The sequence below is a fragment of the Schistocerca piceifrons genome, chromosome 6, assembly GCF_021461385.2.
Source record: "Schistocerca piceifrons isolate TAMUIC-IGC-003096 chromosome 6, iqSchPice1.1, whole genome shotgun sequence".
NCBI lineage: Eukaryota > Metazoa > Arthropoda > Insecta > Orthoptera > Acrididae > Schistocerca > Schistocerca piceifrons.
This window is the reverse complement of record NC_060143.1, coordinates 503,771,429-503,915,607: the sequence shown is the minus strand read 5'-3', so window position 1 is coordinate 503,915,607 and position 144,179 is coordinate 503,771,429.

Here is a 144,179-nt window from a genome sequence, read left to right as displayed (position 1 = left end):
ATCGCTGGTACAAGAACAATTTTCCTAACAAATTAATTGACTACTTAATTAAACGTTTCTGAAGAAGAGAAATTTGTTAACATCGAGTATAGATTTAAGTGTCGGGAAGTCGTTTCTGAAAGTATTTGTATGGAGTGTAGCCATGTATGGAAGTGAAATATGGACGATAAATAATTTGGCCAAGAAGAGACTAGAAGCTTTCGAAATGTGGTGCTACAGAAGAATGATGAAGGTTAGATGGGTAGATCACATAACTAATGAGGAGGTATAGAATAGATTTGGGGAGAAGAGGAGTTTGTGGCACAACTTGACAAGAAGAAGGGACCAGGTTGGTAGGACATGTTCTGAGGCATCAAGGGATCACAAATTTAGCATTGGAGAGCAGCGTGGAGGGTAAAAGTCGTAGAGGGAGACCAAGAGATGAATACACTAAGCAGATTCAGAAGGATGTAGGTTGCAGTAAGTACGGGGACATGAAGAAGCTTGCACAGGATAGAGTAGCATGGAGAGTTGCATGAAACCAGTCTCAGGACTGAAGACAACAACAACAACAACTTAATTAAATCTGTGAATTAATTAAATATTCCTCCTCTGTGAAATCCCATCCCACCCCTCCCAACCCTCCTTTTCCCCTAACCTCCCAATTTGGAAACTGGTGGGAAATCTTTGTCTCTGTTACATAGCAAAGGATACATTCTCAATTTACAAAGTTCAGGTTTTAGGGCGCCAGACGTTTTATTTGGTGGGGAAGCTCACATTCATCAACTAAATGTCCTAGCTGTGTAATTACACTGATGTAGGTTGCAGGTGTTGTCTTCTTGGAAACTTTTTGGTTGTGTGCTCGCTATGACACACACCGATCGACTGAGCTAGTGCGCAATGCCACCAACAGTGGACGCCACATCCCATGCCCCCTCCAAACTCAAACCTCACAGAAAAATTTGGTGTGGAAGGACTCACTGTGAGCTGGAGAGGAAGGATCCCATGACACAAAATTCAAATCATTGTCAGTAACAGTCTTTATTTAACCAGTTTGCAGGAGAGAGGACTCCCCCATTTGGACAGAGCTCATGTCTACACACCCACCCCTGCTTCCCATTATGTAGTAAATGTAAGCACTAAGGAATGGAATGAAGTGTAGTATAGCAGCTACTGTTTGATGTCTCCTGAATGTGTGTCTATCGTAAGGGCGCCACCAGCAAGGTCAAAAAGCACCCAGTGACCTAGTTACAGACGAAAATACTGATTTATCCCCACCATGGACCACGCAAATAGATGTTTCAGTCTCCCCTCACAACACTGGATTACTATTAACTCATGCTGGGGACAATTTCAATATCAAAAATAGAGGGAAATAGTCCTTTTGGTCTACCCTATCAAATGAATTTGAAATCTGGTACATCTACATCTACATCTACATCTACATCTACATTTATACTGCGTAAGCCACCCAACGGTGTGTGGCGGAGGGCACTTTACGTGCCACTGTCATTACCTCCCTTTCCTGTTCCAGTCGTGTATGGTTCGCGGGAAGAACGACTGTCTGAAAGCCTCCGTGCGCGCTCTAATCTCTATAATTTTACATTCGTGATCTCCTCGGTAGGTATAATTAGGGGGAAGCAATATATTCGATACCTCATCCAGAAACGCACCCTCTCGAAACCTGGCGAGCAAGCTACACCGCGATGCAGAGCGCCTCTCTTGCAGAGTCTGCCACATGAGTTTGTTAAACATCTCCGTAACGCTATCATGGTTACCAAATAACCCTGTGACGAAACGCGCCACTCTTCTTTGGATCTTCTCTGTCTCCTCCGTCAACCCGATCTGGTACGGATCCCACACTGATGAGCAATACTCAAGTATAGGTCGAACGAGTGTTTTGTAAGCCACCTCCTTTGTTGATGGACTACATTTTCTAAGGTCTCTCCCAGTGAAACTCAACCTGGTACCCGCCTTACCAACAATTAATTTTATATGATAATTCCACTTCAAATCGTTCCGCACGCATACTCCCAGATATTTTACAGAAGTAACTGCTACCAGTGTTTGTTCCGCTATCATATAATCATACAATAAAGGATCCTTCTTTCTATGTATTCGCAATACATTGCATTTGTCTATGTTAAGGGTCAATTGCCACTCCCTGCACCAAGTGCCTATCCAAGTGCCTATTCGCTACAATTTTCTAATGCTGCAACTTCTCTGTATACTACAGCATCATCCGCATAAGTCCTCTGAGACCAAACTGCTGAGGTGATCAGTCCGTAGGCTTACACACGTCTTACTCTATCTGATGCTAAGGACAACACACACACCCATGCCTGAGAGAGGACTCGAACCTCTGATGAGGAGAGCTGTGCGAAACATGGAAAGGCGCCTTAGACTGCATGGCTACCGCATGCAGCTGCAAATTAATTGTTTAACAATTTACAGGAGTCAAATAGATCACTTAGAACACTCATGACCATGGTACAATAATCCTTCTTCATAATAAAAACATATTTTCAACATTTGAATATCACAATATACATTATGCAAATCAAGTAATTCAATTTTGGCCAGAAATAGAACATAGTGCTACATATATCTGAGGTTTTGTATCACTGACGTTTCAGAAAACAAGCACCCTCCTCAACATCAAGGTTTCCACTAAACATATCAGTGAAATTAAATGAGTGTACACCATCGCTTGGCTGGGAGGTGCCATCTGGGGAAGTTCAGCTGCCAAGCGCAAGTATTACTTCATTCGACACCACATTGAGAGACTTGCGCATTGGTGATGAGGATGAAATGATGATGAGGACAACACAACACCCAGTCTAAGAGCAGAAGAAATCTCCAATTTGGTCAGGAATCGAACCCAGGCACTACTTGAATGGGAGGCAAGCATGTTACCACCCAGTTAAGCAGGCAGACTAAACATATCAGTGAAAACATTAAACCTCTTTCAGCACCCTCCTCTAAACAAGTGAAGATGTGTGCAGAGTACTCCACGTCTCTGCTTCATCTTGGGCATAAATTGAGTCTTCAGTTTCATAAGTGCAGTGATTCTAAGTTAATTATATGTTTCTGGGGTGCACACATTCGCAATCATGAAGAGCTCACCATGAGCAGACTGCCAGATACCATAGTCACATCGTCAACCGCCATTGAGGAGAGACCAATACACGTGTCAGCTAAGTAGGCATCCACACATCTGTAGTCAGAGTTCAGGTAGACTATCACCAAATAGTCAACTGATCAATTTACATGGGGGATTATAATCGTCCACTAGAAAAACTCATCATATTGAATATTCTCATGGAACACAGGCGTCTGCTTCTATCGCCATTCACCCATCACACTGATCGCTTTGGTAGCCCACACTGCCACAGGCTGATCAGACAGGTTGGTTGATTCTTTGTACTTAACTGTCCATCTCAGGTCTCTAAAATGATCATCAACAATGGAAAATACCTCTTACAAGAAAACAGACAAATGCACAGCAGTGGTGTTTGACATATGAAATTACACGCCATTTTGCACTACGTAAACAGGACCACCATTAAGCTAATGTATGCATAAGGTTTCTAGTACCCCACAAACTCTTATCACTAACATGCAATCACTGCAGTAATGAAATTGAAGACTCAATTTATGTCAAAGATGTGGCAGAGAAATTGAGTATTTTGCACACATCTTCACTCATCTAGAGGAGGGTGCTGAAATATGTTTTCCCTCAGTGGACATGATTCATCACACACATTGGAAGTCCTATGGTGACTGTGGTATGGAGACACATGCTGTTAACGACTGCAGGTAGATAGCACACTAAGTCACACACAGAACATTCAATTGCATACAAGTTGAGTACAATTTAAATCATACAACTGACGCACCACAAAAAAACAAGAGAAGAAAATGGTTAGATGTATGGTAAATGACCTGCAGCTGCATCTCCCTCTCTTGAGAACACATCATAAGTCTACCATTAAATCATACCTCGCTACACTCTCTCTCAATCAATCACTCCATCTACTTTATATCATCCCTTAACGCCAATACAGCAATTTTCCAGGAAAGAATGAAAGACAGTAGTCAAGTTGCATTTATCGCTCTTACCTCAATAGAGTAGAATGTCATTAAAAACGATGCAGCTACTGTTCTACCTATGGTCGCATGCTCGAATCCTGCCTCGGGCTTGGATGTGTGTGATGTCTTTAGGTTAGTTAAGTTTAAGTAGTTCTAAGTTCTAGGGGACTGATGACCACGGATGTTAAGTCCCATAGTGCTCAGAGCCACTTCAACCATTTTTTAACTGTTCTACAAGGTATTCGTTACCTGACATTGCATGGTTGTGATTGGTGGAGAATAGAGAGAAGCGCACTGTAAATATGGTTTGTTGGGATTTGAAACATGTAAACAGTCTTGCATTAGGTCAAACATGCGATCCATTCTGTAGTTGTATATTGCAGCCACCCAGCTGGTAATACAACGCTGTTTCGTTAGAGATACGTTATAAAAATCTACGAACTGATTGCCACTAATTTTGGGCTTGTGCTGAAACATACAAAAAGTAACTACTCTACCTTTGGTAATCATCCACGCTAAACGTTCTATTCCAGCCATCTTACCGCTGTTGATGAAAATTGACATTTTCCCTGGTTCCAGGTGCTTCCATGTCAACTTTTTCTCGTATTCTTCTTGTTCTCACATACTCATTCCCATATACAAGAATTCTCCTGCACCAGCACAATTTGTATGTTTTTTCTGATAATTTTTGTTATTTTATCGATTTTATGTCACTTCTGTCATGTGATCATGACATCACTTTTCTACAATTGCTTGCAACTATGGTACATTTGTCAACACCTAATACAAATGAATTATGTTTCTTGTCGGACTGTATAGTATACCACTGTACTCAAATACATCCAGTCAATTGCAACCACATATTCTACAATTGCAGTGCATTTACTCCATCTCTAGCGTGTCTGTATCTGTGCATGCAGCACAGATGGATCCCTTGACCCAGAGTAGACCAGCATTAGAGTCCGAGTGTGGATCTGCCATGTGTTATATCCGAAGCATTGTTCGGATGCAAATGCACAATAAGCAATGCCTGGGATAGGGTTTGAAGGTGGATCGACCATATGTTAAATTAGGAGATGCATTCTGTCTCCGAAGGTGAATGTTCCAGAGGGAGAACTGGGTAATGGGAGCCACCTGTGACACTTCCACAGACAAGAACATACAGAGAACAGAGGAAGTGCACTGTAACTGAGTTCTAGTCTCTCTGCAAATGGGCTATTTCCTTCAATTTTTCATATTGGAACTGCATCAACTATCTCTTTGTCCCCAGCATTAGTCAACAGAACCACGGTATTCTGAGGAGAAATGGAAACACCCATGGCTGTGTTAGGAGACATTGGTTCATACAGACAAACAGGAAGTGGGCTCGTGAGACAGAAGCGAGTATGGAATTTACCAGTCAATACAATGGCACCACTTCATGCTTAGTTTTGGGCAACGGTATCGAAGAAGGCAAACATCTGGTCATGGTCGGCGATATATAGTATCGTTTCTGCAATTAGAACAATGGCCGGTTTTTAACCTTCATGGTGGCGTCCTGACGATAGTCATGCACTCAGAAGACCCCAAACAATTGCTAGTATACCGAATTTCATTCTTTTCCTCTTACAGTGACTGTATCATGGGAAATGGGGGTGGGGCGGTGTAGATATGAGCTCTACACAAGTGGGCAGTCCTGTATTCCTCAAAGTGATTCAATAAAGAATATGCATTACTGTACTATTGACAATGATTTGAATTTCGTGTGATTAGATCCTTCCTCTCTAGCACATAGTGAGTCTTTTTTACTGCTAATATTGTCTTGGTGGTGTGGGGATGGCGCGGGCATGGGATAGGACACCCTCTGTTGGTGGCATTATGCACTAGCTCTGTCGGCCGCTGTATATCAGCAGAAGCACATAGTCGAAAATATTCCAACAAGACAACACGTCCAATCTACAGCAGTGTAATTACACAATTACGGCATGTAGTTGCTTTATGTGAGCTTTTACCAACAAAAAGACACTCAGTCACTGAAAATTTAACTTCATAAATAAAAAGTATATCGTTTGCTATGTAGCTGACGTTGATCCTACCTCTCCAGTGCAAACTGAGCCCTTTTTCCACCAATTTCCAGACGGCAGAGGGGTGGGGGAGCGGGGGTAAGAGATAAGGTTGAGGGATTTCCCCCTCTTTCTTGAGCACAGACTATGAAATTTTCCAGCCGGTTTCGAGATTGGGAGGTTAGGGGAAATGGGGGGTTGTGAAGGGAGAGCTGAATGATTCCCAGAGGTGGAGGGGTTAATTATTTTACTTATTGAATTAATTAGTCAATTAATCTGGCACTGAAAGGGTGCTTGTGCTGACAAGGTGGAGGGAGAAGAGTTGGGTTGTTTGCCAGATAGGTAGAGGAGGAGGGGTCAGGGAGCGGTTACCCAGAAGAATGGTTTATCGATTATCAAAAGGGGGTTATAAATTAACCCTCAGAGGATCATAAACCACGTAGAATAACAATAGTTTAAGGTAATAATCAATCAAGTTTGCCTGTGAATGTGTGCTTTCCCCTAAATGTATGCAACCCACACTAATAATATGTTGTAGAACGTAGTTTTTTCCTACTCCACAACATGTATGTGGCTCCCCTACCGCCCCCGCCCCCCCCCCTCCCCCCGCCCACCTTTGCCACACAGTCAGGTGATAGGACTCGGGATAACTTAGAAATCTTAAATAAGAACAACCCATTGATATTGTAGATTCGGATTCTACAGGAAAAATGCGTAACTTGCTAAACACTCTTTTCGTTGCATGATAGATAGCGCTGTAATCGATAAAGAACAAAACCGTTCGAAAACGGTATTAACTCAGGAAAAGTCTATTGGATAGAAATTGATAATGACATGTTAAGTAATATATTTGAAATCTTGTTTTAGCTAAGTCCTTCGCACTCTTCACCTCTCCTCGTTAACGGGAAACTTTTCTAGGAGAATTCTCTCACCTCTCATCAACCCCCCCCCCCCCCCCCCCCCCGCCCCAAAAGCACAATCATGAGGTGCTGAGGTCGGACGGAGACAACTTTGTAATCATAAAATGGAACATCCCATTTTGATAGTAGATTCGCATTCTACGGGAAAAAAAGTTACCTAACTTTCGTGTGAAAAACTTTCTTCGTTGGGTGCTGCACAGCGTTATAATCGACACAACAAATTGAATTCAAAAGTATCATCCAGACAAAAACTCATTGGATCAAACAGTAAGAGGTAAAGCCGTGGGGAAGTAGCTAAAGAATATATTTTAAATAATTATTGAACAAATATGTATTATTTATTTATTTATTTTATCCAAAGCATTTTCTTGATATAATACCGTTTTTGAATTCAATTTTTTCGTCCTTTATGACGAAATATACCACATAACGAAAAGGTGTTAGATAAAAAATTATGTAAATTTTTCCGTAGACTCGGAATCTACAACAAAAATGCGATGTTCCTCTTTAAGATTAGAAAGTTTCTCCCGCAAGGGTCTCGACATTGGTATCGCGGAATAGTTTTTAAAATATTGAACACGTATTTTGAAATATTTTTAAGTTACTTCGCGGTCTCAAGATAAAAGCCTCACTTTGCACGTTTTTTGGAAGTCGATTACACCATGCATCTGGTGACTGAAGATGACATCGAGGTCCAAAGCGATAAGGATTTTAGAAAAGAAAAAGTAGAGTGTAAAAATACAAGGAAACAGTTTACATCGTATATCGTGACAACTTTCTTCACACGAGGAAAATTCAGTGAACATATAATAACTTTAAACGGAGCAAAAGTTGGTAGTTATTTAGTTTGCCTTAAAACTGAAACGCACTTTCTGACAAAAAAAAGTGAGGTATCTAGAAGGGGAGGAGGAAACCAATTGAAACTTCACGGGTTCAGGATATCTGTGGTGATACTTCAGCGATTACTAAAACGAGTGAAATGCACAAATGATCACCGTATGAGAGCACTTATCACTAAGTCGGTGCACACACTCTGGCTTCTGCTGTGGCAAGTTGTCCACTACTGCGGTAACTGCTCCTTGATATGGTAGCTACGGGCATTAGGAAAGACTCAAAAGGAAGATTAGGGGTTAAAGTCCCGTCAACATCAAGCTCATTAGAGACGGAGCAAAAGCCCTGTCTGGTTCAAGGATGCGGAAGGAAGCCAGCCGTGCCCTTTCAGAGGAATTGAAATCTCGGAAAATTTAAGTCAGGATGGTCGAACGCGTATTTTTACTGTCTTCCTTCTGAACACAAGTCTAGTGTGCTAATCAGTGTGCCATATCGATCGGTTTGAACGAAAATACGATCGAGGTGGTACAATACACCTAATGGGGACAGATCTGGATATCTGGCCGTGCGAGTAACTCAACATCACGCATACAGTCCATAAGATCACGTCTCAGGTGTGCACAAACACTGTCCTGTTGAAAAATGGCACCACGAGAATGTCCAGAACATACAGCCTTTGTTGTCGGAACTCCGTCAACAAGTACCACCCGTGACGTAAAGTTGTGCCCCATGGTTCTCGAAACCATAGCACCATGAGTAACGCAGCAGTTCCTCTCCAAAACACTGGAAGAAGCCTATCTCTCTAAAGGTCACCGCCATACTGGCTGATGATGACCATCCTGGGTAGTGCAGAACCTGATTCGCGGCTGAACACAATACGGTACTGTTTATCAGCAGTCCATACTTGCCGGCCTTGACATCACTTCAAACGCAGCCGTATGTGTTATGGCGTCACCAGCGAACGCTGTAGTCCTGCCATTGCTACTCCCCGAAGAATAGTTCAAGGTGACACAGAAAGCTGGTGGGACTCGGTTAATTAATCTCAGAAGGCAAGAGCGGGTTGTGAAGGGATTACGATGTTCTTAATGCATAGTGTGGCGGGCCTTCTTCGTTATGATCAGACGTGTGATTGACTGGAATCTTGACACCGAGTATGCCTGGTCTCACGTTTCCATTCAATCCTCTACAGAGACAGTACATCGAATGCCCCACAAATCTATATACTGCACGATTCAACCAGCTACGGAGACACCCATTTCAAACCGTCAGGTGTTGATAACGTTGTCTCGCCAGAGTACAACGTAAGTCATATCCTTCAGAGAGAGCGCATATCAACCCTCGCTGTTCACGCCGTCCCAGGCCTGGTAGTAACACTAAACACGAATAACACTGATGCAATCTGCTGGCGATTCTAACTGTCACAGTGAATTGCTACTTATTCCCGCCGATGTATCCGTATAGGGAGTCACGCGGAGTTCCGACAGTGTCATCTAGGTGCTTCATATCTTTCTGTTTTCAGAGCATAGCTTAGTGTTCATGCAGTGTCAGTTAACAGGTATCTATGGTACACTACGAAATAGAAATGATCAAAACGGATTACAACGAAGCGAAGCCCATTGTTTTGGTTCAAATGGCTCTGAGCACTATGGGACTTAACTTCTGAGGTCATCAGTCCCTTAGAACTTAAAACTACTTAAACCTAACTAACCTAAGGACATCACACTCACCCATGCCCTAGGCAGGATCCGAACCTGCGACTGTAGCGGTCACGCGGTTCCAGACTGTAGCGCCTAGAACCGCTCGGCCACCGCGGCCGGCCCCCACGGCTATGCAAGAAAAGTAACGCTACATATAACTGTCTTTACATGTCTTTTTACTGCACTCCTCAGTGTATAGTTCTCGTCTCCTCGAGATGAAGCTTCAAGCAGTAGAGAAATGTTGAATGGAAAAGCTGTAGAAAGTATACTCTTCATTAAATGTTCCATTTTTAAAACAAATCGTTTAACCGCTTCTAGCCCCAAGTACATCGACGGGAAAAAATCACTACACCAACTATGACCAGTGTGAAACAGATGGAAGTTGGTAGACATGTTTCTACAACTAAAAGATGAACGAATTTCATACTTTTCCCGTAGGAGAGGCGCTAGCAGGGCCACTACGAGGGTGGAAATCAGGTTTGCTGTAAGTACTCGCTGTAACAGTTGTGAGCGTTTGTTTCCTATGAGAGTGGACGTCGTGAGTTGAGAGCAGTGAAGAATTTCTTAAGGCAACAATGATGCTATTATCAACAGCGAACTGAATTTGAACGAGGTCGTGGAATAGAACTACAAGAAGCTGGATGGTCCTTCTGTGATATTGCAGAAAGACTTGGCAGGAATGTGACCACTGTGCATAGTTCCTGGCAACATTGGTAAAGACAATGTAGAGTCACAAGCAGATTGGGCTCTGGTCAGTCATGGGACACTACCGAGAGGGAAGACCATGCTGTTCGGCGTTTAGCTTTGGCGCATCGTACTGCATCTGCAGCAGCTATCTGAGAGGAAGGTGAACTACAGTGGCAAAAAGAACTGTTGCAAATCGGTTACTTGAACAACATCTCCGATCCAGACGCCCTGTAGCGTGCATTCCACTGACGCCCAACCCTCGCCATTTGCGACTTCAGCTGTGTCAAGCGAGAGCTAATCGGAGGGTATCTGGCTCGGTGACAGTGATAGCCATTTGTTGGATAGAAGGGGGACATATGAGGGCCTCCAACCAAGCTCTCTGCGTGCTACACACACTGGACCAAAACTTGGAGCTGTGGTCTGGACTGCGACTTTGTATGACAGCTGAAGCACTCTCGTGGTTATCCCACTCATCCTGTCTGCAAAACTGAACGTCAGTCTGGTGATTCGACGTCCATCCATTCATGAACAGCATTCCAGGGGGTGCTTTCCAACAGGATAAAGCACGCCAGTGTTAGCTGTCGCAACCAAGCATGCTCTACAGTACCGACGTGTTGCCATGACCTGCTCAATCACCAGATCTGTCTTCAGTCGAGCGCATGTGGGTCATCATCGGGCGACAACTCCAGCGTCATCCAGAAACAGCTCCACCCGTCTCTGTCTAGAACGATCAAGTGCAGCAGGCACGGAGCTCCATCCCAGAAACTATCATCCAGCACCTGTACAACACAATTCATAGGCGTATGGAAGCTTGCATTCAACATTCAGGTGGTTTCACCGGTTACAAATGTACCAGCGTTGTGCCTTGCGCACTAATCTGACATTAAGCGCCCACGTCTCGTTCCTAATCCATTACATATGGAAGCACATCTACGTTTCTTTATGAATTCGGAGAGCAAGATTTGCCGTTGGTGGTGAGAGTGAGAACTATTTTTTGCAGCCTAAATAGGTTACGCATTAACGCAATAGTATATCTACGTAGTTCTGTGCGACACGATATTTACAGTCCACACTGGCGCTCGGTGAGTAGTTACACCTTAATTATAACCACCCGCTACGTTTCGTAAAGCCCTATGCTTGCGTACAGTGTATCCGGATGGGACCATCGACCCGATGTATCGAGAAACGCGACTCGACAAAAGTGATTCGCTTGCATTGATCCATGGCTCAGTCTATGTGACCCCGTACACTCTGCGATCAGAACAGGTGATGCCTTTGGGTCAACATCACATACGTACGGATCGTCTGCTGCGGAGCAGTATGTGCGCTCAGAGACGCGGTCCTGAACACTTGCACCTGTATCACCTTTGTGCACCGTCGTCGGATCTGCCACATATTGCCACTGGTCGTACGTTACGGATTGGGCAAGACTCCTACGTCCACGTTCTGTGACGAGGTGTGGATTCATTGTTCCCCATCCGTGGTTCATCTGATCAACATCTACATCTACATGGTTACTGTACAATCCATACATAAGTGACTGGCAGAGGGTTCATCGAACCATTTTCAAACTACTTCTCTTCCATTCCACTCTCGAATGGCACGTGGGAAAAAGGAACATATCTATATTTCCGTTCGAGCTCTGATTTCTCATATTTTATAATTATAATCACTTCTCTCTACGTAGGAGAGAAAGTTGGTGATTGAAATTTCGTAAATAGATCTCGCCGCAAAGAAAACTGCCTTTGTTTCAGTGACTGCCACCCCAACTCGCGTATCATGACAGTGACACTCTCACTCCTATTGCGCGATAACACGAAACGAGCTGCCCTTCTTTGCACTTTCTCGATGTCCTCTGTCAACCCCACCTGGTAAGGGTCCCACACCACGCAGCAGTATTCGAGCAGAGGACGGACAAGTGTAATGTAGGATGTCTCTTTAGTGGATTCGTCGCATCTTCTAAGTGTTCGGCAAAAAAAAAAAAAAAAAAAAAAAAAAAAAAAAAAAAAAAAAAAAAAAAAAAGCGACCAGTCTCTGTTTCGCCTTCCTCACAATATTATCTATGTGGACTTTCCAATTTAAGTTGCTTGTAGTTGTAATTCCTAGGTATTTAGTCGAATTGACAGCCCTAAGATTTGTGCGATTTATCGTATACCCAAAATTTATCAGGATTTCTCTTAGTACCCATGTGGATGACCTTGCACTTTTTTTGTTTAGTGCCAGATGCCACTTTTCGCACCATACAGAATTTCTCTCTAGATCTTTTTGTAATTGGAGATTATCGTCTGATGATTTTACTAGACGGTAAATTACAGCATCAGCTGGAAACAATCGAAAGGGGCTGCTCAGATTATAACCCAGATGATTTATGTAAACCAGGAACAGCAGAGGGCCCTTGACACTGCCTTGCGGAACGCCAGATATCACTTCTGTTCTACTCGATGATTTACCATTTATCACTACGAACTGTGACCTCTCTGAGAGGAAATTGTGAATCCAATTACACAACTTAGACGTTACTCAATATGCAGGCAATTTTATTAATAGCCGGTTTTGAGGAACAGTGTGAAAAGCCTTCTGGAAATCTAGGAATATGGAATCGATCTGAGATCCCTTGTCGATAGCACTCATTACTTCATGGGAATAAAGAGCTAGCTATGTTGCACAAGAACGATATTTTCTGAATCCGTGTTGATTATGTATCAATAAGTCATTTTCTTCAAGGTGATTCATAATATTCGAGTACAGTATATGCTCCAAAATCCTACTGTAGATTGAGGTCAGTGATATGGATCTGTAAATCAATGAGTTACGTCTATTTCCTTTCTTGAATGTTGGTGTGACCTTTGCTAGATTCGAGTCTTTAGAAACAGACCTTTCGTTAAGTGAGCGGTTATATATGATTGCTAATAAGGGCGCTATTGTGTCTGCATACTCTGAAACGAACCTGACTGGTATACCATCTGGACCGGAAGACTTGACTTTCTTAAGTGATCTGAGTTGTTTCGCTACACCTAAGATATCTACGTTTATGTCACTCATGATTACAGCAATTCTGGTTTCGAATTCTACAATATTTTCTTCATCTTCTTTCGTGAAGGAATCACGGAGAACTGTACTTCGTAACTCAGCTTTAGTGGTACTACCGTCGGTAACATTTGCATCGCTATTGCGCAGTGATAGTATTGACTGTTCCTTGCCACTGGTGTACTTTACATATGACCAGAATCTCTTTGGCTGTTCTACCATATTTTGAGACAATGTTTGATTGTGGAAACTATTAAAAGCATCTCCGCACTAAATTTCGAGCTTCCGTGAAACTTTGCCACTCTTGGGGATTTTGCGTTCTTCTGAATTTGGCATGCTTTTTTCGTTGCTTCTGCAAAAGTGTTCTGGCGTGTTTTGTGTACCACGGTGGATCAGTCCCGTCTCTTATTAACTTATGCCGTATGAATCTATCTATTGCTGTCGATACTGTATCTTTGAATTAGAGCCATATCTGGTCTACACTTACAAAATGGTTCAAATGGCTCTGAGCACTATGCGACTTAACTTCTGAGGTCATCAGTTGCCTAGAACTTAGAACTACGTAAACCTAACTAACCTAAGGACATCACAAACATCCATGCCCGAGGCAGGATTCGAACCTGCGACCGTAGCGGTCCCTCGGCTCCAGACTGTGGCGCCTAGAACCCGCACGCTCACTCCGGCCAGCTCTACACTTACGTAATTAGCTTGGAAGGAATGGAGGCTCTCTCTTAGGAAGGCATCAAGCGAATGTTTATCTGCTGTTGTAAATATAGATTTTTTGCGTTCATATTTAGTGGTTTTGGTGGATATGGTTTTGAACCTCTCTACAATGACCTTTTGTTCACTAATCCCCGTATCCGTCATGACGCAATTATATCACGATTATTTTTGGCTAAGATGTCAAGTGTGTTTTCGCAACCATTTACAATTCGTGTGAACTCATGAACTAATTGTTCAAAGTGATTCTCAGAGGAAGCATTTAGTACAATTTCTGAAGAAGTTTTCTGTCCACCACCGGCTTTGAACGTGTATTTTCGCCAACAAATCGAGGGTAGACTGAAGTCTCTAACTGTATGAGTGAGATACTTATTTGTAATGAGATTCAAGTTTTGTTTGAACTGTTCAACTATCATCTGAATCGGGGGGGGGGGGGGTCGGTAGACGGAGCCTATTATTATTTTGGTACTGCCATCCTGCAACCAACTTTGCTATTTCCATTAGGCTCTTTCCTAGGTACCATAACAAACGACCCCTTGTCAAAGTCTGTTAAGTCAGTGAATTCCATTATGTCAGTGGAGTCCCCATTTGCAGCCCTTATGGTCGCTGTTCAGTTTATTTGCTTAACTTATCGTAACACGTTCCCGCAGTGCCACCAGATGGCATTACTATCGCAGTGGAAAGTGATGAAAGTATTTTTGGTCATCAGTGCACTGCACTAACTTCGTTGCTAATGAATCAGCGTAGGTGATGCTATGGCGATCGTTACCTAGTCTGCTTATATTGTGAGACCCATGTCGCGTCCTATGTGAACAGCTGATAGGTAAAGATTAAATGAAGTCGAATATGTACATGGAATCGCTTTGCACTCTGTTTTCCACTAATAATTGTCAATAAGAAATAGTATCATTTTGTTGGCAGTGGTGGAATCATGCATGGACCTGGAATACATCTTGCACAAATGTACACGCTGATTCGAAAACTCTGGCTTGCAATAAAATTTCATCCTGAAACTCCGTTACAAAACTTTTCAGGGGGCTGGTTGTAAGTAGCACGTAAGTCTCGAGTTCGAAATTCGCACTGAATAAATGGTCATGATCTCTCGGGAGTTTATCTCTTTTTCTCAGTTCCTATGTACTCTTGTGCTCTATACTTCAGCGAAACCCCTCTATCACCTGTCTTGCACACATTGAAGCAGCAGTAGTATAGAGGTGATGAATGCGAGCACTTGTAATGGGCGCAATATAATGAGATGCTGACTTCTAGTATAACTCATGATATCAACATGGACGTACATTGTATAGCACCATTTCCTGTACTGACGGCGAAGATTTTAAATCGATGTTTTATAACGATGTAAACATAGATCCGAAGAAACCGTCGAAACCTGTCATCTACATGAATAAATAATTTTAGCAATCTTGGCAGATGAAAATATATCTGATGTTCATTTGTGTTAATCCGGCTACGTATCCAGCAGAAGGTGGTTGGCAGATTAAGCTGTAACTGGGATCGTGATTCGTAACAGTATAGCTAATCCAACGGTGTAATTTCCTGCGGAAAACAAAGGCTCTGGATTGTAGTCCCCATCCAACACGCAGTCTCAGTCTACCAGGAGGTGCGAACTACTGGCAGTAAAGTCTCATAAAGCATGGGAGGCTCTGAGGACTGTTTAACGACTCTAACACGGTACCTGACTCTGAGAAGTACACAAGAATATTTAAAACACGCACAAGAAAGCGGAACCTCTCGTAAAACTGCTCCGTCAGTAGAAATTGTCAGTTAAAAGTCCTTCTGCAAAACTACTATGAAATTTCTGGTATGAAAAGACTAAAGCAGGTATTCAATTTGATCGTCCCACGTATTATATATTAATAAACTTCAAAGAAGCGGAAGAGCTGCAGAAGCTAATAAAATTTGATACGGCCACTGCTTGTGAAGAATTTCCTGCTAACGTTAAGATATAATATGTTCCGGTACTATTTAAGTTCACATTTCGGTTACAGCTTTGCAATATGCAAGGACGGGACAATAAAACACAACCAGTTGACTCTCAGAGATTAAGTTCAAGTTAGTGTGGAAGTAATAGCACCGTCAAGTAAGAACACTAATCATTAACATTTAAAGACTGGTTGCTACTCAACACTCTAGAATGACTGTAATATGTGTTATCGTGCTTGTCTACTAATAAGTGGAGACAATTAGTCTTGAAACCTCTTTCATTAGAGTCACTTTGCATGAAATTTAATCGATAGTGGAACAAAAGGAATATAATTTGTAACTATATGACACGAAACAAATATTTGTTTTCGTCTCGACGAGTATCATCTGACGTTTTACTGCTACAACTCGAAACATTTTTAATGTCTACTCGTGAGGGTTGGGCGGGATGTTGTAGGACTGTCATTTTTAGCCCAGCACAGTGGGAGTGGGGCAGAGGGGAACCCAACTGGGCACAGGTATCCTTGACGAGAAATTTCCATTCCCAGCCCGATGACGTAAGGAAACCTTTAGAAAATCATGATCAGACAGGAGGACTGGGTCTATTGCAAATTAACTTCTGGGATATGCTGGTTTACCGATATCTCTTCTTTTAGTCTTCTTCATGTTTGTCCCGGCTTCTTGGGATCTCTTAATGAAGAGACACGATATAACAAGTTCCATAGTGACACAATGAAGTTACGCTACAGATGGTGAGTTAACTTTAGAAACTGCAGGTTTATTAGCATTTACGGAAAGAAAACCACTCTCAAACTCTCATGCGATAAACTCTAACATCATGGGTGCGTAATGGGGCTTACAGCGTCGAAAATCGTTCTGATAAATTAATTAAGCTGCATTAAAGTGTTGCTAGGCAACGTAATAGACATGGTGATACGCGTCTCAATTAACACTGACCCTCGATACTTGAAATAAACTTTCGGTTCATTTTTGTCATAATCAGTACGTGTCTCAAAATTAACTTCCAACTTAGTGCATTTCGTCCAAGCGCATTTGCACTTATTGTATGCGATTTACAGGACAGGTCGATCACGTACTGGTGTGTAAAGTATGTCAAATCGAGCGCACGAGTTTCAGTTTTCCCTAATGGGCTAAACGACTCTTTTGTAATAACGTGACCTCACGTAAAGTCTAACTGGATCTGGATTCGTCTCCATCCGAGTCAAAATCATAAAAATAAAATTCACCGCTCAGGTCAGCGAACTGTACACGCGCACTTTTGCACTCTAAGTGATAACTCGTCTCAGAGTAAAAGCCACACATAAATTCACACTTTTTTCATGCACACAAAAATCTAAACACCCTTATATTAAACAGATGAATTATGGCATCCAATTACTAACTAAACATTTCCGATTCTGCATAAAGTTCAAGAACTTGTGTTTCATAATCAATATAATTTATCGCCTGAGAGAAACTATTAGTTTGCTAAAACGGATTCAGAATACAGTCAGCTCGTGTCTGGACGATGACGTCACAAATCGACACTTGCTTGGAATGAACGAAATACCTGTACAGAAAAATACAGTCCGTTGAGTGATTTGCTGACTTTTGCGACAAATTTGGTACCCCTTGCATTGCTACACTGTGTTGTTGTAATTCAACTATGTTCCGAGTGTTGGAGTGCGGACTGTGCCGCTATACATGGCAGGACGCTGAAACGTAATAGGTTTGCTCATTAAGTAGTGCTCTCACGTGGTTTGGCAACAAAATTATAATTCCACTTTGTGTCAGCATGTTAAAATATGGAGCCATAAGCTGTCAAAATATGGTGTGGGTGCACGGAAGGAAAAGGAACAATCAAACTCATGATAACGGTGGTTACGGCACCTTTATTATGATATGATCACAATTTACATATGTGTTCAATACGGTCTCCCAACGCAGCAACATGCTGCATCTGTAATACAGAATGTTCGGCAGTTTCTCGCAGCATATGCGGTGGAATGAGAGTGATATGTCGTCATATGCTATCCTATCCCTGATATACTCGAAGTTTCTGATATCCCCAAAGTCAGAAGTGACATCGGTTTATGTCAGGGGATCTGGAAGGCCAGACATCTTGAACTTGCCTAGGGGCGATGCGCTCATTACCGAAAGTTTCTAAAACAAATCTTTCACCTGGCAAGCGACATGTGTGAGAAATACTTCCTGTGACTCACCCCGAGCAATGGCTGCAGAACTCGAGGCATGTGCTGCTCAGTCGACTGTAGCTACAACAACAGCAACAAGTGCCATGGGAACGAGCCGTCTTCCTCTCCATACTGCACCACCTAATTCACCTGTTTCCTCAAATTTCTTGGAGCCCATTTATTGACATAGTACCTCTTCATAGCTGCTTCTGGTGGCGATATTCGCAAAATGCTGCACTCCTTTTGCAGCCTTTCTGATAAAACAACTTTACCACAAGAGCACCATGTTTTTTCTCAACAGCAGTTGCTTTTCGTATGGAAAACTTCGACCTTCTTATCCTTTACACCAGCAGTCGCTTCACGAGCGAAAAACAGCATACCATCGATAAAATAGGAAACATTACACTTTTTGACCGCTTACAGTGTCATGAGAATAACTATAATGTTTCAGCAGCCTGTAGTGTATACAGCCATCGCTGCGCTAGAAAAACACCATCATTTTCTCTGGTGTTTCTGCAGATATTTGCAATTTTGGTTGCGAAATATGTAACTGGAGTCAGCCAAAACCGCTCATCATGTATTTCATGTGATTCCCAATGTCAAAGGCAAACCTCGGTTTCCTCATTATTACAAACAAAATGATTTTTATATGCCAGCTGCAGCGGGACATTAAGTGGAATCAGCGGCGGCGAAGGAAAGTGTGCACCGTTCCAGGATTCGAACCGGGGATCTCCTGTTTACTATGCAGGTGCGTTAACCACTGCACCATTCAATTCACGGACTATAACGGCATTCCTCAGTGCCGATTCACACTCTCATCGAATGCCACCTACCCGCAGTCCCTGTCCATTACACTCTCGCTTGTTACTCAGAGTTTCCTACAGGAGGTCGGACGTATTTGGGCATTCATACTTAAGAAGATGGATCCATTGCCCAGCTAGGCTTACAGATTGTATGAATGCATGGTGTCGGTTCTTTCGGACACGTCCGAAAGAACCGACACCACTCATTCATATACAAAGTGATTTTTAAAGCACGTTCAATTGAGCTGTCTCATATTAGCCTAACGCGATATTCGGGTTAGCGATAACTATTAAACGAGACTTTAAAACACAAAGGATAACCAGTATTCCAGCAGCGACTGAGCACCGCTGCTGCCCTACGGTAGCATTCAGAGTGGACCAAAGCAGTAGTGTCGCTGTTAGAGAACCGGTTGCTCTTCCTGTTTAATTGTCCCATTTCGCGTATCTCATTACACTAGTTTGTGAGCGCTCTGTCGAATGCGTGGTTACAATTATGCTTTGAAAGTCATGCAGCTTGTAACTGGAAAAAATACGGTTCCCGCCAACAAAGGGAGTCGCATGGAAGGTTTGATGAGCAGTATTTATTTGGGCTGACACTAGCACACAGTGTAAAAACGAAACTGTAAATATCTGGTGAAACGCCAGAGAAAAGGTGCTTGGTGATTTTTATGAGAGACACCCCATATTTACGTGGTGCGACTATAAAGTAATGAGACTGATTTTCTTTGCAAGATGTAGCAGCCCTGCAGGCTTGCACAGGCACAATATCTTTGACCTCGGTCTATAAGCTGCTTCTAGTCCAAGCGGCACATCGATGCAACTGCTCAGTCGTGAGTTGTGCTGTAATAAGTTAACACATGTTTGTGTCGCTCGTCATGAAAATGGAACCCCATAACATTGCGCAACGGTAAGCCAATTCTTTTTGCGTTAAATTTGGTAAAAAAACGATGAAAACTTATGGTAAGCGTCAGAAGGCTTTTGGAGTGGAGGTTATGTCAAGAAGTCAAGTTTTTCGTTGTTTAGTGAAGGCCAAACGAATGCTGAAGTTACAGACCGCAGTTGACGACGATCAACCTCACGGACGGATCTCAACTTGGCCAGGGTGCCTGAACTCGTACGATCTGATAGAAGATTATCCGTGAAAATGATTGCAGATGAACTAAACGTCAGTGGAGAAACGGTTCGTCTAATAGTAACTGAATATCTTGGTATGAGAAAGATTTGTCTAAAAATGGTCCACAAACATCTCACACCAGAACAGCGAGAAACATGGAAAAATGTAGCAGCCGATCTGTTAGAGCAAACGGAATCAATCCAGAATTGTTGAGCTGTGTTATCACTGGTGATGAAAGTTGTTATTTTTTTCAGTACGATCTATAGACAAAACGCCAAAGTTCACAATGGTGCTCAAAGGGATCTCGCATTCCAAAGTCAAAAGTGGAATGCATGCTTGTGTGCTTCTTTGATTCCAAGGGAATTGTTCATAAAGAGTAGGTGCCTCCTGGACAAAACGTTAACCAATATTGCTAAAAAGAAATTTTACAAAGACTTCGTAAAAGAGTTCTTCGTGCCCGTGCCAGCATTCCTGATAATTGGATTCTGCATCACGATAATGCGCCATCCCATACTGCTCTGTCATTACAGTGTGGAAACAACCTCATGAATCCATGGACCCTGCACGTCAGCGCAGGACTGTTGAAGTTGTTGGAGTCTCTGTAATGGTGTGGGGCGTGTGCAGTTGGAGTGATACGGGATCCGTGGTACATCTAGATACGACTCTGAGAGGTGACAGATACTTACTTAAGCATCCTGCCTGTTCACCCGCTTCCACCCACGTCCATTGCGCATTCCTACAGATTGGGCGAGTCTAGCAGGACAATGGGACACCCCACACATCCAGAATCGCTATAGGGTGGCTCCAGGAACACACTTCTGATTTTAAACACTTCCGCTGGCCACCTAGATGTGGACATTATTGAGCATATCTTTGATGCATTGCAAGATGCTGTTCAGAAGTTATCTCCATCCCCTCGTACTCTTAAGGATTTATTGACAGCCATGCAGTACTCGTACTGTCAATTTCTTCCAGCACTACTTCAGACTTTAGTAGCGTCTATGCCACTTCGTGTTGCGGCACTTCTGCGTGCTCGTTGGGGCCATACACGATATTCGGCAGGCGTACCAGTTTCTTAGGTTTTCTGCGTAGTTTAGATACGATATTTGAAGGCGCGCATTAATAACGGTTTTTGTAGATGTCCATTCTCTTGCATGGACGAGGGACTTCATCTAATGACATATATGAGGAAAAGTACCACCACAGCTGTAAATTGAGAATGACTTTATTTTATCGCATGACTAGCTTCGGAGGCACATTAACTCCTCCCATCCTCAGGCCCAACCACAGCCAAAAGATTACTAGATTCCCTTGGCCCATTTGTTGTGGAATCCTTGCTACTGTCACATGTGTGATGCCACTGGAGATAACACGGTGTCGAGTAGAGACTCCTTATGAATGTTAGCCCATGGCAGCTGAAGAGCGGAATCGATCACTTTAAGGAATCTCAGATGCCCCTCGTCTACAATATAATGTTCTGCATTTTCCAGATCATCTTCTCCAGCAACATCTTATTCTCTTTAGGATTAGTTTCCCCCTTTACACTCCTCATGGGTATTAGTTCTTATTTGGGATTCATGTTGACTAGTCGCACACCTTAAATGAATCCTACAAGCATGTTAAGTGGTAAACTTACACTACAGCGGTAATTTTTATTTATCAATCTATCTATGAATCATGCTGTATTTTGTAGACAGTTCATGTATAAAGTCAATGTGAAATCATACGTTGTTCCTACGTTACATGCACAGTTGATCTCATTACCATTCAGTTAATATCTTATTTCTTGAAACAGAGAAAAAAAAAACATGTTACATGAGAGTCATAATGTCACTGTACGGCCTCCATCCTTTACTGAAAACTGTCCCCCTACGCAAAGGAAATTGTTGCTCAAAATAGTTTATGTGTCCTTGTGATAGAAAAAAGGATTTCACGATAGGATAACATTGCTGCTGGTAAACCTTTATGAGTATAAGGCCATGGTTCAAGAAACTTTTCTGTTCCTATAGTTTCGTACAGAACAGCGCTGAACGTCGGCAAGACTCAGTGGAGGAGCAATGTCTCTGAAGATGTCCAGTGCAGTTCTGGGCAAAATTTAGGAACAACCTGAAGAGTCTCATGGACTATGACCTGATACACCAAATGCTTTACACAGCAGCAATGTATCCTTGCACTGAATAAGAAATCTTATCTCGCCCTTATTATTAATCGTCACCAAAGCAAGATTGAGATAAGAGTATACTCCTGCTCTTCATATTGAGCTGGGGCTGTTATATTGAGTGACGTCATTGCATCGCTTCAAGACTGTTGGTTTAAGAAACTCACAATTCTCCAATGTTAACTCTGTGGATCCATTAGAAATTGGCGTACTAATGGCTGTGTGTCAGTGTAGTACTTCAGCGCCATAGAGTTGATGCGTAGTCATTTTTAACCACAAAAATCGACTAAACTGCCGCTCTGGTGTACAATGTTCGGCTGAAGACGAAATAGTGACTAGATAGTCACTAGACGGTATATGGTATTATGTCGGGCTTCTTCAGTCTTATATCCTAGCAATACTGTGTAGAAGATTCGGTTTTTAAGATACGAATTCTTCACAATGTTACACTCGACACAGATTGTGTTAACTGATTGTACTAACTCGTACAATTTATTAGATTTCTTCTCTAAAACTGTAGTCGAGGAGGAACCAAAGTAGTAGTCCTTTTGAAACATTTTGGGTTAAGTCTGTTGCCTGCTTCCATTCTTTTTATCTCGATTTTGGGCGTATTAACATTCATGTGCGACTCAAACTCTTGTGCAGATTGTTTTGTGTAAGCATTTAAATTGTCAAATGATTCAAATGGCTCTGAGCACTATGGGACTTAACATCTGAGACCTTCAGTCCCCTAGAACTTAGAACTACTTAAACCTAACTAACCTAAGGACACCACACATATCCATGACCGAGGCAGGATTCGAACCTACGACGGTACCGATCGCTCGGTTCCAGACTGAAGCGCCTAGAACCGCTCGGCCACAACGGCCGGCTATGTTCCTCATATACACTCCATCAGGTATTGAAGCTATGATACTTTTTTTCGTGAACAGCCCAAACCCTTACCGGTATGGTTTGAAACATAGTACGTCCTCGATAGTGACAGATTCCAAGATCCTATTACACCTTTTCGGTCCGCCCCCGGTAGCTGAGTGGTCAGCGCGACAGACTGTCAATCCAAAGGGCCCGGGTTCGATTCCCGGCTGGGTCGGAGATTTTCTCCGCTCAGGGACTGGGTATTGTGTTGTCCTACTCATCATCATTTCATCCCCATCGACGCGCAAGTCGCCGAAGTGGCGTCAAATCGAAAGACTTGCACCGTGCGAACGGTCTACCCGACGGGAGGCCCTCGTCACACGACATTTCATTTCATTTCATTTTCACCACCTGAAGTTGCTGTTCTGCAGTTAGTACAGTCTTCATTGTCTGAACGCTCTGCAAGTAAATTACAGCCAGAAGTTGATAATGTGGCCATTCCTGGGACTGGAGATGGGATAATTCCTTGGTTTTGGTAAAACCCTAAGCGTTTTGATCCATCCTGCTATTTTCCACTCCTGGACACTTATGCCCAACCACAAGGACGAATGGATGAAATGTGTTAATCATCCTATAGGTTTATCTTCTGGTCCTTAAGTTGGTGGTGAGTGTCATTCATAACTTTATCCCAGATCCAATTTAGGTCTAGTGGAGAATAATTTATAGAATGCGATTGGTGCACATGTTGGCCTACGACAATATCCCTTCGTCCACGGAACTGCTTGGCTTTATCAGCTAAAATTCGATCGCAGCATGGTGTATTACTAAACGTTCATTTGCAGCATATGCTAAATCGTGATCGTTCTCGCCCAGCAGATTAATCCCCTATCTGACATTCCCCAGTCAGTTTCGCAACTTTGCTCCAGCTCTGTAATAATTAAATCAAATTCAGCCAGGGGTGAGTATTTCACTGATAAACCGCCAAGAATATTACCTCTGGTGCATGATGCGCATCCCACAAGATACTTTATGCTACTGTATGCTTGTAGGGTTTGTATTCATTATTATACACCATATTTTTAGCATCCATCCAGCTATTGTATGAGAATAGAAATCTGAGCCATTTAACTAAAGCCTTGCACACTCACCAACTCGTGACGAGCTTCAAATGCAACTGTATTTCTTATTTAGAATTTCACTGTCAAAAACATCAATAGGCTTATGATGTTAGGTAACGTAGTTACACTGCACAGCTATTTACGAGAGAATATCGACCTACTATCCTCTAAGATTTAACTTTCTCCTGGAATGGCTTTTTATAGATCTACTGTAATGTTTTACAATACATTCAAGTGGGAGAATGTCCAATTGTAGTGTACTCTGTACGAATTCATACCTATTCGCCTGCATGATTGGCTTGAAGTTTGTCTGGGAATGCGATTCATCGATGTGGGCAGCATTTGTTCTAATACAAGTGCAACTTCCTTACCAGTATTCACTTTTATAGGTAGGTCCCAGGCGAATTTTGGGTGTATACTGTACTTAAAACCACTGAAACAAATTTCAACCCATAACTCACCCATGAATGACGCTCCATACTTACGGGATTTGCCTGTTATAAACCATCCAAACCACATATATTAATACACATGTGGTGTCACCGCCAGACACCACACTTGCTAGGTGGTAGCCTTTAAATCGGCCGCGGTCCGGTAGTATACGTCGGACCCGCGTGTCGCCACTATCAGTGATTACAGACCGAGCGCCGCCAGACGGTAGGTCTAGAGAGATATCCTAGCACTCGCCCCAGTTGTACAGCCGACTTTGCTAGCGATGGTTGACTGACAAATTACGCTCTCATTAGCCGAGACGATAGTTAGCATAGCCTTCAGCTACGTCATTTGCTACGACCTAGCAAGGCGCCATTATCTTTTGCTATTTATCTTGTGATGCATGTACCGTCAGACCGATGTTCACCAATTATGGATTAATGTTAAGTATTCCAGAAGCTACGTACTTTTTTTACTAGACTCAACTCCTTTAAATGTTCCAGACCTCACGCCAGCCTGCGTGAGCTTAAACGCGTGCCTTTCGGCTATCTCATAGTGGCTTGGCTGTCTTGCCAAGTCACAACACACACGTGCAGGAACTTTTTTCGCAGTGGTTTGTGGAGCTCTTGGACCGTCGTCTCCTACATTATTCAATAATGGGTCTTTCTTGAAGCGCTAAAATGATTGACATGGTTCCGTTAATATCAGCAGTATTCCCTCGAACTAAGAATGCTATGAGCGGCCTTAACCGGTATATGTAGTAGTATACAGGGTCGTCCATTGGTAGTGACCAGGCCAAATATCTCACTAAATAAGCATCAAACGAAAAAACTACAAAGAACGAAACTCGTCTAGATTAAGGGGGGGGGGGGGGGGGGAACCAGACAGCGGTATGGTTGGCCCGCTAGATGGCGGTGCCATAGGTCAAACGGATATCAACTGCGCTATTTTAAATAGGAACCCCCATTTTTATTACATATTCGCGTAGTACGTAAAGAAATATGAATGTTTTAGTTGGTGCCGTAATACTCACAAACGTAAAAGTACGTGGTATTACGTAACATTCCGCCAGTGCGGACGGTAGTTGGTTCGTGATACATTACCCGTGTTGAAATGGACCGTTTACGAATTGCGGAAAAGGTCGATATCGTGCTGATGTATGGCTATTGTAATCAAAATGCCCAACGGGCGTGTGCTAAGTATGCTGCTCGGTATCCTGGACGACATCAGCCACGTGTCCGGACCGTTCGCCGGATAGTTACGTTATTTAAAGAAACAGGAAGTGTTCAGCCACATGTGAAACGTCAGTCACGACCTGCAACATACGATGGTGCCCAAGTAGGTGTTTTAGCTGCTGGCTCGGCTAATCCGCACATCAGTAGCAGACAAATTGCGCGAGAATCGGAAATCTCAAAATCGTCGGTGTTGAGATAGCTACATCAACATCGATTGCACCCATGCCATTTTTCTATGCACCAGGAATTGCATGGCGACGAATTTGAACTTCGTGTAAAGTTCTGCCACTGGGCACAAAAGAAATTACGGGACTATGACAGAATTTTTACACGCGTTCTATTTAGCGACGAAGCGTCATTCACCAACAGCGCTAACGTATACCGGCATAATATGCACTATTGGGCAACGGATAATCCATGATGACTGTGACAAGTGGAACATCAGTGACCTCGGTGGGTTGATGTATAGTGCGCCATTATAGGAGGAAGGATAATTGGCCCCCATTTTATCGATGGTAATCTAAGTGGTGCAATGTATGCTCTTTTCCTACGTAATGATCTATCGATGTTACTACAAGATGTTTCACTGCACGACAGAATGGCGATGTACTTCCAACATAAAGGATATCCGGCACACAGCTCATGTGCAATTGAAGCGGTATTGAATAGTATATTTCATGACAGGTGGATTGGTCGTCGAAGCACCATACCATGGCTCGCACGTTCACCGGATCTGACGTTCCCGGATTTCTTTCTGTGGGGAAAGTTGAAGGATATTTGTCATCGTGATCCACCTACAACGCCTAAAAACATGCGTCAGCCCATTGTCAATGCATTTGCGAACATTACGGAGGGCGAACTATTTGCTGTTGAGAGGAATGTCGTTACACGTATTGCCAAATGCATTGAGGTTGACGGACATAATTTTGACGATTTATTGCATTAATGTGGTATTTACAGATATTCACGCTGTAACAGCCTGCGTTCTCAGACATGATAAGTTCACAAAGGTACATATATCACATTGGAACAACCGAAATAAAATGTTGAAACGTACCTACGTTCTGTATTTTAATTTAAAAAACCTACCTGTTGCCAACTGCTCCTCTAAAATTGTGAGCCATATGTTTGTGTCTATTACAGCGCCATCTATCACAAAGCGAAAAACGTGGTCCAAATAAAACATTCGTAACAGACAAAATCAGGAGATGTTAGGTCTGGTGAACGTGGATGCCACTTAATTGGTCCGCCACGTCCTATTCATTGGCCAGAGTATCGTAAATTTAAAACGTTCCGCACATTTTTAGCATAATGGGGAGGTGCTCCGTTCTGTTGGAAATAATTCGTCACCTAGTTTCTAAATCAACATCTTCCGTTGACTCCAATCGCGGAGAAGTTGTAAATAAGATTCCCCAGCAACATTTCGGTCCAAAAAATACGGTTCTGTCAAGTAACAGTTTAACATTCCACACCAGACAATTAACAACCATTTGTGTTGATTGTCAACGAGTCTGTGCCAGTGTGGTTGACAGGGGACCAATAATGACAATCATGATGATTAATTTGCCATTGCTTTTGAATGTGGCTTCATCGGTGAACATAACATAAATCATTGTCACCTCTTATCATTTGCAAGGCCCATTGGCACAAATGCACGCTTATTTGCATATCTTTCTGTGTTAATGCCTGTGTCAGTGTGATATGATATGCATGATATTTATGTGCCTTCAAAATCCTCAAAGCAGTTGATTCCGGTATTCCAGTTTGCCTCTGAATCGCACGAATACTAATTTCGGGAACCAGTTGTACACAAACGGGAACGGTAAGGGTACGAGCGTCATTTTCATTGTATTCGCGATGACGAGGTGGACGGTGCATGTATCCATTTCGAGCTCGTTGAGTGCAATTTCGAATAATGTTTTTGCTTGGATGTCGTCTGTTTGGGAATCGATCTGCATACGATTGCGCAGCTGCAGCGTAATTGTTATGGCATTCACCTGAAATTAAAATCATATCAACAATCTCCGTAGGAGGATAGTGAGCCATGTTTCGCTAAAGAATAATTTACTTTCGCCAGTTGATGTTTACGGTTCACAATCTGAATGTAAAGTGACGCCTGATCGCATTGTACCGACCTTTATAATGAGCCATAGTTCGCAGTTTGGCCGCAGTAGCGCCACAGTCGGGAGAGTAATGCAATTGTGAAGAGTTTCCTCACGAGATTTTAATACCATTCCACTTCCCTCCATCAAAAATTGTGGCAGGTAGGATACATTTTGTAAAAAAATAGCTTAATTTGGCGTAATGAAAGGGTTTGTGCCTAGTTTGTATCGATTTCATGGGTCCTTCTCAGATCATTCTAAAGAAATCGGAGTTCTTCCCCAATTTTAATTTTTCTCTAATTCAGCGCCATCTGTCAATGGTTTAAAAAATGTTTGAGACAAAACTTGATTACTTTTTTTATGGAGAATCCGAACCTGCAATAAAGAATGGGGGTTTACGCTTAAGAATTAAAAGATTTTCCCCGCCCCACCCAAGGGGGCGGGGGCTGGGGTTCACGTTTAGTATCATTTGATGTCCCCCTTTGAGCTTATGAACTTGTCTTACCCACTATTTTTACCCGATGTATAATTTTCGAGATAATACCGTCTGAAACCTCAGATGGACCACCCTGTATATCCCAGAGGTTGATTTTTTTATGTAGGAAGTCAGTTCCTTCACCCACATAATGTACAGCGATTAATGCAGGCTTAATAATATTCTCATATTTCTTGCTGTTTGGGCTTCTCAACTGTCCATCTGGGGTGTTGTTTTGTCTATGTGCATTAGTCATACGTAATATTTTAACACACATTTGTACCTCTTTTTGCAAATACGAGCAGTAGTTCGATGTTTTTTAGGATTATCAGATACTCTGAACCAGATGTGTTCAGATTGCTTTGCTACAAGCTGTGTTACACGCTTGGTTACGTGTACAGGATTTTTCACAACATATGTGGTTTATCCCTCGTTACTGTGTATGTCCTGTCTCTTTTGCTAGCACTGTGATGATTAATGTTAAAAGTAATAGTAAATCCATCTTCTTCTCCCTTATCTTCTGCTCCTCGCCTTTAGCCTCCATCATTCTTGTGTGGGAACCATTTAACACTTTCAGTCACTCGTCTAGAAGTCTTCTAGAGACAGTGATCTTCCTCCAACTGTCCTACTTTTATTAATCGTAACTTTCGACGGATAGCGTTTTGAGCCTCGACGGTTTTGCGTTTTGTCGACGTGGCTATTGCGTACTAAACTGACTTTGAGTTGGTATGCAACTTATAGATACGCTCAAAATAATTCTCTGAATACGAATTCCTTCACAACAGCTGCGTCGGGTATAAATCCAGTTTCCAAGACGTTTTGACATCTTCACCCCCCCCCCCAGAGTTCTTACGTAAGTGAGACAGGGTTTTTTTTCAGCCACAGCGTATTCCGATTAAAATACGTAAATAAATATGTATCGCGTTTCCTTTCAGGTGTATCAGGCAGAAGCACCCACAGAACTACACAGTCAGTTCATCACTGTCACTCGCGTAGATACTGTCAGGAACATTGAAAAAGAACGTGATACTGGACGCTAAATGCGACAAGATGCGGGTGATAGCACTGGTTGTTAATTTAAACGCAGACGGCAAGTGTATGCTGCAAATTCTGGGACCCGAAGCATCATTCAACATTTTTTAATCAGCCAGTAAGTAGCTGTTAAAAGGGCGACTGCAGACCATCGATATTCTCAGGGAATCTGCAATGCCCACCATTCTAAATATTCCGGGACAAATTATACGAAAATACGTGATGATGGGGCAGCTAGGTGACTAACGGTTCAACGAGACAGAAAGTAGTATATAATACATATTCAAGTGGCTTGTATCTAAAAATGTGTGTAGTGATTCTACAAATCTGTAAAGAAAAACTTGTGGACGAGTACTATAATTGTAATGCAGTTGATTACTGTCGATTTCCGAAAGAAATTATGCCTGTTTTTCTTTGTAATACTACACACTGATTTCATAAGCTACCAGAAGTGTTTCAGAGTGATCAGTTTCTTTCCAATTATTACTACTGTGATTAGCATGATCAGTCGCATGGAGAACATCAGCTCGATGAAACTCCTCCTATTAACTGTGAAGTTGGTAAAGGGAAGAAAATTAAATAATAGTCTTCTTCTTTTTTTTGATGTAAATGCACGGTAGATATCGCTCAATCATCTGCTAGTGGAGCTACTCTATTTCTTTTGGCGTAAGTGCCTTACTGACAATGATACACAGACAGTGTGTCTTTAAGTGCTATGAAACGGTACACATCAAGAATAGAGAGTGCCAACCGCTATGAAACGCGAGAAGATATTCCCTTAACTCTTCTCATCCGGCTGCCTCCGTTCTGCTCCGCATATTAGTAGTGATTAGTGGCAGGCACGCAAAGAGCGGACTCCCCATGTTGACCCTGACACTGTGCAAAGATGGCGTTTCTAGAATATATAATGTAAATATCTCAACTATCCAGGCGTTATTTACTATAATATTATAGCACCTAAGTAGGAAGAGAGTATTTTTGACGTAGTGTGCCGTTAGCTGTCAAAGCTTCTTTAGGTGTGCTTGCAGGATATGCACTGTGGTGTTAAGTCCTTTATTTACTTTAGTATTCTCGAAAATCGGTAAGTATCATTGGGGCAGTACTTCACTGTAAATGTCGATTTCACATGAATTTGTTGCTATTACTAATGCTCAAGTGAGGAGCACGTTACGAATACTAAATCCCGTGGCAGGATGCGGGGCATGTCAAAATGGGCGGTGCTGGAAGGGATGGATCAGTAACAGCAAACGGCAAGAGTGAGAGCACACACACCTGTAGGTAGGGAGACCACAGTTTCTGTGTGACAAATTATGCTCAGTAAAGTAATGATAGGTCCACTGGGTGAACATGCAATATTCAAGGCCGTCTTGGCATAAATTACAGTAACTATAATGACAGTTATAGCCCATTAGATATGTCCTAAGTAAATATAACAAAATCCCAAGTGAGTAGCATGTTTACGTGTCATTAAATTAGGCTAGGCCAAATGGCCATCTCGTTTACGTAGGGAGACTAATGGTCTCCATTTGGCCAGGAGTCACCCATCCACCCATCTGTAGGAAATAATGTAACTTCACGTCATATTTACGTATCATTTTAATTCAATGCCAGACGTGCGTAAATGTTTTTGACTTTCACGGATACACGCATATGTTCGACTTTCAAGTGGAGACTACATAGTTTTTACTGCATTTCTGGCGCCATTTTTATGCCTCATTTAAATATTATGCTCTGATTCGTTGAAATGAGGAGGAGGCTGGGTATAAAGCACAAGTTAACTAGTTGGAGCCAGCCGCTGTGGACGAGCGGTTCTAGGTGCTTCAGTCTGGAACCGCATTGCTGCTATGGTCGCAGGTTCGAACTCTGCCACGGGCATGGATGTGTGTGATGTCCTTAGGTTAGTTAAGTTTAAGCAGTTCTAAGTCTAGGGGATTCATGACCTGAGATGTTAAGCCCATAGTGCTTAGAGCCGTTTGAACCATCTTTGAACTAGTTGGATTTCTTAAATTTATTTCATTTTATTGATCGATTACATCACTGATATGGTCGATGATGTTACTAATAAGGAGGATGATGTCACTGATAACGGTGATGACATCACCGAGAAAGATGATGACTACACTGATAACATCAGGTACAAAAAAGGGCAGGACACACTAGACATACCGACTATTTTTCAATCAGAATGTTCACTGCATTCCTGCATTTATATTTGCGATATTTCAGTCATTTACGTCAGCAGAAGAACAACATTAATTTGTTATCGAAATCCAAATCAGACATACAGTTACATCAGGACAAGAACTGGATTAATTGATAATCCATATATTCACAGTGAATTAGAGTTTCTTCGAAACGAGGCAGAGACTGAAGCAAAACTGAAGCGAAGAATCGGACAGCAACTTCAGGTTGCTAGAGTGACCTACAAGTGTGTCGACTGAATTGTACAGCTCTCAAGATACCGTGGTGGAGGTACACAATGCCTTGTCGATGTTTACCTTTTTTTACTGTCTCTTATATTTCCTTCACATGTAATTCACTTTACATTTACTGTCAGTGCTACATTTCTGACGTTTTCTGCCCTTTGGACTCAGCATTTCAGTGAATACGAGGGCACATGCAGTGCCAAAGTCAGCTATCTATTACCTGTGCTGCAGTGTCATATTTTCATTGTAATTTTGCGAAATTCACACCGCTTTACCCTCGATGGAAATAATGTTAGCTTGAAACGAACTGCAGTTTTTAATTTTACGCTGCCATAAAAGCGGCTTGCTACTGAATTTTCATTAAATTCTACATTTACGTGTTCACTGGGCGCAAGTAAATGAACTAAATAACAGCAGTCCTAAAACAAAGGCAAAAAGAAATAGATGAAGGGACAATGTCCGATTCATTGCACATGAAAATATGCGATGTCGTCCTTCATGCTTCTTTCCCTCAGTTTCGTTAATCATGAGAGAATTAATCTCTAAGAGACGGGAAGGTAGTGTTTTCTATATTGTTTTGTTTATCATTGAGGAAGAAATATTTAGAATGCTACAATTACAAAATATTCCAGTTAATTATTCCAGACAATTTTTACAATTAAGTAACAGAAGAATACTGACCAGTAGGAGGCATGTAACGGGTAGAGTGCCAGGAATGATTTTTAAAACGGTATTAGCAGAAAGATTATTACGTATACATTTCTTCCACAACAACAAATATCCAGTTGCTTGAGAAACATCTCAACATTTGGTCATCAAAGAACATTCACTCAGCTCAGCACTTAAGCAATTTCTCCGAAACTAACAATAATTATTCTTTGATACGCTGAGTTAATTATACAGCTTTAACTTCTGATGTAAAACAGATTACTGGTTCAATTGTATGAACACATGCACACTGGAGGCTTGAGATCAGATTAGAGATTAGATTCAAGATTAGATTCAATTTTTGGTTCCATAGACCCAAAAATGAGATGATTCTCATGGGTATTGATCATCTCAGAAAGTATAATATAAAATCATATGAACATTTAAATAATATACTCACTTCCCTGATCAGGAGACTGTCAAAATATGTGAATTTACAGTAAACTGGAACTGCTAATATTTACAGAATTAATACACTATCTCAATGAAATATAGTTGTGCATTTTTAGTTGATGTGTCACAAACAAAATAAGTTATCTCGACTGTTGTAGCCAAATTATGTCTAAACAGAAATCTTACAGACATTTTCACTTAAGGTGGTAGAACAGTTCTTGTTAAAGATTTTTATATGTAGAATAGGAGTTGCCGATCAAAAGGTCTTTCTAACTCTGTTTAAGCTATGGTTTATCTGGAACCAAGTCTTTGTTGGCTGCTGGCAATTTATTGAAAATGTGTGTTCCTGAATATTGGACCCCTTTTTGAACCAAGGTAATTTATTTTAGGTCTTTATGGAGGTTTCTCTAATTCCTAGTTAGAATAGTATTAAGAGTGGGTGAGTATAAATTGCAAATTACTGTAATGGAGAGAAGGAAACGTAATTAAAAACGAGAATTGCAGTTGTTAAAACATCAGTTTAATCAAACCATAGAAACATTTAAACGTTACACACACTATTAATAAGAGATAATTGTGAATAAGAGGCAAGAAACTAGGCTCTGCTTTGGCATTACATGTGACTTAAGAAATATAAGGAATGGTTATAAAAGGTTCTCAGCTGAGGTAATAGACACATTTAACATGTTTGATGCATTATGATTTTTACAGAGGAGATAAGGGAAATATGTAAATGATTTTGATGAACAGACCAACGAAAATTTAACCATGGCACGCAACAGTTAGAGAATATTCACTGCCAATTTGTCGGTAAGGTCCCAAGAGACCACATAAGCACAAATTTCTCACCAAATTAATATCGCTGTGATCGTCCTGGAGTATCATCTTCATAGCACTCAATGTCATGCGCCAGACATCATCCACTTAAGCTGACTTCCTTCTTAAAGCGCTTCTCAATAACCAGTGCTGTGCTGCATGACGCGCACCGAAAGAAAAGGAACCAAGTAGAATTTTCTCTCTCGGCCACAACATGGAATCTACAGTCCTTCGCCAGTGAAAATGTCTGAACTAACTACTGCACACCACTGACTCCCAGAGTGCGATGGATCTGGTTATGTCAGCGTATCGCCGGCTGCTTATTGTATGTTCGGAAGATAAGCAAGTTCTCGGAAGTTAGGCAAAGATACAATAAGACATTCTAGCGAACCTGCGTCTTTGCACGAGTCAGTCCTCTTTCCCCAAAAGTAAAACGCAGAGCGAGCTCTTACTGTGGGATGGACTAATTATGCCCTACAGAAACTCCAGTTTCATCAGGCTTACATGGACTCGTCTTCTAAGTGTTTTCAACAATTGTGCAATCAGTGTTACACGGTCGGGCATCTTAGTGACCTCACGGGAACCTACGAAACTTGGCAGTAACTGGGCACAGATTATTTGTGCACCTCACTGTGCGCTCAAATGTTCATAATGTTATTAACCACCCTCTTCCAGTTCTGCTTAAGAGTTTCAGGATATACGTACTGAGCCAGTAGACTGATTATAGATTAGAGTTTAGATATTGATAAGTTTACTGGTTAAGGAAACATGAGCTTGCCAGTGCAGTCTTCTGCAGCAGAACGGAATGCAAAGCTGGTCCAATAAATGGAGCTATCCCAGTTACTTTGAGTTCGACTGTGATATATAATGAGTGCAGATATCAGTTTTTTGGTAACTTGCTCAGCAAAAGAGGGCTGACGAGGATGTTGGATGTTTGTAATGTGGGTTATGACGTTCCCCGAAGAGAATTTTTCTAAATTTTCGTGATACAAATGAATAACCAGGGTTTTAAGTGTACCAAAGTAAGGAAAAATGCTACTCATCTGGGGAATGGTGAAACTAGTTGTCATTCCCTCGCTTTGCATCAACCAAACAAAGCGACTACAGGCGAAACTATTACCAAAATATACCTCTTTCCTCATTTGCTCCGCAGAAGCGGCTATAAGTACTCTATAAAAATCTTACAGAATGGCCTCTCTTCTCAAATGCGCACTAAATGCTCTGACGGCTATTGGTATTGACTTTAGCTACCTTACACTGCAGACTCTGTCCAACCATTCTAACAGAATTTAAACTGGACCAAGTTACATGATACTTACGGTTCATAATTGTTTCAAATACCCCTAGATGGCCGCTCCAAAGAGAAAAACCAAACTAACGAAAAACTGCGGGGACAATTTCTTGAGGGAGATAGATTTTTAGCTTGAAATCATATTTACGGCAATAACATAATACACTCTAACATTAAAAAGCGTCGCACCACGAAGGAGTTTCCGAATGCCAACGGAATCGGCAGATGTCAGATGCATGAACAGACAGTCAAATTATTAAGATTTCAGAAACACTGGGTGATTTATAAACTGGGTGATTTATAAACTGGGTGATTTATTCAAGACAAAGAGCTTCACAACTTGAGCAACTAAATAACGTGTTTTTTAACCTCTAGCCCTCATGCAACTAGTTATTCGGCCTGGCACTGATTGTGTTGAAAGTCCTCCAGAGGGATATCGTGGCAAATTCAGCCCAACTGGTGCATTAGGTAATCAAAATTTCCGAGCTCGTTGGAGGACCCTGCCCATAAAGCTCCAAAAGTTCTCAATAGGGGAAAGATCCGGCGACCTTGCTGCCCAAGGTACGGTTTGTCAAGCGCGGGGACAGGCAGTAAAATCTTGCGCTCTGTGCAATCATTTCTTGCCCCGAATGATTTATTATGAGGAGCAACGAAACGGGGTATGGAATATCATCGACGTACCGCTGTGCTGTAAGGATGTTGCGGATTATAACCAAACTAGTCCTGTTAAAAAATTAATGGCACATCACACCATCACACCTGGCTGGCAGGCCGTATGGCAGGCGTGAGTCAGTTTATTATCCCACCTCAATGCAGGGCGTCTTTGTCTTTAATCTCATTGAATGGACTACAGTTGTTTTCAGTCAGGAGTCCCGCTTCTAACAGAGCCACGACGACGAGCGAAGACTTGTCTGGAAACGCTCCAGTCAGCAGTCGGGTAGCATCCCGACTGTCGCTTGCCATACGGCCTGGCGAACCAGGAATGATGGTCTGATATGCCATTTATTTTATTGTAGGTCACCTTAGGATATCATCTGTTTCACCCTTACAGCACAGAGGAATGTCGACCATTTCTACGCCCCGTTTTTCTGCCCTTCATGGCAAGCCATCCTGGCCTTACAGTTTATCAAGGTAATAACCGCCCGCACCTGGTGAGTGTATCAATGCCGAGCGTCGTGCTTGCCAATCACTACTGTGGCAAGGAGGGTCGTCGGATCACTTTTCTATTGAAGACGTTTCGAGGATTACAGGCAGCGCCTTCCATCATCTCGGGATTGTGACGACCTAACGCTCCGACTGGACAGAATTTGGCACGACATGCCTCAAAAGCACACTCAACAACTGTATCAATCAGTTTTAAATCAAATGACTGCTTGCATAATGGACAGAAGTGGATCAACGTGATAATGACCTCAATTTGTAGCACCACTAATCCTTTGATTCAGTTCTCACTTTTGGGCAAGATTGGAAATACAAAGGGAATCTCTGCAAAAATTGCTTCAATGATCTCAAAGTTTCCTCCTCATGCAACGATTCGCTTATCTCCGGCCCTGACTAAAAACCTGATTCAATGAGTCTGAATTTAGTTTCTCACACCGTTTTATGTCACTAACCAAAAAATGGAAGGTAAAATTCAGGGCTGCCCAATGAGCTATCCATCTCATTCAACGAAGATTACCCAAAACCCAAATGAGGGTCTCGTTGCAGGTTCTCAGATGAAACAATCCATGTTCTAAGTGTAATTTAAAGTTTTTAGGGTCGGAGAGAACCAGCAGTGGCTCCAGCTCATACACTAAATATTGAAGTTCACCTGTAGAAAGAGCTCTCGACATGTACGCAATTGACTGACAATCCTCCCGGTTATATATCAACTCAATGGCTGCACTAAGTGAATTGCAAGTGGCTGTCCGCAGAATGAATTCGTCCTGGAAATCAGTTATGACGAGGACAGAAGCATTACTAAGGACCAATTTAAGACATCAAAAGCGGCTTGATCACTTTTGGCCCAAATAAAACGTTGGTCTTTGCGCCAGAGTACATAAAGTGGCACGGACAACAGCGCAAACACCGAAAAAGGTTTCCTAAAAAACATCAACCATCCCAAAAAAATGTAGAATTCATTTCTAAATTATCAGACAATGAAAATCGTAAATAGCTGTAGTGCGGTCGTTATAGATCCTTATTCATTGTGCGGACACCAGATGGCAGAAATATTCTTCTGCACGGGTGAGGTTAGCCTTACTAGGTTTTACAGTCTGTGCTGCCTCCCTAAAGCAGGTTAAAATCTTATAAAATGTTGCAGATGTTCAGGAAAAGACTATGATTTGAAATATCATCCAAGCAGTTTCAGATAGTTTTGAATTTATGTTCCTCAGAAAGCTGTCCAACAAATGAGATAATACAGTAGCACCAGTGGGCAAACTGGAAGGCACGTTGTTATATTTGAATCAATTACAATCCGTGCAAAAGGCAGTCAGATGTTGAAACTATTTAACAAACCGAATTCGATGCTAAATCTGATTAAGATCAAGAGTTGCGATATAACGTGCCACACAAAACCACGTAAAATAGGTGTAGATGTTGACCAAGAGTTTACACTACAGAGCAGTTTTTTGGTTGAGGGATTGATAGGCAACTAGGGGCCTATAACCTTCTCCCTTCCGATTCGGCACCTGAAGCATGGGAGAAGCAAAAGGGGATATAGACTTCCTAATAAGCAGCTCTTCAGGTAACTTATCAATTATTTTTCTCAGAATGAACAAGTTGGATTTCATATCAATTATTTTAGTAAGCCCAAAACGAACAGTCAAAAGTCAGGGATCTGATTAAGCAAAGGCAAAAGCCAGCATCTGATCAGCCGGTTCACAAGGTAAAAGACAGACATGGCTATGAGCTCTACCCTTAGTGATACTCTTCACTTGAGGAATGGAAGAATGCTAACATCAGGGATAACTTTCCCCAGAGCATATCGTGAAACACAAACTATTGGTAAAATAATCAAAACTACATTGACTTTTGATATAAAGAAATCACTTCCCAAAGTAAAGCTAACGTAAAGATGTTGATCAACATATGACCGCAAGAAGGTTCGTGATCAACAAGAAATCAAACCCGAATCAAGGAAGGTCTAGTAACGCCACCTACACTACTACATCCCTTCTGGTGGCAAATTTATTTGACTGCACCGTTTACAAAATCAAAAGCTGTTTTCATATTTCTGCTGTCTTGTCTCACAGTCCTGTGCAAAATGGCTGTGTTGATTACACGTAAAGCAGTGCCCTATTTTTCCAATTCACTTATCGACTCCCTTGATTTTTAGAAATCGTGCTTTCCAGGTGTTTTATTCTGGGTTCTGGTGGACTTCTGTGTTAATTTTAAAAACTATTATTCTCAGCATGCTGAGTGATTTCACTGAGCTCGCGAAAGCTGTTAGCTTATGTGGTGAACATTGCTAGTGAATATTATCCTAGAGCAATCCTCAGGCAGCATACCATCAATTATGTTTTCAACGACTCTCCTTTTAGTAGTCTCAACACAAAAGACGAGTTGGCTGCAGTACACAAGTTGATGTAACAATTGCTGCTACACCAACAACTACACTCATACTCTACAAATCACACTTAATCGCCTGACTGAGAGTTCATGGAACAACCTTCACAACAATTCTCTATAATTTCACTCTCAAAGAGCGCTCGGAAAAATTAACACTTGTATTTTTCCGTGAGAGCCTTGATTTCTCTTATTTTATTATTATATCGTTTCCCCCTACGTAGGTAAGACTCATCAAAGAATTTTCGCATTCGGAGGAGGAAGCTGGTGATTAAAGTTTATTGAGAAGATCCCGTCACAACGAGAAAAGCCTTTGTTTTAATCATGTCGACATCAAATCCTGTATCATGTCCGTGGCACTCTCTTGCCTATTTCTCAATAATACAAAATGTGCTCCCCTTCGTTGAATTTTCTCGATGATCTCCGTTAATCCTATCTGTTTAGGATCCCACTCCGCGCAGCGGTACTCCAAAATAGGACGGACAAGATTAGTGTAAGCAGTCTCTTTAGTAGATGTGTTGCGTCTTCTAGGCGTTCTGCCAGTAAAACGTAGCGTTTCGTTCGCTTTTCCAACAATATTTCATATGTGTTCTTTCCAATTTAATTTGTTCCTAATTGTAATTCCTAGGTATTTAGTTGAATTTACGGCCTTTAGATTTGACTGATTTATCATGTAACCGAAGTTCAATGTATTTCTTTTGGCACCCATGTGGTTGACTTCACACTTTTCATTATTTGGGGTCATTTGCGAATTTTTACACCGTACAGATATCTTTCCTAAGTCGTTTTGCATTTTGATATAGTATGATGTGCTCACCAAGCGTTTTTCGGAAAACTGGGTTCAATTTTTTACGAGTCTGCTGAATACCACACGAGCGTGGCATCTATCAACACGGTCAGAATCTCCATGACTCGATTGCAGAACAATTCTGAAATGTTACAGGGATGGAGACAAATGTCATCTAGTGAAGACTGCATTTCTCACCGCTCTCCGTTAGGCCCCACTGTGTCATTTGACACCTGCTGTGTTCGTACCTATGTTGAAATGCTCACGTTTGCGTCAAACATTATTTCTGAAGTGCTATTCTTCATAAACGATACTGAGGTGTGTTCCGCGCTTCCGCCACTTAATAAAAAATTGAATATACCATTCCGAAAGTGGCTTGGTAACATCCGCTTCGGGTATGATTGTATTATGTGTTTGGTGTTTTTATGATATACGCTTCCCCAAATAATGCTACTGAACTGATATTGATGAACTAAAACGTAAAGAGTTGAATTTCACTATTTTATGATAAGCGTATGAACCTCTCAATGAGAAAATGCTCATTTCGTGACAACCGCATATTATTTCTGAATTATACCTCGCCAGCGACCTCCTGCTATCATTATCGTTATTATTACCACACCTATCCTGAGAAACATTGCTCTTTTTGGCGATTTAAGTGTTTGGTGGAAGATTCAGAAAATAGATAAATAAATAAATAAATGCATGTGCGCGATCGGGTCAGAGCCGTATATTTTTCATGACAATATCGGGATAACATTACAACAAGCGTTTCGTATTAATATGTAAATTAATCTCTTTAATAACATGGTTACGCGGGCTAGTATAATGCATATGGAACAGACAGATACTAATTGGACCATGGCTGGCTGCTGTGAGCTTTGTAATGGCGTTTTCGTCGTTTTGTCATTACCCGTTTGTCGCTATCCTCGCTCTCTCATTCTCTGGGCACTGGACGTGTTAAGCTCTTCCATTTTCCTTTAGACACTAGATTTACTCTGATTTGTATTTCTTAAAGCTCCAAGCTTATCTACATGTCATATGAAAAGACAACTTTCATTTTCTAAATTTTAATTTTTACTGGTTTTCACTTATGGTACGGAAAAACACTTTTACTGTCCCACTTTGGTTCCTACTAGAGCTCCGTAAATTTGGAGCCAGAGATTGAGTACTGAATCCCAAAAAGCTGGACCGTTGCCCACTTACGTAGAGTGAAGCAAGGAAGGAAGATTAGAGTTCAACATCGCGTCGACAACGCGATCACTAGAGACAGTGCAGAAGCTCAGAAAAGGAAAATATCGGGGAAGAAACTCTACTGTGCCCTTTTCGAAGGAATCACCCCGGCATATTACTGTAGGTATAAAGGGAAAGCAATGGAAACCTGAATCTGGATGAACTTCCAGCTTTCGGGAGTAGCTATGGGTCAGCAACTTCCATTAGCCAGTATAGCGAAAAACCAGCCCAAAGTTGCCAATTTTACTTTTTTTATTTACTCCATAACTAGTCTAGTGCTGAGACCCATTTTCAAATCATCGTAACTCTATGCGCTGTAACTCTTCGTTGCACCTTTTTGATTTGGTTTTCAATGTGAATAAACTTTGGCTGGCTCTGAGCACTATGCGACTCAACTTCTGAGGTCATCAGTCGGCTAGAATTTAGAACTAATTAAACCTAACTAACCTAAGGACATCACACACATCCATGCCCGAGGCAGGATTCGAACCTGCGACCGTAGCGGTCACGCGGTTCCAGACTGAAGCGCCTTTAACCGCACGGCCACATCGGCCGGCGAATAAACTTTACCAGCAGCCGTAAACTTTAAGATATTTTATTTTATTCTCAAAGCAACCAGTTTCGGCAATTCATTTCGCCATCATCAAGCCTCATACGCTTTTTTCAAATCAACAAACTTATCGTATAGCGCCATACACTGGATATTGTAAATTCCAATCGTTGTGCAGCTGCCTCATACGAGAGCGTGACAGTATATCTTAAAGTGTACGGCAGTTGGTAAAGTTTATTGACACTGAAAAGTATGTAACAGCCTCCCCTATCCATAATGGGCCAATAGAAATTTTTGATATGGCTTTCACATGTTCGGAAACGCCATTTTCGACTATGTTACTATGATTTGAAAATGAGTCTCAGCCCGAGACTAGTCATCGAGTGAATGAAAAAGTAAAACTGGCAACTCTGAACTGGGTTTTCGGTCTACTAAATCTGAATGATCGAACACGGATTTGAACCTTCGCCCTCCCGAGTACGAAATGAAGGTTAGGAGGAGGAGGAGATTAGTGTTTAACGTCCCGTCGACAACGAGGTCATTAGTGACGGAGCGCAAGCTCGGGTGAGGGTAGGATGAGGAAGGAAATCGGCCGTGCCCTTTCAAAGGAACCATCCCGGCATTTGCCTGAAGCGATTTAGGGAAATCACGGAAAACCTAAATCAGGATGGCCGGAGACGGGATTGAACCGTCGTCCTCCCGAATGCGAGTCCAGTGTGCTAACCACTGCGCCACCTCGCTCGGTGAAGGTTAGGGCTCAACGTCACGTCGACATCTAGGTCGCTAGATACGCAGCACAAGCTCCGATTGTTTCAAGGATGGGGAAGGAAATTGTCCGTTCCCCTTCAAAGAAACCATCGCAGACTTTTCCTGGCGTGATTTGGGGAAATGACGGTAAACCCAAATCTGGATGGCCAAATGCGGGTTTGAACTGCCGTCCGTTCGAATACGAGTCCAGTGAGTAGCCCGTTGTACGATTTCAATGTGCTGGCCACTGCACCAGCTCACTCGCTTTATTTGGAGGGCCATGGACCTAAAGCTGCTTACTGTGTGACAGGGATCTACACACATTTTCTGGCTCCATGGAGCATGTGATGGAATTAGTTGTACTCTACCGCATCAAGGGAGGATACACGGATTCTAATTGTCCACCCACCTGGTCTCTTCAATAGATTTCTGTGTGCAGATTGGTATGTAAGTTTGGGGTATAAAGGGACCAAACTACAGGGTCGTCAGTTCCCTGTGTGTAGGAATTTCTTGCAGAGGTCGTGATTCAGTATTTATTATGACTGTGTAATAAACTGTCTAGTGGGTAGACTACGTCCCTCATTACTACTTAACGAGAAGTCAAATTTAATTACGGATTAAATAATGAATCGCGTATCAGACAACGCCACAAAATGTTAACTATTTATGTAACAAATATTCGACAACAACTTCACACGTTTCACAGTTCAAATAACGTAACAATGTCGATACGTGTTCATAAAACTTTACATGAACTACAATCACATAACAAAATCTTCCTCTTTATCGACTCTACCCTGCAGAGCTCGCAGAGATGCGATACCTTGAAATAAATGCTTGTAAAGTGTGCTACTTTGATGTTAAATGTGCAGACACCGGCCTAAACTTACCGTCTTACTGGTCTACTAAAATGCGCTTGCCGGACACTGATTATCCTTAACAACTCCAGTAGTTAGCCAGAAACACTTATCTCGATTCACACTATTCATGTGCTGAAGGTGGACGAAGTGACACGACTACCGAACCATAAAACCAAAGTTACTAAAATAACACTGGTAATGAAAAGAAGGTGAAAATAGTGTAGAATGCCATTCTACTAGGGATGGCTGCACTAATCGTAAAAAATGTTAATTATACATACTGAAGAAAATTGAGGGTTCCGTACGAACTTAATTAAATGTATAACAGTTCATCCACTCCGGCAAGATCTCGGTCCCAGGAATTCCGAGATTCCCAAGAATGTTTCGATTTCAGTGATATAAATGTGACATAGGCAGATACCAGTATCATAACAGTCAATAGTTCTCCATTGTGACTGAGTGCGTCTCAGAGATATATGTCAGACATCAGGGAAGGAATGACTTTACTGCTCATCTGAGAGTTTGGAAATAAGTCCAGCCTCATATATTTTTTTTTTTTTTGTCATCAGTCTACTGACTGGTTTGATGCTGCCCGTCACGAATTCCTTTCCTGTGCTAACCTCTTCATCTCAGAGTAGCACTTGCAACCTACGTCCTCAATTATTTGCTTGACGTATTCCAATCTCCGTCTTCCTCTACAGTTTTTGCCCTCTACAGCTCCCTCTGGTACCATGGAAGTCATTCCCTCATGTCTTAGCAGATGTCCTATCAACCTGTCCCTTATCCGTATCAGTGTTTTCCACATATTCCTTTCCTCTCCGATTCTGCGTAGAACCTCCTCATTCCGTACCTTATCAGTCCAGCTAATTTTCAACATTCGTCTATAGCACCACATCTCAAATGCTTCGATTCTCTTCTGTTCCGGTTTTACCACAGTACATGCTTCACTACCATACAATTCTGTACTCCAGACGTACATCCTCAGAAATTTCTTCCTCAAATTAAGGCCGGTATTTGATATTAGTAGACTTCTCTTGGCCAGAAATGTTTTTTTTTTTTTTTTTTTTTTTTTTTGCGATGGCGAGTCTGCTTTTGATGTCCTCCTTGCTCCGTCCGTCATTGGTTATTTTACTGCCTAGGTAGCAGAATTCCTTAACTTCATTGACTTCGTGACCATCAATCCTCATGTTCAGTTTCTCGCTGTTCTCATTTCTACTACTTCTCATTACCTTCGTCTTTCTCCGATTTACTCTCAAATCATACTGTGTACTCATTAGACTGTTCATTCCGTTCAGCAGATCATTTAATTCTTCTTCACTTTCACTCAGGATAGCAATGTCATCAGCGAATCGTATCATTGATATCCTTTCACCTTGTATTTTAATTCCACTCCTAAACCTTTCTTTTATTTCCATCATTGCTTCCTCGATGTACAGATTGAAGAGTAGGGGCGAAAGGCTACAGCCTTGTCTTACACCCTTCTTAATACGAGCACTTCGTTCTTGATCGTCCACTCTTATTATTCCCTCTTGGTTGTTGTACATATTGTATATGACCCGTCTCTCCCTATAGCTTACCCCTACTCTTTTCAGAATCTCGAACAGCTTGCACCATTTTATATTGTCGAACGCTTTTTCCAGGTCGACAAATCCTATGAAAGTGTCTTGATTTTTCTTTAGCCTTGCTTCCATTATTAGCCGTAACGTCAGAATTGCCTCTCTCGTCCCTTTACTTTTCCTAAAGCCAAACTGATCGTCACCTAGTGCATTCTCAATTTTCTTTTCCATTCTTCTGTATATTATTCTTGTAAGCAGCTTCGATGCATGAGCTGTTAAGCTGATTGTGCGATAAGTCTCGCACTTGTCAGCTCTTGCCGTCTACGGAATTGTGTGGATGATGCTTTTCCGAAAGTCAGATGTATATCGCCAGACTCATATATTCTACACACCAACCTGAATAGTTGTTTTGTGGCCACTTCCCCTATTGATTTTAGAAATTCTGATGGAATGTTATCTATCCCTTCTGCCATATTTGACCGTAAGTCCTCCAAAGCTCTTTTAAATTCCGATTCTAATACTGGATCCCCTATCTCTTCTAAATCGACTCCTGTCTCTTCTTCTATCACATCAGACAAATCTTTACCCTCATAGAGGCTTTCAATGCATTCTTTCCACCTATCTGCTCTCTCCTCTGCATTTAACAGTGGAATTCCCGTTGCACTCTTAATGTTACCACCGTTCCTTATTTTGAATGTCACCACAGGTAGTTTTGACTTTCCTGTATGGTGAGTCTGTCCTTCCGACAATCATATCTTTTCAATGTCTTCACATTTTTCCTGCAACCATTTCGTCTTAGCTTCCCTGCACTTCCTATTTATTTCATTCCTCAGCAACTTGTATTTCTGTATTCCTGATTTTCCCGAAACATGTTTGTACTTCCTCCTTTCATCAATCAACTGAACTATTTCTTCTCTGACCCATGGTGTCTTCGCAGCTACCTTCTTTGTACCTATGTTTTCCTTCCCAACTTCTGTGATGGCCCTTTTTAGAGATGTCCATTCCTCTTCAACAGTACTGCATACTGCGCTATTCCTTATTGCTGTATCTATAGCGTTAGAGAACTTCAAACGTATCTCGTCATTCCTTAGTACTTCCGTGTCCCACTTCTTTGCGTATTGATTCTTTAACTTCAACCTACTCTTCATCACTACTATATTGTGGTCTGAGTCTATATCTGCTCCTGGGTACGCCTTACAATCCAGTATCTGATTTCGGAATCTCTGTCTGAAAATGATGTAATCTAATTGAAATCTTCCCGTATCTCCCGGCCTTTTCCAAGTATACCTCCGCCTCTTGTGATTCATGAACAGGGTATTCGCTATTACTAGCTGAAACTTGTTACAGAACTCAATTAGACTTTCTCCTCTTTCATTCCTTGTCCCAAGCCCATATTCTCCTGTAACCTTTTCTTCTACTCCTTCCCATACAACTGCATTCCAGTCGCCCATGACTATTAGATTTTCGTCCCCCTTTACATACTGCATTACCCTTTCAATATCCTCATACACTTTCTCTATCTGTTCATCTTCAGCTTCCGACGTCGGCATGTATACCTGAACTATCGTTGTCGGTGTTCGTCTGCTGTCGATTCTGATTAGAACAACCCGGTCACTGAACTGTTCACAGTAACACACCCTCTGCCCTACCTTCCTATTCACAACGAATCTTGCACCTGTTATACCATTTTCTGCTGCTGTTGATATTACCCGATACTCATCTGACCAGATATCCTTGTCTTCCTTCCACTTCACTTCACTGACCCCTACTATATCTAGATTTAGCCTTTGCATTTCCCTTTCCCGATTTTCTAGTTTCCCTACCACGTTCAAGCATCTGACATTCCACGCCCCGACTCGTAGAACGTTATCCATTCGTTGATTATTCAATCTTTTTCTCATGATAACCTCCCCATTGGCAGTCCCCTCCCAGAGACCCGAATGGGGGACTATTCCGGAATCTTTTGCCAATGGAGAGATCATCATGACATTTCTTCAATTACAGGCCACATGTCCTGTGGATACACGTTACGTGTCTTCAGTGCAGTGGTTTCCATTGCCTTCTGCATCCTCATGTCGTTGATCATTGCTGATTCTTCCGCCTTTAGGGGCAATTTCCTACCCCTAAGACAAGAGAGTGCCCTGAACCTCTATCCGCTCCTCCGCCCTCTTTGACAAGGCAGTTGGCAGAATGAGGCTGACTTCTTATGCCGGAAGTCTTCGGCCGCCAATGCTGATTATTTATCAAATTTTAGGCAGCGGCGAGGATCGAACCCGGGACCGAAAACGTTTTTATTATGAATCAAAGGCGCTACCCCTAGACCACGGGTACCCCTCACATAACTAGGAGCGATTACTTCACGCAGATATGATGTCAGAAGTTAAATGTGAAACTAACATTCGCAGATATCCTGAAACGCCGTTTCTGCGTTGAGTAATGTTTCCTGAATATCTGATGATGGACCAGTATCGAAACGCGTCATATGAATATTAAAAGCAGTTCTTTTTCTAAAAACAACAATATCAGAAATTGAGTCCGCCTTGATGCAAAACACCTTGTTAATCGTTTATTTCTTTATTCTCACAAACTAGTTTCGGCGTCAAATATCACTATCATCAGGGTTATTTTTTTAACCTAAAACATGCAGAAAATAGCATGGTTTTGCAAATACAGCGGCACATAATTACATTCTTACTATCTGTTTTTTGAAATATAGTTTTCTATGGATACTTTCATACCACCTTATTTATTGTATGTTACAGCATGCTTTTGAGAATTATTGTCGCTGTTTGCGACATACTTTCTGTTCGCTTTTTTCTGTTGCCATTTTTACTCAGCGAACATCATGTCATCTGCAACAATGTGACCGGCTGTTAGTAAACAAAATACTAAAAGATGAACTTCGTATGTCAGCAATATACACGTAGGGTTGCGGTAGTGTTGTGGAATCCAGTTATTTGGTGTGTACTGAGCTGATACGTAGCTATTCGTGTACTCACGTTGGTACTGATTCTATACACAGAAAAGCAATACGTTCGCACTTTGTTTCTGATCAAGAATATTAGCCATCTTGCGGTTCTCGTGTGTCGCGAGAGGTGTATCGCATGTGGCGAGAGAGGCTAAGAAAACTGTAGAGCGAATTACGACGACTTCTGTTCCTTATTTATGTATCTGTGTGTTTGCTTTCTGTTCTTTGTCCTTGGTCAGTTAACTCAGAGCGGTAAAGAGTGTGTTGTTGCAAAGTGTTGTATTTTCGTTTATAACATTTTCCCTTCGACTGTAGCCTTTTGTATATAGTAATTTTCTTCTATTGTTAGCTGTCGGCATAGACTGTTGCTGTTTTTCAGAATGTGTAGATCGTTTTCGATATTAGTGGGGTTATGGTATCTGTTTATTAGGTGTGCTGAAAAAGTTGAATGTGTGCTGCCACTCCTTCGAGCACTTATGTGCTCTATGCACCTCGTTCGCAAGTTTCTACTTGTTTTTCCTGTGTATTGGGCCTGACAGGAGTTGCAACTAAGTTTATATTCCAGTGTTGCTGAATTTGTCTGAGGTTTTTCTGACAGGTCTTAGTATTCTCTGAACTGTATTGCTTGTTCTAAATGTTATTGGAATCCCTTGCTTTTTCAAGGTGTTTCCCATTGTATGTGATATTTTGTTATTGTATGTTTGTGTACCATCTCGTTTTCCTGAAGTGGTGTGGTCTGCTGTGTTGTCTCTGTGTACTGCATGTTTCAGTTTAACCTTGTTGTTGAGTTTGTTTATGATGTCTGTTTTGTAGTCGTTTTCAACGGCGATTTGTTCGATTATACTCGTATTTAGTTTCTGTGTGTAGTTTTCAGGTTTAAGAGTTGCTATTTTTATCCTTTGTAGCATGTGTGTAAAACTGGCATATTTATGCACTGTTGGATGGTTGGATGAGCTGTGGATAACAGTGCGTGCGGATGTGGGTTTTCTATAGACAGAGAATTCATGTTGGTGGTTGTTTCTTATGACTGTAAGATCCAAGAAATTTAGTTTCTTGCTTTTCTTTATGTTTCCATTCTGAAGTGGATTTGTGGGTATACTGTGTTGATATTACTGTGTAGCTCTTCTATGCTGTTATGTGTTTCATCTAGAAGGCAGATTATGTCATCCACATATCGGTACCAGTAGATTATTTTGTACCCTCCTTGTTTTACAATGTTATTGAATATTGTGTTTTCTGTATGGTCAAAGAAATTGTTGACTAAGGTCCAATGATGGGGGAACCCATGGATAGCCCCTCTTGCTGCAAATAAAATTTTTTGTTGACAGTGAAGTACTTTTGTTCTGTGATTAGCCTAAGAATGGATAATATTTCATTTATTTGTATTTCTGGGAATTTCTTGCTTTTTAGCTATTGTTCTATAATGTTTATAGTTTCTTCTGTGGGTATGTTTGTGTACACGGATGTAATGTCAAAAGCTAAGAGTTTTTCTGTTGGGGGGATGTTGAAATTCTTAATTTTCTCTATTACGTCTCCCGTGTTTTTGAGGCTTCTGTTGTTTGTTTATGTTTTCTGTAGGAACGTGTGCACGTGTTTCCCTAGTAAGTAATGTGGGGCTTTTCTCAAATGGCTCGGAGCACTATGGGACTTAACATCTATGGTCATGAGTCCCCTAGAACTTAGAACTACTGAAACCTAACTAACCTAAGGACAGCACACAACACCCAGCCATCACGAGGCAGAGAAAATCCCTGACCCCGCCGGGAATCGAACCCGGGAACCCGGGCGTGGGAAGCGAGAACGCTACCGCACGACCACGAGATGCGGGCGGGGCTTTTCTGAAGTCACCCATTGGCCTGAGTGGGATGAGAAGTTTGTGGACCTTTGGCAGGCTCGTTAAGAGTGGAGATTTAGGGTTCTTTTGTGTCATTCTTTTTGTCTGGTTCTGTGTCAAGGTATGTGTGTGATGTTTTTTAATACAGTCTTTACGTTTCTTTCGTATCTTTGCGTTGGGTCACTGGTTAGATTCTTTATTTCATTCTCTTCCTGAATTTTTTTGTTTTCTCGATATATTGTGCCTCTTTTATTAACACTAGAGCATTCCCTTATTCTGCCTTGGTGATGAGTGTATTGTGTTGTTTTAGTTTTCTGTGTATACTGTTCTTGGTTTCCTCATCAGATGCTTTTTATTTGTGTTTATGGATGGCTTGTTCTTTCTGATGATTTGTTTCATTTGATCTGTCACTAGTTCTCTTGTGAGACCTGTGTTGAAGCCTCGAGGGTTAATTTTTTCATGTTGTCTTATAATGTATTCAGTCTCAGTAATAAGATTTTCTACGGTCTTATGTGTTATGTTGGTGTTCAAATTGTATTTAGGTCCTTTCTCAAGTAGCTGTTGTTCTTATTTTGTGAGTATTATGTCAGTAAAATCAATCAAGTGGTCATGGAATGTGTGTTGTGTGTGTGTCTCGGCTATAGATCAGTTTTTGTTCATAAGTTTATTTAATTTCTGTTCATGTTTCTGATGGTTGACTTCTACCATTGCGACTTAGTCAGCTTGAATGCAGAACTACTGATCGACTTATTTTGAAGTTGGACGTCGGATAACAAATCACGAAACAAATATTTTTTCTTGTGATATCATTACAAATTAGCAATTTTCGGATATTTTTTCCTTTACTTGAACTGTGAAACCGTACTTGTTGCTAAATTTCATCACTACAGATCCTAGGGATGACTGCAATACTCCATTCTAAATTCTGAAGATGGCAGGCGTAAAATACAGGGAGCGAAAGGCTATTAAAAATTTGTACAGAAACCAGATGGCCGTTATAAGAGTCGTGGGGCATGAAAGGGAAGCAATGATTGGGAAGGGAGTGAGACGAGGTTGTATCTCATCCCCGATGTTATTCAGTCTGTATATTGAACAAGGACTAACGGAGAAAAAGAAAAAAACTGGAGTAGGAATTAAAATCCACGGAGAAGAAATGAGAACTTTGACGTTTGCCGATGACATTGTAATTGTCAGAGACAGCAAAGGACTTGGAAAAGCAGCTGATCGGAATGGAATGTGTCTTGAAAGGAGGATATAAGATGAAAATCAGCAAGAGTAAAAGGAGGATAATGGAATGTAGTTGAATTAAATCAGGTGATGCTAAGGGAATTACATTTCAAAATGAGACACTTAAAGTAGTAGATGAGTTGTGCTATTTGGGGAGCAAAATAACTGATGATGGTCGAAGTAGAGAGGATACAAAATGTAGACTGGCTATGGCAAGGAAAGCGTTTCTGAAGAGGAGAAATTTGTTAACATTGAGTATGGATTTAAATCTCAGGTAGCCACTTCTAAAAGTATTTGTATGGATTGTAGCTATGTATGGAAGTGAAACATAGGCGATAAATAGTTTAAACAAGAAGACAATAGAAGCTTTCGAAATGTGGTGCTACAGAAGAATGTTGAAGATTAAATGGGTAGATCACGTAACTAATGAGGGTGACTGAACAGAGTTGGGTAGAAGAGGATTTTGTGGCACAACTTGACTAGGGGAAGGAGTCGGTAGATAGGACACGTTCTGAGGCATCAAGGGATGACCAATTTAGAACTGGAGGGAAGCCTGGAGGGTAAAAATCGTATAGGGAGACCAAGAGATGTATACTGTATACAGATTCAGAAGGATGTAGGTTATGTGACGTAAATGACCGTACCTGTTGGCTGCATTCTGTTAGAAGCTAACGTTTATTATTCCGCGTAGGGCCCACAGACTTACGTATGTGATACAAATTTCGACACGATACGTGTTCCTGTTACTGAGACAAAGGGCTCTTAACAGACGGAAGAACAGAGAGACCGAATGATAACAAATGTCAACAAAATTTTCTTTTATTCTGATGTAATTATGAATTTACACCTTTCTAGTTGCAAATGTCATGATTCTAGGTCAATGGGATGTACCATATAGGTTGTGGTGAGGGAGTTCACAAGTATCAAAATATGTTACACAAATCACCGTATCTTTCGGCTGCTTACTAGGTAACATAAATTTCAGCTTCATATGTATACCCGTTCTTGAAGCGAATGGGGTTACCAGACGGACGATTAGACAAAGTGTCAGATAAGAAAAGACAAAAATAATTCTTTTCGTGTGATATAATTACTAATATAAAGATTTCACAGTTTTTCCTTTGTTTGTATTGCAAAATCTTCGTTCTCTTCAAATTTCATGATTCTAGGCCAACGGGAGGCATCCTATTGGTTTTGATCATTGAGTTTGCAAGAATCAAAATACGTGACATAAATGGCCGTATCTTTTGATTACATTGGTGCAGTAACATAACCTTTTTACATTGCCAAGAGCCCATAGACTTTAATATGTTACATATTTTTCAACTTGATATGTCAACCCTTTCCTGAGAAAAAGGGTTTTAACAGTTGGACGGACAAACTGACAGATGGCAAAGCCATCTTACAAGGATTCCGTTTGTGCCGAGTGAAGCACTTAACCTTAAAAACTTAGTAACTGAAAGTATGTCTGCACTTCACTCTGCTTCTGACGTCATAGCTGAACACACAATATCTTAATTAGGAAGTGAGGTCTGCCAGTGACTATTATGGCTGCCAGAGCCAGAAATCCTAGAAGTGTCAGCAGCAGTTCCTATTGCGTGCTAAGCCTATTGCTACTGACAAGACTTGACATTCATCTCCAGTCCCTGTAGTTAAAATCTTTTTGCGACCACTATCCTTACACCGTGTCACATGGCTGCGAGTGTTGGACTTTTCCTTGTAGAAACGCTGGACGGTCCGCACAGCTACAGCAACAAATCGGGCAGCTTCAAAGACGGCGTAGTCATGGACACGTCCAAACACAACGGTTCTTTTCCTCCATTCTGTCATGTTTCCTCGTCGTCTCACGTTACTGAGCCAAGACTTTTGTCGGCGGTGAGTGCGACGTGACCACCTGACACCAAGAGTATAGCACCTGCAGCGCTCCAAAGGTACCAGGGTGCTGCTTTTGAGCTGTGATTAATATTTTGGCGATTGATCTACTGATCTACAGTACGCTCATATAGTAGTGCCATTTATGATGATTTCCTGCACCACACTACTGTCAATTGTTGCAGGGCCGTAGTGTGAATCGGTGCTCTATACCTCTGGAAGCACACCAAACAAGAATCGAAGTTCTTCCAAATACGTATCTATGTTTCCGTCGTCATGTATTTCTTGTTTATCAGATTTTACAATGAAATCCTGTTTTCAAAATTTATTTTATGGTCTTTAAGCTTCAGATTCATACAGATACAGTTTTTAGCATCGCAGGCACACAACGGCTAGCTGGTGGTCTTCTCCTAGGTAACAATGCCTAAATTCACCGAACTAAAGTCAGGAAATTAGGATTTAACGTATGATCGACGACAAGGGTGATGGAGCACAAATACCGTCTTGGTATTCGCCCTAGGCGATTGAGGAATTCGCGGATATTCTTAATTTGAGCGGTCGTAAGGGGATCTGAATTACGGACGGCGGTCATCGGTAAAATGACCGGTTTCCTGTTACATCGTTTTTTTTTTCAGCGCCAGTTAACTGGACTGTTAAGACTGCTTAGAGTAACCCGTTTTCAGTTTTTTTAATTCGTATTATTTCCTGTAATAAACGTAGAAACCGACCAAGATTGAAAAATTTTGTCTCCTTCAGTTTCAACATGTATAGAATCAAAATATTGAAGTAAATAGGCAAATTAAGAAAAAAAGAACCTTAGGTCCTTCCATCATTCGCTCCTTTTCTCGTAAAGTGATAAATTGTTAACTACTACAAAAATAAATCACCATTGATTCCCGTTTTTCTGAAACTCTGCTCAAAAGGCACTGTAATTGTAAAATTATAATCGGAGATCATGCGACTAGTTGGACATTAACAATAGTCAATCCTAAAGTGAGAAAACTGTGTTTCCAACGGTTAAAAGGAAATAAAGGCATTTTGTGTAGACACAGCAGATCATCTACTGTCTGGTTTTCATTGCGAACTTTTTATGAAAATGAATGTCTTAAGTTTTCTCCTTACACCACCTCACAAGTCAGTCGTAGCTCCTCTCGTTTTCAATCTCTCGAAGGAAATGGAGCATGGTACTTCCCTGAGATCACACTTAGTAAAATATTTCTAGGCTACAGTCGAGACTGTGTAAGATCGTATCTGACAATTCGTAGAGCTGCGTCCAGCTTTCAATTTGCCAGCTTTAACGGCTGCAGGCGCAATCGGCTTCAATAACCGTCCACAAGCTTTGCCGTAGAGGAACATACATTCCCGTTATGTTATTGCATGAGATAAACCAAGCCAGCGAGGTTGCTGCACCCAGAGCACTGCAGTTGTCAGGTACCAACTCACGCCGCCTCAACAATAGGAATGGTGCATACTGTAATACAACTGATGTAAAAAGACGACAGAGACAAACTACGATACAGACCAGAGGGGACAAGTCCTTCACGCTGCATTTACACCCGTACCATATGATAGACCACTCCGCACTGTGATAGCTACAATATCATCTTAGCAATGTTGCACCAGTCCTTATTCCGTTGGTTTGTTGACCGTTTCTCTCGGCATTGTTATGAAAATTGTACTGATCGCATTCCCCATTTTCAATAATCAGCCAACATCTGAAGGAAATGTATGTTTTATGAATGCAAACAAAAATTACTCGTTCTTTAAAAAATTTTATTTAAAAATAAAAAAAATTAGCACTACTGCTACGGGTAGCTAATATTTGTTATTTTTTTTAGCCCGGTAATTAAACTCCTGGGAATGGAAAAAAGAACACATTGACACCGGTGTGTCAGACCCACCATACTTGCTCCGGACACTGCGAGAGGGCTGTACAAGTAATGATCACACGCACGGCACAGCGGACACACCAGGAACCGCGGTGTTGGCCGTCGAATGTCGCTAGCTGCGCAGCATTTGTGCACCGCCGCCGTCAGTGTCAGCCTGTTTGCCGTGGCATACGGCGCTCCATCGCAGTCTTTAACACTGGTAGCATGCCGCGACAGCGTGGACGTGAACCGTATGTGCAGTTAACGTACTTTGAGCGAGGGCGTATAGTGGGCATGCGGGAGGCCGGGTGGACGTACCGCCGAATTGCTCAACACGTGGGGCGTGAGGTCTCCACAGTACATCGATGTTGTCGCCAGTGGTCGGCGGAAGGTGCACGTGCCCGTCGACCTGGGACCAGACTGCAGCGATGCACGGATGCACGCCAAGACCGTAGGATGCTACGCAGTGCCGTAGGGGACCGCACCGCCACTTCCCAGCAAATTAGGGACACTGTTGCTCCTGGGGTATCGGCGAGGACCATTCGCAACCGTCTCCATGAAGCTGGGCTACGGTCCCGCACACCGTTAGGCCGTCTTCCGCTCACGCCCCAACATCGTGCAGCCCTCCTCCTCCAGTGGTGTCACGCCAGGCGTGAATGGAGGGACGAATGGAGACGTGTCGTCTTCAGCGATGAGAGTCGCTTCTGCCTTGGTGCCAATGACGGTCGTATGCGTGTTTGGCGCCGTGCAGGTGAGCGCCACAATCAGGACTGCATACGACCGAGGCACACAGGGCCAACACCCGGCATCATGGTGTGGGGAGCGATCTCCTACACTGGCCGTACACCACTGGTGATCGTCGAGGGGACACTGCATAGTGCACGGTACATTGAAACCGTCATCGAACCCATCGTTCTACCATTCCTAGACCGGCAAGGGAACTTGCTGTTCCAACAGGACAATGCACGTCCGCATGTATCCCGTGCCACCCAACGTGCTCTAGAAGGTGTAAGTCAACTACCCTGGCCAGCAAGATCTCCGGATCTGTCCCCCATTGAGCATGTTTGGGACTGGATGAAGCGTCGTCTCACGCGGTCTGCACATCCAGCACGAACACTGGTCCAACTGAGGCGCCAGGTGGAAATGGCATGGCAAGCCGTTCCACAGGACTACATCCAGCATCTCTACGATCGTCTCGATGGGAGAATAGCAGCCTGCATTGCTGCGAAAGGTGGATATACACTGTACTAGTGCCGACATTGTGCATGCTCTGTTGCCTGTGTCTAGGTGCCTGTGGTTCTGTCAGTGTGATCATGTGATGTATCTGACCCCAGGAATGTGTCAATAAAGTTTTCCCTTCCTGGGACAGTGAATTCACGGTGTTCTTATTTCAATTTCCAGGAGTGTATTAAAAATACAAACACTTCTTACAACCGGGACCAAACAAATACCGAAAAATACCGGTTATTTAGGACTAAAATACCGCTATAAATTTTAGCCGATCGGTTTTTCCCATCCATAATTTGAATCACCATACTTTCACCATATATAGTGTTTGCACAGTGTGTTTTCTTATAGTATTTAGGCAATTTACTCAGTCCCAGCTGGACTATTACCTCTATCATTCTCGTTTTAGGGACGACGCCATACATATTCTGTAAGTCTTTAAAAAGTAAGACTCTTTTCGATATTTTTCGAGCGACGCTTCCTTAAAGAGAATTTGATGACAGCTGTCAGCTTCTAAACCGCTTCGTTCTCTTACGTATTTTACATCAGTATTAAGTATCAACCAAATAAACCACATGTGATTCACATCAGTCCTTAGCACTATCACGATTCCACGTGTGTAAAAGTGTGCATGTTTCTCGCTTTAAATGACTGAAAAAAATGGTTAAAATGGCTCTGAGGTCTATGGGACATATGATCTGAAGTCATCAGTCCCCTAGAACTTACACCTAACTAACGTAAGGACATCACACACATCCATGCCCGAGGCAGGATTAGAAACTGTGACCGTAGCAGTCGCGCGGCTCCAGACTGATGCGCCTAGAACGACTTGGCCACCGAGGCCGGCATTGAATGACATATCGTCTGTGGATACCCGTAAGGTACATATGTGTGCATCATGGCTAGAGTCAATAAGCGCGTAGGATGTCCACAACTCTTTCACGAGATTCATATTACTTCTTTGACCGTAAAACACAGATTAAGGGCCGAGTGAAAAGTGCGTGTTGTAAGACAGACACGAGGTCCTGGTTGAAAGTTTTATTGCTAAACATCACTTACGCATACTGTAAGCCAGCCAGCTATAAGCTGAATGAACTACTGCCGTTGGATACACTTTATTTACGCAATAACTCATACGCCTGTACGTTCTAGAGACGAATGAAACTCTGTTATTCAGGGAGTATCATTTATTCATGTCATGTGGTGTAGAGTGGAAAATTATCCGTAGGATCTGACAATTAGCCACGGCTTTTTTTTTTGTCAAAAACAAAAGTTTTCTCATGGTAACGATATTATGCTAATGACACCCAATAAAGTTTGCCACCGAAGGGATGGTTTTTTTCAGCGAAAAAATTATGGATATTTAAATAAAAATCATATGGCTTGTGAAACTGACGCCACACTCGTTGTCAAGAGCTGTTTAAGATGCACATCTAACCAACTAAAAGCTCCTTTGTTTCTTCATTACCCTGTCACCCATCAATAATCTCTTTTGGTAATTGAATTCGACATGTCATAGGTTTTAAGAACGTTCATAGATATCATCCACAGCAACACAGATTATAACAATTTACTGATCGTTTATTTACATGATTCTGTCTCGTCTTTATGCCGCAATTATTAGCCATTTTACCTGACCAAGGGGTACGGCCAATTCCATAAAGTGATGTGCCTTTCGATGTAGTCGATATAGTTCTGTCCAATCCTCTGTGCCCGTTTGTCTCTGAAATACATGTCAATTTGTGTGTGTGTTGTAAAATTGTTACGGCACTGTGTGAAATGTAATTCATTCGAGGAGATAACTGATGAAAGTTTGAGAAAAATATGTTGGAAGCTGCACATGTATTTCAGTTTTGGGCCAAGGAAACGTTCATAAGATCGAAATTTCTGACAAAGGAATATTTTGGTAACGACAATCATTTTCAACGGTTGATATACTACTTTATCACAGAATTACAGAAAAATGCATCGTCAGTGTAGTACCTAGGTAGGGTAAGTATAATGAAGATCCCAGAAAATAAAATCGTCTCCGTTTATAATAATGTACACTGATAGAAAAAATCGAGTCACCAAGAAGGAGCTATTTCTGCATCTGAGAAATGCTGTCTATTTAAATTTCACTCCTGTGGCATAACAGCGACCCTAGTAGCATCACTATGAGAATGCCAATCAGGTTTGCTTTAAATAAAGGCTGTAACGGTCATGAACGTTAATTACCTTCGACGTTGGACGTGCTGAGTTAATGTCAGTCAAGAAAGCCTTTCAGACGGCAAAGATGTCTTTCTTCAGTTGAAACTTCCGCGCTAAGAGGCCGTGTCGATGTATAAAATTTCCACTTGACGTTTAGTCTCCATCTGCGGGAGTCATCTTCTGAGGTCGTCCGGCTGCTGCCTGCCACTGAGGCTCCAGGTACTCTCGCATTTGTAGAGCGCGTAGAGGGCACCACCATTCGCCACGTGTGCCGACGGTATGCCTATCTTTGGAAGGCGTCATCATTCTCGGTTAAGAGTAATCGATTGTCATCGAAATTTTGTCTAACTTCAAAACTTCCTCTTTTTTGTTAACATTGTTATGGTGTTTGTGAATCTCTATGGCTTCTCTATACATGCCCGCATAATAACGGGAAGTTCGTGCTAGAACGCTTGTCTCATTAAATTTAATTTCGTGATACCCATCTGGAAAAACATGCTCAGCTACGGCCGATTTTTCGATGTGTCCTAAGCGACAGTTTCTTTTGTGTTCGGCTAAGCGGGTGTTTACACTTCTTTTCGTTGTTCCAATGTATACTTGTCCACAACTGCATGGAATTTTATATACTCCAGGTGTTGCTAGAGGGTGTCGTGCGTCTTTTGCAGTTCTTAAATACTCCTTAATCTTCTAGGTGGGTCTGAATAGTTTCCGAGTAGCCGGACGACCTCAGAAGAAGTCTCCCGCAGATGGAGACGAAACGTCAGGTGGAAATTTTGTACATCGACCACGGCCTCTCAGCCCGTTTGAGTTTCGACTCAAGACAACACCGGCCGTGAAAGCCAACATTATATGAAAGATGTCATTATCAACACCTTACTGAGTTTGACGTGGTAGTGTAACAGGGCTACGAGGAGCTGGATGCTTTTCTGCGATACTGCAGAAAGACTTGGCAGAAACACAGCCACTGTACATGACTGCTGGCAGGATGGTGAGAGAATGTACAGCGGCCAGAAGGTCAGTCTTCGGAAGGCCGCTTGGCACTACCGATAGGGCAGACCATTATGTTCGGCTTCTGGTCCTGGCGCATCTCTGCAACAGAAATTGGAGCAGCGGTTGGCACCACAGTGACGCAACAAACTGTTACAAATCGCTTACTTCAACAGCCCCGTGTCAGGCGCCATGTACCGTGCATTCTCCTAGACCCAAACCACCGCCATTTGCGACCCCAGTGTGTCAACGAAACCTCATTGTAGGGCAGGTTCGAGATCTATTGCGTTTTATGACGAAAGCTGGTTCTGCCTCACTTCCAATGACTGCCGTGTGTTGGTTAGAAGGGGCTCACTAAAGGGTATGAAACCAACCTGTCTACGTGCTAGGCACAGGACCTGCACCTGGACTTACGGTCTGGGATGCGATTTCGTATGACAGCTACAGCTGCAGCGCTCTCGTGATTATCCCAGGCACCCTAACTGCAAACTTTTACATCAATTTGATGATTCGACCTGTTGTGCTGCAATTTTTGAAGAACGTTCCAATATATGTTTTCCAACAGGATAATTCTCGCCAATATAGCGATCTTATAACCTAGCATGCTCTGCAGGCATCGACGCGATGCCTTGGCCTGCTCAGTCACCATATCTGTCTTCTACCGAGCAGATAAGAGATATCATCTGTCGACATTTCTGGAGTCATCCACAAAGAGCATTAATCGCCCCTATACTGACTGAACAAATGCAACAGGTATGAAACTCCAGCCCACAAACTGACATTCGGCATCTGTACAATGAGCACGTTTTCGCGCTTATGTTCAACATTGTGGAGGCTACACCATTTATTAATGTACTATTATTCCTTATTGGCAGTGGATTATGTCGCATATACGGGGTGATCAAAAAGTCAGTACAAATTTGAAAACTTAATGAACCACGGAAAAATGTAGATAGAGAGGTAAAAATTGACACACATGCTAGGAATGACATGGGGTTTTATTAGAACCACCCCATATTGCTAGACGCGTGAAAGATCTCTTGCGCGCGTCGTTTGGTGATGATCGTGTGCTCAGCCGCCACTTTCGTCATGCTTGGCCTCCCAAGTCCCAGACCTCAGTCCGTGAAATTACTGGCTTTAGGGTTACCTGAAGTCGCTAGTATATCGTGATCGACCGTCATCTCTAGGGATGCTCAAGGACAACATCCGGCGCCAATGCCTCACAATTACTCCGAACATGCTTTGCAGTGCTGTTCGTTACATTGTTTCTCGACTCAGCTGTTTTTGAGGAATGATGGTGGACATATTGAGCATTTCCTATGAAGAACATCATCTTTGCTTTGTCTTACTTTGTTATGCTAATTATTGCTATTCTGATCAGATGAAGCGCCATCTGTCGGAAATTTTTTGAACTTATGTATTTTTTTGGTTCTAATAAAACCCCATGTCATTCCAAGTATGTGTGTCAATTTATATCTCTCTATCTACATTATTCCCTGATTTATTCAGTTTTCAAATTTATACTGACTTTTTGATCACCCCGTACGTTAACCTGTGATCCTTCAATGTTACTCACCTGAATATGTTCCTAGACAAACGTATTCTCAAAATTACTTTTCCCCATCAGTGTGTATGTGAGGTGTCTAGTCGGTCGGACATGTCCGAAGAAACAGACACCAAGCGTGAAAGAGCGGCTGTATATACACTCCTGGAAATGGAAAAAAGAACACATTGACACCGGTCTGTCAGACCCACCATACTTGCTCCGGACACTGCGAGAGGGCTGTACAAGCAATGATCACACGCACGGCACAGCGGACACACCAGGAACCGCGGTGTTGGCCGTCGAATGGCGCTAGCTGCGCAGCATTTGTGCACCGCCGCCGTCAGTGTCAGCCGGTTTGCCGTGGCATACGGAGCTCCATCGCAGTCTTTAACACTGGTAGCATGCCGCGACAGCGTGGACGTGAACCGTATGTGCAGTTGACGGACTTTGAGCGAGGGCGTATAGTGGGCATGCGGGAGGCCGGGTGGACGTACCGCCGAATTGCTCAACACGTGGGGCGTGAGGTCTCCACAGTACATCGATGTTGTCGCCAGTGGTCGGCGGAAGGTGCACGTGTCCGTCGACCTGGGACCGGACCGCAGCGACGCACGGATGCACGCCAAGACCGTAGGATCCTACGCAGTGCCGTAGGGGACCGCACCGCCACTTCCCAGCAAATTAGGGACACTGTTGCTCCTGGGGTATCGGCGAGGACCATTCTCAACCGTCTCCATGAAGCTGGGCTACGGTCCCGCACACCGTTAGGCCGTCTTCCGCTCACGCCCCAACATCGTGCAGCCCGCCTCCAGTGGTGTCGCGACAGGCGTGAATGGAGTGACGAATGGAGACGTGTCGTCTTCAGCGATGAGAGTCGCTTCTGCCTTGGTGCCAATGACGGTCGTATGCGTGTTTGGCGCCGTGCAGGTGAGCGCCACAATCAGGACTGCATACGACCGAGGCACACAGGGCCAACACCCGGCATCATGGTGTGGGGAGCGATCTCCTACACTGGCCGTACACCACTGGTGATCGTCGAGGGGACACTGAATAGTGCACGGTACATCGAAACCGTCATCGAACCCATCGTTCTACCATTCGTAGACCGGCAAGGGAACTTGCTGTTCCAACAGGACAATGCACGTCCGCATGTATCCCGTGCCACCCAACGTGCTCTAGAAGGTGTAAGTCAACTACCCTGGCCAGCAAGATCTCCGGATCTGTCCCCCATTGAGCATGTTTGGGAGTGGATGAACCGTTGTCTCACGCGGTCTGCACGTCCAGCACGAACGCTGGTCCAACTGAGGCGCCAGGTGGAAATGGCATGGCAAGCCATTCCACAGGACTACATCCAGCATCTCTACGATCGTCTCCATGAGAGAATAGCAGCCTGCATTACTGCGAAAGGTGGATATACACTGTACTAGTACCGACATTGTGCATGCTCTGTTGCCTGTGTCTATGTGCCTGTGGTTCTGTCAGTGTGATCATGTGATGTATCTGACCCCAGGAATGTGTCAATAAAGTTTCCCCTTCCTGGGACAATGAATTCACGGTGTACTTATTTCAATTTCCAGGAGTGTATATTGTACAAGGTATGGGTGAGCAAGACATTAGCTGAAACCGAGCATTCTAGTAACTTCAATGGAAAAAGTTGGAAACTGGTATCGGACAGGGACTGGAACCTGGATATTCCACTTAGAGCGAATGGTTACGTCAACCACCTTTCTTGCCGTTACCGCTTTTTTCACTTTAATTTATATTTTGGTAACAGCGAGAGCTGAACGACCAATAGTGTTATTTGTATCCTAGTGCGCTTCTCACTTTTCTCTCTCTCTCTCTCTCTCTCTGTCTCTCTCTCTCTCTGTCTCTCTCTCTCTCTCTCTCTCTCTCTCTCTCTCTCTCTCTCTCAGCACGTAACCTGTTGAATGCAACATCGCACGCTACAGAGGAGGTTTTACACAGTCTAGACACCAGCGAACCATGGAAGGAAACGTCATATGCCTCTTCCCACAGTTCCTTCACACTTAGGTTCCTTGAGGAACGAAACAGCCTTCCTTGAGCTCCTCCTCAGCCACACCTTTGTCTTGGGAGAAAGATGCTGCAGAGGTAGGCAACATGATCAGAAACTCGTCGGCCATATCTCTGCATCTAGCGTCTCCGGCTCAAGTCCCTGAGAGACGTAGACACTTGCCGAATGTCCAGTAACTTATGTGTATGCCTATCTATCCCGCAAGAATCGATGAGGCGGAAGTCTCGTACCACCTGCAGCACTTTCTGGCAAATTATAAAGTTTGGCATTTGAACCTTTCGTGACAAGAAACGGTTGCAGTCGCCCCCTACAATGACATGGTCGCAGGATCTTTCGAATAATGGCGCGATCTCCCGAACATAAAACATCTTGTGTTTATCAGAGGAGGCATGCAATTCACGGCCCTGATGCGCTGACGCGTGATAGCAAGTCATCTTGCTTACAGTAAGTAGATCACACCATGGGCCACGATGCCTTCCTTCACAAAATGGTCTTACCGCTGCTGCTGCCAGTGCACCGCGCCAGGTAAAAGTTGGTGGAGGTGCACTTTCTGTAGGAGTGCGATGTCGAGATCCACTGTACACAACTTGTCACGAAACATCTACAGTTTGACTCTGTAACTGATGGTATTGAGGTTGACGGTGTCAATAAAGAAGTACTGGCACGAGGAGAGTGTATTCTTTGTGTCTGTTGAGAGGACTAGTGAGAAAAGGATCCCACTGTTAACAATGTCTCCTCTCCTATATCCATTGGCATTTAACTATCATTACGTGAAGCAACTACAACCGCCTTAGCTTCTGCAGCAGCCCTCACGTCCTCGACATGGCAGAGACTGAATTCGTTTACTGTCCATCATCCAAAAGCATGGCGCTGTGAGAGGTCTCCTGCGAATCTGATGCTGATCGAATCGCATCAGGGGATCCTATCTTCCTGCTGGGGATGGTCCCCACCATGGAGATTTTCTTCCTCTGTAGACATCATCCTGCAATTATCAGATGGATCCAGTCGGTGTTTCTTCAGCTGCTTCAAACCCCATTGTATTTGGCCATGAGTGTCAGTATCCGATAGCGCGTTTGGATCGTTGTCATTAGGGACAAATGTATCGCTTTTCACTACCAACTCTGCAGTGGCCAACCACTCCAGTGGGTTTGTGGGCGTGCTTTGGATGTGTGAACTCTCTATCCATAGTGCGCTCCTGCTACATAAGGGGCTGCGTAATGTCGACTGGAGATGAAACTTCAGTCAGTCGATCACAAGACAGTACAGATTGAAGGGCCCCCATATACATCTACGGGATCACCATTGGATTGGGTAACATCTCCTCCCCTGATGGAAGTTGTATACAGATTGATCTGAGATGTGCCTCTTGCCAACAAAATGGACAGCTCTTTGGCAGACTACTGTAAATTACGTTGGAATGGAATCCACCTATGTTCAAAGTGACCATAACCTTTTCAGTAAACTATCTAGCACACTACATCGGACTGGGTACGTGTTCAAATTCGCCCAGTTTTCCGATGTGTGGCTCATCACAGAGCCTCAGACGCTCAGTGCTCCAATCACCATCTCTGCAGGCACGTCGAATGGGGGCTCGAATTCATGGACCATCATTTGGCTGAGACCTGCAAGTTACACTTTCATGGGGCCAATACGAAAATTAGAATGTCTGAATTAAGGGTCACTCATCTTATTGAGAATCCTTTCACATGCTGTATCGCCCTCGCTACTCACGATGGAGAGATGAATCTGTACATCATAATCAATGCAAGTGAAAAGTCAACTACGATTGGCACAATAAATATTGTGCAAATGGAAAGTGCTACTTGTCTGCAGTTTTCACAGAATAGATTGGTGGTCAGCAGATCGTATTCTTAAACAGTCAATAGTCTGTAATAACACTTAAAAAGTGTACTTTTTATGAAAACACACACTTTTTAAAAGGAATATTGCCTTCTGACATTAACAGATTAAAAGGGTGGTAAATTAAAATGTCAATGGTGTTTGTTGCAGGTTTCTGGTGCCAGTCGTTTACGAGACACCGTATTCCGGAAAGTTCGCAGAATACCTGTGGTGTCACGCGCTAAAGAACAACACGATTGTCTACACTACTTATACTGATGCTGACAATTAATGAGACAATTGCTCATCACGGGTTGTGTTCAGAATGACCACTTGCAGCGAACGTACACACTTGCAGTCCGGAATGGAATAATTGGTGAAAACATGTCAGTATTTCCAGCGCCATTACTGAGTGTGTTGGTACCTGAAGTGCTGCCCACTCAGTATTTCTCTTTGTAACTGCCATGTGTGACTGCTATAAGCTGCGGCTTCTGGTCACCAAGCCCTCGTGACCAGTCCTTCCACTGACCATGACTTGGACAAACTGTAGTTCCACTCCTGACATAGTCTCCACTTTACCCATTCCGAAACAGTGATGTTTTGTCAATAAACCTCAAATTTTTCAAACTAAATGTGGATTCCTCCTTTTTATAAGAGTTATTTTCTAAGACAGAAGAAATCGGACCATACACTCGTTTTCACATCCCTATAGCATCGTACCTTGTAAACATTCCGTACAGCACTACTGTACAGGGTGGTCCATTGATCGTGACCGGGCCAAATATCTCACGAAATAAGCGTCAAACGAAAAAACTACATAGAACGAAACTTGTCTAGCTTGAAGGGGGAAACCAGATGGCGGTATGGTTGGCCCGCTAGATGGCGCTGTCATAGGTCAAACGGATATCAACTGCGTTTTTGTAAATAGGAATCCCCATTCTTTATCACATATTCGTTTAGTACCTAAGAAATATGAATGTTTTAGTTGGATCACTTTTTTCGCTTTGTGATAGATGGCGCTGTAATAGTCATAGACATATAACGCACAATTTTAGAGGAACATTTGGTTACAGGAAGGTTTTTAAATTAAAATACGGAACGTAGGTACGTTTGAACATTTTATTTCGGTTGTTCCAAAGTGATACATTTACCTTTGTGAACTTATCATTTCTCAGAACGCATGCTGTTACAGCGTGATTACCTGTAAATAGCACATTAATGCAATAAATGCTCAAAACGATGTCTGTCAACCTCATTGCATTTGGCGATATGTGTAACGACATTCCTCTCAACTGCGAGTAGTTCGCCTTCCGTAATGTTCGCACACGCATTGACAATGCGCTGACGCATGTTGTCAGGCGTTATCGCTGGATCACGATAGCAAATATCCTTCAACTTTCCCCACAAAAAGAAATCCTGGGACGTCAGACCCGGTGAACGTGCGGACCATGGTATGGTTCTTCGACGAACAATCCACCTGTCATGAAATATGCTATTCAATGCCGCTTCAACCGCACGCGAGCAATGTGCCGGACATCCATCGTGTTGGAAGTACATCGCCATCGTGTCACGCTGTGAACATCTTGTAGTAACATCAGTAGAACATTGCGTACAAAATCACCATACGTTGCACCATTTAGATTGCCATCGATAAAATGGCGGCCAATTATCCTTCCTCCCATAATGCCACACCATACATTAACCAGCCAAGATCACTGATGTTCCACTTGTCGCAGCCACGTGGATTTTCCGTTGCCCAATACTGCGTATTATGCCAGTTTACAATACCAAAAAATGTTCAAATGTGTGTGAAATCTTATGGGACTTAACTGCCAAGGTCATTAGTCCCTAAGCTTACACACTACTTAACCTATTATAAGGACAAACACACACACCCATGCCCGAGGTAGGACTCGAACCTCCGCCAGGACAGGCCGCACAGTCCATGACTGCAGCGCTTTAGACCGCTCGGCTAATCCCGCGCGGCTGGTGTACGTTACCGGTGTTGGTGAATGACGCTTCCTCACTAAATAGAACGAGTGCAAAAAATCTGTCATCGTCCCGAAATTTCTCTTGTGCCCAGTGGCTGAATTGTACAAGACGTTCAAAGTCGTCGCCATGCAATTCCTGGTGGCTGAACACTTCCTGTTTCCTTAAATAATCAGCATACACAGCACACGCCCGTTTGGCGTTTTGATCACAGTAGCCATACATCAATACGATATCGACCTTTTCCGCAATTGGTAAACGGTCCATTTTAACACGGGTAATGTATCACGAAGCAAATACCGTTCGCACTGGCAGAATGTTACGTGATACCACGCTCTTATACGTTTGTGACTATTACAGCACCATTTATCACAAAGCGAAAAAGGTGGTCCAATGGACCACCCTGTATTGTGTATACGTCCTCTAAGAATCCTCTCATCAGGTTGAAAAATCTTTTCTTCCATGTGCTGCATCACACGGCAAGAGTATTAAAGTCACGTTTGGCTCATCACAGAGGTCCGAGAACATACTCTGTCTAGGATCGCTATTCATTTTTAAACTCAACTGAAGTAATCAAACGCTTCTTCACCTTCTCTCAAGGTATCAGCACAGAGGAGTTGTAAAAATCAGTAGATATCACTTTACAAATTTGGTAATATAGCTCATTCTATTACGGTGATTATCTTTCCTTGTGCAGGTGGGAGACTGAAGTTCCGTTAAAAGATCTGGCTGCAACGAAGAAACGCCTGGTTACAATTCCTACTCTCGAATCATGTCTGCTGCACTCTCGCCTTCACTTTCAAGTCCGTGGTGGCACATCATTGATATCAGACTGACTGAATAATTACTTAAACTGATCACGAGAGTCCCTTTGCATAGCAAGTCATTATTTCCTGCAGTCCGTTTATGCTCACAAGGTAAGAATTACAGACCCTTCCATGGCATCTCTGGAGGCTTCCTGTAGGCTATTTAGTCATTTTTCCAACCAAAATGAGTGGTAGCTGTCGTCAGATGGCTGAATACGTCCATTATAACTGTGTTCTGTCTCTCGGTTGCCTTGTCACATTGGTGGAAGTAAGTCACTTAGAATTCTGGTATACTGGTCCCAAACCTAACTTACTGAGACCTGTCAGTCTGTGGGGTCAGTAGGATGTTTCACTCTCTTCTCCGCCCCCTTAATGCCTCTGTACCCATCCCGTTCCCGCTATCGTGTCGCATGCGTACAGCTACCACCGCCACCACTGGCTTGCAAACATCTGCCCTAGTGCCAGGGCTGTACCACTCCTGGTTCACAAATCACGTCTCGCCATGACGGACAGCTGTTAATGATTCCAGACTCGCAAAACTTGTCCTGTTCTTCTCAGAAGGACTGGGCGATGAAATGTCGCTGGGGTAGATACCAGGACATTGAAAAACACACTTCCTTTCATCCATCGCGCAAACCGTAACGTTCTGAGATAGGTTTTCGAAATGTCTATGAAAGGCTGACCCATTGAACAATAGCAAAATACGTGTCTACTGACTGTCTCATTTCAAGGCAGCATACCTAGGTTTCCCTTATTATATAGCCCTATGGAAGTGGTCCTATTGCCTCCCACCAAATTTCTGGGAAGATGCTTCAAGAACTCAGATGGGAATCCCAGGAAGGAGTGCAATGTTCTTTTCAAGGAATGCTATTAAGATCTGATATTTGTATTTTACTGACGAAGGATTCTACTGCTACCAACATGCGTTTTGCGTCCATGCCATGAAAGGAGGAATTAATTGATCAGTTAATTAATTTCCATAATTAATTTTATATCAATCTGATATAAAATGCACCAAAACTCGCTTGATTTCACTGCTCTTTTAAACTTTTTTTCTGTCGGGAAAGATGGAAGATAATATCTACAAGGACATTTCAGCAACATCCAGTGGCATGCAACAACATATTACTGCAGCCTTTTTTGTCTTGAAATGCCAGTTTCAAGAAAGGTATGGAGCACAACATTTGTAAAAAATATCACACGATATTATTTCCTATATTTCTAATGGCTGGGATGTGAATGGCGACTCATAAATAGGTTTAAGCGAGTTTTACGATATATTTCCCATGTTTCTCTTGGCTGGGATGTGACTTGCGTCTCATAAATAGGTATAAGAGGAGTTTATCACCCATTGATGCTGCTGCAAGAGTCCTGCATATAGGAGCAGGGGTCTATAGGCACACTGGGATAGTGGGCTACTGTTCTAACATTATTACCAATCTTTCCATTCCTCTCAGCAGCTATTCACATTTAGATGGTCAGGAAGTTCTTCTCTGAATTTCATTGAAAACTTGATGTCCTATTATTATTACCCATCCTTCCCATATTGGGTACACTAAAAACGAAAATATTCCCTTTACATCTCTCAGACAGCACTGGATAGTCACTGTCTAGGGCTCGATCAATGATAACTACCCATGCCCAACTCGGTGTGGATCACAGAGGAAAAAATTAGGATTTTCCTGCAAAGGTTTGAATTTCGTGCAACTAGGAAGAGGGGATCTGGACTGCACCAGTATTCTGGATCGGTCACCTTGGATTGTGTTGGCATAATTAGACTGCATCAGTATTCAAAAGATGATATGCAAATATAGTTCTATAAATAAGGAATATATTATTATTATTAATATGCTGTCATCTACAATACAATGTATTTGATATTTGAATTTGCTGCCAAAAATCATATTTACCATGAAATTGGGAATTCCTGCCATTTTTTAATTTCCTGCCATTTTTGAATTTCAGCCATTTCTTAGTTTCCCATCAAAATTTGAGTTACCCTCCTTTTTTCTGGGTCATGAATGGGTGACGACGGTATGGACAGGGATTTCCCAGGGGGATGGTGGAGGCGAGGGACACTTGCCATCTGCAGAAAACCCATGAGGTCTTCATGGGATGGGGAATTGACTGATGAAATGATTAATCTGCATAATTAATTTGATTTCAGTTTGATATATAATACACTTGCAGGTGTCAAATTCAATGAGCAGGTCCGCCAAGGTGCAGCTCCACTGCATCCAATCCAAGGATTTGGAAACAATTTGTAAAGAGATGGTGTAGTACTTTGTGCACTATGGGTCAGACAGCCACAGTTTTAATACTCCTAGTCTTGAAAGGAACGTCTTCTAGCATGTATGGAAGGTGGTCTGTTAAGAGTCTGTGATACCTGAGTGTGTCCAGTGTTCCATCCATGAAATACAGTAAAGTTAACACGATTCTCAAAATAGTTTCTAGGCAGCTCTTGGTAGAGATAGAAGTGATAGGCATGGAACCTCTGTTGATGGGAAACGCATAGGACACTTGACTGATTCATGCTACTTCTGGTGCGATTGTGCGGGAGCTTACGTGTGTATCCACTGAAACAGAAGCAAGAACATTTATTCTCCCCCTCTTGTCTCGTCACTTGTTTTCTTCCGTTACGTTGTCTAGATTCGACTCTAGGACTTCGGTGTAACTGATTGAAGGGGTTGATAAAAACTGCTGAGATGGTTGACGTCTGTTGGGGTATCTTGCCATGTACACCGTACAATAATGAACTGATAACGTCGGTTTTTTGTGCATTGGTAAATCCCATCGTCCACTCACGACCTACTGCTTCGACTGTCACACACTAACTGACTGCTCCGGCCGAAGTTGCCGAGCTGTTCTAGGCGCTACAGTCTGTAACCGCGCGACTGCTACGGTCGCAGGTTCGAATCCTGCCTCGGTTATGGATGTGTGTGCTGTCCATAGGTTAGTTAGATTTAAGTAGTTCTAAGTTCTAGGGGACTGATGACCTCAGACGTTGACTCCCATAGTGCTCAGAGTTATTTGAACCATTTGAAGTAACTGACTGCCAAGTCGCGGTGCACTCAGGGAACACACAAGCGTAGTGTCAGCAAACAAAACAACATCGTACCTAGAAATTACACCGGTTGAGTGGCACAAACAAGTGTTGGTGTGGAAATTTTTTAGAACACGATATCTCGTAGACGACTAGCACCAGACTCGTGCAATAAACACCACTGCCATTCTACGTAATTGAACATACTTCCAGTTTGTTTACGTCAATAGGCAATGTTCCATATAAGAAATCTTACGTTTGCGCAAGAAATATTCTGTCTACGAGGGTCACTCCTAAAGAAATGCACATAATTTCTGTAAAAATTCAGTTTTCATTCTGCATGTGTGAAAGTTTTACAGTGTGTATATACATCCTTCCCGCTTGTTTTCAAACTTAGTTCAACCTGTTCCCGTGAGTGGTGCCGTCACAGTATGTCTTCATGATGGCTGCTACACTTGACGTTCGTCAGAAGCAACGTGCTATCATAGAATTCCTGTGCTTTGAAAACGAGACAGTGGGAAACACCCACAAGAGGTTGAAAAAGGTGTATGGAGATGCTGCTGTCGATCGCAGTACAGTTAGTCGGTGGGCGAGCAGGTTACGTGACGAAAGTGGGCACGGCAATATTGAGGATTGTCCTCGCAGCGGCAGGCCTCGTACTGCACACACTCCAGACAATGTGCAGAGAGTTAACGAACTGGTGACTGCTGACAGACGCATTACAGTGGACGAATCGTCACGCTACGTTGGGACAGGGGAAGGAAGTGTTTGCAGAATACTGAAACTGTTGGCGTTAAAAAAGGTTTGTGCCAGTTGGGTTCCCAGGATGTTGACAGTGGCTCACAAAGAAACAAGAGGAACGATATGCAGCGAACTTTTGGAACTGTACGACAATGGTGGAGATGAATTTCTTGGAAGAACTGTGACAGATGATGAAACACGGCTCCATCATTTTTGATCAGAGATGAAGAAGCAATCAAAGCATCATGTAAATTCACCCAAGGAAAAACAAATTCAAAACCACAACTTCTGCTGGAAAAGTTATGGCTAAGGCGTTTTTCGATTCCGAAGGACTCTTGCTTGTGGACATCATGCCCAGTGGAACCACCATAAATTCTGATGCATATGTGACGACACTGAAGGAACTTCAAGGTCAACTGAGTCGTGCTCGTCCACATTGGCAAAAGCAGGATGTTTTGCTGTTGCACCACAATGCACGGCCACATGTCAGTCAGAAAACCATGGAAGCGATCACCAAACTCGGATAGACAACACTGAAAAACCCGCTTTACAGTCCCGACTTGGTTCCATGTGACTATCATCTCTTTGGGAAAATGGAAGACTCTCTTTGTGGAACAAGGTTTGAAGAAGATGACTCCCTTGTGCACGCTGACAAACAGTGGCTCCAACAGGTTGGTCCAGAATTTTACCATGCGAGTATACAGGCGCTGGTTCCAAGATTTTGTAAGGCAGTTGAGAGGGATGGAAATTATATGGCGAAATGAAAATATTGTTCCTAAAGGATGTATCTACACTCTGTAAAACTTTCAAACATCTAGAATAAAAGTCTGATTTAAAAAAAAAAATTGTGTGCATTTCTTTTGGAGAGACCGTCGTAAGTATTCTTACAACTAATTTATTGGCAGTGAAAACCGCGCACCAATAGCAGAATATTTGCGGTGCAAGCTTTAGGTGAATGACCCCGTGTATACAACATACGGAAAATCGAGACATCAGCTGCAGTCGGGCACTGAATTTATTTTAACGTACTATTATGGCTGATGTCTTCATTTCCTTTACCTTTACAATAATATTTATGGGTCATCTGCAAGCTTGAGGCAATAGTGGGGCGGACCTTAGGCAATCACCGGCAAGAATATGGATGATAAGAGTTTGATACCCCATCGATAACAAGGTATGTACGTATGTACAAACATCAAAAAAAGTTTTGCGTCACTTCGATTCCGAGAGTTCCAGAACCTGTACAGAAAATTGGAATAGAGGTCAACATAAACAACATTTCCCCACTTTTTATTGCTCATTTAAACCACACATTCCATGTTGTATCACCATACAGCGAGACCTTCAGAGGTGGTGGTCCGAGTCGCTGTGCACACCGGTAACATGTCCTCTTGCATTGCTGCATGCCTCTATTCGTCATGGCATACTATCCACAAGATCATCAAGGCAATCTATGTCCAGATTGTTCCACTCCTCAACGGTGATTCAGCGTAGATCATTCAAAGTGGTTGGTGAGTAAAATCGTCTTTAAACAGCCCTTTTCAATCTATCCCAGGCATTGACGATAGGGATCATGTCTGGAGAACATGCTGTACACTCTAATCGAGCGATGCCGTTACCCTGAAGGAAGTCATTCACAAGATATGCACGACGAGGACGCGAACTGTCGTCCATGAAGAGGAATGTCTCGCCAATATTCTGCCGATATGGTTGCACTGTCGGTCGGAGGATGGCATTCACGTATCGCACAGCCGTTACGGCGCCTTCCATGACCACCAGCGGCGTACGTCGGCCCCACATAATGCCACCCTAAAACAACAGGGAATAGTGTGTCTAAGGCGTTCAGCCTGACCGGGTTGCCTCCAAATACGTCTCCGAAGATTTTTTGGTTTAAGGCATTTGCGACACTGATGGGTTAAGAGAATGTGATGCCAGTCCTGAGAGGTCCATTCGGCATGTTGCTGGAACCATCTGTACCGCGCTGCATGGTGCCGGGGTTGCAAAGATAGACCTCGCCATGGACATCGGGAGTGATGTTGCGCATCGTGCAGCCTATTGTGCACAATTTGAGCCGTAACACGACGTCCTGTGGCTGCACGAAAAGCATTATTCAACATGTTGGAATTGCTGTCGGTGTTCCTCCGAGACATAACCCGTAGGTATCGGTCTTCCACTGCAGTAGTAGCCATCGGGCGGCCTGAGCGAGGCATGTCATCGACAGTTCCAGTCTCTCTGTATCTCCTCCATGTCCAAACAACATCGTTCTTGTTCACTCCGAGACGTCTGGACGCTTCCCTTGTTGGGAGTCGTTCCTGGCACAAAGTAACAATGCGGGCGCGATCGAACCGCGGTATTGACCGTCTAGGCATGGTTTAACTACTGACAACACGAGCTGTGTACCTCTTTCCTGGTGGAATGACTGGAACTGATGGGTTGTCGGACCCGCTCCATCTAATAGGCGCTGCTCATGCATGAATGTTTACATATTTGGGCGGATTTACTGACATCTCTGAACAGTCAAAGAGACTTTGCTGTGATATAATAACCACAGTCAACGTCTATCCTCGGGAAATCTGGGAACTGGAATGATGCCAAAATTTTTGATGTGTGCATATTCACCTATGTGATTTGTGATTAAAAATATGGATTCATTAAAAAGGAACAGTCCATAAATCAGTGAACATTGGACGGAGAAATGATTTGTTCTTTGTAAAATTTTTTAACTGCTCGGCAGGTGGATGTGAAGTATATTTAAGCTTCTATTTTCAGTAGACTTCAAGAGGAGATGAAAGATTTTAGTGATAAATTCATGATTTTAAAAACTAGGTCTAAAGTCATATACTTTTCTTTTTGCACAGGAGTTTCTCATAGGTATTGAGAGCCGTTCGCTGTAACGAATAGCTAATTGTATAAGCTACTCAGAGCACTTTTCATATAATATTTTTTTAATTTTTAGGGTCACAACACTTAATTTTTAATCTGTTTTCTGTGAATTATGTACTCACTCGTTTCATAACAAAGTAACTTTGGTGCACATGGCCCCACGGTATCGAATGGACTAAATTCTGATGTTATAGAATAAATGGGCTGGAAGGAACAAATTTAATCCTTTTTAATTGCGACCTCTCAGCAAATTCTCTAATCAGTTTGGCGAAGCCACGTGAAATTAAAATCTTTTGGCCAGTTTTTAACAAACATCTCCTAAATCTACATCCGAAGTTTCAACCTCGGATAGCAAATATCTATTTTTTTCATCTTTTTCCTTGTCCCTTCGAATCGAAATATGATATTGCAGTAGTGTATTTTTGGTTGGCGTTCCCTTATATGTAAATATTCTGTAACTGCCATAGATGCAATTATTATTTAATAATTAATAACACGTTTGTCTTGAGCAAAAATTTTTATGTTCATGACATTGTGTATTCGTATGAAAACTTTGAAGGATTGTAATTTATGTAACATTTTGCGAGTGACTCGAGCTTATAAATTTGTGGATGTATCTCTAGGTGAAGCGGTAACAGTGCGGTTTGGATAGAAGTGTGGAGACTCGTTGTTGCGTGAGTGAGCGTAACATAACCACGTAAGAGAATTTGATATTATTTAGATACTAAGTCCCCAATTACAAGAGGATACTTACTGTGTGAAGTACTATGAACCTACTATGCGATCAAAACGACGTCCCCGCTCTGCGAGAAATTATGGTTTGGACGTTTCCACTATTTTATTAAACTCCGTTGGATTGACGTCTGGAGTACCACTCACAGGGCGAACAACGTTTTAAATAAATTGTTATATACGGTGTTATGAACTGTGATTTATAAATTCACATACGTTTCATGCACTGGTTGCTCTTACTAATTTTTTGTGCTCTGGTTGATAGTAGTTGAATTAACCTGCAGGATGCTACATACTGACTATGAGTTGAAATTTGCGTTGCAACGAAGTGTGAATTTACGGGTGTTTTTCATGTTGCTTGCTGTTACAATTACCAGTTGAATTAGTAAGCGATATTACCCATACAGACCGTGAGCTAGTTTTTGTAGCGTAACAAACATTGGATGAGAAACACGTGTTTTATGCGGTGTATACTATTTGTACCCCGCAGCTGTACAGGTTTCTATTATATCACATGTAGATTGCGAAGTAAACGATGTTTCATCTGAACTGCTTTAATGTTTCATAATACCAAGACCGCAAACTATATCGGTAATGGAACAAAGCGTTTAATGATTATAATTAACCTTTTGTTATATTGATAAACAGTTTATTAATGGGCACTGAACACATTATTTCCGAGCTGTAAGAGCGCAGTAGGGAAACAGTGGGCTTTCAGGCTCAAAACTGAGCTATGAATTTTGAGTTGTCCACGATCTTTTCATCGATTTTTTACCTTGACATCATGATGTATTCGTCATGAACAGATGGTATCCTCATAAACAGGGCAGACTGGATTGTAGGTGAAAGAGCACTGCGGACAGTAAGGCCAAGAAAAACAAGGCTCAGTGAAAAATTATCTGGTGGAATATACGCTAAACTTAAAATGGACAAGGGTGTGATGAAATTCAGAGAGAAGGAGGAACAGAAAAAGAAGGAGAATGGAAAGAATATAAATACAGAGTAAGCAAAGCAGTTTGATGTAGTCTAAAATGTATGAAGCTGTGAAAGTAGTCCATAAAAGTGACCGACTAGTTGGTTCAGAAGCAGAATCACTTTGTAGAGAGCGTCTAATACCGATTCTAAATAAATGTGGGTTATTATCTCCGTCCCAATATTTATTGCTTTACCAGTACCTAGAGGATTAGATGGTGGTGCGGCATGGACTGTTACGGCATTTAAAGACGCAAATACCCCCGACAAATAGTTAGTTGGGATGAGAGACATAATTATACAGTGGGAGCAATATTACATCATGCAGGGAAGGGGTTGTACTTAGGACCATATAGTGTAAGTAGGCTGTTTTAGGTCTTTATGTTGGTAACGCCATGTAGCGCTCTATATGAAAATCACTGACTGTGCTGTGTGCATTCTGTGGCTGGTTTGCATTGTTGGAATTTGCTATTGTAGTGTTGGGCTGTTGGCTGTTAACAGCGCGTAGCGTTGCGCAGTTGGAGGTGAGCCGCCGGTAGTGGTGGATGTGGGGAGAGAGATGGCAGAATTTTAAGAGCGGACGATCTGGACGTGTGTCCGCCAGAAAGAGTAAATTTGAAATACTGGATATCATGAACTGATATATATATATATATATTTCTATTAAGCCAAATACATTGTTTGTTCTCTATCCAAATCTTTCATTTGCTAACTGTGCCTATCAGTAGTTAGTGCCTTCAGTAGTTAGAATCTTTTAATTTAGCTGGCAGTAGTGGCGCTCGCTGTATTGCAGTAGTTCGATTAACGAAGATTTTTGTGAGGCAAGTGATTTGTGAAAGGTATAGGCCATTGTTAGCCAGGGCCATTCTTTTGTAGGGATTTTTGAAAGTCAGATTGCGTTGCGCTAAAAATATTGTGTGTCAGTTTAAGCACAGTTAATTATAATTTTACTAAGGGGACGTTTGAATAGGAACAGGAAAAGAGAATGGATGAAAAAAGGTATTTACTTAAAATGTCTTCCAACAGGAGCGCTTACTAATACTGCCTTGGAATATTATGCAAAAAATCTCGATGTACCACATTTTAGAGGTCTCTATAATAAAATATAGCTGCCCCAAAATGCCTGAAAGATGCGAGAATCGATTCTTAACCTCCAAATGGAAAGTGAAATTGGTTCACATGGGTATCTTACGTGGTTAATATTGTACATTACATCGATAGCTTCGGCAGTTGACCACGTCTTCTGGAAATAACGTGGCATTTCCGAAAATGGGCCATAAGCCAAAACTATGATATGTCTCAATCGCCTAAAACTCAGAGGTGTTTTAAGTTGCTAAGCTCTAGGTAAATTAGGAAGTCTCTTTGCACGTACTGACCGTACCACAATAGATGTCATCGAGTATTTTCTAATATTTAGCCTGTCTGGTAAAAACTCCGTAATAGCTGCTGTCTTCAGCCAGATGCTAAATTGTCTTACTCAACTCACGTACGTACAATTTCCAACCGAACATTACATCGAGAAAAAATAAGTTCTACTTTCATAATCCGATGACTAATCAGGAAATTTTGGAAAGAGTTATTTTAAAACATACAATAATGAACAATACAACATTACTTCCGTCTTGTTCAAGGAGGTACGAGTCATACAACATCAAGAACGACCGAGAAAATGGTATGAAGACATAAAATGTCAAACTGAACATCGTTTACAATGAAAAACTGAAAACCATATAGATTTTAAGCTGGACGACAATATAGGCCTAGTTTTATGTTTCGAGCGAAATGTAACTAAAGAAATACCTTCGTTTAAGTAAGTGACAGATGTACTTCCTGAAATCCACGCGTTACAAAACTGGGAGCTACATTCTTATGTTCACGAACGTAAAACAACTGCGAATTTACTTGGCTAGGGTGTTCGGATTTACTTATTTCGCTTCGCGTATTAAGAACTTGATTACTTTTTTCTGCTTCTTTCGATAGGTTGTGGGTGTGCCAGCTGTTTTTCGCACTTAGTAAAGGAAACAAATTCTTCGTTCATGCCATCAATCCTTTTCACGTCGAAAATAAATTACGCGCTTACAAAGCCTCAGGCATAGCTGTAAATAGATACACGTTTAATACTGTGTTTCTCAGCTAGTTCTCTATACGTTCTGTATATAAGATTGTGAAATCACTATGCCTGATAGCTTGATACATGCCTCTTTCCAAATAACACCCTTTGTTTCCTGCCAGAGATACAAGATTTGAACCATTTTGCAGCATTTCCTGTTACACTATAATATTCTAGTTTACTTAAAAGGATATTGTGATTTACACAGTCAAATACCTTTGACAGATCACAAAATATACCAGTTGCCTGCAATTTTTTGTCTAATGAATTAAGCACATTTTCACTGTAAGTGTAGATAGCCTTCTCAATATCAGAACCTTTTAGAAATTCAAACTGTGACTTCGACAGTATGTTATTTGAGATAAGATGGTTATAAAGACGACTGTACATTACTTTGTCGAAAATTTTTGAGAATGCTGGCAACAGTGAAATTGGACGGAAATTTGATGCTATTTCTTTATCTCCCTTCTTAAACAGTGGCTTAACTTCTGCATATTTCAGCCATTCAAGAAATATTCCACTGATAAACGACTGGTTACACAGATAGCTTAATATGTTACTTTGCTCAGAATCGCATTCTTTAATTAACTTTGTTGATATTTCATCATACCCCCTAGATGTTTTTGATTTTAAAGATTTTATGATGGACATTATTTCTGTTGGGGTAGTGAGGGTGAAATTCATATTATGGAAGTTACTTGAAATATCTGGTCTAAGGTAATCCATAGCAGCATCTACCGAACCTGACAACCCCATCTTTTCAGTAACAGTTATAAAATGTTTGTTGAAAAGTTCTGCAACACTATACACATCTGTCACCAATGTATCATTTACTCTTAATGCTATCTGCTCCTCTTCATGTCTGGTTCTACCGGTCTCCTCCTTCACTATATCCCATATTGTCTTTATTTTGTTATCTGATATGACTATCTTTTCCTTGTAATATATATGCTTTGACATCCGTATTACAGTATTTAATATTTTGCATTATTTCTTATAATGTGCTACAGCATCAACATTGGAAATGTTTCGGATTGACAGATACAGTTTTCTTTTTGTTTTACAAGATACCCCTATTCCTCGAGTAAGGTAACCACTTTATTAGCAAAAATGTTATATTTTTCATTCATGCCATGAGCAGTGTAAACATCAGTCCAGTGAATGTCTCTGAGGAGTGTCCTAAAATAATCAATTCTTGGCTTACTGATTACCCTTTTGAGCTCAGATTTAACAGATTTTATATTCTGTTCGGTATTAACATTTGACAGAAGAAACTGCATGTCATGGTCTGAGAGGCCATTGACTATTGGTTTTGTAATATAATTTTGTTCATTGGACTTTTCTATAAAGATATTATCAATGGCTGTTTGTGAGGAAGTGGCTATCCTAGTGGGGAACTTTACAGTGAGAATTAAGTTGAATGATAATGTTACTAACTCAAATAAGTTCTTACTGGGAGAGTCTTTAAGGAAATCTACATTTAAATCACCAGCCACCACTATTTCTTTGTTTTTGGTTGTTAAATGGGCCAGTACAGCTTCAAGAGGGTTTACAAACAGATTAAAGTAACCTGCAGGTGCTCAATATACACTTAATATTATGAAGGATTTTTGTGAAATTCTAATTCTGTTGCACGTGCTTCCATATGCTGTTCTAGGCAAAATTTATGAATGTCTATGTTCTTAAATTTATGCCAGTTCCTGATGAATGTGGCAACTCCTCCTTTCTCCATTTCATATCTAAAAAAGTGAGATGCTAACCTAAAACCTGTAACACTTAAAAGTTCTATACCAGTGGTCACATGATGTTCAGAGAGGCAGATTATGTCAGCTGGGTTTTAAGACTCTAATTCATCTATGCAGATAGTTAATTCATTAATTTTATTTCTGAGTCTTCGAATATTTTGATGCAATAAAAATAGCTGACACTTCACATTGACTGAGTTAAAATTTGGTGGAGTTAAAATATCTGCTGACAGTTGAAAATTCTTAACCAATGGCTGCTTATGGTGATGTAATAAGCTGGAATTATGTTATTTGATTTCTTTTTCAAACTGAAGGTTTGTCTCAGTTCTAACCTCTCTTAAAATTTGCTTTCTTTCTGTCCTCCCTATCCTAAAAAAGGGTATTTTCTGAATCCTATAACCTCTGGTATTTTACCACTCATGACAGTGCCTCCCCCCTTTAACTTTCCTCCTATTTCTCCAGCCAATTTACTCTTCCCCTTCCAGTTGAGGTGGAGGTTATGCCTAGTATAATCCCACCTACTGAGAGAATCAACATGAACCACACCAAAGTGTGACCCTGCACCCGACATGAGCAGCCGTCCCAGCTCCAAATTAACTGTCTTGACAGAAGAGTTCAAATGAGGTCGGTCATGGCGCCCCAGAACACATACAAACTCTACACTAATATGCTTCGATGCTGATGCAATCTTCGCCACGTCACGCTCTATACTGTACCCAGGATCTCTGTCAGTACTGTTACCTGCCCCACCCACTATAACCACGGTGTCTTCCTTAGTGAAATCATTGCAAAGTGATCCTATATCCTCTATCACCTGCTCCACACCAGCACTAGGTTTAAAAAAAATTGGTGACCTGGTATTCTGATCCTAGTTCATCCTGAAAAAGTTGGCCAACACCTCTTCCATGGGAACTACCTAACAACAACACTTTCTTTCTCTTTACTGATTTCCTTACATTCTTACTTTTCAATTTGATGGTGAAAGTTTGTTGTGCCCTGTCTACACCTGCAACTGCTTGAGTCTCACCGGCTTCCAACTGAAGCAACACGTCAAATCTATTTTCCACATTCACCATAAAGCTGTCAGACAAAGTTCTAGGCCTGATCCTCCTGTTGCCTGTTGCGACTTCCCACTTCTCTTTACCCTTCTCTCTCCTTAACCTGTCAAGATCTCCCCTGGCCTTGTCTAACTCAGCCTGAAGGGCGGCAATTTTCCCCTCCTGTTCTAGTATCTTCCTATCTCTACTACAAATCCTACAAAACCACTGATGAGTCTCATTTACTTCCCACGCCACTACAGCCACCCACATGGAAAAAACTACAGCACCCATCACACCAAAGCCCCGACCTAACAATTCTACGGCAAGTCAAGCACTTTTCACTCATGATAAACGTAATAGTTTATTAAGAATAAGTCAGTTAAATTACAGATAAACACGAAAATATGGTTACACAAATTTGGCCTATACGCAACTGTGTGTAAACTAAAACAAAAGTGCAAAGTTTCTGAATTAACAACTTAAACTTTACGCTACTTTCCGGAAATGCTAGTTAAATAATGAAGAGGTACGCCAAGTTAAATTGCTGGAGAGAGCAAGGAACAACTAAACGAAATTCTATAGATTTCCTGCAGCAGAACATAAACAGAAAATACGACTGTACGGTCTTTTCGCGTCTTCAGCTATATTATGTAAAGAAAAATGAAACCTTTAATGGTACACTTAAACGGCACACTAATACAGTCATTTACCTCGTAATCTGTACTAATCTATATGTTTTATAAGCTAAAATGACTTATCTTTACGTGAGCACCAAAACTCGTGCTTGAAATCAAGCTGGGTTCATTTTTTATATTCGAGAAGCTACATAAATTTAGCTATTCAACAACCCAAAAATTGAGCGCGGAGTGGACTGCAAGTGTAACAGGAAATGCTGCAAAATGGTTCCAATCTTATATCTCTGGCAGGAAACAAAGGGTGTTATTAGGAAAGAGTCATGTATCAAGCTATCAGGCATCATCCAACTGGGAATTAATTATATGTGGGGTCCCACAACGTTCCATTTTGGGGCCCTTACTTTTTCTTGTGTATATCAATGACCTTTCATCAGTAACATTACCAGATGCCAAGTTTGTTTTGTTTGTCGATGATACAAACGTTGCAATAAATAGCAAATCAAGTGTAATCTTAGAAAGATCAGCCAATAAAATATTTGTGGACATTAATCACTGGTTCCTAGCAAATTCTTTGTCACTAAACTTTGAAAAAACACACTACATGCAGTTCAGAACTTGTAAGGGGTGTCCCAAGAGTATATGTCTAACATACGATGACAAGAAGATAGAACAAGTGGACAGTGTTAAATTCTTGGGATTACAGCTTGATAATAAATTCAACTGGGAGGAGCACACCACAGAACTGCTGAAGCGTCTTAACAAATCTCTGTTTGCAATGCGAATTTTGTCAGACATAGGGGATATAAAAATGAAAAAGCTGGCATACTATGCTTACTTTCATTCCATAATGTCATACGGGATTATTTTTTGGGGTAATTCATCAAGCCAAGCTAAAGTTTTCCGGGCACAAAAACGTGCAGTAAGAGTTATATGTGGTGTGAACTCAAGAACATCCTGCAGAAGCCTGTTTAGGGAACTAGCGATACTAACTACTACTTCCCAATATATTTATTCCTTAATGAAATTTGTCATTAAAAATATATCACTTTTTCAAACCAACAGCTCAATTCATGGAATCAATACTAGAAATAAGAATAATCCTCACAAGGATTTAAAGTCACTTAGTCTTGTACAAAAAGGTGTGCATTATTCAGGAACACACATATTCAATAACTTGCTAGCAGCCATAAAAAGCTTAACAATCAATGAAATTCAGTTTAAGAGAAGCCTAAAGTATTTATTGGTGGCCAACTCCTTCTACTCTATTGATGAATTTCTTAGTAAAACCAACTGATTTGTATATAAGTACAACCTAACTTCTGCACAATTTCAGTGCAGTAATGTGTTCATTGAAAATTTGTGTGTGTGGGTGTGTGTGTGTGTGTGTGTGTGTGTGTGTGTGAAAGTACAATCTAAGTTCTGCACCATTTCAGTGCAGTAATGTGTTCATTGTAAATAAGTATTACAGTAGTTGTATTACATGTTTATTACCTTATAAATAAAGAAAAAACATTTTTATTTTAAATTCAGTGCATTAGTATTTGTAAAATGACTCTCAGTGTTCATTAAAAATGACGATAATGTAAGTAGGCTGTTTAGGTTCTTATATGGGTAACGCCACGTAGCGCTCTGAAAATCACTGGCTGTGCTGTGTGTAGTCTGTGGCTGGTTTGCATTGTTGTCTGCCATTGTAGTGTTGGGCAGTGGCAGCTGGATGCGAACAGCGCGTAGCGTTGCGCAGTTGGAGGTGAGCCGCCAGCAGTGGTGGATGTGGGGAGAGAGATGGCGGAGGTTTGTAATTTGTCATGAAAAGCTATATTTATATATGATGATATCAAGGTAAATACATTGTTCGTTCTCTATTAATATCTTTCATTTGCTAACTATCCCTATCAGTAGTTAGTGCCTTCAGTAGTTTGAATCTTTTATTTAGCTGGCAGTAGTGGCGCTCGCTGTATTGCAGTAGTTCGAGTAATGAAGATTTTTGTGAGGTAAGTGATTTCTGGAAGGTATAGTTTAATGTTAGTCAGGGCCATTCTTTTGTAGGGATTCTTGAAAGTCAGATTGCGTTGCGCTAAAAAATATTGTGTGTCAGGTTAAGCACAGTCTTGTATAAATTTTTCAAAGGGGACGTTTCATATGTCGACCCTTAGCCGAGGATACCTCACTGGAATCTTCTGATTTTTTTTCTTGTAGTTTGTGTAATTAGTGTAGATTTTTTTATTGCTAGCGCGTAATTATAGAGAGAATTTCCTTTGTAGTTGTAGTTTTTCATTGTTGTACAGTAAAACAGTTGTGGCATGCATGTAGATTTGCAGCAAGTATTTCGCAGCTGCAATTAACTAGATATTATTTTCAGTGCTATGTTAATGTGTTCTCTTATTTTTGATCTTCAAATTGTGTTTTTCTGTGTTGTCGTGTGAAATACTGTGACAATAATGGCGTGTGAAAAGCGTAATACTAGGCTCCAAAGTAAACTGAGAAATGACAGCGAAAATGAAAGCAGTATGTTAGCGCCACCGAGTAATGAATTAACTGATGTTCAAAGTAGTAATTTGGTAATTGTGCATAGGGAAATGGAGCAGGCGGCAAACAATGACGTGGACAGTGAAACAATTAGTGAAGAGGGAAGCATTATCGATCGATCGGTCGGCAACAGCTCGCCTCAGGAATCTGGAATGACAGGACACAATTTTGCAAATACTGTAGATTCAGGTTTTGCGTCCTCACCGTTTTCTCAAATGAGTCAAGACACATTTTCCGCTTGTCAAAATGAGAATGTTGCCGGTGCAAATTCACTGCCGAAAAGCACAGAGGAACAGATTCCAGACACTAATGCATTGTTATTACAATTAATGTAACAAATGGGACAAAATCTTCAAAAGTTAGACACAATGGAACAAAATCAGAGACAAACACAGCAAAAGCTTCAAAAGTTAGACACAATGGAACAAAATCAGAGACAAACACAGCAAAAGCTTCCAAAGTTTGACACAATGGAACAACACCAGAGACAAACACAGCAACAGTTAGACGCAATGGGACAAAATCTTCAAAAGTTAGACACCACACTTGAACAAACACGTGAAGATTTAACTAGTGAGTTACATAACATTGAATCGAAATGTCAAAAAGTCTGTAATGACGTAAAAACACAAATTTGTGAGCATTTTCAACCCATTTTTTCGCTGCATGAAAATGTATTACAGAATCACGAAGCAACTATAAAAGAAATGCAAACCATTGTTCATGAAAATCACGACACCTTGCAAGCTAAAATTGACTCAGTTGCATCTACCGATTCGGTTATGCAACTTGCAAAAACTCAGGAAAACTTAAAGGACACAGTAGATACTCTGAAACTTGGTTCAGAAAAACATACAGAGGAAATAATTTCACTATCGGATAAAGTAGCCGAACTTTCAGATCAGTTCACTAACCTATCTACAAAGGTAGATGATGATCTGAATAACACAACACCTGTAGCCTTCACTGACACTGAAGAGTATGTAGAAATTAGAAAATTCAAACAAAATCAAAATCAAATCAATACACAGTACAAAAGAGAAATCCGGGAAGTGCAAGATCAGTTGGCACAAGTAGTGCAAGAATTACATATTTCAGAGGACACTCACGCCCCAATACGGGAAGAGGGACATAGGAATACGAAACAGCCACAAAATAATAACACAGCGCATTTCGGAAATTATGAAAGAAATTGGCAATGTGCACCGAATTTTGAGATTGAACAGCCGACACGACGTAACAATGACCGACATGCGACTCGCCGACATGATGATTTTGACTATAAGCTGTTCATTACTACACGTAAATTCAAAACTTTTAAGAATTCCGGCAACGACATTCATCCACAAGCGTGGCTCCATCAATTCTCTCATTGTTTTCCTCCCAATTGGTCATTGGCGCACAGGTTAGAATTTATGTGTGGCTATTTAGAGAACGAACCAGCTGTAAGAATGCGATCGGTCATTCACGATTGTCACAGTGAAGGAGAATTTTACCATGCCTTCCTCTCAGCATATTGGTCTCAAGCTACACAAGACCGAGTAAAACATGGCATCATAATGATGAAACATTTCGAACAATCTGAATTCTCCAGTCTTGTGAAATATTTTGAAGACATGTTGCACAAGAATCAGTACCTGACAAACCCATACAGCCCCTCAGAACTCATCCGCATTTGCTTAATCAAATTACCTGAACATTTACGACATATTATTTTAGCAGGACGTTGCAAAGAAGACATTGAGGCTTTTCAGGGACTGTTACAAGAACTGGAAATTGATACAGACAGTCGCGGGATGCGAAAACAGGAAAACAATCCGTGACGACAGAAACAATAACTGGACACGACAAGTCTATTCTTACAACGCAAATCGGGACCAAAATAGACACCACCCGTACGACAACCGTTGGCAGAGTAGTAATAATTACAGGGAAAGATCACCTCTCCGCGGTAGTGACTATCACAGAGACAATCAGAGAAACAGACAATATGGGAACCAAAATAATTATTATTACAGGAGACAGAATAACTTTAGACGCAACGGTCCAGCGCGCAGTTACGATTCCGGGAGAAATTCTCCACTACTTAACCGACAAGAAAGAAACTACAGGAACTACCGGCATGACGACAGACGATGTGATCGTAACGACAGACCTGAATTGCATCAGAACTGGCGGGACTTAAACAGGGCAGGGCCCTCTCGTCACGGTGAATTTGTAGAAGTTAGGTCTCCAAATCCCAATAACGACGCGCGCTAACAAAGAGACAATAGGCAATGACTCACACCGCTGGCAGCCACAAAACGTTCTTATGACACTAACGACGCAGCTGCCGTAGCTAGTAATTACGTAAAAATGGAAGATATTAGGGACATCTTACTCCAAGAACACGACGTAAAACATAACAACATTGCATATCCTGTGATTCGCATTACAGTAAATGACGTAAAATTTACGGCAGTACTTGACTCTGGCAGTCCCATTTCAGTAATCAGTGAAACAGCCTTTAGCAAATGCAACAAATCGAACGATTGCCCCACACTTCCGTTACGTAAGATTAAATTACAAGGTGCAATCTTTGGAAAAAGTGTAGATGTACGCCAACAAACCAACTAAGAATTCTTTTGTCAAAGCCACAGCTTCGCTATGAACTTTCTCATTGTTCCATTATTGTCGACGGAAATTATATTGGGAGAAGACTTTTTGAACGAATACAAAGCAATCTTAAACTTTCACGATGCTGAAATAACTTTAGAAAAAGAAAGTAAGTCAGTAGCTTTGAAATTTGAAGATTGGCTCTCAAACCATGACGAAGAAATTAATCGGCTTTACCTCCTGTTAGACAACAGTTCGGAATTTTCAACGGAACTTGACACTAACAATCACTCTGCAAGTACTGACAGGGATGATATCGACGGCGCATTTGACACTAATAAGTTAATTCAGAATAAAATTCAAACAATTGAGAATTGTAATGACACTGATAGGCAGGACCTTTTTGAGATTTTACAAGCACATTCCACAGTTTTTACTCACAAAACAGGAACAATCAAGGGATTTCAGTACCAATTTCGTGTTCGTGAGCATACTAAATTTTGTGTTAGACCATATGTAATTCCAGCACATTATAGGGACCGTGTTAGAACAGAAATACAATCTATGCTCGACGAGGGCATTATTGAGCCTGCAGTAAGCTCATACAACAATCCATTACATGTTGTTGAGAAGAAAAATGGATCGATCAGGCTTGTCTTAGATTCGAGACAAATCAATACGATCATTATTCCTGAAACAGACAGGCCGCAAACGTTGGAAGAACTTCTACAAAATTTTAATAGTGTAAAAGTGTTGTCTTCCATTGATCTCAGATCCAGCTTTTATCAGATCGAACTTCATCCAGAATGTAGAAAATACACAGGTTTCCTTTGTTTCGGCGTTTGTTATCAGTTTCGGAAACTTCCCTTTGGTTTGAACATTTCTTCAGCAGCATTCATTCGCGGGCTAAATTCCATATTACCTGAGTTCTTAAAACGTCACATCACCTTATATGTGGACGATATTCTAATAGCAGAAGCTTCATGGCAACTACATAATCGCATCCTCAACAGTTTGTTACGTATTTTTGCAGAATCTGGAATTACAGTTAACTTGGAAAAGTCTGAATTCGGTAGGTCAAAGGTGAGGTTTGTGGGACATATTATTTCTTCTGAAGGCATTCAGCCGGATCCTGAAAAGTTAGAAGCAATCAGAGCCATTCCAGTTCCATCCACAAAAAGACAAGTCCGCAGTTTTCTAGGTCTCGTAAATTTTTACCGTCGTTTTCTGAATATGCAAATTCTTGTTACACCAAAACTTTGTTCTCTCACTGGAAAAAATACTATTTGGAACTGGGACGAATAAGCACAGTTGGAATTCAATTCTTTGAAAGAATCGCTACTTAACGCGCCAATACTAGCTCATCCAGATCTGTCACAAGATTTCTGCCTTAGCACGGATTCTTCTAAAGTCGGTCTTGGTGCCCATTTATTTCAAGAAGCCACAGAAAATGACACTACTGTTCAGAAAACCATTGCTTTTGCTAGCAGAGTGCTAACCAAATCTGAAAAAAATTATTCCGTTACTGAATTAGAAGCTTTAGCTATAGTTTGGGCATTTAACAAATTCCGTTTCGTTCTTTCTGGTAAGCACATAAAAGTATACAGTGATCATCGTGCATTACAATTTCTTATGTCTTCAAAATTAAATCATGACAGGTTAAAACGTTGGGCATTGTTTCTGCAAGAATTCCGCTTCACAATAGTCTACATTCCCGGTAAGGAGAACATTGTTGCGGACGCACTGTCACGCGCACCGGCTGGGCTTGAGAAAAGTGCCACAGAAGGCAACCTCGAGAAAAATTTCAGTATTCTTTACATTCAGAAAGTCGCCTTTGAAAACTTCATCACCACATCTTTAAAGGACATTGCTCATGAACAAGATAAAGATCCGATTTGGAAAGATATCAAGAGCAAATGGCATGAAAAGACACACACTCAGATTCGGCATTATTACCTGGTTAGAAACAACATACTCTTCAATCGCTGCACTGTTGATGACAAGCTATGGGTACTTTGCATTCCAGACGATATTGTTAATAAGCTCATTTGGTACATTCATTTCAGCTATGCACATTTTGGCCCACGAAAATGGTATCATATTCTTCGAACGACTTGTTATTTTAACAATATGGAAAAGAGAATTCGAAGAGTCTTGTCTATTTGTAAACTTTGTCAAAAGGCGAAACCATCTACTGTCTCACATCGTGCTCCGTTATTTCCTATTATTCCTTCTAAATTAAAAGAATTTGCGGCTGTTGATCTCTTGGGACCGCTTGTCAGAACATCTAATGGATTTTCATACGTTCTAGTCGCTGTTGAACTTACTTCAAAATTTGTTTCTTTCACACCGTTACGTAAAGCCACTGGACGGTCTGTATCCAACGCCTTTGTTAAAAATTTCTTACGTGAAGTTGGACACGTTAGTAAAGTCATTTCAGATAACGGACCGCAATTCAGATCTGCGGGGTTTGGTCACGCATGCTTCGCAACCATAAAATCAAACCTGTTTTTATTTCATTGTACTCACCACATTGTAACCCGTCTGAACGGATTATGAAAGAAATCAATAAGCTTTGCAGACTTTATTGTCACAGAAAGCATCAGCATTGGGACAGATATTTACACTTATTTCAAAATGTGCTGAATGAAATGCCTCATGATTCCACAGCTTTACCACCCACTCTTGTACTAAAGAATGAAGAACCACCGAACAGAATCAGAGAGCTTGTACCTTTCCCGAATACACATAAACTTCGACACAAAGACATAATTGATTTGGCTCTTAAAAATATAAAATCTGCAGCAGACAAAAGGAGAAAACTACACGGTAAAGCAAATGCAAAGAAATTGTATATTGGTCAGAAAGTTCTCATTAAAGCTCATTCATTGTCACATAAGAAGAAACACTTGAGTCACAAATTCTTTCTAGTTTACAATGGACCTTACAGAATCCGACGTATACCACATGATAATTGCGTTGAAGTTGAAACTCTGCATACTAGGAAGAGTAAAGGTTTACACCACATTTCACATGTAAAACCGTTTATTGAAAGATAATCTGCTTTTTAACTTTGTCTTTGCCATATAACTTTTCCCTTTACATTACTAGTATGCTGTGTTAGACTTAAGAAACTGTTAACATACAACAATGTGTTGAAGCTAACTATCCAGTCTAGAACCTAGGGTACATATTTAGACAGTAATTACCACTGCATTGTGATAGTGAACAGAGGACACAGTGTTACTGTGTGTGTACATTCTTACTTGTTAGTTGCACGATTACGTAACGACTATGAGGCTTACATACTTAGGACATATACTGGTACTGCTAATGAGATTTTAATGCAACTTTTTGGTTTACTTGAAAATACATTCCGGATTTAAAGTACTGTAAGTAGGCTGTTTATGTTTTCTCTATGTAAGTAGGCTGTTTATGTTTTCTCTATGTAAGTAGGCTGTTTAGGTTTTTTATTGGTAACGCCACCTCTGTATGACAATCACTGGCTGTGCTGTGGGCAGTCTGTGTCTGCTTTGCATTGTTGTAATACTCGCCATTGTAGTGTTAAGCAGCTGGCTGTGAACAGCGCGTAGCGTTGCGCAGTTGGAGGTGAGCCGCCAGCAGTGGTGGATGTGGGGAGAGAGATGGCGGAGGTCTGCAATTTGTCATGAACTGATATATATATTATGACTTGTGATGATATTAAGGTAAATACATTGTTTGTTCTCTATTAATATCTTTCATTTGATAACTATCCCTATCAGTAGTTAGTGCCTTTAGTAGTTTGAATCTTTTATTTAGCTGGCAGTAGTGGCGCTTGCTGTATTGCAGTAGCTTGAGCAGCGAAGATTTTTGTGAGGTAAGTGATTTGTGAAAGGTATAGTTTAATGTTAGTCAGGGCCATTCTTTTATAGGGAATTTTGAAAGTCAGATTGCGTTGCGCTAACAAAGTATTGTGTGTCAGGTTAAGCACAGTCATGTAGAAATGTTCAAAGGGGAAGTTTCATATGTCGACCCTTAGCCGAGGATACCTCACTGGAATCTTCTGATTTTTTCTTGTAGTTTGTGTATTTAGTGTAGCTTTTGTTTATTGCTAGCGCGTAATTGTAGAGAGAATCTCCTTTGTAGTTGTAGTTTTTCATTGTTGTAGAGTAAAACAGTTGTGGCATGCATGTAGATTTGCACCAAGTATTTCGCAGCTGCAATTAACTAGACATTATTTCCATTGCTACGTTATTTTATTTTGCTCTTCAAATTGTGTTTTTCTGTGTTGTCGTGTGAAATACTGTGACAATAATGGCGTGTGAAAAGCGTAATACTAGGCTCCAAAGTAAACTGAGAAATGACAGTGAAAATGAAAGCAGTGTGTTAGCGCCACCGAGTAATGAATTAGCTGATGTTCAAAGTAGTAATTTGGTAACTGTTCATAGGGAAATGGAGCAGGCGGCAAACAATGGCGTGGACAGTGAAACAATTAGTGAAGAGGGACGCATTATCGATCGATCGGTCGGCAACAGCTTGCCTCAGGAATCGGGAATGTCAGGACACAATTTTGCGAATACTGTAGACTCAGGTTTTGGGTTCTCGCCGTTTTCTCAAATAAGTCAAGACACATTTTCTGCATGTCAAAATGTCAATGTTGCCGGTGCAAATTCACTGCCGAAAAGCACTGAGGAACATGTTTCAGACACCAGTGCATTGTTATTACAGTTAATGCAACAAATGGGACAAAAGCTACAAAAGTTAGACACAACACTTGAACAAAATCAGAAACAAATGGGACAAAATCTTAAAAAGTTAGACACAGTGGAACAAAATCTTAAAAAGTTAGACACAATGGAACAACACCAGAGACAAACACAGCAACAGCTTCAAAAGTTAGACTCATTGGAACAAACTCTTGAACAAACGCGTGAAGATTTAACTACTGAGTTACATAACATTGAATCGAAATGTCAAAAGGTCTGTAATGACGTAAAAACACAAATTTGTGAGCATTTTCAACCTATTTTTTCGCGGCATGAAAATGCATTACAGAATCACGAAGCAGCCATAAAAGAGCTGCAAACCATTGTTCACGAAAATCATGAGACCTTGTGGGCTAAATTTGACTCAGTTGCATCTACCGATTCGGTTACGCAACTTGCAAAAGCTCAGGAAAACTTAAAGGACAAAGTAGATACTCTGAAACTTGGTTCAGAAAAACACGCTGAGGAAATAAGTACACTATCAGAGAAAGTAGCCGAACTTTCGGATCAATTCACTAACTTATCTACAAAGGTAGATGATGATCTGAATGACACAAGACCCGTAGCCTTCACTGACACAGAAGAGTATGAACAAATAAGAAAATTCAAACAAAATCAGAATCAAATTAATACACAACACCAAAGAGAAATCCGGGAAGTACAAGATCAGCTGACACAGGTAATACAAGAATTACGTATTTCAGAGGACACTCGCGCTCCAACACGGGAAGAGGGACTTAGAAACACGGAAAAGCTGCAAAATAATAACACAGGGCATTTCGGAAGTAATGAAAGAAATTGGGAATGTGCACCGAATTTTGAGATGGAACGGCCGACACGACCTAACAATGACCGATATGCGACTCGCCGACATGATGATTTTGACTATAAGCTGTTCATTACTACACGTAAATTCAAAACATTTAAGAATTCTGGCAACGACATTCATCCACAAGCATGGCTCCATCAATTCTCTCATTGTTTTCCTCCCAACTGGTCATTGGAGCACAGATTAGAATTTATGTGTGGCTACTTAGAGAATGAACCAGCTGTAAGAATGCGATCGGTCATTCACGATTGCCACAGTGAAGGAGAATTTTACCATGCCTTCCTCTCAGCATATTGGTCTCAAGCCACACAAGACCGCGTAAAACATGGCATCATAATGATGAAACATTTCGAACAATCTGAATTTTCCAGTCTTGTGAAATATTTTGAAGACATGTTGCACAAGAATCAGTACCTGTCAAACCCATACAGCCCCTCAGAACTCATCTGCATTTGCTTAATCAAACTGCCTGAACATTTACGACATATTATTTTGGCAGGACGTTGCAAAGACGACATTGAAGCATTTCAGGGACTCTTACAAGAATTGGAAATTGACACTGACAATCGTGGAACGCGAAACCAGGAACACAGCAATTACAGGTCACATCCGTCGCAATTCCGCGATGAAAGAAGTAATAACTTTACACGACAAGGCTATTCTCACAACACAAATCGTGACCAAAACAGACACCACCCGTATGACAACCGTTGGCAGAGTAGTAATAACTACAGGGAAAGATCACCTCTCCGTGGTAATGACTATCACAGAGACAATAAGATAAACAGACAATACGGGAACCAAAATAAATACTATCAAGGGAGACAGAATAACTTTAGACGCAACGGACCAGCGCGCAGTTACGATTCAGGGAGAAATTCTCCACCATGTGACCGACAAGAAAGAAACTATGGAATCTACCGACATGACGACAGACGATATGATCGTAACGACAGACCTGAATTGCATCAGAACTGGCGAGCTTCAAACAGAGCAGGGCCCTCTCGAGGAGGTGAATTTGTAGAAGTTAGGCCTCCTAATCCCAATAACGACGCGCGCCAACAAAGAGACAGACAATGACTCGCACAGCAGGCAGCCGCGTGCGCCTGGTGGCTCAGAGAAAAATAACATAGACGCTAACCTTGAGAAAAATTCCAGTATTCTTTACCGACGTATACCGCCTGACAATTGCATTCAAGTTCAAACTCTGAGTACTATGAAGAGTAAAGGTTTACACCACATTTCACATGTAAAACCATTTATTGACAGATAATCTGCCTTTTAACTTTGTCTTTGCCATAAAACGTTTCACTTCACGTTACTAGTATGCTTAAGAAACTGTTAACATACAACAATGTTTGAAGTACAATATCCAATCAAGAACCAAGAGAACTTATTTAAACAGAAATTACGAATGCATTGTTATAGTGAACAGACGACACAGTGTTATTGTGTGTGTACATTCTTGCTTGTTTGTTGCACGATTACGTAACGACTATAAGGCTCACATACTTAGAACATTTACCAGTACTGCTAATGAGATTTTAATGCAACATTTTGGTTTATTTGAAAATACATTCTGAATTTAAAGTGCTTTCTGAGAGATACCAGATGACACAGAGGTTAGTTTATGTGACAGCTACACGATTTTTATCACGACGCTACTAATGAGTGACAATTTACAATGTTGCTTTTGCAGTGTATCTGTTTTATATCTGCACAGTTTTTCTGAATTCTTCTGGAAAGTAAAACATGTTTTAGTAGTAACTTTTGTGGTACAGCTACAATGAGATTGTCTTTTCCGTAGCACAACAATACGTTACAGCACAGTACTTTCTTCATCACGGCAATAAGCGTAATAACTAAGATATCTATACATAAAGCATTTCACTTTTCTGTATTATGAGGTAAGTACATTGACTTCTGCAGAACTTAGCTTTCGGAGGACGATAACTACGACACTTCCACAGAGATTATGTTGCAACAAGACGCACATTTAGCGCTACAGGACACGCATTTCAGTGATTAATTTTGTACTTAAAACATTTATTTTTAAAGATTTTTGAATTACAAAGAAAGTTTTCAGTGATACATTTCATTTCATTGCTGTAATCTGTAACACCTGAGGGTATAATTACATTAATCCTCAGGGGGGTACACGCCTACTTTGTGTACCATGTGTTTGGCAAGCACAAGGAACCCTAGCTAATATGGTATTTGCTTATACAACTTTACACATCGGTACCATATTTCTCTAACACACAAATTACACAGCTATCTGATTATTTAACTGAGAGAGACAAACATTTATTTTACTACATCAGTGACACATGTTTACGCAATTATACAGTTGGATAACTTCACACTTATGAAACTGTATTTTGTCTGTACTTTGTAAACTGTTCATATTTTTTCGGAATCATTGTGATACTATGAGAGCTTTGAATGATGTATTTGGTATGAGATCATGATTTTTAAAGTACGTTTGAGGCAGCTGACACTTTTGACATGAGCAGAGAATTTTTTTAGGCTTAGAAATTATTGGAGGAAGTTACGACGATTTTGAGATTTGACTGAGGTGTTATGATGTTATTATTACGACGACGATGTGTATTATGTTGTTGAGGAATGTTTATTATGCAACGTATTTCTCATGATGAAATATTGAAGAAGTGTCGACGAACATGTATATGTATAATGAGGTAAGGAGTAATGAATAGTGGGTAGGGACTCTTGACTTGTGAAAAAGGATGTTGGAAACCAAGAATCGTACTTTAAGAGTTATGACATGTGTGAATCATGTGTGAATGTATCACAATGCCACTGAACATTTTTTGGACACTGTTATATTCATAGGATTTTGTTTCTACAGATTTGCAACGCTAATTCTTGACCTGTGAAGTATTTTTATGTGAGACTGTCACTTTAGCGAAAATTGCTGTCGTAAATATTTCCGTACGAAAGTTAAGTGACCACCTGCACGTAATGCGTCGCGGGCACCCAGCTGTGTCAGACGCCTGGAGAAAAAGTCATTAGCGCGTGCCTTTCAGAGCACAGGAAGAAAAAAAAAAGAAAGGGAAGGCCATTATCCTGGCCATTGTCATTCCTTTAGAGAAAGCATCGCAAAAACGACACGGTCGAACTTGAAAACATATGATTACACTAGCTCTTAATTTACGATATTTACTGAAATGCCTAATAAAATGACAAGAAATATTTTTACATCTGCACACCTGATTATGACAAGCGTCTTTGTATGAGAGTTGAGAGAATTTCTACTAACTTACGAAATGTCACATGACTACTGAATGATATTTTTATGCTTTGCTTTTCATAGTTGCTTATTTCATTTGACATCTGTTTTCCAGCTGTGTTGCAGCATTGCTTTTATAAAATAAAATGCATTTGCTAATGTGAACACTTTCTGTCAACAGATCTATTAAATAATTATTTTATGATCCACATTCTTTAAAAAAGGAGCACTTGGAAAGGAAAGAACAATAAGAAGGAACTAGTAACTGCATTCATAATTTTCTTTTCAAGTAATTGGTAACTTTTTGGTAGAATAACTTCTTGTGGTGCACCACTTTAATTACTTAGACATTAAGATGTGATTATACATTTGCCTTATCTGCATTGTTATCTTTAGTGTACTATTTTTTCTACTTGAGCTATGTCATGTTTCGATATAAGCTGCTGTTTGCCAGGCATAGTGCTACTGAACTTTAATTTGTGTTACTCTGCTAAGCCAGATTTATTTTTTTTTTTTTTTGCTGCACAGTGCCCTATATGAGTTGTAATATTGCAATTGCTTTGGCATTTGTGTTTTTGTCATTGATGTTTGTGTTAATTGTTTTGTGCTGCTGCATTGCCTCGTCCCTTAGTTTAGCATCTGAGCTCAGTAGATTTAAGTTAGCTTAAGAGGGGGTAGACTATATGAGAAAGTGACTATGGAGAATAGGTAAAGAATGCATTGCGAAGGTATATAAAAAGGATTTGGGCCCAAATGAGTATTGTACAATCAGAAATAATTATTTTGAAAGAAATATGAACAGAATACAGAAAGCATGCTTGGATAAGATTTTTTTGGGGGAAGCAAAGGTTGAAATAAGACGAAAGATCTATAGAATGAAGTTTTGGGTTGGACTGCAGTACCAAATGTTACACTGAAAACAAACCCTGCCCTTTCCTCTTGTATTATTCTGCTATATGTTTGTGTACCCTTGTGTATTTGTTTTCTTCCTGTCTCTGTGTAGTTTCATAGAATTTTTCCCTCTTTTAATATTAAGCTACATTCACTATGATGAGGAATACTGTTATCATCAAATATAATTGGCATTAATAATATGTTATTTACTTTGTAAAGATATTAGACATTATTCATTCTGTTTAAATGCTTATGTGTGAAGTTGATGTTTCGAAAGTTATTCTGATCTTTTATGTACGTACTCATGTCATAATTCCTGTAACACTGATGTCTATGTTAGTTCGATTCTTTTGTAAAGCCAGTACTACAAATGTTATCTGTATTGTTATGTTCTTTAATGATGTATTTTGTACCTTTGTTATTGTATTCTTCTGTTATAAAATTGTAATTGTCACCAGTTCATGATATTATTAACTTGTAAGTTCCATTTCACTGCACACGTTTCTGTTGGTCATAGTATATGGACAATATGTGAGAAGTAGGGACTGATAGTGTTTGCACGTGTGTTGGTAATTCAGCAAGGGACTGGATAACAGCAATGCTGGTTCTAAGGACAATTAAAAGAAAAACTTTCTGAGTGCACAAGTGGTGGTTTACGGACTTGCTATATTCTCTGCAAGAATCTTCGATGGTGATTGTGCACCTGCACAGTCGCAACGGATGGCTGCTGGCCGTCTCTACCAGGACTACAGTGGGTCTGCACCTCTGGTGGCCCACCAATACCATTATCTCTACAAGGACTACAGTGGGTCTGCATCTATGATGACCTACCAACGCCATTATTTCTACAAGGACTGCAGTGGGTCTGCACCTCTGGTGGCCCACCAATACCACAATCTCTACCAGGACTACAGTGGGTCTGCTCTGTGATGACCTACCTACCAATATTCTTCCAAACTTCGAATGACTCTGCTGTGGGATTGCTCTGTTGTGGCCCATTACCTGTCTGCATGTCGAGAGTCAGCACTGTCTTTCCGTTGGAAGGTCAACACTACTTCTTCAAGACTGCATGGAAATCCACTACTTCTATGTGCATTTTCTTTTACTGCTTGGACTTTGAGAAAAACTCTGCATTTTTACTGTGATGAACAATGTGGACTGTCTTTATGGACTGTGAGAAATTTTGATCTTTTGACCAACATAATATTAATAAGTGTGTGCATTTTATATCTTTGTTACTGTAATTGTGAAAAATTTTTGTCAAATCTGTATTGGCCAGTGCCCAACACCATTTGTAAAAATTTTTGTGGGGACAATGGGGGCTATGTAAGTAGGCTGTTTATGTTTTCTCTATGTAAGTAGGCTGTTTATGTTTTCTCTATGTAAGTAGGCTGTTTAGGTTTTTTATTGGTAACGCCACCTCTGTATGACAATCACTGGCTGTGCTGTGGGCAGTCTGTGTCTGCTTTGCATTGTTGTAATAGTCGCCATTGTAGTGTTAGGCAGCTGGCTGTGAACAGCGCGTAGCGTTGCGCAGTTGGAGGTGAGCCGCCAGCAGTGGTGGATGTGGGGAGAGAGATGGCGGAGGTTTGCAATTTGTCATGAACTGATATATATATTATGACTTGTGATGATATTAAGGTAAATACATTGTTTGTTCTCTATTAATATCTTTCATTTGATAACTATCCCTATCAGTAGTTAGTGCCTTTAGTAGTTTGAATCTTTTATTTAGCTGGCAGTAGTGGCGCTCGCTGTATTGCAGTAGCTTGAGCAGCGAAGATTTTTGTGAGGTAAGTGATTTGTGAAAGGTATAGTTTAATGTTAGTCAGGGCCATTCTTTTATAGGGAATTTTGAAAGTCAGATTGCGTTGCGCTAACAAAGTATTGTGTGTCAGGTTAAGCACAGTCATGTAGAAATGTTCAAAGGGGAAGTTTCAGTACTTTCTGAGAGATACCAGATGACACAGTGATTAGTTTACGTGACAGCTACACGATTATATCACGACGTTACTAATGTGTGACACAATTTACATTGTTGCTTTTGCGGAGTATCTGTTTTGTATCTGCACAGTTTTTCTGTATTATTCTGGAAAGTAAAACATGTTTTAGTAGTAACTTTTGTGGTATAGCTACAATGAGACTGCCTTTTCCGTAGCACAACAATACGTTACAGCACAGTACTTTCTTCATCACGGCAATAAGCGTAATAACTAAGATATCTATACGCAAAGCATTTCACTTTTGTTTATCATGAGGTAAGTACATTGACTTCTGCAGAACTTAGCTTTCGGAGGACGATAACTACGACACTTCCACAGAGATTATCTTACAACAAGACGCACATTTAGCGCTACAGGACACGCATTTCAGTGATTAATGTTGTACTTAAAACATTTATTTTTAAAGGTTTTTGAATTACAAAGAAAGTTTTCCGTGATACATTTCATTCCATTGCTGTAATCTGTAACACCTGAGGGTATAATTACATTAATCCTCAGGGGGGTATACGCCTACTTTGTGTACCATGTGTGTGGCAACCACAAGGAACCTAGCTAATATGGGATTTGCTTATACAACTTTACACATCGGTACCATATTTCTCTAACACACAAATTACACAGCTATCTGATCATGTAACTGAGAGATAAACTTTATTTTATTACATCAGTGACAGATGTTTACGCAATTACACAGTTGGATAACTTCACACTTATGAAATTGTATTTTTCTGTACTTTGTGAAATGCTCATATTTTTTCGGAACCATTGTGATACTATGAGAGCTTTGAATGATATATTTGGTAAGGGAGCATGATTTTAAAGTACGTTTGAAGTAGATGACACTATTGAAATGAGCAGAGAATCTTTTTTAGGTTTTGAAATTATTGGAGGAACTACGACGATTTTGAGAATTGACTGAGATGTTATGATATTATTACGACGACGATGTGTACTATGCTGTTGAGATATGTTTATGATCAATAAGATGATGCTACTGTATATTAGGAATAAGAAGTATGTTGGAAACCAAGAATCATACTTTAAGAGTTATGAAATGTGCGTAAATGTGTGACTGTATCACAATGCTGACGAATATTTTATTTGGAGACTTATATTTATAAGATTTTGTTTCTACAGACTTGCAACGCTAATTCTAGACCTGTGAAATATTTTTATGTGAGACTGTCACTGTAGCGGAAACTGCTGTCGTAAATATTTCCGTAAGAAAGTTAAGTGACCACCCGCACGTAATGCGTCGCGGGCACCCACCTGGGCGACAGCCGCCTGAAAAAAAAAGCCATTAGCCTTTCAGCGGCACAGGTAGAAAAAAAAGGGAGGCCATTATCCTTGCTATTGACGTTCCTTTGTAGAAAGCATCGCAAATATTACACGCTCATTACCTGAAAACATAAGGTTACTCGTACTTTGTGCTAATTACTGAAATGCTTATGAATTGATGGGAAATATTCGTACATCTGCACACCTGATTACGACAAGCATCTTTCTACGAGAGTTGAGAGAATTTCTACTAACTTATGAAATGTCACATGACTATTGAATGATATTTTTATGCTTTGGTTTGCGTAATTGCTTATTTCATTTGACATCTGTTTTCCAGCTGTGTTGCAGCATTGGTTTCATAAAATAAAATTAAATGCATTTGCTAATGTGAACACTTTCTGTCAACAGATCTATTAAATAATAATTTTGTGATCCACATTCTTCAAAAAAGGAGCACTTGGAAAGGAAAGAACAATAAGAAGGGACTAGTAACAGTAACTGCATACATAATATTCTTTTCAAGTACATGGTAATATTTTTTTTTACAATAAGTTGTTGTGGTGCACCACTTTAATTACTTAGACATTAAGATGTGATTATACATTTCCCTTATCTGCATTGTTATCTTTAATGTACTTTTTTTCCTGCTTGAGCTATGTCATGTTTAGATATAAGCTGCTGTTTGCCAGCCATAGTGTTACTGAATTTGACTTTGTGTTACTCTGCTAAGCCAGTTTTACTACTCATTTATTTTTCTTGTTGCTGCACATTGGCTCATATTAGTTGTAATGTTGCATTGCTTGGTAATTTAGATTTACTGTAGCTTGCTTTGCAAATTTCCATTTTTTTGTCATTGCTGTTTGTGTTAATTGTTTTGTGCTGCTGCATTGACTCGTCCCTTAGTTTAGCATCTGAGCTCAGTAGATTTAAGTTAGCTTAAGAGGGGGTAGCCTATAAGAGAATGAGTTGCGATGAATTTGAAGAAATGCACTGAGAGACTATACGAGAAAAGTACAGAAAGCAGGTATAGATAGGACTTTTGGAAATAATGAAGAATGAAGGGAGATCTCCGAGAAGTAAAGAAAGTTTTGTTTGCAAAATACTGCAGTAAAACAAACCCTGTACTTTCCTTGTATTATTCCGCTACATGTTTGTGTACCCTTGGGTATTTATGTTTTTCCTGTATTTATATGTTTATCTGATAAGACTTATATTGTAGAATTTTTCTAATACTAAGCTACATTCACTATGATGAGGAATACTGTTATCCTCGAATATAATTGGCATTAATAATATGTTATTTACTTTGTAAAGATGTTAGACATTATTTATTCTGTTTTGTGTTAACGCTCATGTGTGAAGTTGATGTTTCGAAAGTTATTCCGACCTTTTATGTATGTACTCATGTCATAATTCCTGTAACATTGATGTATATGTTTATTTCTATTCTTTTGTAAAGCTCCTATTATCTACAAATGTTATCTGTATTATTATGTTTCCATGATGTTTTGTGTATCTTTATAATTGTATTCTCATGTTATAAAATTGTACTTGACACCAGTTCATCGAATTAAGTAACTTGTGAGTTACATTTCACTGCACACGTTTCTGTTGGTCATAGTATATGGACAATATGTGAGAAGTTGGGACTGTTAGTGTTTGCACGTGTGTTACTAATTCAGCAAGGGACTGGATAACAGCATTGCTGGTTCTAAGGACAATTCCAAAAACTTTGTGAGTGCACAAGTGGTGGTTTATGGACTTGCTATATTCTCCACAAGACTCTTCGATGGTGAATGTGCACCTCCACAATCGCAACAGATGGCTGCTGGACATTTCTACAAGGACTACAGTGGGTCTGCATCTTTGATGGCCCACCAACACCATTATTTCTACTAGGACTACAGTTGGTCTACACCTTTGCTGACTCACCAGTACCATTATTTCTGCAAGGACTGCAGTGGGTCTGCGCCTCTGATGGCCCACTAATACCGTAATCTCTACCAGGACTGCAGTGGGTCTACTCTGTGATGACCTATCTACCAATGTTCTTCAAAACGTCGAATGACTCTGCTGTGGGTTTGCTATGTTGTGGCCCATTACCTGTCAGCATGTCAAGAGTCAGCACTGTCTTTCTGATGGAAGGACACTACTTCTTCAAGACTGCATGGAAATCCACTACTTCTGTGTGCATTCTCTTTTACTGTTCAGACTTTGGAAAAAAAAAGAAAAACACTGTAATTTTACTGTGATGAATCAGGACTGTCTTTATAGACTGTGAGAAAGTTTTAGCTTTTGACCAACATTGTATCAATAAGTGTGTGCATTTGATTTCTTTGTTATTGTAATTATGAAAAATTTTTCAAATCTGTATTGGCCACTGCCCAATCCAATGTGTAAAATTTTTTGTGGGGAGCATGGGGGCTATGTAAGTAGGCTATTTAGGTTCTTATATGGGTAACGCCACGTAGCGCTCTGAAAATCACTGGCTGTGCTGTGTGTAGTCTGTGGCTGGTTTGCATTGTTGTCTGCCATTGTAGTGTTGGGCAGTGGCAGCTGGATGCGAACAGCGCGTAGCGTTGCGCAGTTGGAGGTGAGCCGCCAGCAGTGGTGGATGTGGGGAGAGAGATGGCGGAGGTTTGTAATTTGTCATGAAAAGCTATATTTATATATGATGATATCAAGGTAAATACATTGTTCGTTCTCTATTAATATCTTTCATTTGCTAACTATCCCTATCAGTAGTTAGTGCCTTCAGTAGTTTGAATCTTTTATTTAGCTGGCAGTAGTGGCGCTCGCTGTATTGCAGTAGTTCGAGTAATGAAGATTTTTGTGAGGTAAGTGATTTCTGGAAGGTATAGTTTAACGTTAGTCAGGGCCATTCTTTTGTAGGGATTCTTGAAAGTCAGATTGCGTTGCGCTAAAAAATATTGTGTGTCAGGTTAAGCACAGTCTTGTATAAATTTTTCAAGGGGGACGTTTCAATAATTCCAATTTGGGACCTGTGGATTGGTACAATAGCTTATTTGTTTTAGTTGTAAATATTTGTCATGTATTGTTGTTTTTTTGACATGTTCCACATCCTGGAGGATCTCCTCACTAAGGATCAATTGGAATGAAAGTAAATCTAATCTAATCTAATCTATCAGCCGGTTTACATGCAGTTTTTGTTAAGACAACTTCAGAATTAAGTACTGTATATCAATTAATGTTCAAGGCACAAAAATTGTGGTTTTCCATGGTGAAGACATGCGTATGTATTTATACTTAATAGACATGGTATACATGCGGAATGGTCTATCTGGAAATAGAAAATCCGATATGAAGGCGTATAAGAATATGAAAAATGATGAGTAAATGAAAAATGTGTTTACTCCACTTAGTCTACAAATACTGTCATCACGAGGTTACACACTGCTGCAAATACTAAAATCATTCTATGTGAGCACTCATTCGACATTTTGCCGAGGGAGGACAAGAATAAGAATAAGATGGAGAAGAAGAAAGGTAAGTTGCTTAAAGAAAGTGAGAAAAAATTCTCGTTTACGGCTCTTTAATTCCCTCCGAGAAACGTTTGAAGTATAAACCACTGGCCAACCAGTTTTCGATCATAATGATTCCTTATCGATTGTGGTGTAAGATCAAAACTTTCACGTTCTGTCACCCGAGTGTCTGCTTTATACTGAAGGATGGCTTGCCAATGCAATAGGATAGCGGGTGTCTTCATACTGGAGAGTGCAACCAACCAGTAAGCTACAACACGTTACTGGTTTCTGCTATGTCAGCTGCCAAGAGCAAAACTGTAATACTGAGTAAAGCCTCTGTCTTCGGATTACGATATGCAGCTTGCTGACATAAGACAAAGCCATGGCAGTACGTCAGTTAAATGATTTGCATAGAACATTCTTGCTATCAAAAGACATTATCCCTTTTTAGAGGCTATCCCTCTCTTTCTCAAGTAATCTGTTTACTTATACATTTAAATAACAGATATATAAAACTTTTTCCACTGTTGTTTTTCTTGTTTGTCTTTTCAGTATTATCCCACTCCACGTATTGTTTTTTCCATGATTATTTAAACCACTTTCATTGAAAAGTAATTCTCATGATACATTCATTTCAGTAATAATGGTTAAACAAGAGAAGTGTTCTGTTTAATGTTGTACTTTATTTCTTACATCATTTACTTCTTGGAAATATCTTGTAGTACTCGTCTAATATTCATTTTCTTACTGTTATTGCCTTTTCCTAAATTTATGTATACATTTTCAGGTTGTTTCAAGAGTTACTATTTTGTTTATGTGTGTAGTCACATACGTCAAGTGTTTGTGATATTAACTCCAAGTATTAGTGGAATACACACTGCATACTGAATCCGCCAACGGGTGCATTATATTCAGCCAATGAGGAGCTTGTTATGTTTACTGTAGTACTAGAGAATCAGGTTCCTCATCATTACATTGATATCACCTATTATTTTTCACAATTTCTCCATTTCATAACTTATTTGTACAACTGACATTTAACATTCTCAAATAAAGTCATAATAGAAATATTTCAAATTTCTTCATCTCTTGATTTCTGACTGTCCACACCTCACCTTCATACAACCTTATGCTCCAAACGCACGGTCTTACGAAAGTATGCCTCAGCGAATTTTTTACATCAAGAGAACTCTCACTGAGAAGAAAGCTTTCTCTCACTGTGACTTTCAACTCTGATAAGTGCCTTTGTTCGGCCATTCTGAGTAGTTTGCACCTTTCTCTAGTTCGGATGTTAGGCAAGTTTTCTTGTCTTCTCTTTCTTTACCTTTAAGCGATATCCATAAATTTTCCAAAATTGAATTGCCCCTCACGTTCAACTCTCTGTACGTGAAGGATTATCTCAGGAACTGCTGTGGAGATTTTGTTATGGTTTTCTCTAATATATAGTTGAATGATGCGGAAGTTTCTTGTATATAACTTATTATCACAGTAGTGACGAGTGTGCAATGTGTGTATTATTATCTGTTTCAGCGTTGGGATTGCCGTGTGGTGATAGTGATGGAGATACGAACTGGTCAGCTGAAGAGGGAGCGTGCAATGTGTGTATTATTATCTGTTTCAGCGTTTGGATTGCCGTGTGGTGATAGTGATGGAGATACGAACTGGTCAGCTGAAGAGAAGGTGCTGTCTGGCTGGAAAATCAGTAAAGTAAACAGCCATCGTAACTTGAGATAGTAGCTGAGCTTGACCAGTCTACATCTACATCTACATGGATACTCTGAAAATCACATTTAAGTGCCTGGCAGAGGGTTCATCGAACCACCTTCACAATTCTCTATTATTCTAATCCCTCACAGCGCGCGAAAAGAATGAACAACTATATCTTGCCGTACGAGCTCTGATTTCCCTTATTTTATCTTGGTGATCGTTCCTCCCTACGTAGGTCGGTGTCAAAAAAAATATTTTCGCATTCGGAGGAGAGAGTTGGTGACTGGAATTTCGTGAGAAAATTCCGTCTCAAGGAAAAACGCCTCCCTTTTAATGATGTGCAGCCCAAGTCATGTATCGTAACTATCATTACCGTGACACTCTCTCCAATATTTAGCGATAATACAAAACGTGCTGCCTGTCACTGAACTTTTTCGATGTACTCCGTCAGTCCTATATGGTAAGGATCCCATACCGCGCAGCAGGATTCTAAAAGAGGACAGACAAGTGTAGTGTAGTCAGTCTCCTTAGCAGGTCTGTTACATTTTCTATGTGTCCTGCCAATAAAACGAAGTCTTTGGTTAGCCCTCCCCACAACATTTTCTATGCGTTCCTTCAGATTTAAATCGTTCGTAATTGTAATACCTAGGTATTTAGTTGAATTTAAGGCTTTTAGATTAGACTGATTTATCGTTTAACCGAAGTTTAATGAGATCCTTTTAGCACTCATGTGGATGACCCTACACATGTCTATACATATCTTACTGTCCATACACACTATAAGTTACCGAGCGAAGTGGTGCTACAATCAGTACAATGGACTTGCATTCGGGCGGATGACAGGTCAAACTAGTGCCCGGCAATCCAGATTTAGGTTTTCCGTGATTCCCCTAAATCTTTACAGACAAACGCCGGGATGGATCTTCTGAAAAAGGGCAGCCCGATTTCTTTCCTCATACTTGACACAATCTGAGCTTGTGATGCGTCTCTAACGACCTCCACGTCGATGCGACGTTAAAACCAATCCTCCTTTTATTCCACACCATAAATTAAAGTCTCCAGTAACACTTTGCTGTCTGTATGTGAAGGCTAATTTCAGAAACTACAGCAGGGATTTTTATTTGGTTTTCGCTAACAGATACAATGATTCCTGAGGGAAATACGTGTATGTAACTTATCAATTGGTATTATGTGCAAATAGGCTGAACAATGATGAATTGAAGTCCCCCATCATGTTTTTCTATTAGCATGTGAGTCCTGATCTCTGGAACTACTGTAGCAATTTCGATACGGTTTTTACTAATAGATAGGTAAATTCACGAGGCAGGTTTGTGTTCACGAAACATAAATATTTCGTGCATGTTGGTTTAACTATGACGATAATTGTCGTTTCATTCGTGCCTCTTGAAAATTTTTCCTCTCGTCCATTCCATAAATTGTGTAAGTTCTCTTAGAATTTTGACTTCAAATTCAGTTACCGAATGTTGTTTTCTGCATCTTGCTCATAAGTCTACGCAGTGGCTAGTAAATAAAATTATATCCACGCTAGACAAGTCCCCGGCTATAGACGCTTAGCGCTACTCTGCAAAATCCGGTCTGGTCGCTAGCTGAGTGTGGTCCGTTCCCTTCAACAGGTCTACCTTACATCCAGACCGAAGTCCACAGCGTCTGCAAACCTTCTCAGCATTCATATCGAACACATGTATGTAAAATTATATTTTGGGTAATCTATGCAGCATAGCAGGCTTAGTTTCATTCTGATGAAAATGCAGCAATCAACATAACGGAAAGACTAGAGCGTAGTTCATGTGGCAAACACTCACGGTGAAAATACTCTGATACCAGCAGTTCTGGAGTACCTCTGGAACGAGCAGGCCCGCAATGAAGTAATAAATCGAAAATTTTACCTTAATCAAGGAGGTAAGCAGAAAATACTCGCTTTGGCGGAATAGTCCACTGCTCCGCACGGACGGAATTAATTAACATTAGGCGCTGCTCCTGGGGACCGCGGCTTCTTCGTTTCCTCAATGGAGCTACTTCTCTTGCCTTAGCTCCCACCTCTTTATTTCCGTTCTCTCTTATTTTTTAACTTTCTTTACCCTTCCACCCAGCGTCGACGTAATTCATGCAGTTAAAGCGGGACCACTGAGACTCTTTAATAGCGCCGGCATTAAATTTGTGTCCTTTTTCACTTTTATGAACCGCGTAAGAAGAACGGCTGAACGCGGTTGCGTTAACTGAGGTCGTTACACGCCGGTATACGCTCGTAGTTTGTAATTCACACCAAAGCGAGCCCTTGAGCACGAATATTATATACTTCATTTCTTTTTACATCTGCTTATTTTCGGTATAGCGCTGGCGATACATTATTGTTTACGAAGGCATCCATGTTATCCTGTTATCTCTAACATTTTTTAAAGTCATCGGTTTTTTGACTAGGTTGATGCTGCCCGCCACGAATTCCTCTCCTGTGCCAATCTTTTCATCTCACAAAGAGAGGTTCCTAGCGGTGCGATCGAGTTATTGAAACTGTCTGTGTAGTGATGTAGCTTACGATCCAGGTATCACACACTGCTGCCATTCACCCCTGTGTGCCCTCGTTTGGAAGGAATTGACGAAACAAAGATTCGGAAATTTGTGTGACACTTAATTACCTTGAAATTATTTCCAATAGGTTGCGTACTTGTTCGGAGTACTGGATAAGATGAAAGCTTCCTATGTATGAAGTTGTCAGTTCAACCCTCATCAGGTGCACCACTTTAAAAAAAATCATTATTTTTATTCAGATAATTTTTTTGAATGTAATTTTTTATTTCTATTCCTTTCTCACATCATTTTATGAACTTTATCATTTGTTTCAAATTACTTTATATCATTCTTTTTTCAATCTTAATTTTTGTTTGTATGAATATAATTATAATTATCTATTATAATACTCAAAGGTGGGAATTTAAGTGGATGGGGCTTGGATAAACTGAAGGAACCGGAGGTTGTAGAGTGTTTCAGAGAGAACATTAGAGAACGGCTGACAATAACAGGGGAAAGAAATACGGTAGTAGAAGAATGGGTGGCTTTGTGAGATGGAATAGTAAGGCAGCAGAGGATCAAGTAGGTAAAAAGACGAGGGCATACAAAGGTCTCAAGAAAGAGACTGAAAGGAAGCACAAAATGTCTAAGCAGGGATGGCTAGAGGACAAATGTAAGGATGTACAGGCATATATCACTAGGGGTAAGATAGATACTGCCTACAGGAACATTAAGGAGTCCTTTGGAGAAAAGAGATACCCTTGTATGAATATCAAGTGCTCCGGTGAAAAACCAGTTCTAAGCAAAGAAGGGAAAGCAGAAATGTGGAAGGAGTATATAGCGGGTCTATACAAGGGCAATGTACTTTAGGCCAATATTATGGAAACGGAAAAAGACGTAGGTGAAGATGAAATGGGAGATATGATACTCTGTGAAGAATTTGACGGAGCACTGGAAGACCTAAGTCGAAACTAGGTCCGGGAGTAGACCACATTCTGTTAGAACTACCGATAGCCTTGCGGGAACCAACCGAAAGAAAGCAGATCTTGACAGGTGTGAAAATTACCGAACTATCAGTTTGCTAAGTAACGGCTGCAAAATACTGACAAGAATTCTGTACAGAAGGATGGAAGAACTGATAGAAGTCGACCTTGGGGAAGATCGGTTTGGATTAAGTAGAAATATAGGAACGCATGAGGCAATACTGACCCTACTCTCTCAGAAGATAAATTAAGGAAACGTGAACCTGCATTTCTAGTATTTGTTAACTTAGAGAAATCTTTTGACAGGGCTGACTGGAATACTCTCTTTCAAATGCTGAAGGTAGCAGGGGTCAAATACAGCGAGCGAAAGGCTGTTTACAATTTGTACAGAAACCAGATGGCAGTTATAAGGGGCACGAAAGTGAAGAATTGGCTGGGAAGGAAAAGAGACAGGGTTGTAGCCTACCTCCAATGTTACTCAGTGTATTCATAGAGCAAACAGTAAAGGAAAAAAAGAAAAGAACTGCAGTTGGAAATAAAATCGACGTAGAAGAAATAAAAACCTTGAGGTTTGCCGATGAAACTGTAATTCTGTCAGGGACAGCACAGGACCTGGGAGGGCAGTTGAACGCAATGGACTGTGTCTTGAAAGGAGGCTATAAGATGATCATCAACTAAAGCAAAACGAGGGTAATGGAATGTAGTCTAATTAAATCAGATGATGCTGAGGGACTTAGATTAAGAAATGAGACACTTAAAGTAGTAGCTGAGTATTGTATTTGGGGAGCAAAATAACTGATGATGGTCGAGGTAGGGATACTATAAAATGGCGACTGGCAATGGCAAGAAAAGCGTTTCTGTATAAGAGAAACTGCTAACATTGAAGATAGATTTAAAATTCAGGAAGTCTTTCCAGAAAGTATTTGTATGGAGTGTTGCCTTGTATGAATGTGATACGTGGACGATAAATAGTTTAGACAAGAAGAGAATAGAAGCTATGGACATGTGGTGCTACAGAAGAATGCTGAAGTTTAGATGGGTAGATCACGTAACTAATGAGTAGGTATTGAACAGGATTGGGGAGAAGGGGAATTAGTGGCAAAACTTGTCTAGAAGAAGGGATCGGTTGATAGGGCATTTTCTGAGGCATCAAGGGATCAGCAATTTATTAGTGGAGGGCAGTTTGGAGGTTAAAAATCGTACAGGGAAACCAAGAGGTGAGTACACTAGGCACATTCAGAAGGATGCAGGGTGCAGTAGTTACTTGGAATTGAAGAAGCTGGCACAGTGAAAGTTATCCTGGGATGGGATGCCACAATGATAGTTAACCCATGGTGTTCTATATACACTCCTGGAAATTGAAATAAGAACACCGTGAATTCATTGTCCCAGGAAGGGGAAACTTTATTGACACATTCCTGGGGTCAGATACATCACATGATCACACTGACAGAACCACAGGCACATAGACACAGGCAACAGAGCATGCACAATGTCGGCACTAGTACAGTGTATATCCACCTTTCGCAGCAATGCAGGCTGCTATTCTCCCATGGAGACGATCGTAGAGATGCAGGATGTAGTCCTGTGGAACGGCTTGCCATGCCATTTCCACCTGGCGCCTCAGTTGGACCAGCGTTCGTGCTGGACGTGCAGACCGCGTGAGACGACGCTTCATCCAGTCCCAAACATGCTCAATGGGGGACAGATCCGGAGATCTTGCTGGCCAGGGTAGTTGACTTACACCTTCTAGAGCACGTTGGGTGGCACGGGATACATGCGGACGTGCATTGTCCTGTTGCAACAGCAAGTTCCCTTGCCGGTCTACGAATGGTAGAACGATGGGTTCGATGACGGTTTGGATGTACCATGCACTATTCGGTGTCCCCTCGACGATCACCAGTGGTGTACGGCCAGTGTAGGAGATCGCTCCCCACACCATGATGCCGGGTGTTGGCCCTGTGTGCCTCGGTCGTATGCAGTCCTGATTGTGGCGCTCACCTGCACGGCGCCAAACACGCATACGACCATCATTGGCACCAAGGCAGAAGCGACTCTCATCGCTGAAGACGACACGTCTCCATTCGTCCCTCCATTCACGCCTGTCGCGACACCACTGGAGGCGGGCTGCACGATGTTGGGGCGTGAGCGGAAGACGGCCTAACGGTGTGCGGGACCGTAACCCAGCTTCATGGTGACGGTTGCGAATGGTCCTCGCCGATACCCCAGGAGCAACAGTGTCCCTAATTTGCTTGGAAGTGGCAATGCGGTCCCCTACGGCACTGCGTAGGATCCTACGGTCTTGGCGTGCATCCGTGCGTCGCTGCGGTCCGGTCCCAGGTCGACGGGCACGTGCACCTTCCGCCGACCACTGGCGACAACATCGATGTACTGTGGAGACCGGACGCCCCACGTGTTGAGCAATTCGGCGGTACGTCCACCCGGCCTCCCGCATGCCCACTGTACGCCCTCGCTCAAAGTCCGTCAACTGCACATACGGTTCACGTCCACGCTGTCGCGGCATGCTACCAGTGTTAAAGACTGCGATGGAGCTCCGTATGCCACGGCAAACTGGCTGACACTGACGGCGGCGGTGCACAAATGCTCCGCAGCTAGCGCCATTCGACGGCCAACACCGCGGTTCCTGGTGTGTCCGCTGTGCCGTGCGTGTGTTCATTGCTTGTACAGCCCTCTCGCAGTGTCCGGAGCAAGTATGGTGGGTCTGACACACCGGTGTCAATGTGTTCTTTTTTCCATTTCCAGGAGTGTAGAATGATTGAGAATATAGTAAAATTTATTAACTACACATATTTTTTAAAAGAAAGAAACAGACATAAAGTATAGTTATTGATCGTATACTGTAAAGAACTAACAGTGGGGTTAAAAGAACAATGGACAAGGGTCCTTGCCCACATATGTGGATAATGCAGTCTGAATTCATCTGACGGTGAGTATAATTTGATTGATAATCTACAGAAGTTTCTCACTATATAAGGCCCGAGCAGCAATACGTTACCCTGTTTGCTTCGTGCAGTGATATAACTTGCAACTGGTGGCAATTACGCGGCTGTGGCGAGACGTGGAGGCTGCACCTGTGGATCGACTGCAGCCACGAAAGAAATGCAAAAATCTCACGGTATAGGAGTCAGGCAGACGGATCGCAGTTCACTCTCTACCAGAGCAATGAAATCACGACAGACTTCAGTGTGACATACCCATTCGCTGGTCATACCAAGGACCAATTCGGATCACTTATACGATATAGCAGACGAGGATACCAAACGTCAAGACTGGTAAACCAAAAATGAATAAGTGTGCCCCTGGCAAACGTGTAGTCCGAGACTTTTAAAGTCACACTGTTCGCACAGTAATCACTTCACCACAGGCTCCCCAGTCTAACTACTCGCAAGTGCATTCCATCTTAGGACAGGTCCCAGGTACCAACCTAACGCGCCAGAGCTTCGACTAGTAGATGCATCCAGACCGAAGTCCAGAACCCTAGTGCCTCGCAGTGCTCCAAATAAAAAATTTCCATTTTCCTGCAAAGTGCGCAAGCGATACTGCCTTCACCCCATCATGAGCCAATCACAGGGCCTTAGAGGCGCTGAATCTCCCTTGATACACCACAGCACAAACTCATGTCGAACTAGCGCAAGAGTTAAGAAACCTGTGTATCTCAAAAAAAGTAACTGCCAGTTACTAGCTTTTTTAAGTTTTCTGGAGTTGGTAGATGATTTTCTCCGAATTCGTGTCGCATCCTACAGCAACAAGCAAACAGATAACATCTTGAAGATCTTTTTATAAATTGCCTGTGCCTTGGAGCATGTTAGTCCTAGCTAGCAAAGATTCTGTCTCCAAACGTTTCTCGGACGCTAGAGGTTCCTGTACAACCAAGACGGCTGATGGAAGTTGGTCACAGGTCTATTTGCAGTATCGGCAAATACGAAAACTTGTAAATTTTTATTACGCGTGCCTCTGCACACAATCCCGCTTTACAACTCCATTGTGTAGAGGCGTCTCTTCAGTTCGGCATTGTTCTACTGGAAACTTGTCTCGTCTAGGGTCTGCTCTGTCTGTCCTGTATGGGTGTGGGCATGGCCGGTAAGATTTTCTAATCAGACAGGCTCCACCAATTGCTTTCAACTTCCAACATGCCATTTCTGCGAGCTAACAACCACAAAAATACCCATGCTTTAGCGCCATACCAGGCTCCATCAACATCTGCGCAGACCGTTAACTTTCTAGAGTATCGCTGAAGGAGTGTAATGTTATAACAAAATCTATAATAATTTTCTGTGTACAAAAAATAGGTGAGAGAGTAACCTGTCCTCTCTCAAGAGGATAGAGTTGCATGGAGAGCTGCATCAAATCAGTCTCTGGACCGAAGACCACAACAACAACAGAACTCAATTGTCTGAAAATTCCGATGTACCAGTTAAAAAAAATGAAAGAAGAAATACTGTATTTAAATTTGTGCAGTGGTGCAAAAAATGTATTTTTGTTACCAGATGCCATTTCGTTGCATAGTAATCGTTATTCAAACATTTAAAACATAACCTAAAGAGCTACTGCAGTTTCGACAAAATTGTGGAGATGAAAATTTAAATGAAAGATGGGTTTGTAAGTAATACAAAATTTAGTGAAAATGAGAAATACGTATAACTAATGCAATGTGGAGGAAATAAACAAGGTGATAAAACAGAAGAAATGACATTGAAATTAATACATAAAGTTAATTAAAAACATGTGAACAAAGATTTCATCTGGAGAAAGAATGATGGGAAGAAACAATAGAGCAAATGAAGAAATTGATGTTATGATTATATGTAATAAAGGAATCGAGTTATAAATCACATTCAAACCAATTAACTGAATAAGAATGATGATCGAGGTAATTTCGATAACGATTTAAAAATAAAAGAAATCATGTGCTTGACACGATTTCATCCGACAATCTCCTGCATGTAAGGCTGTTGTCCTAGCCATTACACCACACAACCAGAGCGAACATCGTACCTACTTTTAACGGCAGTGAGCGTCACCCAAAATTCAGAATTTTTCATGCCCCAATTACTAGCATACGAGGGCCCACCAAGTGTGTCATACCTAGGACCTGAACCAATATCACTGTATGGATAGCTCCAAGAATTCTATTGCACCGCTGGGGACCTCTCCCTGTCAGAGCAGCAGTCGCAACGTACGTCCTTAGTTATTTGCTGGATGTATCCCAGACTCTGTCTTCCTCTACAGTTTATAGCATCTACAGCTCTCTCCAGCAACATGGAAATCATTGCCTGATGCTTTATCAGACTTCCTATGACACTGTCCCTTCTTTTTGCACGCCTTTTACTTATACCGCTTACCCCGCCAATTCTGCACACCTTTCTTCTGTAGCACCACATTTCATATACTACTGTTCTCTTCTCTTGTTACACTTAGTAATTTCGAACTAGGTTTACGGTTTTTTCGTGACACGTCCTACCTTTCTTGGGAAGCACTAATAACGACAATGAAAGGATACTGAAAATCCTAGAACTTTCCCCCTTGGCAGTAGCTTATTGGAATACGATAGCGTTTGCCGCGACTTGTTATACAGATCATTGAACCTCTCGTCGGAAAACAGGATATACAGAGGCACATACTACTCCCAATAAGATGATATATCCCTTATTACATTTACATTTTCCGAATCGGTTACTTAGTGTAATTTCCGCGCTTTTCCCCAGCAGTATTGCCATTGGGAAGAAAAAACCTCGGATGTTGCGGATAATGCGGATATAATCAGCGTACATCTGCCACAATAAACACTTCTGGGCTTAAGAGTTACAGGTCCCTCTCAATATTTGGATTGTAGTTCACCTTTGCATTACAATTAATCGATATCAACAAATATTATTAACTAACTGTTACCCAGGAGCAGATATAGACTCAGATCACAATATAGTAGTGATGAAGAGTAGGCTGAAGTTCGAGACCTTAGTCTGGAAGAATCAATACGCAAAGAAGTGGGATTCGGAAGTAATAAGGAATGACGAGATACGTTTGAAGTTCTCTAACGCTATAGATACAGCAATATGGAATAGCACAGTAGGCAGTACAGTTGAAGAGGAATGGATATCTCTAAAAAGGGCCATCTCAAAAGGTGGGAAGGAAAACATAGATACAAAGAAGGTAGCTGCAAAGAAACCATGGGTAACAGAAGAAATACTTCAGTTGACTGATGAAAGGAGGAAGTACAAACATGTTCCGGGAAAATCAGCAATACAGAAATAAAAGTCACTGAGGAATGAAACAAATAGGAAGTGCAGGGAAGCTAAGACGAAATGGCTGCAGGAAAAATGTGAAGACATCTAAAAAGATATGATTGTCGGAAGGATGGACTCAGCATACAGGAAAGTCAAAACAACCTTTGGTGACATTAAAAGCAACGGTGGTAACATTAAGAGTGCAACGGGAATTCCACTATTAAATGCCGAGGAGAGAGCAGATAGGTGGAAAGAATACATTGAAAGCCTCTTTGAGGTTGAAGATTTGTCTGATGTGATAGAAGAAGAAACAGGAGTCGATTTAGAAGAGATAGGGGATCCAGTACTTGATCGGAATTTAAAAGAGCTTTGGAGGACTTACGGTCAAATAAGGCAGAAGGGATAGATAACATTACATCAGGATTTCTAAAATCATTGGGGGAAGTGGCAACAAAACGACTATTCACGTTGGTGTGTAGAATATATGAGTCTGGCGATATTCCATCTGACTTTCAGAAAAGCATCATCCACACAATTCCGAAGACGGCAAGAGCTGACAAGTGCGAGAATTATCGCTCAATCAGTTTAACAGCTCAAGCATCGAAGCTGCTTACAAGAATAATATACAGAAGAATTGAAAAGAAAATTGAGAATGCGCTAGATAACGATCGGTTTGGCTTTAGGAAAGGTAAAGGGACGAGAGAGGCAATTCTGACGTAACGGCTAATAATGGAAGCAAGGCTAAAGAAAAATCAAGACACTTTCATAGGATTTGTCGACCTGGAAAAAGCGTTCGACAATATAAAATTGTGCAAGCTGTTCGAGATTCTGAAAAAAGTAGGGGTAAGCTATAGGGAGAGACGGGTCATATACAATATGTACAACAACCAAGAGGGAATAATGAGAGTGGACGATCAAGAACGAAGTGCTCGTATTAAGAAGGGTATAAGACAAGGCTTTAGCCTTTCGCCCCTACTCTTCAATCTGTACATCGAGGAAGCAATAATGGAAATGAAAGAACGGTTTAGGAGTGGAATTAAAATACCAGGTGAAGGATATCAATGATACGATTCGCTGATGACATTGCTATCCTGAGTGAAAGTGAAGAAGAATTAAATGATCTGCTGAGCGGAATGAACAGTCTAATGAGTACACAGTATGGTTTGAGAGTAAATCGGAGAAAGACGAAGGTAATGAGAAGTAGTGGAAATGAGAACAGCGAGAAACTTAACATCAGGATTGTTGGTCACGAAGTCAATGAAGTTAAGGAATTCTGCTACCTAGGCAGTAAAATAACCAATGACGGAAGGAGCAAGGAGGACATGAAAAGCAGACTCACTATGGTAAAAAAGGCGTTTCTGGTCAAGAGAAGTCCACTAATATCAAATACCGGCCTTAATTTGAGGAAGAAATCTCTGAGGAGTACAGCATTGTATGGTAGTGAAACATGGACTGTGGGAAAATCGGAACAGAAGAGAATCGAAGCATTTGAGATGTGGTGCTATAGACGAATGTTGAAAATTAGGTGGACTGATAAGGTAAGGAATGAGGATGTACTACGCAGAATCGGAGGGGAAAGGAATATGTGCAAAACACTGATAAGGAGAAGGGACAGGATGATAGGACATCTGCTAAGACATGAGGGAATGACTTCCATGGTACTAGAGGGAGCTGTAGAGGGCAAAAACTGTAGAGGAAGACATTGGAGTACGTCAAGCAAATAATTGAGGACGTAGGTTGCAAGTGCTACTCTGAGATGAAGGGGTTAGCACAGGAAAGGAATTCGTTGGGGTCTCATCAAACCAGTCAGTAGACTGATGACCAAAAAAAAAAAAAAAAAAAAAGAAATCTGTAACTACGAATGGAGGCCGCTATGCCGGACGATTTGGCCGAGCGGTTCTAGGCACTACAGTCTGGAAACGCGTGACCACTATGGTCGCAGGTTCGAATCCTGCCTCGGGCATGGATGTGTGTGACGTCCTTAGGTTAGTTAGGTTTAAGTAGTTCTAAGTTCTAGGGGACTGATGACCTCAGAAGTTAAGTCCCATAGTGCTCAGAGCCATTTGAAGACGCTATGTTGGTTTCAGTGTGCAATGCTTTCGAAACGGTAGATCAGTTATAAACATCTGGAAGCGCTAAAGATAGCGACAAGGTGATCTTGATATTCATCCCGGCAACTGCGCTAGGGCTTAATCACTTATGTTTTGTCTACATAAACGGAGGTCACGGGGCAGTTGTAAGGAACTCAGCTGGAATCTTAACCTCACGATCTGATGCTTCTTTGTTTATAAAACATGTCAAAATTAATGTTCTGTATAAAAACAATAATGTTTTCAACGTTTCTCTTCAAAAAAAAATTACCTATAGACAATGTTTATTTCCTTGAGAGGCACAACATATCAACATGATTTTACACAGTGGGGAAATAACGTTCATTCTAATGAAACCTGGGTAGTGCGTCCAGCTTTGCCTAACACGTAAGGTGGCACCATGTTACTGCAGGTATGGTGGCGCCATCTATTGGTAGAGAGGATGACGTGTATGCACCGTTTCATGTTTCATAGCCCCAGTGTGGTGGTGGTTGTTGGTGGTTGTTGGGGTGTTTAAGGGGGACTAAACAGCTAAGGTCATCAGTCCCCCCAGTGTGGTTTTACGCCCAAGAAATGGTGGTAACACAAGTTATCGTCCGCTGCCGAACATGCAACGAGTAAGTAGGAACAACGAGGAGTGATTCGATTTTTGGCGGCGGCGGCAGCAGGTAAAGGCCGTGAAATGTATCGACGGATGAGAGCTGTATACGGTGAGTACAGTCTGAGTCGTTCAAGTGTCGTGGAATGGAGCAAACGATTCCTTGAGGGGCGCGGGTCACTGGAAGACGACGCTCGTCCTGGAGAGTCTCGTTCTGTCATCACACCGGAAATGGTTGCGGAAGTGAATGTTTCCGTCTTGGACAACCGCAGAATCACCGCGGACATCGATTCGCAGCGGACGACGAAGTGTCTGACTGGGTCCAGGCATGGATCAGACAGCAGCCTACTAGCTTCTTCAAGGATGGAATCGACCGTCTAGTGTCGCAATGGCATAAATGTGTCAACAGTTAAGGCGACTGTTCTTGAGTATGTTTACTGTGTATAACTACATTTGAGTTAATAGAATCGTTTCCGTTACTTTATACTAGTGACCGCGTTTCATTTGAATGCCACTTAAGTACTCGCCTAATCAACGAAACGTGTGCCTAATGCTAAAAAAGACTTTATTTGCCCTCCCATAAGCAATTTCCGAACAGATGAGCGAATAAGCAGCCTGAAACAAAGACGCTGGGGAAAAATCGTGCAGAAAATTTCGTATTACGATGTGATCATGATCGATCACAACACTCTCACTGTTATCAGCTGACGAAAGAGAAGGCGAAGCGGAAACCCACGGTCGGAGCTTCAGCTTACGTAGCAAGTTACAGTTGTTTAAAATATTTCGTTACCTCCAGAATGCGAACAAAAGTCTCCTGTTAGTGGAAGCATGAACGAGACATTCGGACCCGCTGCGGATGCTGACAGAATTTCTGTTGTTCGCGCAGTCTTCTATATACAAGGTGATTCAATTGCCCCTGCGATACGTATTATGTAACCTGCAATGCCTTCGAAAACCATACATGGTATTTTCATATTCTCTCATTCGATATGCGGAAAATCTTAATCCTACTGAAAAACTGAACAGAACTTTTTGCAGGGCATTTATTGTAGTTAAATTTTGTACTACATTACGTTTTCGCAGTAGACCAAGGTTTTAGAGTTATTCAAGAAAAACGCGTTTAAATGTTACTTTTGTAGGTTTTTTTCAATAATTCAAAAATTACGCCCTCTGGCGTAATCGTATCCCAGTAGATATTGAACTACGTTAAACTTCCTACAAAAAGGAAACAGTTTGTGCGCAGCGAGCGAGAGAATAAAAAAATTTAGCATGTGGTGTTTGGACGTGTTACGGGCTGCATAAAACCAATGGCTAGGGCGGGAAGAGTGGGGGTACCTGAATCAGTCCGTATAGCGTTGAAAACGAAGCAGACGGACTCACCTGATCTCAACTTTCTTTTTCCATCTTATGCTGAGCTGCATCGTCATTTTCAAATATCTTTATTCGTCCATTCTACTTTATAATCAAGAAAAAAGTGGAACAGCTGCTGCTCGTCTCCAACCAACGATGAGCGATGACAGAATGTTGCACGCAGTCCATAACCTGCTCTTGGAAACACTTGCTGATGTGAAGGGATTAAGACGTGCTTGTCGTGGTCAGCTTCGGTCGGCTGCAAACTTGACGACGATTGTGTCTACCATGAGTCTCTCATGCAGTCCAACACCAAGCCACTGCCAAAACACAATGGCCCACAAATCTGAATGTTGCACTATTCGACCAGCCGGCTAAAAGAAGACCCCAAATGATGCCCTTTCAAACTCTGTCAGGTGTCAATAACGCTGTCTCACAGGAGCTCGCGACATCTCCTTCGCCGTCACGATTATCACTCAACATCTGACACTGTGCACATCCCGCACACATCCTACCAAGCCGGTGACAACTCTTAACACTAACAGCAGTAGTGCACTCTGGTGGACATTCTACCAACCACACAGAATTGGAAATCTATTGATTGGTTGGTTGGTTTGGGGAAGGAGACCAGACAGCGTGGTCATCGGTCTCATCGGACTAGGGAAGGATTGGGAAGGATTTCGGCCGTGCCCTTTCAGAGGAACCATCCCGGCATTTGCCTTGAGTGATTTAGGGAAATCACGGAAAACCTAAATCAGGATGGCCGTACGCGGTATTGAACAGTCGTCCTCCCGAATGCGAGTCCAGTGTGCTAACCACTGCGCCACCTCGCTCGGTAAGTCTATTAATTTACTTACCCTATAGTAGTGTGTATGTTTACAAAGTTAAACTGATATCCAGGCAAGTATTTTTGGAGCTTCACCTTTATTTGTGAGGCAGTGTGCTTTTACGAGGGCAAGTCGATTATTATCCGCAAAGTAGTTATAAAATTTTATTGTAATCAAATAGGAAACTTACAAGGACATCATTTTTCGACATAGTCTCCTTGCGCTTCAACGCACTTGGTCCATCGTTGTACAAGCTTCCTGATGCCCTCATAAAAGAAGGTTCTCAGTTGAGCTGCGAGCCAGGAATGCACCGCTTCTTTCAATGCTTAATCCGTGGCGTATCGACGGCCCCTTAATACCGGTTCGAGGGGACAAAACAAATGATAGAATGGGCAAGATGGAGACTATATGGAGGATGACCCAGTACTTCAAATTTGAGTTTCTGTAGCGTCGCAACAGTGTGGGCAGCGGTATGCAGATGGGCATTGTCGTGCTACAACACAACACCTTTTGACTGCAGTCCTTCGAATTGCGGGCGATAACCTGGCAGTAAGCGTCTCACTGTAACTTACACATTTGTGCCCCTTTCCCCATAATATTCCAGTACTGGACCTTGCGCGTCCCAAAAAACAGTAAGCATCAATTTTCCTGCGGACGGTTGGGTCTTGAAATTTTTCTTGCACTGCGAATTTGGGTGTTTCCATTCCATACTGTGCCGTTTACTCTCCGGCTCGTAATGATGGATCCATGTTTGATTCAAATGTTTTTTGCTGATGTCCAAGCGCGTTTGTTGATGCAACTGTCTGAGCTTTTTGGGATCCATCTTGCACGACCTTTATGAAACCCAGGTCTCTTGTGGATGATTTCGTTGCCAGAGCCGTGACTAATTGGCAGACGACGTGCCACTTCGTCAATAGCTAATCGTCTGTCTAAGAGTATCATTTCACGTGAACGCTCAATGGTTTCTTCATTTGTGGCGGTGAACGATCATCCGGCACCTTCTTCGTGCGTAACACTAGTGCGACCAGTTCGGAATTTTTCAATACATTCGTAGACACTCCGTAGTGGCAAAACACTGTTCCCGTACTGTACCGAGAGTCTTCGATGAATTTTGGCCCCTGATACGCCTTACAACAGCATAAAACGGATCACTGAACGTTGCTCTTCTTTGGTGCAAATAAGCAGTGGAGCAGCCATAATTAACAGCACGGTAGCGATAACGAAACTAACCTACCTGCTTGAAAATTGCGAGGATATAACAAGAAATAAACAAAGCATGCGTCATCAACGTAAAACGACAGTAGTACCAAACTAAATAAAAATATAACTAAATTGCGGATAATATTAGACTTACCCTTGTAACTTCGATTGCAATGATGTATGAACACTACAAAATCTGAAGTAACAAGGAACCCGTGCTTTTCTGCTTTATACTCTAAAAAAAGGTGTGAACTGCAGAGAACAAAGATCATATGTCTTTGCATGGGCCAGTCAGGAAGATAAAGCCACTGGCGGCACACACGGGCTTCGCCTTAATGTTGACAGTAAATAATTGGTCTGTGGATTTGTTGCCAGTGTATACACCGTATCACTGTAACTGTGAACTGAATAAAAATGTCCTGTCAAAGATCCACCAGGAGTAGAATAAGCTAAGAGCTATTATTCGTGTCTTACTTAAATAGGGAGTAATTAATTTCACTTGCAACATGTAACCAGTTTAGTAAAATTTTTGCGCGGTTGATTACATAGTGAGGTCTTGTCAGTGTCGAGGTGTCCTGCTACCTGCATACTTACGGGACTAAAAACCCTGTGAAAATGACTTAGCTATAATCATCCTTCAGTGACAAGTATACAGTTGTTCTTCTTACCTAAAAGATTAAGATTATACCTACACTGCGAAAGGTAAGGGTCAGCTTTTGACTCACGGTGCAGAACCTGCTTGTATTCAGTGAGAGAGTTTCGTTTTATCAGCTTAACTTTCCTTGCACATCGCTTATTGAACCATATTTTATTTCATCTTAAAAAACACAGTCAATCATTTTGTATTTTGGTTTGGTGAATCTGACCATGAACCGTATATATAGTTCTGTTTCATTCACCAAATATACGCTTACTTGGTGTCAGACTCAAAACTGTGGCAGCAAGAAAACCTCGTACCACCGAAAGTGGTTACTTGCTTTCAACCAGAAACTATACAGCCTCATCACATGTCCAATTATGTTTAGACAGACTAGGACAGAAACTATGGCAACACAGATTATCAGCAATTATCAATGGTTTATTAAAACAAATTATACATTGTATAAACTGAGATGACAAAAGTAATCGGATATCTCCTAATATCGTATCGGATCTCATGTTGCCCGGCGCAGTGCAGCAACTGGACATGGCCTGGACTCGACAGGTCGCTGAAAGGCCCCTGCAGAAATAGTGAGCCATACTGCTCTACAGCTGTCCATAATTGCGAAAGCATTGCCGGTGAAGGATTTGGTGCACAAACTAACCTTTCGATTATGTCCCATAAATAATCGATGAGATTCTTGTCGGGCGAGCTTGGAGGCCAAACAATTCACCCGAATCCTCCCGAATGTTCTTCAAACCAGTCGCGAAAAACTGCGGCAAGGTGACATGGTGCATCGTTGTTTGGGAATATGATGCCCATGAAATGGTCTCCACGTAGTCCAGCATAGCCATTTCCAAACAACGATCGGTTCAGTTGGACCGGAGGATGCAGCCCATTTCATGTAAACACAGTCCACGCCTTGATGACAAATTAGGTCCATGGCTTCGTGGGGTCTGTGCCACACTTGAATCCCATCAACAGCTCTTACCAAGTGAAGTCGAGAGTCATCTAACCAGACCAGGGCTTGCCAGTCGTCTAGCGTCCAGCCGATATGGACACGAGCCAAGGAAAGGGTTGCAGGTTATATCCTGCTGTTAGCAAAGGTGCTCACGTCGTTCGTCTACTGTCATTTCCCATTAACACCTAATTTCACTACACTGACCTAACGGATACATGCATAGTACGTCCCACACTAATTTCTTCACTTACTTCTCGCCGCAGTGTTGCTTGTCTGTTAGCATTGAGAGCTCTAAGCAGACGCCTTTGCTTTCGGTCGTTACGTTTAGGCTGTCGGCCACAGCGTTGTCCATGGGGACAGGTAATGTCTCAGATCTGGTATTCTCGGCACACTCTAGACACTATGGATCGCAGAATACTGAATTCACCAACGATTTCCGAAATGTAATGCCCAATACGTCTAGCCTCAACTACTACTCCGCGTTCCAACTTTGATTATTACTGTCGTGTTCCCATAATCACGTCGGAAACCTATTCACATGAATCCTTGGAGTACCAATGACAGCTCTGCCAATCCACTGCTCTTTTATAATTTGTGTGTACGCGTTACTGCCATCACCTCTGTATCTGCATGTCACTATCCCATGATTTTTGTCACCCCATTGTACGCTGAGTATGAAGAGTTTGTGTGGGGCTGTGGTAGATTGTTCAGTTGCACTGATTCTTTGAATGCTGGGTGTGAATCCCGTGACTGATAACTATTAGAATATCCAGATGGTCTCTTCTGGGTGACAACTGTGGATATATCGTGTTGCTGTCTTGAGGCACGTTTTTCATACTTTGGAACTAACTGTCGATACACTCTGAGTGTATAAGCGATTTCCCATATTCGCTTTTGATGGATGGATGTTCGCCAAGTAACTATCTTTTAGATATAAGGAGAAACCATAACACGGTGTTTTTGAGACGCCTTGCTAAACCCGCAGGACAGGACAGGTAGTTTAAGTTGTGGAAAGGGGCCAAAATAAGCGGATGTCAGTTACACTCGAACATACCACATTTTAATTGATCAAAGATTACAGTGGCAAAAAAAAAAAATAAAATAAAAAGGCACAGCTTTAGTTTTGGAACTTAATTAGTGGTTGAATGAGCCATACAATCTCATGCCTTAAGGGCAAGACCACTTTCATTTAAAAACGGCTGAAAACCAATAACTAAAAACTTAATCAAAGTCAGAAATTTAAAAGCCTTAAAACAGTTCCTTAATTAGGTTGAAGGCCCAAAGAATCTGACACTTTTAGAGCAAACAAATTTAAAATCGGCTGAAGGCCCAGCACTTAAGACTCAATAACGTTAATTTAAAAAAAATGCCAAAGGCTTTACATAAAATAGTTCTTAAATTAGACTGAAGGCTCAAACCATCTGACACCTTAAGAGCACAACAACTTTAATTCAAAATCGGCTGAAGGCCCCAATAATCTGACACTTTAAGAGCAAACCACTTGATGTCAAAATCAGCTGAAGGCCCAACACTTAAGTCTCAATAACATTAATTCTAAAACTGCCAAAGGCTTTACGTAAAACAGTTCTTAAATTAGGCTGAAGGCCCAAACCATCTGGCGCCTGAAGGGCAAAACAAACTTAATCTAAAAATGGCCAGAATCCATACAAGTACAAACAACACGAACAGAAAAAGAAAAGGCAGTACACCCAAATGCACTCAGAAATTCCGAGGGTTGCCTTAGAATCCAAACACTAACGCTCGCTTAGGCGAGGCAGGTAGTCAGCCCAACCATTTTCGGTCTGACGACAACCCAACCAACAGACAGCCAACGGACCCACCGACAAGATAACCTCCTCTTCACCCAACTAGCACACAACAGGGAGTTCAGTGGAACAACGTAGAAGGTATTGGCGCCCACAACCAATTATACATTTAGATGTCAAAATACACACTGTGCTGGTCAGTGACAACACGATGAGGAAAATACACTTCCTGAATTTACGTCAACGGCCAGGGCAGGTAACCGGAACGTTAACGGCCACAAGGCTGAAGATTTCGCTGGTGCACTTCAATTCAAATTACCAAGTACAGTTAAACTCCACCACAGGGTAGCTAAAATTTGTCAACTTGAAAGCACACGTTGTTGCTAGTGGGAATATCCCAACAGCTGACAACCAACTCCAAACGACACAATGTGAACAGTCGTGACTTGCTGGTAGGTTAAGTCAAAACTCAACTTTCATGTCCAAGATCGGTGAGCCACGAACCTCGTAGCAATGGAAACAGCACCTCACACTCTGACTACCAGCGGCCCCGGCCAAACAACGCGCAACGGATATTTCCTCGTTGCTCCACGCCAAACGACCAACTGCCGTACACAGACCAGCGAGAAACTATAAGTGCCAGGCCAAAGATAGTCCAATATGTGAATATCGATACACATTGCTGCTGCCACCCGCGGATAGAGAGGCTAACAGCATAATCACGATAACTGCGGGAGACTAAACACAGAATAGCAACCAAGGTTGAATCCAATTCACAACATGAGGCAGCCACGGCTCAATTTTAGTGCACCCGCTCTGTGGCGTCTGACCACAACTATGTTACAGCTCTATGAGGGAAGGCCTTACCATGTGACATCCTCTCTGTGTATGGATGTGTCTCGTATCTTCTGGTAGACACACCTGTTCTCATGTTCTGTTAGGTGATAGGAAACCTTACCTTACTTTGATAATTATATACAATGTACTTCTGTACAGTAATTTATTTTATCTGTATTGTATTATCGAGAAGATTGTTGTGCCAAAAGATTTGGGAAATTAAAATTCCCTTAAACGACCTACACATAAATTTTAAATTTCCGATAGAAATATTTGGTTTAGAGGAAAAGGAACTGTATCGAGACTGTGACAGAAATTCCATATGCATTGGTGCCTTGGGGGCAGCCGATCAGTATACAATTCATTTACTTTAGATTTAAATTTTTTTTAAGGATGCATGATCGTTTACCACTCCAAAGAATTGTGCAGTCTCTGTCAGCATATCCATAAGGACAATTTAATAATTCTGTTAACCTCCTGTAGACTGGTAGAGCTGTGGAGTTGTTGATTACATAGCAAGACCTATCATACATACAGAGTTCGATGTTCGTAGCGGTTGTTTCGCAAAGTGCTTGAAGTAAGGTGACAAAGTTACTTCTTATGAACATAAGAATATAGAAGATGTGAGCCCAATAGGGGATGTATTTTTTGTAATGTCTGTAGTGCATGCTCGGCTGCGATTTTGAAAAGTTTACCGAAAACCATAAGAGAGAGGATACTGAGAAGTATCACTTGGAGTATATGCGTGGAAGATCAAGTAATTTTTACAGTAGAATGACAAACCGAAAATCATGTGTATGCAGGGAGCGACGGAAGAATCTTAAACCGTGAAAAATATTTTCGTGATACTACAAGACATGTAAGTAATATCAAAGGCAACATATCAGCAAATGTAACTGCATCATTGCCATGTCTTTATATAAGTACAGCATTGTATACAGAAATTCACTTTTAAAGCTCAGTGTCTTTTCTGTCCACCTTAGATAACCTTCGTAGCTATCATAGTATCGTCAGCTTGGAGCAACACCAGTAGAAGTCAAATCATTTTATTTTATTGTCCATTTCGCAAGTAACTCACTCCCCGAAAATGCTCATCCAGCTTCGTGTTAACAGTTATGCTTGCCTCACATTCACACGAAAGTAATCGTTGCTACGTTTCGTTTTCACACTAAATAAAAATATATTCAATGATCGCGGGAGGCTTTTTACTTAAGTTTTACCATCGATATGCTTCAGGATTAAAATTAGCTACTCTGAAACAGGACACTCTTTCAACCATGACATGACACTCTTTCATCCATAAATCCCATCAATTACTGGGTGCGCCTGCCTGCAAAATAAATGAATTATTCAAGCACCTCTCTCCTACGAACCGGCCTAACAATTTCGGCTATTAATCATACTTTCAATGAATTTTTTCCCACTGCTTATCCGCTGATGCGGACGATGTCTCTGTGCGGGAATCGGAGAACGCCCCCTTTTCCTCACACCGAGAAGGCGCGAGTCCACGTTTGACTATGTTCCACAGAGAAAAATTCACGCTCAGATTCGAAAGACCCAGAAGCGTGCATTAAGTACAACATAGGTAAGTTACACAGATAGTTGTACTCTTTACACACTTCATAAAATATTAAATGTTACCCACAAGTGTTATCTTTATATCTACATTAAAGTGTACTAAGAGGGTGAGACAGTATAAGGTGGAATTCAGTTGGACTACTTCCACACTAATGAACCATCATTTATACTGGAGACAGGCAAAATTTCGGCTCACAGGTCGTACTCTGGCACTTGTACCATAGCGCTCTGCACCAGAGCCTACGAGAAGTGCAGGACCTGCAATGAACTTGTAGCGTCACACTAGCCGGCTTATCCACCCCTCTTTACGAAAGCTCGACTCCATACAGAGGCCATGGAAAATCAAAATGTAATCGATAAGGTACCCACTAAATGTCTTAACTTTGCTCTGTCTGAAATAGTTGCTCCGTCGTCGCCGGAGACGGCTGTCGGCACTCGTAAGATCTGCAGTGTCACTTGCTGTGACGTACACTCCATGGGCCTTCTTTCTCCTGCGCAACAGCTACGCACATCCCACAACACATCAATCTACCTGGGCACGAGGAGGGGGAGAGGGGGAAATGGGAACGCACACCATACGATTTGATTGTTATATTTAACATTTCTCAACAACATAGATCAGAAGTAGACGATGAGTATTTTATAATAACTTTAGGAACACTGAAGACAATAATAGATTGGTGAATAGTTTCGTAGCGTTTTTCCATAAATTTAATAATCGCAACAGATACACTTATTAGAAACCTTAGTCATAAATAATATATTCTCCTTCACTGTTTACAACAGTCCGCCAACGCTGAGGAAACTTTTCGATTCCGCGACCGTAGAAATGACGTGGTTTTCAGGTGAATAACTCGTCGAGCCATGTTCGAGTGCATTTAGATCCAGACAAGAAGTTGCTTGAAGTATGTGTGACAGAGAGCTAAAAAGATGAAAATCTGAGGGATCAACGTCAGGTGAATAAGGTGGGGGCGGAAAGATTTCCCAATCCAACTCATGCACAGCGTTCTTTGTCAGTATCACAGAGAGTGGGTGTACCTTATCGTGGAGTAGCATAGCTTCATGCAGTGGACTGCGTCCGCAAGCTACTACCCTGTTGTTGGTAATAAATGTCGTCATTGATCGTTAGACCTTGGAGAAGCCATTAGTACACAAAATGGTTCAAATGGCTCTAAGCACTATGGGTCTTAACATCTGACTTCATCAGCCCCTAGACTTAAAACTACTTAAGCCTAACTAACCTAAGGACATCACACACATCTATACCCGAGGCAGGATCCGAACCGGCGACTGTAGCAGCCGCTCGGCCCCAGCCATTGGTACACACCACACCATTGCTGTTCCATCAGATGTATAACATTATGTTTCTTGGATGCGTGCAAATCTTTGTACTGGATGTTGCTGCTTTTTTTGCGCTCAGGCCTTCCTTCCCTTTTCCTTATGTCAGCATAAAAACACCATTTCCCGTCACCAGTAACGATACAGGATAGGAATGGTTGATATTATTCAGAGCCCAATTGATGACGAGCAGAGATGCACCTACTGATTTTTGCAATTTTGGCTTAGAGCATGCGGTACCCATACACTCGATTTTTGAACCTGCCGCCGGCCGCTGTGGCCGAGCGGTTCTAGGCGCTTCGGTCCGGAATCGCGCTGCTGCTACGGTTGCAGGTTCGAATCCTGCCTCGGACCTGGATGTGTGTGAAGTCCTTAGGTTAGTTAGGTTTAAGTAGTTCTAAGTTCTAGGGGACACATGACCTGAGATGTTAAGTCCCATAGTGCTCAGAGCCATTTGAACCATTTTTTTTTTTTTGAACCTCCACAGCTCATGTATATGTCACATGGTGATGGAATCATTACAGTTCACCACATTTGCCAGTTCTCGAGTAAACTGACGTGGATTATTATGGATTAATATGTGGGAACGATCTTCATCAAAGCCTGAAGCTCTTCCCGAACATGAAGGGCCATTAAAGCCTAAACCATCCTCCTCCAAATGATAAAACCATTTTCTGGCCATGCTCTGTCCAATGGCATTATCCCGAAAAACGGCGCAAATGTTTCTGTCTCCGCTGCTGTCAGCCCTATATTGAAATCAGACAGAAGAATGTGTCGAAAATATTCCGATTTCTCCAGTTGGCACTCCATTTTTCTGCCGTCCACATCCACACGCATTATCTCCAAATGACAATACGTGATGTCAGATAGCAACAGTCAACTACAAGTAAAAATGACAATCGATAAATAAAGCCATGGCAACCGAAGTAGCAACATGCAAAAGGAAAGTGCTACGAACTTAACCACCAGCAAGTAATATTTTTATCTGGTGCAGACTGTTATGATATGGAGGGATGCAGACAATTTTACAGATTTTCGCACTCAGGTGACCACGTAACCGTTACTTATTTAGGTTCATAATTGAAAGACGGTCTTTCACACAACTTTATCGAAGTATTTTAGCAGTTTTGCAACATTTGGAGTCACCCTGGAAAGTTTTATTGCAAAACGACTAGTTCTTAAAACGGTAATTACCTTGCAGGCAACCATCTACACTTACAGAAACACAGAGACGCTTTCATCGGAAAAGGCAAACGGTCTCGAAAACACATGTAAGTTTGGCAGTGCCTTTAAAATCTTTTGCAACTACCCTTGTAATTCTTTCAAGGGCAAAATTAATTCTTCAAATTCCGAGTTTTCTACAACGGCGGTGAGCTCAGAGAATTGGACTGTAGTTGTCATAATACGTCCTTCTGTAACGCGATTTTCTTTTTAAGTGCACCCCCTTCAAATAAGGAAGAAGCCGTCGCCCTGCAATGTGTAAGCGTGGGCAGTGTGCAGACAGAGATATAAATCTATGAATTGTTCGAGGCATATCCCATAACTTAATCAGCCTTCTTCGCAGTAATAAATAAAGTCTCTAATACCATTCGTTCTGTGATATAGAAAATTGTCGCAGCTAACAGTGGAATAATGCGTGCGACTTCGAAAATTGAAATATTGATACCATCAATTTCTTCACTTTCTAAATGCCTTCAGATTTAACACAAAGTGCTTCATAATGTACAGAACAATGAGTTCCATGTGTCGAGCGTTTTCTGTTTTTACTCTTTCATTGGTAACTATATCTTTAAATTCTTTCTGCATGGTACTGTAATATCGTTTCGTAGTAAATTTGCAGCACTCCATCGCTTTTTCGACTGCACAGTATTCCATTCCTGCTCAGTATTTCCATTCCTTTTTAAAGGCTTGTGACAATAGATCGCTAGACTGCCTCTCTTTCTGCAAACATCTTCTGGGCTTGTCAACGTCCTTCATACCAAGAATAATATTAATAGCCAAGGGAAAACAACGCTGACACTACGATTCCACAGAACTGAACAGAGATGTGGAGACCGAGAAATACCGCCTCTCCCTGCTAAATAAACCTCGCGCTAAGCCGAGTGCTTCTGGGAAGAACGAGCTAAGCAGGGACAGACTGAGACGTGAAACTTCCTGGCAGATAAAAACTGTGTGCCGGACCGAGACTGGAACTCGGGACCTTTGCAAAGGTCCCGAGTTAGAGACTAGGTCCGGCACCATGAAATTTCATATCAGCGGACACTCCGCTGCAGAGTTAAAATTTCGTTCTAGACTGCCGCGTGGCTCGCACGCTGCTCGCATACACGGTCAGCATGACAGACCTTCGTTTACTCATTAGTAAAATAATATTTATTTAGTAAACGGTTACAAAGAGCAAAGTGAGACGTAATATAGCATCAAATGTCGAAAAAAATAATTTATTTTCAGAAAAGGTGCAACTTATATTTCAAAATTTTCTTGGAAGAGGTGGAACTGCAGATAGATCGCCTAAAGAGAAAAAGGCATCATTTTACAATACCGAAAATTCTCTGTTTTACCACTCATTAAAGTTAATTATTCGTAAGACTCTGTGTGTGAGCACTCTACATGGCGTACAAAAAGGTACGGCCAAACTTTCAGGAAACATTCCTCACACACAAAGAAAGAAAATATGTTATGTGGACATGTGTCCGGAAACGCTTACTTTCCATGTCAGAGCTCATTTTATTACTTCTCTTCAAATCACATTAATCATGGAATGGAAACACACAGCAACAGAACATACCAGCGTGACTTCAAACACTTTGTCACAGGAAATGTTCAAAATGTCCTCCGTTAACGAGCATACATGCATCCACCCTCCGTCGCATGGAATCCCTGATGCGCAGATGCAGCCCTGGAGAATGGCGTTTTGTATCACAGCCGTCCACAATACGAGCACGAAGAGTCTCTACATTTGGTACCGGGGTTGCGTAGACCAGAGCTTTCAAATGCCCCCATAAATGAAAGCCAAGAGGGTTGAGGTCAGGAGAGCGTGGAGGCCATGGAATTGGTCCGCCTCTACCAATCCATCGGTCACCGAATCCGTTGTTGAGAAGCGTACGAACACTTCGACTGAAATGTGCAGGGGCTCCATCGTGCATGAACCACATGTTATGTCGTACTTGTAAAGGCACATGTTCTAGCAGCACAGGTAGAGTATCCCGTATGAAATCATGATAACATGCTCCATTGAGCGTAGGTGGAAGAACATGGGGCCCAAACAAGACATCACCAACAATGCCTGCCCAAACGTCCACAGATAATTTGTGTTGACGACGTGACTGCACAATTGCATGCGGATTCTCGTCAGCCCACACATGCTGATTGTGAAAATTTACAATTTGATCACGTTGCAATGAAGCCTCATCCGTCAAGAGAACGTTTGCACTGAAATGAGGATTGACACATTGTTGGATGAACCAGTCGCAAAAGTGTACCCGTGGAGGTCAATCAGCTGCTTATAGCGCCTGCACACGCTATACATGGTACGTAAACAACTGGTTCTCCCGTAGCATTCTCCATACAGTGAAGTGATCAACGTCACCTTGTACAGCAGCAACTTCTCTGACGTTGACATTAGGGTTACTCGTATCGTCAACTGAACGAAGAACTGCCTCGTCCATTGCAGGTGTCCTCGTCGTTCTAGGTCTTCCCCAGTCGCGAGTCATACGCTGGAATGTTCCCTAAGACGCCGAACAATTGCTTCGAACGTCTTCCTGTCGGGACACCTTCGTTCTGGAAATCTGTCTCGATACAAACGTACCGCACCACGGCTATTGCCCCGTGCTAATCCATACATCTAATGGGCATCTGCCAACTCCGCATTTGTAAACATTGCACTGACTGCAAAACCACGTTCGTGATGAACACTAACCTGTTGATGCTACGTACTGATGTGCTTGATGCTAGTACTGTAGAGCAATAAGTCGCATGTCAACACAAGCACCGAAGTCAACATTACCTTCCTTCAATTGGGCCAACTCGCGGTGAATCGAGGAAGTACAGTACATACTCACGAAACTAAAATGAGCTCTAACATAGAAATTAAGCGTTTCCGGATACATGTCCACAGAAAATCTTTTCTTTATTTGTGTGGGAGGAATGTTTCCTGAAAGTTTGGCCGTACCTTTTTATAACACCCTGTATACTTGACCATATCGTTGCCGTAGAGCAGTGGGTGATGAATCTGTGCATACTTACGGAGTGATATTTTCCTGGTTGGAAATTTATGTGTCGTCATATGCTCTTCCGAAATGCTCTTCCCCACCGAACTCCGAATGTGGAATTTCAAGGAACTGATTAAAGCACAGTGTAACGGAACTGATTCTGACAAAGTTCATCGTCATGCGACCGCTGCGGCTTTTGATATTCTACTACTCCAGCGCGAATGCAGCGTAAATGATGTAGCTAAGGCTCTACAGATGAATGGAAATGACGTATTTTGCGGCCATATTGCCTTTGTCAAGTGCGCTTTTCATTATACTGTCCTGTTCCGCTGTGTTTTAATCGCTTTGTGGAAAGTTTGCATTTGCACTTCCATGACAAATTTAGCAAGGGAATTCAACTTTCAAGAGCTCTGTATCTGTTAACACATATTATTACATGCAAATGTTTGGCTGTATTTCGGATGTACCCTATTTATATCAATTGTTAGTCTGCGGGTCGCAGCTCTTACTTGGTACTGATTCTGCTGAGAGTTGTGCCTGTAGACTTAAAATTCGGTGATCTTCAAACATCAATCGATGCTGACTGTTACTGATACATCACCTTCGTGTATAGTAGAATAGACAAATCACCGTACACATCATTCGCCATTTGACAAACTTTACCGCGGCAAAAAACACTATATTTCATAAGATAAACAATTCCTGAGATATGCGACAAGTACATTACACAGGGATTTTTACCAAATTATAACTCTTAATAAACAAGTCCCCCCCCCCCAAGTGGAAACCTCTAATGTCAAACTACCACCAAATTTTATTATCATTTAGAACCCAGACTTGATATATTTTAACAAAGGTCACAGATTAGGAGAACAGTAACAGGCGCAAATGTGTGAAATACAATATTCCATAACCTTTGACAAGATCGTTACAAAATTGTGCCTCTGCACTGACTCATCTCTTAAACAACCATGAAACCAAGGCACAACGATCTGAAATCTAGCCAGAAACAAATTACTGCGCCGTTACTGTTCCCATTCACTATGCGTATTTTTTTTTATCAGAAACGAGCGGTTTGAGCAATATGAGATATAATATCGCAAACGTCTTGTTCATCCCTGTTTAGGAGACTGGGAGTTCTGATATTGACCTCTTAACATATTTTTTTAATATCATCAATATGAGCTTATTCCAAAGAATTATCACCTTTCACTCAATTAGTATTAGGCAGAAATCTCACACGCATTTGGATCGCACCACTTTGACACTTGTGTAGAATTGCATGCAGTATTTCCCTGCATCCATATTCTGTAAGATATCACAAGAACTAAAAAGCTCTTACCAATAATCCGCGCATTTTCAAATCCAAAATGATCGATTTCCTCGTGGCTCACACATTGTATCCAGCTGGAGACTTCCTAGAAAAAAAATTAAGCAATTTCCAGTTCTATGATGTCGATTATGATAATATATACTCAGTACTCAAATCAATTCCTGAATTTCAGCTTATTTGTAATAAATATAGATGTTGAGACCTGGTAGACAAGGGAAGGCAGGATTCGGTTACGATTGAGGGCCGGGCCTTAATCACTTACTATTGGTTGCCTTTTACAGTTACACACATTTATTTTTAAAACAGTAATTCAGGACTCAACAATAAATGAAAATACCACACGTTATTAATGATGGAATAAACAACTCTGTGAATAAAAGTGTTTTCAGTACGTTACAATTTAGCAAATTACCATAAAATATAGATACAAATAATGTTAAAAAAACTAGTCACTGTGATCACGGCTGAAGGTCTTACAAGCCAAGAATGGCAATAAAATAAGAATGTTTAAGAACTCGCTGCAATTACAACTTACAAGTATTGAAATATTAAAAAGTAAGTGCCCACAAACACAGCAGTAGGTGTTAGACGCCAGGAATGGCAGTAGATAAGCTTACTGCTAAAATACAAGTATCAAATTATTTTTTCAAAGCAAATGACCACAATCACTGGTGAAGGCCTTACACGCCAGGAACTGAAAATATATAAAAATTTAGAAACCTGCTGTAGAACCACAAGTACAATGATGGGTTAATTAAAAGAAACAAGCAACTGACCACCAAACTGGTGAATCGAGATGATGGTAACCTTGTAACACAACCCTTACACTGCTAGATTTATTCCAGAAGGCGACCGGCTCAATTAACTAGACATACATAACGTTTAATGTAGACATTACAAGGTATGGTAATAAATAATACTATAATAAAACCTAAAGACCAGTCACAGACCGTGCTTGTAGTTAATAAATCCGACAGCTAAGCAGATTTTAACTTCACACGTATAGAAACTCTGTCCTTGACATTACAAAAAAAAAAAAAAAAAAATGGTTGAAATGACTCTGAGCGCTATGGGACTTAACATCTGAGGTCATCAGTTCCATAGAACTTAGAACTACTTAAACCCAACCAACCTAAGGACATGACACACATCCATGCCCGAGGCAGGATTCAAACCAGCGACCGTAGGGGTCGCGCGGTTCCAGACTGAAGCACCTAGAACAGCTCAGCCACAGTGGCAGGCACTTGTCATTACAGTTGGTGACTTAAGTGACAAGCCAATATTTTAAATTCTTCCTAAGACAGATTTTGCACACGTTCCACTACTGTGGCGAAAGGATTCGGAGACTGACGGAGCTATAATATTTTGGATCTGCTAGGATATTCTGCCGAAAATCATTTAACAAACATATGTAATCATCACGTATATGGTTAACGATATTAATTTCAAATGTATTATCAGCTACTCAGTGGTCTCTTTAATTCAAATATTTTCGATTTTTCCAAGATTTAATTTCTTCATAGAAGACTTCATATGAGTTTCATTGTTGCGATATTTATGTTCTAATCTTGTGAGACGTAATTCGATAGTTATTTTCCATTATTTCTCAAATATATATGATAAACGCTATAATTTTGGCAATTTGCGTTTTTGTAGGAACTAACAAATTTTCAACTACACAAACACAATATTGCTTCCTATTTTGAGTTTAAGAGGTGTTCCGGAACTCATCCCGTCGAGGGTCATCACTTTCGTGTGTAGTAAAGCCTGGAGAAGTTCATTTCCATTTTATCATATGTCTGCGAACAGACAACTGTTCAATGCACGACGTTTAATCAGAACGATAACTGTAATTGCATTAATCAGCGTTCAGTTTTTTAAAATCCTTATCCGTTGAAGCTCCTCAGGAAACAGTTGAATGAGTAAAGGAACCACGACCATCGCTCGATGATTTATCTTTCAGATGAAATTCAGCTACTCTTCTTGCTACGACCGCTACACCCTCTGTATACATACTCGAACATATTTTCAAAAAATTCCTCACCTGTAACATTCTTCGTCGACAGCCGAGGACATTTTTTCACTCCTTCAGCTTGACAATACCTGACATGAACCAACTGTTTTCTGATGTTCTGAGCGTCAGACGATTCAACAGCTGAAGTACCAATTTCTAGCTTCCTTTAATTTTCAATAAATTTCTCACACTGGTCAAAGTTGATTACCAAAGAATCTATTGACAGTGGATTATTTCTTTATTTCAATCCAACGTTTTTGGCGCAGAAAGATTTCATTCATATTTAGGCCTACAGCAACTAGTTGTAACAGTTATTACGAGTACCAGATACTAGCCTTTGTTTTTGTGATCTTCATAGCATACTTTGAAGAGCTTCGTATTGACCAATGTATAGGCCATCTTTGGCTTCGCACAGTTACAACAGCCTCTTAAAAAGCTTTACCTTTACTGGGACAGGAAGGAAGTTTCGTAAATAGATTCTTTTTCCTTTAATTTTCGGTGTGTCGTAGCTTTTACTCGCAAAGTATTCTTTACAATTTGAGCCAATTGGTCTACCCTCGATATTCGTGAAAATAAAAGTAAGTCCATATGGAGAAAACGTTTCGTCGAATTTTCCTTTTTTCTCTCCAAAGGCAAAGTGTCGGTAGTTGTATGTATTTTATCTATGTGCGCATGTGTCTTACAGGTGGGCGGTCCAGATGCTATGGGAACTACATTATCTACATTACTTATTACTATGGTGTTTGGTACGCTTACCTTTTCACCTGTTACTAAAAATGTGGGATTGCTTTCGGTTTTCAAACAATGCCAGCATGAAGGTGACACAGTTCACTCGCTCGTTTCCGACTTTCCACTAAATTACAGTAGATGCACTTACACTACGCTATTTGTATTTCTACATACCTTGAGTTGAACATGTAAACAAATATACTATGTTACTGAAAGTGAACAACTTGAAGATCTCCGAATAGAAGTGGTGACAAACTGTTACCAACCGTTTGCACAAATCCGGCGTAATATTCAACACAGTATTTGCTACTGTTTGAATCTCACTGGAGTTCTGGATACGACATCGGCTAAAAGTTGACCACAGTAGTAGCAAAATTGACTGAACTGCACAAAAAACGATTCTGGAACTTTATCATTAGTTATGACTATGATATTTGTAATAAAAATGATAAGACCTGCAACTATTTACTAGTATAACTAGCGAGTGGTAAAATTTATTCATATATCACTGCTCAACGAACAATGTTAAGTCTGTTGTCGAAAGAGACGGACAAAATATAAAATGGGAAAATCATACCAACACCTGACCCTATAAACCGTTCATGTACCCTACCCTCCCCACCCGGTGGGGGGGGGGGGGTTACTAAGCATGTTAGGAGATACGCTTGTCTAGTGTGTGGCTTGTTCGTAGATTTAAAGCTATTCAGCAGCGCTCTCAATGTTTGCTTGTTTTTTTTATCTCTACATACCAATCAAATCTAACCACCAACAGAGCAGAGTACTTCAGCTGTCCATGTAACATATAGCATCCTCATTTTGTACAGTCTCATGTTTAACCGTGGCACACTTACCAATTTCAAGATTGACGGGCTCGATGCCCACAGCTCCACGAACGTTTTCCATAGCTCAGTGTCGATATATAACCTATCAAAGTGATATTTAACAAGAAAACTGTCTTTACGGAAATCCAATCAATTTCTGTATTTTTAATTGGTTCGAAAGATCTTCACCATTTTATTTCGTTGATGTCACATTTCTTTTGCTTCCCTTCATACCGATCCCTTCCAAATGACTACCTTCGTATTTGCTTAACCAATGTCAACAGTTACGAGTAGGGTTGTTGTGAAGTAACAGTTCTTATAACTACTGAGTTTTAAACACAGCAGAAACGTTGCTTTTCAAGAAAAACGTTACATTTATCTCTAATAGTATCTCCCCTCCGCCTACCTCCCCTATCACCATACAGTAGGTGTATCGCATTGGAGAAGTTTCGAGAAGAGGAGCAGTAGCCTGTGCAATGTTTGCAGGGGAAGTGTCTTGAAGACTGACTGTCCTGGCCTAGTAACATTAAAAAAAGACTTTGAAATATCTGCAGAATACAATTGGAACCTACAATTCTTATATCTCACAAGGATACCCAGCTCTACTATTACGTTTGATGATTATGGCATCCTGTGTGGTAAAGTATTTCGGAGGTAATACAGTCCTCCATTAGGATCTGCAGGTGGGTAGTGCAAAACAGTATGCTGTTAACGGGAAAAAGGAGCCAAGTATTTTGCCGATCAGATCATGCAATGTTAGATTCGTAAATTAGGACGATGGGTTTAAGAATTTAAAATGGTATACATAGGTGACCATAGGTCGTATCTTAGAACACAGTATAAAGAAAGGTCAATTGGAGGTTCATAGCATATATAAATTTACAGAATGCTTTTATTGGAACATAGGCATTAAAATTCTGAACATGGCAAGAAAGGAAACACTATCTACGACCTCTACAGAAGCTGGATTGCCATTATAAAAGTCGAAGGACGTGAAAGGGAGGGAGTAAGACAAGTCTACAGGCTATACCCGATGTAAATAAATTTGTACACTGGCAAGTAAAAAAAAAAACGAGAAATTAGGAGTAAAAGTTCAACAAATTTAAATTTAGGGGGCTGCCGATGACAAACGAATATTCTAAGATCACAAGATCACTGACTGGAGTATATTTTGAAAAGTGGTTGTAAGATGAAGCTAAGTGATAGTAAGTCAGATATAATTTACTGCCTATGGAGTTAGAACAGGAAATGGAGACTAAAAACAGTATTTGTGTTCTACGATTTGGGCACAAAAATTAACTTTCTATCTCCAAAGAAGTAAGAATATAAAATGCAAACTGGAAATAGCAATAAAAAAGGTCAGGGGAAATTTGGGAACATAAAATTGGAATTCTTTTCTGAAATCTTAAGCTGTTGGCTTGGAGTGTAGTCTTGTACGAAGTGAAACGTAGACGATAAATTGTTCCGATAAGTCGGGAACGGAAGCTTTTGTAATGTAATGCTGCCGAAGAATGCTGAAGATTAGCTCGGAAGAGACATAACTAACGCAGGTGTATCAAACCGATTTGGCTAGAAAATATTGGGTGACATGAAACATTCTCTGGTATAAGCTAACTTTGGTTTGGAAGGTGGTACGTTGGGTAAAATTCTAAAACGTAGATGAATGCCTGATTACATGCTCTAGTCACGTCTTGCAATGGGTAGACTTGCATCGAGAACTACATCAAACCAGCAAGAAAATCTACAAGGTGTATCAACAGAGTAATAATGCTGATGACGTAATGTTCGATCTGGCAACTCTGCTGACGCTAGACGTGGATGGGAGGCAGGTCATGAACGCCATCAGTGGACGCTAAACCACGACAGCGTCACAGTGGTTGTCGGTAGAACTCTTTTAGTGAGGGCGTTTTGGCAGCGCGTGAAACGAATTTAGAGGAACGGTGCGCTCTCAGATTTTGCTTCAGACTCAGAGACAGTCCAACGGAAAATTCAGCAAAACTCTGTAGATCTATGGAGACTTGTTTATGTCAAGGGCCAAGGCGTTTCGATGGTTTGAGGATTTTCAGAAGAAAGATGTCAACTGATGATGAAATTTGCTGTGGAATTCCCTCAGTTTCCTACACTGATGCAAATGTCGACACAGTTCGGAATAATGTACGCTCAGATCATTAGCTGACAGCAGAATAATTGGGGCAGAGTTGAATTTAAGCCACACCACCGTTCTCCAGAGATCAGACACCATTAACAATTGGGTATAACATAACCACAATGCAACTTGTCACACGGCAGTTTCAGTAGTTTCTTGGTTAGTAAGAACATCCCTGTGGCTATTCACTCAACTTGAGTCCTTGAAACTTTTTCTTTTTCCTGGATTGAAAACACACTGCAAGGGACGTCTCTTTCTGGCCCTGAACATCACTGAAATTGCTATCACCGACCAACTAAAGATTACTCCCGTCTCCGAGTTCTAGCGTGCCGACGTTGCATTGCCTCCCAAGGTAAGTACTTTGAGCGGGACAGAGTTCAGTCGCGCTCTTGGAGGAAAACAGGTGAAGAAATCCAGCCTCATTCCTTTGTTTACACACATTTTATCTCAACCTCTTGCACAATCATATCTGTGCTGGTATTTTCTTTATTTTGTGTCAGTATATACTCTGCAATTCATTTTACGACTGAAAGGTATATACGCAGAGTAAATGAATTAAAGTTTTGTAAGAAAATATTACTTTGAACCAGAGATGGTCAAATGTAACACCGATTGTGTAGTAGCGTCCGTTCTCAACAGCGATTACTGATTCAAGGTGTTATGGGTAATGTGTTAGAGTAACTTTAGATGGAGTGATGTATGGAGGACTCTGAAGTGTAAAGACGTGTTGCATCTGATGTGTGCTCGATATATACTTGCTCGCTAGGGTAGTAATGATATTTTATTTGCCAGATAATATGATGTTTGCTAACTGTAATAGAAATCTCAACAGTAATTGGAAATAATTAAGGTAAAGAAAGTTGTTTTGTTACCAATGCAGTGCGCGTGTTCCTGAGTGATGATTGAGACAATGTATAGGACTTACGTCGAATGATTCTGTAAAGCTAATTCTCAATGTGTATGAAGTTTATTGAGTGTTTTAATTGTGAGCGTTATTAATTTCCATAGAGTCAAAACACAAGTTTTCAAGTTAGTGCCATATTATTACTTAGGCCAAGTCAATACTACTTACCAGATCCATGTCGTTTTTGATTAACTATTTTTCTCAAAAAGTTATTATCTCAGTGATAATCGATTTAATTAAAATGTATGCTGAGCAGTAGCCTTGCACAATAGATCTTTGCTAGCTATGCAGTTTAAGGACTAACAGAGAGCTGTGCAAAGAGCGTTACCATTGCGCAGATAAAGGTAACAAATATTATTCTCTCTGGGATAGTATTTATTAAGCACATTGACCATTATTTTGAAATTGATCAGGTTTTGTTATAAACAGGGCAAATTCCAAACCGATAGAGTTTCATCAGATTTAGTTTTTGTGTTACGTAAATTTCTTCAGTTTTAAATTATAATGAAATCTGGACCTTTAGCTGCTTACAGGCATTGATAAATATCAATGCGGAAAGTTGAAAAATGCGTTCCCGACCGGGAAACGAACCCGGAACCGCCTGCTCACATGGCTGACGCTCTATCCGGGTAAGCCACCGAGGACCAAGATGACAGTGCGACTGCAGGGACTTATCTCAGGCATGCTTCCCGTGAAACCCATACCTTCCAACTTTCTTTCCACACCAGGGCTTCACAACATAGTGCTCGCGGAGCGAGCTGTGAGCAGCAAGGCGCGAGCACGGAGCAGCGCGAGCACGCTACCCCCACTACCGGACCAGAGCGGAGAGGGGGGAGAGTCACATGGGGCACACAACAGCCGCCGCCAGTCAATGTAAATCCGCGGCCACCTGCAGGGATATCACTCACAAATTATTACTGCGACAAATGAAACAAATAAAGGAGAATGTACACATGCCACATAATTTTACTAGCTTAGTGTATGCCTTTACATTCGCATTAATTTATGAACTGTTACACAATAAATGGTGTCACTGAACTGTGGGATTGTTGGTTATCTTGTACTTTTTGCCCTTTACAATTGCGTCTATGTTCGAAGTAATTGTTCTTTTGCATTTTAGGCGCAGCGTGCAGTTTAAATTTCGATCAGACAATGCGTTTCTCAGGCGCATATTGCTACATTTCATTGCAGATAACAGTTGTTCACAAACATACGTGGAACCGAACATTGATATTATTGTAGCCGCCAGTTTGTGCAAACGAGGAAATCTATCCTGAGGGAAGTGTCTGTAGAATTCCAAAATGTTTTTCTTGTTCTGATATTTGTCTCTGTAGTCTCTGTCACACTGCAGGTCAATAATTTCTTGCTGCAGCTCAAGACGAATCTCTTAAATATTCACTGAATATGGAGAGAACAGATCAAAATCACTGTCTAGTGCTGTCAGATCTTGAAAGCGATGATCAACTAAACTATGTGAATAGCGTTCACAGTCTTTGTGAACATCTTGCATTGATGATAATTTAGGAAAATGAGCTAGGTTTCCTGTTTCCAGCTGACTCACCCAAAGTGTCAATTTCATTTTAAAAGCTCGTATTCGATCTATGAAATGAGTAATTAGCAGATTTTTACCTTGTAGTAAAATGTTCAAAGCATTCAGATGGCTAGTTAAATCTGCTAAGAACGCGAGATCACATTCAAACGTGCGCGCGCATTTCCCCTCCCTCCCCTCCCTCCCTACTCCGGGACCTTGCACCTGCTCTCGAGCACGTGCCTGAGCAGACGCGAGTACTCGCGCTCAAAACCGGCCAGTTGTTATGCCCTGGTTCACACACTACCCACCCTGCCCACCATACTCATTACTTGCTGCAGTCAATCTAACCATTCCCGTAAGAGTTCGGGGAATCACAGTGCATCTTCACTGAAGACGATCATTGGCCGCTAAGCCTTTTCTGTATGAAGCTGGTACCTGTGCAGATACCATTGGGGAGCAGGCAGCTATAAAAGAACGGAATTATAATGAAATCTAGACGTTCATCTGCTTACAGGAGTTGATAAATATTAACGGGGACAGTTGAAAAATGCGTGCCCCGACCAGGACTCGAACCTGGGGCACTACAAATTTAGTGTGTGGACAGGTAGTAAGAAAGTGTGGGTCTTACGGGGAGTGTGAAGTCCCTGTACTCGCACAATCGTCTGTCTCCTCGGTGGCTCAGTTGTCGGCACGGTAGCTCAGCGTGTTCGGTCGGAGGGTTAGCAGCCCTCTGTAATAAAAAAAACGAGTGAACGTATCAACAACGAACTTCAACAGGTGGCATGGAACGTCCACCCCGAACAAGGCAACGAACATGAACGAACAAAAAATGTAGTCGGATAGAGCGTGTGCCATTTAAGCAGGAGATCCCAGGTTCGAGTCTCGTTTGGGACACACATTTTTGAACTGTCCCCGTTTATATTAATCAACGCCTGTAAGCATCTAAAGATGTAGATTTCATTATAATTTCATTCTAGTAGAGTTGCAAGATCACCAATGATCCAAGCTTCATATTACGCAGTTTTGGTTTGATAAAAGTTATTGACTGTATACATTCTCGCAGCTAAATTAAATTTACGTTGTCGCAGTCAGAAAAGTTCAACACAGGGCTCAGCGCAAAGCGACAAGATAAAATACACGTTCACACTCCATTCCCATTCCAACAGTTGTGTTTCAGGCTACTGTCAGTTACGTAATTACAATCACATTTCAATGTCGGCGTACTTGTTACACTGAAAAAAGGCAAGGATAAAGTCATGGCAGAGGTAAAGTTACAGTCTGGATGATCTGCAAATAGAGGATCCATTGACATTGGTTCATATTTCTTCATCAGAGGTTTATATTTTTAAGTCATGCTATCTTGAATATTTTTCTTAATATCACTAGGAATACCAAAGTAGTGAGATTTGACATTGACTGCACTGGTGGCAACGGTAGATATGGTACCCTGTGGGGTTCTGCCCACTCGTCTCGGATAGGTTGCCTAAGGGATGCTGCGTTCTCGGAATGCTATACTACAATTCAAGCAAATCACACTAATAGTTTTCATTACAATAATGAAGATTGAAAAATACTTAACTTTTAATTTACAACGGTGCCGCAAGCGAGGGGCGACATGCAAACAATGATAGTACTTTGCTTTATACAAGGTCCATGTAAGCAATTGATATAGATCACGCGTCACTGCTGTCGTAGGGCTCTCTGCTAGTACTGTGCCAATACTGTCCGGCTGAGGCTGGCAGGAACGGCGCTTATATTCTCTTCGCTAGAGAGCGCTCCTGTCGTGGTGCGTCCTAGTCAGCGGGCTATTGGCTGACGTCTCACCGACTTCTTTGTTCTTGCGATATTCGTCTTCGAGCTAGCTCTTGTCGATGCGCCGGGACATAAACAATGACAACTCAGTCAATTATATGTTAAGTGTTCTCTAGTACAGTCGTGAGTGCTGTGAGTGGTGTCATTAAAAAATGGTTCAAATGGCTCTGAGCACTATGGGACTTAACATCGATGGTCATCAGTCCCCAGGTGTCATTAAAACTCTCTCATTTGTAGTGCGTTATCGTCGACATCAGTTAGCTTATATATATATATATATATATATATATATATATATATATATATATATATATATAGTTGCAGGCAAGTAAACTACTGTATGTTTCGTGACCATCTCAGTGGATAAAGTAGAGAAGGACACTAGCTTAAAAACCAAGTAGCACGTAAAGGGGCATTAAATGCTTGTTAAGATTGCAAAGATATATGCAAATCGTAAATTAATTCAAGTTTTGTGAGAGAATATTACATTGGACCACAGATGGTCAAATGTAGTATCGACTGTGTAGCAGCGTCGCTGCTCAACTGTGATCGCTGATTCAAGGTGTTACGGGTAATTCGTTAAAGTAACTTTAGAGGGAGAGATGTATGGAGGACTCTTAAGTGTAAAGACGTGTTGTATCCGATGTGTGCTGGATATATACTTACTCGCTACGGGTAGTAGTGATTGCTTTATTTGCAATATACTGTGAGATTTATTGACTGTAAAATGAATAGCTGTTTTCTAACTACTCTATTTCAAATACTAAGAGAGTGCAGTGAGAAAAGCATTACCATTCGCAGGTAAAGGTAAGAAACTTTATAGCTGTTTGCTGCTGTACAAGGCTGTTGCTTAGCACACATTTTAATTAAATCAAATATCACTGAGAGAATAACTTCTTGAGAAAAATAGTTAATAAAAAATGACATTTATCTGGGAACCATTATTGATTTGGGCTCAGTAACAATATGAAACTAACTTGAAACTTGTGTTTTGATTCTTTGAAAATTAATAATGCTCACAATTAACATACTCAATAAACTTATTAGACATTAAAAATTAGCTTTACAAAATCGCTAGACGTTAATGCTAAACATTGTTTCATTCATCACTTATGAATACGCGCATTCCATTATAACAATACAGCTTTCTTTATCTTAATTATTTCCAACTTCTGTTGAGATTCCTTTTACAGTTATCAAACATCACAGTATATTGCAAACAAGAAAATAATTACTGCCCGTAGCGAGTAAGTATATATCCATCACACATCAGATACACCACGTCTTTACACTTGCGAGTTCTCCATACATCTCTCCATTTAAAGTTACTCTAACAAATTACCCATAACACCTTGAACCAGAGATAGCTGTTGAGCACCGACGCTACAACACAGTCGATACTACTTTTGACCATCTCTGGTTCAATGCAATATTTTCTTACAAAACTTGATTTAATTTACCCGGTGTATCCACGTTTCACGATGCTTAATAAAAGGTACTTCCTGTAGCATTCTCATTGCTCGCTTTTCGTGAATGGTGCATCGGCAGAGTGAGGTTCGGTTAAGATATCGAAAGTACTACACTATCTCAGATTTTCCCCACGTGATTATCACATGAAATATACTCTATGTGATTAAATGTATTCGGACGCCCCCCAAAACATACGTGTTTCACATTAGGTGCATTGTGCTGCCACCTACTGCCAGGTACTCCATATCAGCGACCTCAGTGATCATTAGACATCGTGAGAGATCCGAATGGGGGCCCTAT